Source organism: Gouania willdenowi, chromosome 14 (genome assembly GCF_900634775.1).
Source record: "Gouania willdenowi chromosome 14, fGouWil2.1, whole genome shotgun sequence".
Lineage (NCBI taxonomy): Eukaryota > Metazoa > Chordata > Actinopteri > Blenniiformes > Gobiesocidae > Gouania > Gouania willdenowi.
The window spans coordinates 32706707-32850885 of NC_041057.1; the positions used below are offsets into that span (position 1 = coordinate 32706707).

General features: G+C 39.2%; 8 protein-coding genes across 9 annotated transcripts; 5 read left to right on the forward strand and 3 right to left on the reverse strand.

Moving 5' to 3' along the window:
• Positions 1-1233: 1233 nt before the first annotated feature.
• LOC114476054 (probable basic-leucine zipper transcription factor Q) lies at positions 1234-5216 on the forward strand. 2 transcript variants are annotated; one of them, XM_028467298.1, is made up of 5 exons: positions 1234-1511; positions 2623-2781; positions 4090-4173; positions 4254-4385; positions 4459-5216. In XM_028467298.1, exons 1-5 carry the CDS (start codon positions 1256-1258, stop codon positions 4740-4742), a joined length of 915 nt encoding a protein of 304 aa, XP_028323099.1. In that variant the 5' UTR covers positions 1234-1255; the 3' UTR covers positions 4743-5216. The 2 variants fall into 2 exon arrangements, with proteins under 2 accessions (XP_028323099.1, XP_028323100.1); XM_028467299.1 differs by lacking the exon at positions 2623-2781.
• A 5979-nt stretch (positions 5217-11195) lies between these two features.
• On the forward strand, positions 11196-80909 carry LOC114475290 (arrestin red cell-like). The gene is made up of 18 exons (XM_028465980.1): positions 11196-11212; positions 12464-12548; positions 12595-12617; positions 14820-14850; positions 18547-18607; positions 18785-18829; positions 70139-70236; positions 70310-70408; positions 71417-71476; positions 74854-74921; positions 75528-75663; positions 75842-75926; positions 76039-76111; positions 76185-76322; positions 76398-76481; positions 79007-79083; positions 79170-79224; positions 79308-80909. The coding sequence occupies exons 1-18, from the start codon at positions 11196-11198 to the stop codon at positions 79396-79398; spliced, it is 1326 nt and encodes a 441-aa protein (XP_028321781.1). The 3' UTR covers positions 79399-80909.
• Positions 36236-39084, forward strand: LOC114476218 (ras guanine nucleotide exchange factor R-like). Its single transcript, XM_028467574.1, has 4 exons — positions 36236-36551; positions 37662-37829; positions 38497-38628; positions 38702-39084. The coding sequence occupies exons 1-4, from the start codon at positions 36296-36298 to the stop codon at positions 38977-38979; spliced, it is 834 nt and encodes a 277-aa protein (XP_028323375.1). The 5' UTR covers positions 36236-36295; the 3' UTR covers positions 38980-39084.
• Positions 80910-89253: 8344 nt separating the features above from the next.
• LOC114476219 (complement C1q-like protein 4) lies at positions 89254-91647 on the forward strand (the record flags this gene model as incomplete). The annotated part of the gene is made up of 4 exons (XM_028467575.1): positions 89254-89293; positions 90679-90762; positions 90843-90974; positions 91048-91647. Coding segments are annotated over 4 exons (540 nt in total), but the record flags the coding sequence as incomplete, so codon positions are not given.
• Positions 91648-96816: 5169 nt separating this feature from the next.
• taf9 (TAF9 RNA polymerase II, TATA box binding protein (TBP)-associated factor) lies at positions 96817-102193 on the reverse strand. Its single transcript, XM_028466822.1, has 7 exons — positions 102075-102193; positions 100796-100877; positions 100562-100698; positions 100224-100358; positions 100064-100145; positions 97419-97529; positions 96817-97342 (listed from the first exon to the last, which is right to left on the reverse strand). Exons 1-7 carry the CDS (start codon positions 102108-102110, stop codon positions 97194-97196), a joined length of 732 nt encoding a protein of 243 aa, XP_028322623.1. The 5' UTR covers positions 102111-102193; the 3' UTR covers positions 96817-97193.
• Positions 102194-118512: 16319 nt separating this feature from the next.
• On the forward strand, positions 118513-122711 carry LOC114475573 (putative gustatory receptor clone PTE03). The gene is made up of 3 exons (XM_028466505.1): positions 118513-118520; positions 119656-120567; positions 122690-122711. Exons 1-3 carry the CDS (start codon positions 118513-118515, stop codon positions 122709-122711), a joined length of 942 nt encoding a protein of 313 aa, XP_028322306.1.
• A 4614-nt stretch (positions 122712-127325) lies between these two features.
• Positions 127326-128285, reverse strand: LOC114475291 (olfactory receptor 52N5-like). Its single transcript, XM_028465981.1, has one exon. It carries the CDS (start codon positions 128280-128282, stop codon positions 127326-127328), a length of 957 nt encoding a protein of 318 aa, XP_028321782.1. The 5' UTR covers positions 128283-128285.
• Positions 128286-137837: 9552 nt separating this feature from the next.
• LOC114475292 (olfactory receptor-like protein COR4) lies at positions 137838-138797 on the reverse strand. Its single transcript, XM_028465982.1, has one exon. The coding sequence runs from the start codon at positions 138792-138794 to the stop codon at positions 137838-137840; it is 957 nt and encodes a 318-aa protein (XP_028321783.1). The 5' UTR covers positions 138795-138797.
• Between the last annotated feature and the right edge of the window lie 5382 nt (positions 138798-144179).

The window sequence follows — 144179 nt, forward strand, 5'->3', positions numbered from 1 at the left end:
CACTGTTTAACCAAACACTGAAAAAATTTTAAAATACTTGCATAGAACTTTAATTAGATATGATAATTTTCACTAACTTCACTGTGTTGGAGAACCAGCCTTGTTAACAATTCTTAAGTTGGAGTTATCTATAGCTGGGTTTCCATTACAGATTTTTGCAAAATAAAAGCAATATTTCTCAATGTTGACAGAATATAATTGTGCTTTGAACGTGTTTCTATTGAAGGTTGTTTTGGGCAGGAGCCTCACAACTCCCATGAAATCTCATCCCGTGACACTTTGCTGCATGACACGGACACTCCAAACCTCCTCATAACACACAGTGTTTCTTTGGTGTTTGCTGTCTAACATGGCACTAATCATTTTTAAGTATATTAAGCTTTTGCGACACATTTCAATATTGAAACGTCTGAAATACCTCCTCATTAAAGCGTAGACATTTTTTAGCAATTTTTTTCAAAATTCAGGTGTTTCCATCACCAGTTTTTTTTTTTGCGCTATTTAGATTTTGCGCATTTCCAAACGTAATAGAAACATAGTTATAATAACTTTCCATCTGTAGCAGACTGCTGAGCAGGTAAGGGTTGAATACATGTCACAGGTTCTCTGGCTCTTTATCCCAGTATTTATACTGACTTCTGTTAGATCGGCTCAGCTTAGCTCTACAGGAGTGTGCTAGCTCTCCAATTCCAGGAATACAATCAATCACACAGTCTTTCCCTGAATCACCTCCCCCCTGCTCTGATCCTCTCTACCTGCTAACACACACACAAACATCCCACCATTATACCGTTTATTACCATTTTTGGTCATTCTTTGTATGTTTTTCAGGTTCTTGTCTTTTGGTGGGGTACGTATACAATACAAACGATGGATCACATGTGGATCTCACAATACCATAATTACAGTCGTGTACGTCACATTTCTCCTGGTTCCATTTCACGTGTGAATACGTGTTGTTTAGCATTCATTAATGCCACAATGTGGGCTAAGAATGTTGATTTAAGGAGCTTTAAGGAGTGAAAAAACTTTACAATGTAAAACACATTGAGAGATTATGTTGAGTGGAGGGACTTTGGAAAATTATTGCACATGTATAGTTGAAAAGTTGGATTGTAAAATCATGACAAATAAAACAAACATTGATAGAGAGCTGGTCAACAAGACTTTGATTTGATTGATTTGACTCTTCTGGTAACTCATTAATCATTGTCCTACAGTCAGGAATATATTTAAGGCTGTTTTAACAGTTGAAATGCACAGACAGAGAAGAGAGATGGCTTTGCTTCTTCCATTAGTGCTGCTCAGTATCTGCTGCATCTCAGCAGCTGTACCCCAAGCTGAGTCTGAGAATAAAACCATTTTGACCAAATCTGGAGGAGACGAACCTCCAAGTGTCCTGAACCAACAGCAGAACTTTGTCCCTGACATCAACTCTGTGCTGAGAGACATCAGCGTCCAGCTGGCTAAACATGAGGTGGAGGTGAAGCACCTGCAAAGACAGAATGAAGGTAATGTGATGACATCACTCAGCATTAGAACATAATGGAAAATATTGTAAACTTATACCAGGGGTGGACTGGGACCAAAAATTCAGCCCTAGCATTATGTGTCCAGACCAGCCCATTACATTATCAGAGACACTATGTAGAAGCTGTTATTAAGTCAGTGATCCTCAACATGTGGCTCTTTATGTCTTCATTTTAAATATTATTACCCCAGAAAACCTTAAAAGGGGAAAACTTTAACCCCTTATTACCTTTGTAGTTCCTTTGTCCCATTTTATGCCTTTTAAAAACTTTTTTCAGATAAGCTACCATTTGACATTAAAAATCTTTTTTTCCCCCTATTTTTGCAAGTTTTTTGACACTTTTGATTTTGTTCTCTCTTTAATTTTTTTCACCACTCTTCATCACAATAAACTTTTACCCAATAAACAGAGGGTTTTCACGGCGCATCATCAACCAGGAAGTCGCCATTTTGTAGAAAAGCAGCCGGTTTACAAACAACACACAAACGAGTAAATCCTGAATTTTGAGAGGAAATGGTGAAATATTGCCGTGTTTCTGGCTTTACTAATCAGTCAGACTGTGAAAAACGTGGAGTTTTATAGATTGCCAAAAGTTATAACAGATCAGGGAAGAACAATGTCTGTATTTTATAGTCAGTAGTTCTCCATCAGGAGATCAGTGACATGAGACTAGCTCACTGTTGTTGCACCAGTTGTTATTGATGTAAATACAAACACCACCGCCATCATCTCCTGTCTTACATTTAAATCCAGCTTCAGGTCCAGTTTGTTCTCCAGGGAGCAGACATTAGAACACAGGATGGAAGGAAGCGGCGTTCCCTGAGGATTAGCTTTTAGCTTGGTTGCTAGCCCCGCTCCTGCTTCTGATCACATCGCTTACGTCTCCTTCACTGGCGGACACCGCTGATACGAGGCTCCGCTACAGTAGCACGTTGACTATTTTAAGCTGAGAATGTAATATGGTGTTACAGTTATGTTATAAACATCTTAAAGCAGACTTTGAAACAGAAACAAATACACTGTATATTCAAATAAGCTGCATCTGTCCTTCATTTATCTCACACGTTCTCAACATTGACTTTATATTTTAGAACAATCAACCAAACTGAAAGAACTGGAACTGCAAAAAAGTGAGCTGGAAAAACTGCAAGAACAGCACAAACAGCAACATCTACAACTACAACAGCTGCAACAACAACAGCAACAACAACAGCAACAACTACAGCAACAACAACAACAACAAATCAAAAGTAAAGTATAACATTTCAATGACAAAACTGTTAAAGTGTTTGTTTCCACCTGATAAATATTTGACACAAAACAATGTTTTATTCATAACTTCTCATATTTATTAGAATAAATATCTAAATATGTTTGGCTGCTAAAGAATCACTTTAAATAAGTAAATATGAAAGGTTTTAATGGATTAATTTTAAATTTCCCTAAAGTGAAAATAAGACCCCACAACACAATATGCACAACTGTAACATCACATTCCACTCTCACCTTAAAATAGTTAACTCCTCCCCTCTCCTTCTATTATACTACCCTGACTCCCTCTTCCCTGTTCCCTTCCCCCTCACTATACACCTTTAATAAAGTTTTAAAGATTGCACTACATACAGTATAATGTTGACCTTTGACAGCATGTGCAGACAAGGTTAAAATAAAATAAAATAAAAAAGTAAATTTCCCTCGAAATTGTTTTTCAAGTTTGTTGCAAATTCAAATAAACTAGAGTGCTGAAGTCATTAAAACACATAAAACACAGGTTGAGCATTTTGTATTTAACAGTTTCAAACCCTGATTCAAACCAACAGAGAGGGTTGGGATCAATTATAATTGTAATTGCATAATTATGGCATAATTATAATTGTACATGTAATTTAATTTCTGTCGTACTCGTAATTAAATTCAGATATTTTAACGTTGTAATTGTAATTGCCATGAAAATTTTATATAAAATTGTCAATCATAATTTAACGCAAAACTAGGGAACCATGTTACAGTTCTATGTACAGTTCTACACATATGTAGTTAATAATTATTACAATGTGTTTCATATCAAACATTCCCACATTTTACATTTAAAAAAAAAAAAATGATATTGAAGGTTATAGTGACACAAAAAAAGGCTCAGACTCATCCATCCATCCATTTTCTTACCCGCTTATTCCCGTTTAACAGGGTCGCGGGGGTCTGCCGGTGCCAATCTCCAGCTCTCATAGGGCGCTGGGTGGGCCAGTCCATCACAGGGCAACACAGACAGACAACCATTCACTCTCTCATTCACTCCTATGGGCAATTTAGAGACTCCAATCAACCTAACAGTCATGTTTTTGGATTGTGGGAGGAAGCCGGAGTACCCAGAGGAAACCCACGCAGCACGGGGAGAACATGCAAACTTCACACCCCAGGGCTTGAACCCAGGACCTTCTTGCTGTGAGGCGGACGTGCTAACCACTATTCCACCGTGCGCCCTGTGATGAAGAATACTTGTATGAAAAACAGTGTTGTTTTCTTTCAATAGAGAATAAGTGCAAAGGTTTTTCTTTCAGCACAGGCAGCAGAGCTGGTCACCATTAAAACCAAAGCAAACATCACTGAAAAGCAGGTGGAAGCTCTGAGGAAAGACAGAGAAGGTTTGTGATTTTATCTCAGTACCACATCAGTCCTGTTCCTGGACCATCAGCTGCTGTAAAAGGGCTTTTCTCTCTTACAGTGAGGCAGGTTGCCTTCTCCACCTCCCTGCTGGCTTCTGGATCAGGATACACAGGACCGTTTAACACAGACACAAACCTGATCTTCAGACATGTGTTTGAAAATATTGGAAACGCCTATAACCCACATACAGGTATGAACATCACTGGTTTAATGAATCACAAGATGATAAGATGAATGTATTCATTGACCAAGCTGTTCTACAGGGCTCTTTACTGCACCAGTGAGGGGGGTCTATCACTTTGAGTTCTACATTCATGGATCAGGAGGCTCTTCACAACTCTCGTCTGCTGCACTGGTGAAGAACGGACAGAAGATTTGTAGTGCATATGAGAATCAGACTTCTAGTGGACATTCTGCCTCTAATGGTGTTACGCTGCTGTTGGAGGTGGGAGATGTTGTGTTTGTGCGTCTGTTAGCGAACAGCAAGTTATATGATAATAGTAATAACCACAACACCTTCAGTGGTCACATGCTTTTCACAATGTGAGAAACAAACATTCTTTAACTGTTTGAGTTCTGTGCTCAGTGAGAACAAGTGAAGATGAACACAAATGATTTTCATCAATGAAACAGTAAATATCGTCAACAAAGATTTAATTCTTTTGTTTCATGATTTGGTTTTGATCTTAAAACGTAGAGGAATAACACTGACTAATAAAGTATTGCAACAGTTGTAATTTAGTTGTTTTTATTAGACTTTACAAATCTCACCTATTTTATTTTTTTATTAAATTGTATAAATTTCTATCAAATGTGTGACTTGTTTAAACTCTTTTGTTATTAAACTAGTAACTGGATGAAAATGAAGTAGATGTGACTCTTCACTGGTCGTGTGTTTCTATTCTACAGAGTAGCACCAGTCACATGATGAAGTATAAAGTCAATCTGTTAGAGTTATGGGTAAAAGGCTTTGCTCATGGGCCCATAGCAGTGACTCTCCACTTCCTTAACCAGGAGACCTTCACCCCCATTGCTTTACCCATTAAATAACTGACTAGATCAAATAAATCTTTGTTAAATTACTAATTAAAACAGATGAGTCTGAGTAAAGGATGTGTGAGTGAGTATCTTTCCAAATGTATTAATATTATAAACATTTGCTAATAAATTCTGATCTTTAAAAAAAAAAGATGACTTTTTTTATAAAATGTCCACAAAAAGAGTGATTCCTATTGTGGTAACTGTGATCACAGCATATGGAGAATAACCTGTAGGAAAGGTAAATCCAGGTAATGGGGGCGACTGTGTGTCTGTGGTGTTGCTTTTTTAAGAACAAAACGTGCTCGAAAAACTTAGAAATAAGAACAAATCAGGATTAATGTCATCAAACTCTACAGTAATAAACTCTCTGTGAACTGTTATAATAGTGGGTAACACTTTACTTTAATATAATAAACATAAAGGATGACATTACGCTGTCATTATTATGACATGACATTTGTCATTAAGTGTTGTTTGTTACCTTAACCCCAAACCTTAACTCTACCTAACCCCACGAGATCCCTCCACCTAACCCAAAATATACTAACATAGGTACAAATATGTCATAATTTAACTGAAGTCACATCATTTATTGAACAACACTTAATGACAACCTTCATGAAACACTTCTTAAATAGTTTCTACAAGATGTGTTTGTTCTACAAGAGCAAAACATTGTTTTAAAAGCTGTTATGTGCATTTTCTAGGAAACATCCTCTGCAAACCAAGTGATGAGTTAAATACTACAGAGATGTGCACACTGTGAGACAGACGACCTGTTAAACATGATGAATCAAAGGAAGGAAATCACACTGAAAAGAAACCAATCATCCCTGGAATCAATGTGTGGCATTTCCAAACATTAGTTTAGTTTAAAACACTGAATAACAAACATCTGGACAATAATCAGTAAACAGGCAGAACAGGCATTAGTAATATTATTGATCATTGATTAATCTGATCAATAAATCAGTCTTCTGAGGGGTTTCTATAAAGCAGGTTATGTTCAAACTCTGAGTATGTTCAGGCTCAAATGAGGGAAACTCTGAGTATCTCATTCCTAAACGTGAGGTATGTTCTTCTCTGACTATGTTACCATGGCAACATTGTCCGTGAACTAAACCTGGTCACTGACAGGTTTTATCAAAGAAACCCTGGGTTTCTACCTGGCTCCGCCCACCTGAACACTTTAATGAACTTTAACACTTTTCTCTGAAACACATTAGTAACATCACACACCACAGACGTGTTCACATCATTACTAATGTTGTTGTTTTACGTTTTTTTTTTTTTTGTTTTTTTTGTGCAAACATTAGTTTTCTTTCTAACATTGTAGATATAGATCATTAAGTGAAAGTCACTGAGAGGTTGATCTACATTAAAACATCTACTGACGTCTGTAGTAAAGTTCACTGAATACAAACCTGTGGATAATATAAAGGAGGAGATGAAAATTTAAATAAATCCACTTTTAAGGCTTGATTGTTGTTTTATATTGTTATACAGTTAAATCTGTAGATCATACATCTTTGAAGTTATGATGACACAGTGAAGTGTGACGATACATTTGTAAGTGAAGGGTCGTGGGTTTGCGTCCCTCTTCAGTGTTTTTTTATGACATTTTTTAGGACGTTGAGATGACTCTGGTGATAATATTACATTAAAAATCAATATAAATGATGTGATATCAAGCAGCATTTACTGTCTTTATATCCAGTGTAACAGGAGGACTCTCTATGCAGACATCTATTCTGCTGACACGTCTCCTCAGACACATTTTATTCATATTATTCACCACTCGTCACGTCACTGAAGTAATAAAGTGATGAAGTGACCAAAAAGTGTGACTAATGACAGAGATTTAAGCCACTATTGTCACTGAAGACTGAACACACCTTTAGAACAGGCTCATATTCATCAAACAACGGCTTATTTCACCATTACGGTGAATAAATCACTATTTTCCGTTTGGTTGCCATGGCAGCTCGATTAAATCTTCGATTCATTGATGATGGCTTTTTGTCGCGCGTGCACGTCAGTGACCCAAGGTTTACATACTCAGGGTTGATGAACCCACTTCATACCAGCTGTAATGGATCAGATACACAGAGTTTCCCATCACTGGGTTTGTTGACCCAGAGTTTATGGATAAACTCAGAGTTTGTTAATCCTCCTTTATGGAACACACCTCAGATGATTACTGTTAAGCTCTCAATCATAACATTTTCAGGCCTGACTTTTAGCACCAACCAGGTAAAGAAACATGGAGGTAAGGGACACACACACACACACACACACACACACACACACACACACACACACACACACACACACACACACACACACACACACACACACACACACACACACACACAAAATGAGAGATGAATACACAACATCACCACAAAATACACAAAAATAACAGAAACATACAAAACGACATAAGAAACAACCAAATGACACCAAAAACACACAAAAATGACAACAACAACACACAGAATAAGAGAAAAATATACTGAATAATATAAACAACAGACACACGGCAACAAAATACACAAAATTACACTAAAATACACAAAATGACAGAAAAAACACAAAATGATGATAGAAATGATCTTGATTAGAACATGAACTGAAAATACAAGGATGAGTTTTGGTCCCACATCAGCGTAAAATGAAGAAGACAATAATCTACTCAAGAAGAACTAAATACTGTTTCATTCACTTATTTACAAAATGAGATTATTTAAAATGTGTGTTATCACTCATTCATTCCATCATTATGATCGATAATGGTTTTTAACAGAATTATGAGCAAATTTAAAAAAGAAATAAACATCCCCAATTGTTGTGGTTTATTTTAAATGTTCCTCTTGAGTTGAAAAGTTCCTACCCAGAGTACGTATGCAAGTATGTCCAGGGTTAAAGTCAAATAAAACATTAATATTGTGAGGCCATGATCGTCTGTCAGGATTGTAAAAATATTGTAAATATCGCGGTAATTCGTATGTGGCACCGAATGTAAAGTTGCGCATACTAAAATAAACAGCAACAAACCACGTTTAAAAAATGTATGTGATTTTTTTTAATGTTACTTTTGACCAGATTTACAGCAATATTTTTGTAATTTGTGATTGTTTTTCTCATAAAAATATAATGTAAATGTAAATCTTGAACGTTAAATACAAATATTAAATCTAAATGTCACAGGTGAAACTAAATATTTGGCTAACATGCCAATTCACCGGAAGTACCAAAATAAAAGCTGACATTTAGATTCAACATTTAGATTGAGATTTAACAGTGACATTTTATTTTTACGAGAAAAAAAATATCACAAATATTGCTGTAAATCTGGTCAAAAGTAACACGGAAAAATTCACATAAGTTTTTTTAAAACATGGTTTGTTCCTAAATGTTGTGGAAAGTTGCCGCTTTTTTTTTAGCATGTGCAACTTTACAAATGGTGCCAAATAATTTTGGTTTTAAAATGCTTACAATTATATAGAGGTAAATTTGTGTCTTTATTATTCATGTATTTTTCAATCAAAAATATATATTTTCAATCAAAAAATATCAATTTAACAAAAAACTTTTAAATACAAAAAAAGTTTACTTTGTTCGAAAATACATATTTTCAGTCAAAGAAAAAAAAAGTTTATTTTTTTATTTTTTATGAAATTATGCTTTGATTTAATAATAAAAACACAAATCTACCTCCATACAATAACGCCATGTCATGTGACCGTATCAAACAGGAAGTCGGAGCACTCAGTGTAGTTTTTTTCAGGCTCTGTTGAGTGAGCCAGACTGAGAAGCAAACTACGTCTCCCAGAATCCTCTGCGAAGCGCAGGAAAAGGTGTTCACCAGGTTTAGTCCATGTGGTGATCTCCTGCTGCTCTAGAAGGACTTTAAATATAATATTACAAAAATAATATTACTAAACCTCTACTATTATATATGATATTTGTAACTAAAATCCACTACAGGCACGTACGGTTTAAAACGGTAGCAGTAGCCATTATCATTGGTGCTGACGCCCCCTGGTGGTTTCTCCACATGAGTAATCCTGAACTTTTTACTTTAGGACTTTCTGTTTTAAAAACTGAAACAACCACGGATTCTTTGCATTTTAAACATTTAAAATGTGACGGAAATGATCCATATCTTGTTAAATTGTTCAAATAATTTCAAGCCAAAGTTGGGTTTTTTTTGCAAATTGACAGGTTTATGACAAAAGTCACATAATAATATAATAATGGTCATGTACTGTGTATATCTCCCTGTAAATAACACGTTAAAGCAGAGTTTCTCAGCCATGATGTCGCCTGAAATGTCTCGTAATTGATTTAAAAACATTACTGAGTCTCAGTACGGGAGGCTGCAACTCTCTCCACCTTTAAGGCTAAACTCATAACCTACTGATATGCTGAAGCGTATACCGTATAATAGCATTAACTTAACGACTAAATAGGCTCGTTTGTAAACGGTCGCATTTTACAGTCCTTGGAGTCACTGTTAGATTTCATATAAACGAGAAGAGATTCAAATTCTGATGGAGCTGATTATGATTTACAGTCTGCATAAACAGGACTGAATCATAACATAACCTAAACACTAGAGCGGACATGAGCTCGTCTGTGAACGGTCACATTTACAGACCTTAGAGTCACTGTTAGCTTATCAATAAACAGGAAGAGATTCATCACCTTTATAATAAGTGCTGACTCAGCCACTGGGAGTGAGGCCCAAGGCCAAGACAGGCTGACTTGATAATAATGTATCATGTTTTTCTGCAGTCAGTGTCTTCTCCTCGTCCTTCTCTCTCTGCTCTGTTTCAGGTGTCGTGAAGCTGATGATGTCATTTCCTGATCTGTGGTTCACGACTAAACTAGTCTGAGACACTCTGATGTTCTATCTCTCTATCCTGTTCTGTTGGTCCTTCTGTCCACTAACCCCAACCAGTCCACGCAGATGGCTGCCACCTCTGAACCTGGTTCTACCTGAGATTTCTTCCTGTTAAAAGGGAGTTTTTTCTTCCCACTGTCGCTAAATGCTTGTTCATGTGGATCTTGTTGGGTTTTTTCTTTCTTATTATGAATTTTATATTTTAATAAGTGCCTTGAGATGACTTTGTTGTAAATTGCGCTATACAAATAAAGTTGAATTGAATTGAATTGAATTAAAATTATATATTTTTTTTCAAAATAAAACGCCACACATAATTTCAAACAACTGTATTCTATACTTTCACTTCCCCAAATATGAATCTAGTTTAAAAATTAAATAATAAAATTTTTGTATTGAAGAAAAATAAATATATATATATATGATCCTGTTTCAAATGAAAACACAATCCCAAATAACTGTATTCTATACTTACACTTCCTGAAATATAAATCTAAAAAAAACAGTATAATTATATCTAAGCAGGTGCATCTCGTCACTTTATCACAAACGTGATCAAAAAGCATTTTTTAATTAAAGGAAGTCTCTGGGGTCACCAGAAATTTGTGATATAAAAATGGGGTCACGACCTAAAAAAGGTTGGGAACCACTGCTTTAAGATGACTTTATGTGATGTCACACTGGATGTTTTCCATTACCAGGATTGGGGTCAATTATAATTGCAATTGCATAATTGATAAATAATCACAATTATGATGTAATCATAATTGTAATTTGAAAAAAATATGTTGTCGTTGTAATCATAAATGAATTGTAATAAGTTCAAATAATTAGCTTTGTTATTGTCATGGAAATTCTATAAAAACTGTCATTTCCAATGTAAATAAAAACAATCCTTAGGGACCATGTTGTAGTTCTACGGATTACACCTCGGCCTACATAATTAACAAATATTAAAATATGTTTTATATCAAGTATCAATATCATTTTTACCATTAATGGAAAGTAAGACTAGGGCTATACAGACAGAAAAAAGGCTCAGACGCCCACATGTTAGGGTCCAAGCAGTGAGTCAAGGAGACAAAAGCTTTACATTTCAATAAAGGTGCTTTATTGGCCACAGACAAACACAGGCCAATAAAAGAGGTCAACTTAATGTAACATTTTTAAGATAGAATGTCCAAAAAGAACTAACACAAACCAACTGACCTCCTCAAATGAGACAGGAGTCAACTTAAATACAGCTTGGACCATACCAAATATAAATAAGCAGAAACACAGGGGATAAACAACCAAAACTAAGGGACAAACACAGCCCCCTTAACCCCAGTCCCCCTCTGGTCCACTTAAGGCCGCCTCCAGCTCTCTCCAGACCCGCCCCTTGCCACCTCTCTGTTCTTCTTAAAGGGACAGAGAATAATGTCAGTGTCAATCATCAAATGATTTTGGAGCTGTTACCTCTGTGTGGCCCGGCCATCACACCACACCAAAAATATTAAAACTATTATTTTAATTGATAAGGAAGCCTAAGAAAAAAACCAAGAGACAATAAAAAATGTGATGATATTTAACATTTGTGTGTATTTACAGCTAATTTAAAACATGGGTCAATAGATCTATTGTAGATAAATAGATGCTAACGTAAGAGGAAGGTTCAGTTTTATGGGGTTATTTATTAAAGGATCAGTAAAAACAACATAGCAGTTGAACACGTAATTGTAATAGACTTTCAGAGGAAAAATATTGTAATTTTAATTTTAATTGGGAAAAATGCTGGTCAAATTCATTATAATTGAAGAATGTAATTGACCTCAACCCACGTTAAAACTAAAGACTATAACTATGGTGAACGTGTGTGTATGTGATGTCTAACTACATAAAAAAAGACCAACAAAATCTAAAATACCAATTTATTCACACTAACAAAAATAGAAAAACCTAGAACATAAAAGCAGCCAAAATGAGACGCGTTCCAATAGTTTTTTTTATGAGAATATGTTTGGATCAATGCATCAATCAGTATTTTTTATAATAGAGTTCAAACTAAGAATAAACTGGAGTTTGTAAGTAAACAATTGATGGATTTACTTTAAAAATCATTGAAGGATAAATGCAAATATATTAAGTGGGAGAAGAAAATCTAAAGATTACATGTGAAACAGGTGAAATGTGTCCATCCTTTTCTACTTCTTTTATTAATACAAGCACATGTTGAAAGGAGCCAATCACAGGAAGGCGTGCGTGCTGAGTCTGCTGTGATTGGTCCGTGGGCGTCACAGGTTATCGTAGTCATCGTCGTCCTCGTGTTTCCTCTTCAGCGAGTCGCCCTGGGACACCATGCTGGTGGTGATCAGGATGTTCTTAGAGCCAATCAGAGACGGGTTGATGAGGACGTTGGAGACGGCCGGTGTGGACGCTGTCGCTATGGAAACGGAAACAAAATGTTTAGAGTCAGTCACAGGAGGAGGAGAGGTACGTGGCCCTCTACTGGGACTCACTGGGTTTAGTGGTGGACGTCTGGGAGGCAGGAGGGATTTGAACCGTGAACCTCTGGTTGGTGAGAGACACGGGGGCCGTAACTTTAGTCACAGTCTGCACAGAGGGGGCGCCTGTAGGAGGGTAAATGTAACATCTATTATAGACAATAACTTATCAAAACAATAACACACATCTTTTAACTTTAAACACATTTAGACAAAGATTGAAATAAAAAGGATTGAATTAAACTAAATATATTTACTTTTATTCATGAACTTTAAACCAAACTTAATGAGAAAACTTTAATAACATATTAATAAAATAAATCAGACCAGAAACAAAAGTTCAAAATATAATACACAGACATGCTGTTTTATTCTCTAAGTAGTAGGGCTGGGCACTGCTATGAATCTAACGATACGATTCATGATTTGAATGTCATGGTTCGATATATCCTGATACTAAACAATACGATATACCTGTATATTGCGATATCAATTATTACAAATTTCACCTTTACATGTACAAATAGTGTGAAATACAGTGAGAACATGTAAATGGTAACTAACTGTAATTTAAGTACAAATATCAAAAACAAGTGGTATGATTATCAAACTGTCAATTTAAAAAAAGTTTAACTTTTGCTTCTTCAACACATTCTGGTTCTGATAAGTTCTTAAATTATATTTTATTTTGAAGTAATCACATCCATCTATAAAAGTGTTCAGTATGTTTTATGAAAATAAAGTGTCATCAACTTCCAGCTCAAATGCATTGAGCAGTGAGGTAGTTTAACAAGGTCTGATGGTGCGTTCACTGACACCTACTGACCAGGAGTTTACGTGCTATGCATACGTTAGCGCAATTAAATGTTTTATTATTTATAAAAACATTATTAAAAAAAATCGATTTGGACATTTTATGGATCGATACGATAATCGCAGAATCATTTTATTCTTACACTATTACTCAGTAAGGCTGAGCGATATGGACCAAAACTCAAATTTCAATATTTTTTCTGCAAATGGCGATTTACGATATACATTTCAATATTTTTAATTCAACAAAGTCTGACTAGAAACACATTTCTGGGTTAAATTTGCTGATGAAAATGCCACACAAACATATTTATTAACAAACCACTTTAGACACACGTGCTGTCTCCTCTCAGGGACAGCACGTGTGAGTGAGTTCTGTAGTGTGGCTTGTTTAGATGAAGGTCTGGGTTATAACACACTCAGAACAACATGAAAAGCTCAGTTAGATGATTAATGAGAAGTAGTAAAAGCAGCGACTCCTCAAACAAGCTATAAAAATAAAAATATATCGTTATATGTGATATTATAATTTTCTATATCACCAAAATAAAAAACTTCATATATCTTGAATATAATCGATATATTGCCCATCTCTACTACTCAGAGATTTCTACTATTTCAGTGAGAAAAGTGTGAGACTCACCAAGAGTGGGTGTGGCCGGCCTGCTTGAGACTCCGCCCACACTAAGGCGAGGGACTGATATCCTGTTTGTTGAGGGTGTGACCTGCAGGTGGATGACAGAGTTATGTTAATCAAGTCCCAGTTGATTCCATTGCCAGTTTGTATTGCACTATATATACTCCTGAATCACTCCTGCTTGGTTTCACAGTGTTCTCCTGATGATCATCTTCTCTACTGACGGTGGTCATAATGTTATGGCTGTTAGCTTCACAGTGAACATCCATAGGCTCAGAGTTTAATGTGTTTAATGTTTCCACTTCCTGTTTTTCCTTCCTCCTACTGGTCGCTGAGTAAAAGGCAGAGCCTCCGTGTCATGTGACTGACGTGTCGGAGGTCACACAGAGGTCACGGAGAAACGACCACATACCACATGCATCTAGGAAGCAGGAAGTACAGCCCGTCGTCATGGTTACTGTAGCTGCTAGCAAGGAGGACATGTCTTCAGGCTAATCAGAGGATTGTTTTATGTGTGACGTCAGCTGAAGGTCTTAAAGTGAACACACACACAGAGAACCTACACCCCGCTACTGCCACACACACCCCAAAGGGTCGTAGGCACGTTGGTGTAGTTACCACCCAAACCACTTCCTGTTGAGTCAAAGGCTGAACAGACAGGAAGCGGCAGCACTTCCTCAGATTATTGTGACACAGAACAGCTCCTCTCCATCGTCCTAATGGTTTGCTTCCCTTTTTCAGAGTGTTCAAGAAGTCCAGCCCCAACTGTAAGGTAAACACACACACACACACACACACACACACACACACACACACACACACACACACACACACACACACACACACACACACACACACACACACACACACACACACACACACAGTTCAATTATAATTAATCACAATTACTGAGCCTGAAATAAATAACTTAACCTTGTGTTAGCTTTCTGTTAGCATCTCTAACGATAACAGGTCCTAAATCAACTAAAATACACTAAAAACTAATATCTATCATCTAATTTATTTCCTATCTATTGGTTTCATTGTTAGGCTTCCTAATCAATGAAATTATAGATTTTAATATTTTTAGTGTGGGCGTCTGAGCCTTTTTTTTGTCAGTACACCCTCTAGATTTATTGTTTTTTAAAATGGTAAAATGTGGGAAAACTTGATATTAACATATTTTAATAATAATTAAGTATATATGTGTAGAACTGTACATAGAATTGTAACATGGTTCCACAGTTTTACGTAAAAATTATAATTGACAATTTTTATAGAATTTTCATGGCAATTACAAAGTCAATTCAATTATCTGAACGCAATTACAATTTAATTACGATTATGACAACAACACATTTTTTTAAATTACAATTACGCCATAATTGTAACTCATTGTTAATTAATCTTGTTTGAGATTGTGTGTGGTAAAGAATAATAATTTAATAATGACTAAATAATAATGCAAACGTATAATTTAATCAGACATTTTTTATTCATCACTAGACATTTCATTGGACCCCATTTTAATCCCTTGTGACCCCACATGGGTCACAAGCCCAAAGCTGAAAAACACTGTACCCTTTGTCTGTTAAGGTGTCACAATATAGAATCAAAATACATTTGTGTTATTATGTCCGATTTGATTTAAAATCTAAGTAAAAGTTAAGGAGTTAAAAGAAAAGTTTTTAATTGTTTATCATTTATAAGAGTTCATAAAATATTGATGAATAAGTTTGGGTGAAAAAATCTGCATTATTACAGTTTTTTACGATTGCATAAACACAATTTTGATTGTTTTGTTTTGTTTAGCAAAACCCAACACACGAACAGCCCAACCACATACACAATTAGCAAAACACCTTAACTCCTTTGCAAAATGAACCACTCTTGTAAAAACTATACACTAACTTATCAAAACCATATTTTTTTACCAAATGAAACACACATGTTGCATATGACTTAACTCTGTTTGCACCAGTTACACTCTGCTGTTGAAAACCTGAAACACTTTGGGCTAATTCTGCTTCTAAGTGCATAGAGTAGTATGGGTGAAGCACACAGTGAATTTGCAAAGAATCGCTCGGATTTGCACAACTGTCAACACAATGTCTGCTCACACTTTTTGCAAAACAATACACACAGTGAACACTTATATGCATTACTGTAGACACCACACAGGACACAAGACTAATGCTGTTGACAATGTTATTTATTTTTTTCCATATACTCAAGCCAACATGGCGAAAAAAGAAAACATTTCCCAGTTTTCATGAACATAACATTTTATCCTGTACAAAAAAAGAAAACACAGCACATAAATTGCTACTGTTGGTATCTTCTCCTAGCTGGATATGACCAGAGAATTTCATCCACATCACAGGCGATATCCTCATTTGCAAGACAACGGGGAAAGAATCGCCGTGCGTGCCGTATCCACCCCTGTATGGCTGTGGCCTCAATCTGGTCACAGGCCTCCTCCATGGCCTGAATGAGGGCTACCCGAGCCAGGGGGTGCAGATCGTAAACCTTCCACCGCCATGCCGAGAAGAATTCTTCAATTGGGTTAAGAAATGGAGAATATGGTGGCAGGAAAAGGACTGTGAAATGTGGGTGCTGCGTAAACCAGTTCTGAACCAGAGCAGAGCGGTGGAATGAAACATTGTCCCAGGTGACAATGTATTGGATCTGCATGTTATTTATGATTGTGAGGTTGTATACTCTGTCCAAAAATGTAAGGATGTGAGGTGTTTTATACGGATCCATGTTGGCATGGCGGTGGAGGACCCCATTCTGGGTGATTGCCGCGCAAAGGGTGATGTTACCCCCACGTTGCCCCGGGACACTAATAATTGCCCTCTGGCCAATTACATTTCTTCCCCTCCTTCTGACCTTTGAGAGGTTGAACCCCGCCTCGTCTCTGTAGATGAACTCATGCTGAATGGCCTCAGCATCCATTTGTAAAACTCTCTAAAATACAGTGAAAGACAAGATTGTGTAGTTCAGCATAGATTTAGTGTACAGTACATTTACATGTAAAAAAAGGTTATGTGTGCAGTATGCAACATCAGAGTGCTAAAGTGAACAATACATACCTCCACATACTCACGCCGCAGCTGTTTGACCCTCTCTGAGTTCCTCTCAAAAGGCACTCGGTACAACTGTTTCATTTGTACCTGATGTGCCTTCAGGATACGAGCTATGGTGGACAGAGACCTGATTCACATTATAAAAGATGATTTGGTCTTCAATAATATTGGCCTGGATTTCACGAAGCCTGATGGCATTATTTGCCAAAACCATATTCACAATCTCCCTCTCCTGCAGTGGTGTGAAAATGGGAGCCCTTCCTCCTCGTTGTACTCGACCCTCAATCCTATGTAGAACAAAATACATGTAACCTACTGTAAAATGTCACAGGAAGGGGTATCAAAAGTGCTGATATGGGGTGCATACAGTAAGAAGCTGTAAACAGGTCATTTTTTTACCTGTTTTCCAGTCTGAATGCCCTTATGACAGATGCCACGGTGAATCTGCTGAGATTTGGCTGGACTCTCAGTCCAGCCTCCCTCAGCGTCAATCCATGGTTCACAACATGGTCCACAAGAGTTGCGCGAATTTCATTGCTTAAAGTTGGACCTCTTCTCCTTTGAGCTTCACCTACTCCTGTTTGAGGTCTTCCTCTTCCTCTTCCTCGGCCACGGCCTCTGCCTCCTTCTTCTCCTCCTTCTCCGATTCCCCCTCTCATCCTCACTCTTCCTCTTCCTCCTCCTTCCATTTTGGTTAAGCTCGGTGAACTCACTTGCTGCATTTGTTCTAGTGCTTAAACCTGATTGGTGTGTCTACAATTAAGCAATCTTGTGTTTGCACACCTGATGGCAGTGTTCAATCAACTGGCTCATAGGTGTGGTAATTTGACAGTCAGTGCTTTGGAATTGCAAGGAAGTGACATCTTGATATACTTCTGTGTCTAATGCATAGACGTGTGTGTTAGTGTTTCAAATCACGGTGTGTATTGTTTTGCACAAAGTGTGAACGGACTCATTGTGCTTACAGTGGTGCAAATCTGGGGCCAAGTTTTGCTCCTTGAGTGTAAGGTTTTGATAATTGGGCAACACTTGAGATTTTAGTGTTTATTCAATCGTAAAAAACTGTATTATAACCAAACAAAGTTGTCAAAGCAACACCAGGAGGCAATGCTCATCAATACTACAGCATACGTCAGGGGATTTTCAGAATAAGAGCAGCCACAACAGTCTGATAAAATAAGAGAGCGGTTAGTTTCCATGGTAACAATCTGGTTGGCAGGCAAAGTCTATATCTGTAAACGTGACTCCTAGTTACCAGAGTGACGGAGTCTGTTGCCATGGAGACTGTCCTAGTGACTGTGTTTTTTTTGTTTCTTCATATTGTCGTCATCATTGATGAAGTCAGTTCACTAACCGGGGTCTGTGATTGGCTCACACAGGTGACGGTGTACCTGGGAAAGAGAGACTTTGTGGATCACCTGGACCACGTGGACCCTGTTGGTGAGTGGTGTCAGTCAGTGGAAGTGATGCAGCTGCTCTTCATCATCATCATCATCATCATCATCATCATCATCATCATCATCATCATCATCATCATCATCATCATCATCATCATCATCATCATCATCATCATCATCATCATCATCATCATCCTGTCCTGTGTGTTGATCGTTGCAGATGGAGTCATCCTGGTGGATCCAGAGTACCTGAAGGATAGGAAAGGTAAGAGATCTCTGTGAACACACACACACACACACACACACACACACACACACACACACACACACACACACACACACACACACACACACACACACACACACACACACACACCCACACACACACACACACACACACACACACACACACACACACACACACACACACACACACACACCCACACACACACACACACCCACACACCCACACACACACACACACACACACACACACACACACACACACACACACCGTTCATCCATAGGTAGAGGATCGACTTCACCTGCTCAGATCATCCAGACACTCAAAGTGCGTTTACACCAAAAGTGATTTCAACGACTCTGGCAACTAGATTTATTTGAATGTCATTATAAATGACGTTAAAGGGGACATATCATGGTTTTAAATCCTTCCTTTTTAGATATAAATCATACAGTTGTGGTCTATATAAAGCGGAACTGCTTGGGTCTGAATTCCTCATTATTATAGCTCCACCCCTTTTCTACCCCTTTTCTGATGTGCTTCTAAGAGCAACTCGTTTTGGTGCGGCCTCTTTAAATGCAAATGAGACACTTCATACCCCGCCCCCTCTCCAGGTTCAACTCCACCCTGCTCGGCCATTTTTGTAGTTTGATAGAAGAGATATGGCTATGTCGCGGCGCAGAAAAAGTTTATTCACACGTTATTTACACAATGTCAACAACGGAATACTTGTCCATCCAGCTTTACATGTTTGAGCCAGAGTCTGACCCAGTGGAGCGAGATGAAAATGAAGATGATGAACCTGCAGAACCCTAACAAGTGAGCTAACACAAGCACCGAGCTAATGCTAGCGCCAAGCTAATGTCACGAAATGCATTTTAATACAGTCTTTTCAAAGACAAAAACGGCAAAATGAAATGACTAATGAAAACTTTAGACTTAAATTAAATCACGTAGGCCATATCATCAAGGATCTAAAACGAGCACACAGCGCTAACATATAAAGACGGTGCAACTGCTAATGCTAACAAAACAATGACAAGGATGTCTTATCATCACACTTTTTAGCGTTATTTACAGTTTACCGAAGTGCTCTGTTCGTCGTCTCCAATGATAGAAGGAATTGAACCCTCAATCAGACAAAGTCTTTCTGTAAATCCTTCTTTATACTGGTGGAGGTTGATGAAGCAGTCATCCTTGAAGTGCTGCGTGCACACAAAAATGACCTTACCCACAGATGTGGGTACATTTCCATAAAAAATAAAACTCAACCAGGCACTTTGAAAAGGTTCTGATGCTGGGAGACGTTGTAATGAAGCGTGTGGGTTACTACATCCAACAAATATAAAAATAAAAATGGCGGATTGCTGGAAGTGTTGGGCCTGGAGACGATGTCCTAATTTGGCAGTTCCGCTGACGTTATTGCTCAAAAAACGTAATAGAGAATCGAAAAATTGAAACAGATTGAAAAATATGACCAAAACAGAATATAAAGATATCAACGGAGCACCTGAAGAGATTAATTTGAACTTTTCTGTGCTTCTAAACAATCTAAATATACATCAAAATGCATTTAAGGGCTAAAAAAGTGGATTTAGCATGATATGTCCCCTTTCAGTGACCTCCCTTCAAGCTACGCAATTCCAGCGACTCAATCGCACAGTCTGATCCACTGGAAGTAACTTCAAGTGCCGCTGTGTTGCGACATGCAATGGACAATGACTTTCTCCTTATGTCACTTCCTCGTTTGTCACGTCACTGAAAACTGAGCCAGAAGCAGGTTTTGACGTTGGCGGGGTAAACGAAATGAGCAAAAAGTGCGACAAGGTTCAAGCAACTCATCCCCGGCGATTTAAGCAACTATAGTGACTGAAATGACGTTGGGTGTGAACTTCACCTTCACACATCACCAGGGTTTCAGGGACAATAAATATGAAATGATTAACGATTAAAAACATAATCTAATAAAATACTTATTTAGTTTAATGTAAAGGTAGATCTGTGTATTGATATGAAGGCATATATACATACAAATCTGTACATGTAAACATACATGTACAGATTGACAACAACAGGATTCAGACTGAAACGACTCCATCTGGTTTAAACTGAGATTTATTTCTTCTATTTATTCATTTATAATGAATGAATTAATTTTTGTTTCCTTTCTTTACCCCTTCCCTCCCATTGCCCACCCACGCGCGTGCAAACACTGTGTGTGCATTTCTAAATATCCACTTCTCACCTACAGTCTTATTGTACTGTGTATTTACTGTGTTATGTTTGTGTATCACGTATTAAGATTGTTTTTGTTTTCGTCGTGTCTTGTCTTGTGTAGTATAAAATAAAATAAAAATAAGAAAAGACGTGTAAACTACGTCAGAAATGACACTTTCTTACATCATCAGTTTGACTTTAGTTACACAAACCCGTTTCCTGTAATATCTTTGAGATGAACTTTTTACACCGTCGCAGAGATTTAAACCCTAAACATCATTTACTTTATTTTAATGACTGTAAGTGTACATTTTATGATATAATATCCATAAATAAAAGATGGGTGTCATTAGGATTGTTTTTTTGACTGATTATTTGTTGAGGGCAGAAATATTCAGTGTGTTGAACTGCACAATGTGTGGTTTGAAACTTTTTTTTTTTAAAGGTGGAAATGGGAGTTAGATGTTTAAAATTATTAGATATCAGATCAAAAACCTTCTCTGCGCTGTCAGCGCCCTCTAAAGGCTGATGGCTGAACCTGCACATGCTGATAATTCCTTGTTCCATAGAGCAGGGTTTCCCAACCAGGGGTACGCATACCCCTAGGGGTACGTGAGCACATTGCAGGGGGTACGTGGAAAAATTAAGAATTTATTTTTAAGATAACAAAAAATATTCTCAGTCATTTCATAAGTTCGTCAATAAAATGATACGTGTGTGCAATGACTTGTTTTTAAAGTTTAAATGCCTGTTTAAAGAGGACATATTCAAAGAAGATCATTTTGTGGTAAATTTAGTACATTTTATTTATAACACAGGCAGGTTAATGATTTGTTTTGTATTTATATTACTTATTATTTTTATTTTTTTGTAATTTGAACTTTATTATTTGTCTTTAATAACAATATAATCATAATATATTAGTATTAATAATACAAACATTCACTGTAATATTATTTCTTATATTTATCATTTTTATTGCCTTGAAGGCAACATAATTTTATGTTTAATTTGAGTTAAATAAGAAGATAATGGCTGAATATTAATTGTTCAATTTAGGAAGATGAAATAAAATGAATTGTGTTAATAATTCAGTTGTTATGTTCTACTTTTGGAGAATCATGAACACGTATGAGTGAGGGGGTACTCATGGTATGACAAAAGGCTCAAGGGGAACACAAGACAAGAAAGGTTGGGAACCACTGCCATAGAGAGATATAATAATGATAATAATAATTTATTCATCTCATCAAAGATTTAATGGAATGTTTAACTGTTGAGATCGAAATGAATAAACAGAGGAATATTGTTGTCACATGCATATATAGAACTCCATGGTCCAGCATAACAGCATTTAATAACAAGATGGAGCAATTATTAGTTGGGATGAATGAAAATAAACTGTCTATAATTTGCGGGGACTTCAACGTAAATCTCTTGAATGTGTCTAATCATACTAGTAGTTCAGATTTCCTAGATTTAATGTATAGCATAGGCCTTTATCCAACCATTAGCAGGCCTTGCCGAATAACCTACAGTTGTGCCACATTAATTGATAACATTTTTGTTAATATTTTTGAAAAAACTGTCAAAAGTGGTCTTCTGATAAATGATATAACTGATCATTTACCTATATTTGTAACTAATTTTTGTAAAGTAAAAACAGACAAAGAAAAGTGCAGTAAAGTTCTTTGGTCAAGAACTGAAGAAAGACTAAATACATTTAGGGATGATCTTATGAAAGAACACTGGGAAAATGTTTATAGTACAAATAATGTAAATAAGGCTTATGAATCATTTTTAAAAAAGTATCTATGGTTATATAATAAAAATTGCCCAACAAAAATATTGAATGATATAGCAAAAAAAAACAACAAGCCTTGGGTAACAAAGGGTATATTGAAATCTTGCAAAAAGAAGAATAAGCTTTATTGCGACTTTGTAAAATATCGGACAGTAAATGCAGAAAAAAAATATAAAGCCTATAAAAATAAGTTGACTACCGTAATGAGACGTGCAAAGAAAGATTATTATACAAATTTGTTGATGGAAAACAAAAGTAATATCAAATGAATGTGGAAAGTTTTAAGGGAGGTTATGGGCAGTAAAATGAATTGTAGTCTGCCATTATACTTAATGAACCAACAGAATACAGAGGTAAGTGGTGTACAAATGGCTGTTGAATTTAATTCATTTTTCGTCAATGTTGGTCCAAATCTTGCTAAATCTATACCATTACATAACGAAAATAAAAGCTGGATAGGTGAAAGTAGAGTTATGCAATCCCTATTTCTTGGTGAAATTAGTGAGAGTGAAATTATTTCTACTGTCTCTAAATTGAAATGTAAATATTCATGCGATAGTGATGGCTTAGATGTGTATATTGTCAAAGAAACTATACATTGTATTATTAGACCATTAAAATATATAATCAATTTGTCTTCGAATACAGGTTTCTTTCCAGATAAAATGAAGGTGGCTAAAATTGTTCCACTTTTTAAATCGGGTGATAGGCATAGTCTCACAAATTATAGGCCTATATCTTTGCTTTCTCAATTTTCCAAAATTCTGGAGAAACTCTTTGTTGAAAAATTTTATTATTTTCTTGAAAAACATTCCTTGATACATGATAATCAGTTTGGGTTTCGAAACACCCGCTCAACAGCTATGGCTTTGATGAAAATCACAGAGGACATTACTACAGAACTGGAAAATAAAAATCACACAGTTGGAGTTTTTATTGACCTTAAAAAGGCCTTTGACACTCTCGATCATGGTATATTGATATCTAAATTACAGACATATGGCATTAGAAGTGTAGTTTTAAACTGGATTAGTAGTTACTTGGAAAATAGACAACAATATGTAGAGTATGTAGGTCATGAATCTAAGTTAGAAACAATACAGTGTGGAGTCCCTCAAGGCTCTGTGCTGGGGCCGAAACTTTTTACTATATATATTAATGACCTCTGTGAGGAATCAAAGATTTTACCATTTGTTCTTTTTGCGGACGATACTAATTTTTTTGTATCGGGGAAGAACTTAGGAACATTAATGGAAACTGTTGAACAAGAAATGGTCCAACTTCAGAAATGGTTTAATAAAATCAAATTGTCGTTAAACTTAAGCAAAACAAAATGTATGTTGTTCACAAATCAAAAATATCCTGATAGTGTTAATTTAACTTTAAATAGAATAACTATTGAGACAGTGTCAGAATTTAGGTTTTTAGGAGTTCTCATTGATGAAAAATTTAAGTGGAAGTCGCACATAGCTTACGTAAGAAATAAAATTTGTAAAAACATTGCCGTTTTGAGTAAAGTAAAGTTTATGTTGAATTACAAGGCAATGAGAATTCTATATTGCTCCTTTATTTTGCCATATTTAATGTATTGTTTGGAGATATGGGGCTAATTCTTATATGACTAATTTAATGCCCTTATTTCTTTTGCAAAAAAGGGCTATAAGAATAATTAATGGAGTTGCTCCAAGAGAGCATACCACAGGACTGTTTCTGAGGTCAGGACTACTCAAACTGATGAACACTGTCTGTTACCGCATGGACTTCAAACCCTTTTTACTGTAAACAGTGAGACAAGCAGAAGAAATAATGACTTAAAACAACCTTTTGCAGGAAATACCCTCAAAAAAACGTGTCTCTCAGTATCTGGTGTGATACAATGGAACTCTCTAGAAAATGATCTAAAATGTTGTTCAAATATTCTTCAATTCAAATATAAGTATAAACAGCACATACTTAACTTGTATAAAGATGAATGTCAAAATTGTTAAATTTACAACAACTGTTGTTTTAGCAAAATCATTTATAATAATTGAGAAATAAAATAAAAAAAATAATAAAAAAAAGTGAAAATTGTTAAAATCGAAAGTTGATTACATCTGTTCTGGGCTATTGTTATCTTTTGGCATCGGTGAGGCATCTAATTTATAACGTTTTTGTTAAGAATGGGGGAGGAGTTTATAAGATCTTCATCCTACTCCTGTTCTTCTTTTCATGGAATGTATTATTGTTGTGTTTGCTGGATTGTTGTACCAATTTATGTTGCATTACCATGAAAAAAGAATAAATAAAATGAAATGAAAAAAAAATGAAAAATCTCACTGTGGGCAAATTTACTGTCATTACAGGCAACACACAGAAAAACACAAAAGACACCTGAAGAATAGTGCAGTGTAGATAAATAGAATAAACAATAGGAGCTACTATATGTATAAATATAAATAGGAAAAATAATATATAAAGGATAAAGATATATATACATATTTACAGGTGGGGGCAAGGAGAGATGTCCTAGACTGTTTTATTATATTATATTGTTTTAGTTCTGTGCCTAATGAAGTGGCTCAGAGCTGCTGACGGAGGTGTCAAACACACATGTGCGCGTGCGTGTGTGCGCGTGCGTCACTTGACTGGGCTCCAGGCAGTGGATCTTTGATGTTGTCACATGTTCTTCCTGCTGCAGAACAAATAAAGGTGCATCGATTGTGAACTTTGTGTGTGTGTGTGTGTGTGTGTGTGTGTGTGTGTGTGTGTGTGTGTGTGTGTGTGTGTGTGTGTGTGTGTGTGTGTGTGTGTGTGTGTGTGTGTGTGTGTGTGTGTGTGTGCGTCCGTGTGCGCAGGCCTGCGGCGTGGACTTTGAGATCAGAGCGTTCTGTGCCAAGACGATAGAGGAGAAGATTCACAAGAGGTGAGTTGATCTTTTCGTATTTACTGCATCACGTGATCGCAAACGGAAACACTTCATCAAATAAACACAAGACATCACAGTGATATCTGGGCTCAGCATCTCAACATTTAATTTCTCACTATATACTTTTTTTTTTATGGGCGTTGCATTTATTTTTGTTGATTTAACGAGGGTGACCATATTTTGATTTCTGAAAAAGAGGATATTAGTTGACTTTTTTATTTTATTTATATATATATATATTTACCTTATAATGTAAAAATACAATATAGTAGATAAATAACTTGTTATTGTCCATAAGGTTTAAAAAATATTTTTCCTCTTTACAACAAGACTTAAAAACATCTAGAATTAGTGTTGACTCGTCAATCACATTTATTATGTATTATAACAATCCGTTCTTGAAAAATCTCATATATGTCTTATTAAAATCTCTATCATTGAAACTACACACTTCACTATATAACTATATAACACATCGTCCAATGCTGACTCAGCTTTATTTTGTGAGAAATGTGACCCTCGTAGTCGTCACAATAATTATTATGACACATGGTTCACCTATAAAGTATTTCTATGCAGCAGCTCCTCAGGAGTTGTGTGTGTGTGTGTGTGTGTGTCTGTGTGCGTGTGTGTGTGTGTGTGCAGAAACTCTGTGCGTCTGGTCATAAGGAAAGTGCAGTATGCTCCAGAGAAGCCGGGTCCTCAGCCCATGGTGGAGACCACTCGCAGCTTCCTGATGTCGGACAGATCGCTGCACCTGGAAGCTTCTTTGGACAAGGAGGTGGGGTCTGAGTCACCCTGTAGGGGGCGTGTCCTGTAGTCTGTGTGTCTAGTGCAAAAAGAGCGACTGATTTCTAATCTGATTAGTTGAACAGTTAAAGAAGCTCATGTTGGTTAAAGAACAGACCTCTGAGGTTCTGCAGGTACTGACCCATGTTTCCCATGATGCACTGCTGCAGCTTTACTACCACGGAGAGCCAATCAGCGTCAACGTCCACGTCACCAACAACTCCACCAAAACTGTGAAGAGAGTGAAGATCTCTGGTGTGTTCTGATTCTTGTTCTTTCTCTGTTATTGTTCTGGTTCTGTCGCCTAATGTGTGTGTGTGTGTGTGTGTGTGTGTGTGTGTGTGTGTGTGTGTGTGTGTGTGTGTGTGTGTGTGTGTGTGTCTTTGCAGTGCGTCAGTACGCAGACATCTGCCTGTTCAGCACTGCCCAGTACAAATGTCCTGTGGCTCAACTGGAAGCAGAGTAAGTCCTGGTATCTTTATCTTTCTGTAGGCTGAGAGAGGCAGGAGGTTAACGGCCATATTTGTTACCATAGCGACCCGGTGTCCTCCAGCTCCACCTTCTGTAAGGTGTACACTCTGACCCCCACGCTGGACAAGAACCGAGAGAAGAGAGGACTCGCTCTGGATGGGAAACTGAAGCATGAGGACACCAACCTGGCCTCGTCGACCATGTAACGAACAGTTGATAAATAAGGGCCATGATGTGAATGTGGAATGTGTGCGTTTGGATCCTGAGGCAAATCATGTTCCAGTTTGGTTATTGTGCTGGTCTGGATCTGGTTCTTTAGTGTAACACGTTATGTTCTGTGTCCGTTATTAACCTGTTAGCATCCTGTTGCTAACGCTGTGTTTCCTTGTAGTGATGTATCTGTGGAGCTGCCGTTCATCCTGATGCATCCCAAACCAGTGGATCTGCCCTTGTCCCGCCCACAGTCAGGTAAACCTGCAGGGGGCGCCCCCCACACCTGAGCCTGTTCCCTTTAAGACAAAGCCTCACCTGTGTTTTTTTAAATTTTTTATAGCTGTGCCAGAAATGGACCCGCCCATCGACACCAATTTAATAGAGTTCGATACAAAGTGAGTACGAGTGGGGGTGGGGCCTATTCTCCTGTTTCCTGTTTGGGGGCGTGTCCTAACCGATGACGGTTTCGCCCCTTTAGCAGCGTCTCCCAGGACGACGACTTCGTCTTCGAAGACTTTGCCCGTCTGCGACTCAAGGGCGCTGTTGACGACAAGGACGAGGACTGCTAGGAGACTCCGCCTCCTTAATACGCTTGCTTTGACGCACACACACATGCACACGCACACACACACACACACACTGAGTGTTTGATGTCACCAGCATCGCTCACCTCCTGAAGAATGAAACAAACTGAGATTGAAGGAGCATCTTACATCAGCTCTGTGAGTAACTCCGCCCCCTAATTAGGCCTTGATGGTGATTGGTCAGGTTTAAAGTTTGAATCTAGAAAGCCTGAATCTGATCCCAGCGGTCCCATTCCTCCGTGTGTCAAACGAAAGCTTAACTGTGCATCCTGGTGCTCATCGCTGGATAAATCAGTCAATCACAGTCAGAGGGGCGGGGCCACTGTAATTCACTGACCAATCAAGGCGCTCCTTCAGTCCGTTGTTTTTTTAAAGACGGGAGCACCTTTAAAGGTTCCCGTCGGTGATGTTTTCTCAGGAGTTGAACGAAGAACCTCGCGTTTGTTCCGTAGACGAATAAAGTTTCATCGTCTCGACTGTAAAACTCGACTCTTTCTCTATAAATCTGACATTTTAGTTTGGGTTCTCAGTCATGTGACGCGCCTGCAAACGTAGAACCGTAGAGGATAGAACGCTCGTTGGCCTCAGACAGTTGGAGGGAAACGTCGACACTTATTGTTTTTTCAGCTTTGTGTGTAAACAATCAAGCTGCCATTATTTCCCACGGTTTTTCTCGTGCCTTTAACGCCTCACTGCTGCCAAACGGTCGTTTAACCTCATCTCACATTTCCACTGCGACTTTAAAGACCCTCAAAGGCCAAAATGTTCCACTTTCTACAATAAAAACTCCCTCAAATATCCCATAATAACTCTTAAAAGATCTAATTTAATTCAAGAATGAAGATTTTCACTGATGGGTCGTCTGGTTTTCAACAAGATTAATGTTTAAAGGGGAAAAACAAAAAAATCTATTTTTATTAAAATTCATACAAAAAAACCAACGTAGGTTTTATTATTGGCCTTTTTTCAGTTATTGTGCATTGATTTATGACTTTAAATATTTTTGGCTTCTCATGAAAACATTTGTATTTTTTTTTTTTACTTCCATCATTCCATCCTCGTAAAACATTTGAAGTTTGGAAAACATCCAAAGTCGATGATCTGAGGCCAACATTACAAAGTGTTCCTAATGTTTTGACTGCTGTTGTAAATGTGAACACGTGCCACGCCACCAAACCCTGCCCCCTTTCTGTGTTGCCCCACCTTTTTTTGTTGGGCACAACCACTCTGCATTTTAGTTTGAAAATCTTTACGTCACATCTATGTGTGGGACTCTCCCATTGGACGAGAATCTTTGCTCAACCCCTTTTTGTCAAAATAACAAAGGTTTTTGGTGTTGAATCTGTTTTTTTCTAAATTGTTAAATTATAGATTCCAATGCAACATCATTTTTTTGGTATGTTTAACTACGTTAGATCTGCCAAACGTTTCCTCGCTCGCATGTTTGTTCTGTTTGGGTTGGATTTCCATGCAGTGCTGTGAATCGTACGAGCTGTGATTCGTCTGTTCGTCGTGCGTCTTTTGGCTAACTCCGCTACGAGTGTGAGAAACACGTGATCCCTGCAGGCGGCAGCGGCGATGGAGAGCTGATTCTCCTGCTTCAGATTATTATTATTATAATTATTATAGCGACGTTTATTCTTCTGCTGTATCATCACTGCGATAATGATTATCTCTCATAATCATCTGAAAGTCTGTTTTGTTTTTCATGTATTTTTTTATTTGGAGAGTTTTATTTTAGTTTTCTTTTTATTATTGCATGCACAAACATACAAGGGAATCGAGAAGACGTTTCTCACTTCCCACGGTGAACAGATAAAGTGCTCAGGCACAACAGAAAAGACATTCCTATACTAAAGGTAGACATACAATTTTTACAACAGATAAAACATTTACTAATACCAAATACTAAAACTAATACTAATATATAAATACTAAAACTAATACTAATATATAAATACAGTGTGTAGGTGGGAGTAGCAGCATGAGTTCCTATATAGTTTATGATAGTGCAAAGGCAAAATGGTCTTGGCAGCATAAAAAAATTCTGTATATACAGTAGTAGTGCAAGAGTGATAGTACAAAGAGCCGTCAGTAAAACAGTAATAAATAACAGCATTTTCAGTCTTTTTGCTATTTTGGTGGGGGGGGGGGGGATTCAGCTGGTGGATATGATTGAGGTGACAGAGGGGAGAGAGTTCAGCTTCCTGACAGCTTGGTGGATGAAGCTGTTGGTGAGTCTGGTGGAGCGGGCACGGAGGCTCCTATACCTTCTCCCAGAAGGCAGGACGCTGAACAGGCTGAAAGTTCAATGTGATGCAACATTTTTGTAAATCATTTTCTCTACTTTTGTTTGTTTATGGCTGCGTTCAGAGGCTTAGCTAAACTTATTTGTGTATATTAACCAGGAAAAAATACTTGAATTTTTGAGCTTTTATTTTGAAACCAAAAGGAATGGACTTTGTTTTCTAATAAGAAGTAAACTTGGACAAATTTCTTACAGCTTCGCTTCTTATTGAAAGCCAAACCTTCCTTAATCAACTTTCCAAGCACTTTTTCTTTTTTTTTTTTTATAAAACCTGAAATGTAATAACTGGTCAGTAATGTAACAAAAGTGCTGAGTCAGAAATGTAAGAACTGTTTGCCTTTTTTTTACATAATATATACACTACCGGTCAAAAGTTTTAGAACACCTTTTGTTTTCCAGTTATTTATTGCAATTCAAGTTCAATGAATAGCTTGAAATGGTACAAAGGTAAGAACTGAACAGCCAGAGGTTAAAAAAAAGGTTTTGTTTCCCAAAACTGAGAAATAATGTACATATCAGAATTATACAAATAGGCCTTTTTCAGGGAACATGAAGTGGTTAATATTTAAAGATGTTCTGCAGCAATGAAGGTTGAATCAGCCTTGAACCTTGGTTCATTCCAACTCCCTCTGTTTGCATAAAAGCAGTGTTGCTCATTTGTTCTCTGTTTGTAAACTGCAAAAGTGTAGTTTTCTAAAACTTTTGACCGGTAGTATGTATGTATGTATGTATGTGTGTATGTACATATATATATATATATATATATATATATATATACACATTTAGCACACTTTAAAAAAAAAAAACTGCCTTTAATTGTGCAAGAAGGGAATGAAGCCCAAAGGTGGTACAAGACTTTAATAAATGTAACTTAAGGTCTGTCCTTCCCAACTACTATCAACATGTGACTCAGCCAACTAGAGATGCTCATATTCTGGATCACTGTTACAGTAACTTAAAGACTGCATACAAGTCCTGTCTCAGACCTGCTTTTGGAATCTGATCACTCCTCTGTTCTCCTGCTCCCTTCTTCTACACAGAGGAGCAGACAACACATAAACCAACTTCTAGCTCGATACAGTGCTGGTCTGAAGAGGCCAATATCAAACTCCAGGGCTGCTTTGATGACACTGACTGGTCCGTTTTCCAGTCTGACAATATGGGCAAATTCTGTGATACTGTTATGGCCCATAACCAGTTGAGGAGCACTGCTCATGAATGAGCGGGACACGTGACTGACGTGCGCGCGCATACGCTGTGCAGAAACCATGTTGTTTACATATGTGAGGCTTGAAAAATGTAAAAATTGTAATAAATGAACTGCTGTTAAAGCTCGTAAATAGTTTGTAGTATGTAGAAAGTTTGTCACCTGAGGACGTGGCCGCTTATGTAAGGAAACTCACATTAAGTACAGGTGAATGATTGAGGGACCCATACAACATTGACAACTGAAAACTAGTCATCTGATGTGTGCTCCTGGTCTGATGTTCAATGGCCAGATATTTATACATATCTGATAGAAAAACCCAGTGTATAAACCAAAGAAAACCTAAAAGTATTACAGATGTTTATAACTACTTGTTATGAACAGGCAGGTAGAACGGCTGATGTACTCCTGTTAACGAGGGTTTCCGCATATTCTGATTAGTTTCAACAGACTAGTTTCCATGTCTACATTAAGTCTCCTCCTCACTGTCCCACGTCTGTATATCAGTCCATTTACAGCTTTTTATGGACACTTTTTACTGGATCCAAACTGAGATAACGCTCCATCTGCTCCCGTGTACCATCACCTCAGAAGTCCTCCGGTTGTTTTGCACCGAGCTTGTGCGCGCATGCACCTGATTTAGTATGCATACGTCACACAAAATGGGTCTATATAACCCCTGTATAAATCTGCATGATGGATGACTGCCTATACTCTGGCCGCCTCTGGGCACAAGTCATGGAGGGGCCGCCTTTTCCAGCTCCCCTGAGCCGTGGGAGGCCATGCTTCCTTAAGTCCTACATCCTATCCGGAGGCCGGGGATGTGCCGCCCTCTCAGCCCCCCCCATAGCTCCGCCCCTGCTGCTGTGTTTCACGAAAAGTAATCAAAGAACACTGCAGTCAGAATCAATGGATGAACTCTGACGTAAAATTGAAAATACACGAGCGCGCACTAGCGTTTCAATTTGATGATGCGGTTGTTTACAAGCTGTCCCGTTACGCTGTAGAACGCTCAATAAAAAATGCAAAACATTCCTATGGGGACGGGTTAGAGCACTACTTTGAAGAGGACAACCCTCGACGCATGTGGAAAGGAATAAAAACCATTACTTCCTGGAAACCAAGTACAGGAAGAACTGTTCCTGTTGAAAAAGCTCTGCCAAATGAACTCAACAACTTTTATTGTAGCTTTGAGTTTGTTGATCCCTCGCCTGTTGTCTTCCCTGAATGCATTGAGCAGGGTGCTTTTACAACGATGCAGCAGGAAGTTCAGCGTGTCTTGTCCAGTACCTTAGTCCGGAAAGCCCCAGGTCCAGACGGCATTCCTCCTCGTGTACTGAAACGGGCAACTTGCCCCTGTTTTAACGGATATCTACAACTTGTCACTGAGGAACTGTATTGTGCCAGACTGCTTTAAAAAGTCCACCATTATACTGGTTCCTAAGAAATCTCCAGTGACGTGTCTAAATGACTATCGTCCTGTGGCCCTCACGTCTGTTCTGATGAAGACTTTTGAGCGGCTTGTACTGGACTTCATTAGGAGCCAAATCCCTGCGTTTGTCATTCTGCTCCAGTTTGTGTCCAGAGAAAACAGGAGCGTTGAGGATGTAATCTCCTTTGCTTTGAACTGTGTTAACCAACATTTGGATAATGCTAAATCTCTCGCGAGAATGTTGTTCATTGATAACATTTTTGCATTTAATTCTCTTGTCCCAGATAAACTCATGAAAAACTCAGGTCTCTTGGTCTGAGTGATGCTATGTGTAAGTTGATTTTTAGTTTTCTAACTGGCAGATCACAGAGACTAAAAATCTATGACTGTCTTTCTGACGAAGTGTTTGTGAGCACTGGATCTCCTCAGGGGGACATTTTGAGTCCTTTGCTTTTTACTTGGTACACTCATGATCGTGCTGCTTCTTCTGACTCCATTTTGATCATCAAATATGCTGATGATACCATCATTATTGGTCTCATCACTGAGAATGATGATTCATCTTACAGAGCAGAAATTGAAATGTTGTTCAGTGGAATAAAGAAAACAACCTCCTGCTGAACACATCTAAAACGTGAACTTGTTAACTCTCACATGCCTGTTGTCATTGATAACTTCCAAGTTTAGCTCGTCAGCGTCTCTTCTTTCTGTGGAAACTTAGAGAATTTACAAATAACTCTTATGGCTGCACCATAGAAAGTCTGCTTGTGAGCTCTGTGACTGTGTGGTTTGGTAACATCACAGCCAACGAAAGGAGAGCTGCTTGTTCTGGAGGCTCTTTATGATTCCAGACTGAGAATTATCAATGACTGGTCTGGTACTGCCCACCCTGGTAAAGCCATGTTCCAGCTCCTTCCCTCCAGGAGAAGATATCGTTCGTTGAGATGCAGGACATCTCTCCACGTTAACAGCTTCTTCCTACAAGCTGTTATTAGACTGAACAAAGCACTTTGAAAGCTGTTCTGGCACTTTTATTGTATTATTTTAAGTAGGTTATATGTGTGTTTTTATTACCTTGCTTCATAGTGTCAAATGTTTCCCTCTGAACTTTTACTGTGTTTATTTATTTGATCTATTTTGGTGTTTGTTGTTGCTGTCTCTGGTGCACACTGGTGTATTTTTGCACAAATGTTCCAATGTGGTTTCTTTTCATCGCAAATGACAAACAATTTAAAATAAAGGTTAATAAACAAACACTTATAAAATCATGAGACAAAATCCACAATTAATCTTTGATGTGAGGAAAAATAATATAAATAAAGTACACACAGATTTATATCAAAAGACAAATGAAGATAGTGAACAAAATATTAATTGAAGATCTAAAAAAAATACAAACTTAAAACATATACATATTCATACACATGTGAATACAAACATACATATTACACGTGGATTGTAATTATGGTGGAATTGAGTAAACTGAGAGAGGATATGAAGTAATTAAAGATGTAACTAGTACAGTGTCTGTAGGAAGTATGTATTGCTATAGAAAAGTGGGAGGTTTAATATTTAGTACTGATAGGTCTGTCTGTCTGTCTGTCTGTCTGTCTGTGTGTCTGTGTGTGTGTGTGTGTGTGTCTGTGTGTGTGTGTGTGTCTGTGTGTGTGTGTGTGTGTGTGTGTGTGTGTGTGTGTGTGTGTGTGTGTGTGTGTGTGTGTGTGTGTGTCCGTGTGTAGCTTGTCGACTAAATGAACTGTGCAGAGCATAATATTTAGCACTGTAATATAGGCAACATATATAATGAAAGCTTATTTCTTTTTCTTTTTTTATTATTATTATTATTATTATTATTATTATTATTTATTATTATTATTATTATTATTATTACTAACCTTAGTTACAAATGTTGTTCACTGAGGACACCTGCTGGTCAAAATTTCCAGGGTGTTTTTAAAAAAAAATATTAGCCACATTTTAGTCGTTTTTAAAAGCAGTCACTGCTGTAGATTCTACGCAGTTTTCAACTTATCCTGAGTTACCATATACCTCCCACCATGACTACCTGTCAACATTGAGCTGTTGTGAAAATCTGCATTGAAGACAATTTTATGAAATAAATCATTAACTGTATCAATTTAATTCAACTTTATTTGTATAGCGCAATTTACAACAGTCATCTCAATGTGCTTATCAAAATATAAAAATCATAATAAGAAAGAAAAAAACCCAACAAGATCCACATGAACAAGCATTTAGTGACAGTGGGAAGAAACAACTCCCTTTTAACAGGAAGAAATCTCCGTAAGAACCAGGGTCAGAGGTGGCAGCCATCTGCGTGGACTGGTTGGGGTTAGTGGACAGAAGGACCAACAGAACAGGATAGAGAGATAGAACATCAGAGTGTCTCAGACTAGTTTAGTCGTGAACCACAGATCAGGAAATGACATCATCAGCTTCACGACACCTGAAACAGAGCAGAGAGAGAAGGACGAGGAGAAGACACTGACTGCAGAAAAACATGATACATTATTATCAAGTCAGCCTGTCTTGGCCTTGGGCCTCACTCCCAGTGGCTGAGTCAGCACTTATTATAAAGGTGATGAATATTATCTCGTTTATTCGTAAGCTAACAGTGACTCTAAGGTCTGTAAATGTGACCGTTCACAGACGAGCTCATGTCCACTCTAGTGTTTAGGTTATGTTATGTTATGTTATGATTGATCAGTTAGTGGCAAGTGAAAGTATGAACTTCTTTAAAGTCTGGGAGCAGAAGTAAACGATTGAAAATATCACCTCCTCCAAAGAAACACCACAACCTGAAACTACCTGATCAATTTAGGATCTTCTTTAGGGGTGGGTGGATAAAGTGACGGAGGCTGCTTGTGGTTCCAGTGTATGTTCATTAACACCAATGAGTATTTCACTGGAATTAAAGCACAGACACTGAAACCAAATCAAGATAAAGTTGGTTTGTTTTGAACATTTGGCTGAAATAGCTTCAATATTTTTGACCAAAGTGGTTCAAATATTTTTTGAAATTTCTTATCCCACTGTTTAACCAAACACTGAAAAATGTTTAAAATACTTGCATAGAATTTTAATTAGATATGATAATTTTCACTAACTTCACTGTGTTGGAGAACCAGCCTTGTTAACAATTCTGAAGTTGGAGTTATCTATAGCTGGGTTTCCATTACAGATTTTTGCAAAATAAAAGCAATATTTCTAAATGTTGACAAAATATAATTGTGCTTTGAACGTGTTTCTATTGAAGGTTGTTTTTGGCAAATTATTGCACATGTATAGTTGAAAAGTTGGATTGTAAAATCATGACAAATAAAACAAACATTGATAGAGAGCTGGTCAACAGGACTTTGATGCTGTTGGTTTCGTTCAGATAAGGTGAGATTAAAGTAATCATCAAGCATGACCTCAGCAATAATTCACAGAATTATTTGTGTACTGAACGTGTGTCTGATAAACTCTTCTGGTAACTCATTAATCATTGTCCTACAGTCAGGAATATATTTAAGGCTGTTTTAACAGTTGAAATGGACAGACAGAGAAGAGAGATGGCTTTGCTTCTTCCATTAGTGCTGCTCAGTATCTGCTGCATCTCAGCAGCTGTACCCCAAGCTGAGTCTGAGAATAAAACCATTTTGACCAAAACTGGAGGAGACGAACCTTCAAGTGTCCTGAACCAACAGCAGAACTTTGTCCCTGACATCAACTCTGTGCTGAGAGACATCAGTGTTCAGCTGGCTAAACATGAGGTGGAGATGAAGCACCTGCAAAGACAGAATGAAGGTAATGTGATGACATCACTCAGCATTAGAACATAATGGAAAATATTGTAAACTTATACCAGGGGTGGACTGGGACCAAAAATTCAGCCCTAGCATTATGTGTCCAGACCAGCCCATTACATTATCAGAGACACTATGTAGAAGCTGTTATTAAGTCAGTGATCCTCAACATGTGGCTCTTTATGTCTTCATTTTAATTATTGTTACCCCAGAAAACCTTAAAAGGGGAAAACTTTAACCCCATATTACCTTTGTAGTTCCTTTGTCCCATTTTATGCCTTTTAAAAACTTTTTTCAGATAAGCTACCATTTGACATTAAATATTCTTTTCACCCCCATTTTTGCAAATTTTTTGACACTTTTGATTTTGTTCTCTCTTTAATTTTTTTCACCACTCTTCATCACAATAAATTTTTACCCAATAAACAGAGGGTTTTCACGGCGCATCATCAACCGGGAAGTCGCCATTTTGTAGAAAAGCAGCCGGTTTACAAACAACACACAAACGAGCAAATCCTGAATTTTGAGAGGAAATGGTGAAATATTGCCGTGTTTCTGGCTTTACTAATCAGTCAGACCGTGAAAAACGTGGAGTTTTATAGATTGCCAAAAGTTATAACAGATCAGGGAAGAACAATGTCTGTATTTTATAGTCAGTAGTTCTCCATCAGGAGATCAGTGACATGAGACTAGCTCACTGTTGTTGCACCAGTTGTTATTGATGTAAATACAAACACCACCGCCATCATCTCCTGTCTTACATTTAAATCCAGCTTCAGGTCCAGTTTGTTCTCCAGGGAGCAGACATTAGAACACAGGATGGAAGGAAGCGGCGTTCCCTGAGGATTAGCTTTTAGCTTGGTTGCTAGCCCCGCTCCTGCTTCTGATCACATCGCTTACGTCTCCTTCACTGGCGGACACCGCTGATACGAGGCTCCGCTACAGTAGCACGTTGACTATTTTAAGCTGAGAATGTAATATGGTGTTACAGTTATGTTATAAACATCTTAAAGCAGACTTTGAAACAGAAACAAATACACTGTATATTCAAATAAGCTGCATCTGTCCTTCATTTATCTCACACGTTCTCAACATTTACTTTATATTTTAGAACAATCAACCAAACTGAAAGAACTGGAACTGCAAAAAAGTGAGCTGGAAAAACTGCAAGAACAGCACAAACAGCAACATCTACAACTACAACAGCAGCAACAACAACAGCAACAGCAACAGCAACAACTACAGCAACAACTACAACAGCAACAACAACAAATCAAAAGTAAAGTATAACATTTCAATGACAAAACTGTTAAAGTGTTTGTTTCCACCTGAATGGACCTGATAAATATTTGACACAAAACAATGTTTTATTCATAACTTCTCATATTTATTAGAATAAATATATAAATATGTTTGGCTGCTAAAGAACCACTTTAAATAAGTAAATATGAAAGGTTTTAATGGATTAATTGTAAATTTCCCTAAAGTGAAAATAAGACCCCACAACACAATATGCACAACTGTAACATCACATTCCACTCTCACCTTAAAATATTTGACTCCTCCCCTCTCCTTCTATTATACTACCCTGACTCCCTCTTCCCTGTTCCCTTCCCCCTCACTATACACCTTTAATAAAGTTTTAAAGATTGCACTAAAGATTGCATAATTATGGCATAATTATAATTGTACATGTAATTTAATTTCTGTTGTACTCGTAAATAAATTTAGATATTTTAAGTTTGTAATTGTAATTGCCATGAAAATTCTATATAAAATTGTCAATTATAATTTAACGCAATACTGGGGAACCATGTTACAATTCTATGTACTGTTCTACACATATGTAGTTAATAATTATTACAATGTGTTTCATAATCAAGCATTCCCACATTTTACAATTAAAAAAAAATCAGCTGCTGTAAAAGGGCTTTTCTCTCTTACAGTGAGCCAGGTTGCCTTCTCCGCTTCCCTGAGGACTTCTGGATCAGGATACACAGGACCGTTCAACACAAACGCAAACCTGATCTTTAAAAATGTGTTTGAAAATATTGGAAACGCCTATAACCCACAGACAGGTATGAACATCACTGGTTTAATGAATATCAAGATGATAAGATGAATGTATTCATTGACCAAGCTGTTCTACAGGGATCTTTACTGCACCAGTGAGGGGGGTCTATCACTTTGAGTTCTACATTCATGGACTATATGCATATCCCTCGGGGGCCTGGGTGATGAAGAACGAACAGCGGATTTGTGCTACATATGATAGTACGTCTTCTGGTAGAACGGCTGCCTCTAATGGTGTTACGCTGCTGCTGGAGGTGGGAGATGTTGTGTTTTTGCGTCTGTGGGTGAACACCGCGTTATATGATGATGATTTCCACTACAACACCTTCAGTGGTCACATGCTTTTCACAATGTGAGAAACAAACATTCTTTAACTGTTTGAGTTCTGTGCTCAGTGAGAATAAGTGAAGATGAACACAAATGATTTTCATCAATAAAACATTAAATATCGTCAACAAAGATTTAATTCTTTTGTTTCATGATTTGGTTTTGATCTTAAAATGTAGAGGAATAACACTGACTAATAAAGTATTGCAACAGTTGTAATTTAGTTGTTTTTATTTGGAGCTACTCCTGGTCGGCTCAAAAAAGGACTTCACGCCTCGTACTGATGTCCACAGGCATTTATTTCTTCACAGCAGTAGAAAATAGTTGTAAAACACCGTGAAAACTATAAGTGGGACAACACATAGGACATGTTGTCAACTCTCCCATTAATATATAGTATTTTGATCACAAATTACACATTTCAAATGCACAACAATACATAAACAAGGTGAAAATCATATTACCGTGTGCGCCTAGTTGACCAGTTGTAGAATAGTCTCTTTAAGGGAGAAAAATCTCATTTTCATCACCAAACCTTCCGTCCTGACTCTCCTCTGCAGGTATTTTCACACTCTTACATCTGGTTCCCTTTTGCGGGTATTTACACACTTTCATATCCGGTTCAAACGTCATGTCATGTGACCATCAACAGGTAAATTACTCTTTTTACATGTTAAATAAAATATTAAATAAACTTTTACAACTTAAAGGCTGTGTTACTTAATGCTGTGGACATTAGTTTTTCATTTTAATACTTAACAAATTAAACTTAAGTAGCATAGTCTGAGCTCTTGTGGAAACTTATAAAACAGCGCCAGCTACACTCCCACCAAATCACCTTTGACAACAATGAAGAATTTACATTTCACACATTCAACACATCAATGGTGATTTCCAAACAAACCTTTCTCAATCATTGCAATAATTGCAGGTTTTAGCCTTTAGCTACTTTCAATGAGAACAACCAACTTTTGAACAGGTCTGTCTATTATAGATTGCTTTTGCAAGCGCTCGCCTTTTTTACCCAGTTTCTTATCCCCGACTTGTAAAGTCACCTTTCTCACCAGTCCATCATCACTCTCATGTACCTTAATAACTTTACCAAGTGTCCATTCATTGCGAGGAATGTTCTCGTCCTTTATGATCACGATATCACCAACTTTCATGTTGCGTTTTGGAGCATGCCAACGCTGTCTCAGTGCTATGTTAGCGAGATACTCTTTCTTCCACCTGCTCCAAAATTGTTCTGACAGGTATTGGACTCTTTTCCAGCGTTTCTTGGCATACACATCTTCCCGAACAAAGTTGCCAGGTGGGGGAAGTGGTACAGAACATTTCATGGTAATGAGATGGTTAGGTGTTATAGGCTCTAAACTTGTGGGATCACTCATATTATCAATCGTAAGTGGGCGACTGTTTACAATGTACATTGCTTCATACAAAAAGGTTCTTAAAGATGCATCATCCAGTCTTTCGGCACTTTGGGCAAGAACTTTACTCAGCACGCTTCTCACTGTTCTGATTTGACGCTCCCATGCACCTCCCGTATGACTTGAGCTTGGTGTGTTCATAAGGAAGTCACATTGTTTCTCTACCAGGTAAGATTTTACTCTGGTTTTGTCCATTTCGTTTAGAGCTTTCATCAGTTCATTCTTAGCTCCGATGAAGTTAGATCCTTGGTCTGATCTGATCAGTCTGACGGGCCCACGGATAGCTATGAAGCATCGTAGAGCATTAAGAAATGCGTCGGTTGTCATATCCTCTAACATCTCTAGATGAATCGCTCTAGAACTCAGACATGTGAACAGAAGACCGTACCGCTTGTATACCTTTCGACATTGTTTGGTATAGAAGCGTCCAAAGCAGTCCATGCCACAATAGGTGAATGGTGGTGAGGGGTCAATGCGGTCGTTGGGTAGATCTGCCATTCTCTGTTGCTCTGGTGGGGCACAAACTCTTCTGCACCATACACACTGTCTGATGTACTGAGCTACTGCTTTGCTTCCTCCAACAATCCAGAAGCCGTGTGCTCTGATCTCATTTAAAGTTTGGCCTCTGCCTTGATGTTGGGTCTTTTCATGGTAATGTGCAATAATGAGATTGGTTATAGCACAGTCTTTAAGTAGTATTATTGGATGTTTTATTTCAAAGTGAGATGATGCCTTTGTTAGTCTTCCTTCTACTCTTATTACACCATTCCGAAGGAATGGGTCAAGTTCATAGAGTCTGTGGTTGCGGGACAGCTTTTGTGATTGATTGAGTTTGTTAAAGTCTTTCTGAAAAGCATCTTGTTGTGCAAGCTTCACAAGAGTTAGCATTGCTTGTTGTCTTTCCTCTACATTTGGAGGGTCTGCTGTTTTTATCTTTTTAGCCATTCGTTGGATGCGAGCAATAACGTTTATTGCAGTAGTCCATTTTGAGAATCTTGACAAGAACTCTTTAATATGGAACTGTTGCGTAGCAGTGGTTTGCAACACTTGTATCGTTTTGATTTCTGGATCTCCCACCATAAGCTCAGGTGTGCTTTGCTACGTGACTATCTCCTTGTTCCATAAGAACTTGGGACCCGTGAACCAATTTGAGGTGATAAGGTCTCTGACTTTCAGGCCTCTTGAGGCGTGGTCGGCTGGATTTTCGTTTGTGCCTATGTAGTATCATTGCTCTGAGTTACTGGTTTCATGAATTCTTTGGACGCGATTAGCCACAAAAACATGAAATCTTTTTGCGTCATTATTAATATAACCCAGCACTACTTTTGAATCTGCCCAAAAGTACTCTTTATCAACTTTAAGATCTAACTCTCTTTTCAACATGCACCCAACAGCAGCTGAGGTTACTGCAGCTGTCAGCTCTAGTCTTGGGATGGTGACTATTTTGGTAGGTGCCACTCTTGCTTTACCCATGATTAGTGTGCAGTGTACTTTGTGATCACCCACTAATCTGATGTAAGAGCACTGACCGTATCCTTGACTACTCGCATCAGAAAAGTGATGAAGCTCGACACTCTGCACTTCACCAAAGTTAGCAGGCTTAAAACAGCGGGGAATCTGAATTAACTTAAGATTTTCCAAATCATTCATCCAACCCTCCCACCTTAACTTTAGCTCAACAGGAAGAGGATCATCCCAACCAACACCCTTTTGACACATTTCTTGTAACACTTTCTTTCCTTCAAGAATAAAGGGAGCTAGGAACCCTAATGGGTCGTACAGGGATGCTACAACTGAAAGAATACCCCGCCTAGTCATTGGTTTCTCATCAAGTGTCACTTGGAAGAACAGGTTGTCTCTTTCAATGTCCCATTTTATGCCAAGAACTCTTTGTACTGGAAGGTCATTGCAGTTAAGGTCAATGTGTTTTATCTCCAAAGCTCTTTCTGTTGCATCGATAGAGTCCAGGACCTCTCGGTTGTTTGACAGGAACTTATGAAGATGCAGCTTTCTTTTTGCGCACAGAGCTTGGGCCTCTTTTACGAGTTTGATTGCTTCCTCAATGGTTTCTACACTTGTGAGACCGTCGTCTACGTAGAAATGCTTTTTGACAAAGTTTGCAGCTGATGGGTACTCTTCCTCATTTTCTTTAGCCAAATGCTTCAAGCCCTAATTGGCACAGCCAGGGGATGATGTCGCACCAAACAAATGAACTTTCATTCGGTATTCTTGAGGCTCTGACTCTGTGTCCCCATTTTCCCACCAAAGAAACCGCAAATAGTCTCTGTCCTCTGTGCTAACGTGGAACCTGTGAAACATCTTTTCAACATCACACATGACTGCAATGTTGTGCTTACGAAAACGGCAAAGAACTCCTGTTAGGCCATTTGTAAGATCAGGTCCAGTTAGTAGGTGATCATTTATTGCTATTCCTTTAAACTTGGCTGAGCAGTCAAACACCACCCTGATTTTATCTGGCTTACGGGGGCGATAAACACCCTGGTGTGGTATGTACCACACGTTTCCAGGTGTTGGCTGTGAGTTGGGCTTTTCAGCATCACCGTCTCTGAGAACTCCATCCATGAACTTTACATAGTCGCTTTTGAACTTTGCGTCTCTGTCCAGTTTTCTTTTGAGGTGCTTTAGACGAACCAGAGCAAGAGCTTTGTTGTTTGGGAGTTGTGGGCGTGCTTTAAAAGGATGTGGCATTTCAAGATGACCATGCTCATTTTGCCTAATTTTGTCATTCAGGGTTTGAAGAAACTGAATATCTTCTTGGGAAACGTCACTGTGACCTTGTTTGGTGTCTGCAAAGTCCAACTCAAGTACCTTAATAATAGCAGAAGGTGTTACTGTAGGAACTTCTTTAACACTCACACGGTGACATAAACCAGTTACATTACTAGCATTCACAAGTTGAGGCGCACCCCCTACAATGCTCCAACCTAAATCGGTTCTTACAGCGTAAGGCTCATTGTCACCACCAGTGATGACCTCTCTTGGAGCTAGGGCTCTGGAGCAATCGTAACCTATCAACAGTCCAACAGCACAGTCCATTAATGGAGGGATATCTTTAGCTAAGTTAGCAAGGTGTGGCCATTTTTTGGCTGTTTGACACGTGGGAATATGAGCATGTTCTAGTGGAATGAAGTCTCTTGTGTAAGCTGAAGGAAGCTCAATGTAAGTGTTTGAAAAGAATCCTCTGATCTTGAGTCCTTGTACTCTGTGGCTTTCCACAATAGAGTCTCTTTTGACCATAGTGGCAAGTTTTAGTTTGACTGGTTCTGTTGATACCTGCAAGATTTCACACACTTCCTCATCTACAAATGTGTGAGTACTTTGTGTATCTAAGAGAGCATATACCAAAGTTTCACTGTGAGACGCATTACCTGCTGAGATCCACACTGGTACTATCATTGAAGTTCTTTCATTCTCCCCTTCTCCAACCGAGCAGGACAGTGAGGACATGCTCTCATCGACTGTGCTTTGAGCAGGGGGGTTGTCTGTAAAAGAACGCTCTTCATGTAAAGGAGTTGGATGGCTTCTTTTGCAAATGCTACACATAGCTCTGTTTTTACAGTCCTTTGAGTTGTGACCCTTTCTCAAGCATGCAAAACACAATTTGTTTTCCTGCACATAGCTTTTCTTATCTTTTGCAGACATTTCTGTTAGCCTTTGGCATTTATGTATGGTGTGGTTTTCTCCGCAGAAGATACATTTGTTCACATTTAAATTTTGTGATGGGAAGTCACTTTCCTTTTGTCTGTCTGATTCATTAGACTTGGATGCAGGGCTGGAAACATTTGAGGATTTTACATCAGTGATTAAGGTGTTTGCTTTGGCGTGCTTTGTTTCTCTCGCTGGGATTTCTACCGGGGGCTTGAGAGCATGCAAAGACGACACTGGATTACAAGCTATACGTGCTTCCTTAGAAATGAAGGAAGCAAACTCTTGGAAGCTTGGATAGTCTTTGCTCTTGTCCAGTTGTTCAGTGACAAAGCGATTCCATCTGGATGTTATCCAGTCTGGGAGTTTGGTCAGCATTTTCTGATTTTCTTCACAGTCATTTAGTACTTGTAGACCTTTTATGTGAGGCATTGCATGACTGCATGTTTGGAGAAAATCACTATACTCTCACATACTCCTTTCCACCTATCTTTGGCCACTTATTGAGCTTTTCTCTAAAGGCTCGCTGTACAACAAATGAATGCCCATATCTATCATTTAACCTATCCCATGCTTGTTTATAAGCTTCCTCATCTTTGCGGTAGAAACTGCCTTCTAGAGTTGATTTAGCCTTGCCTGCTATGTACTTCTGTAAGTAAAATAGCCTGTCTGCGGGATTTCTATAAGAGCTTTAAAGCTTGTGCTCCACTCTAGAAACTGTAGAGGATCACCTGCAAACACAGTAGGCTCTGGAGCTGGTAGTCTGCTTAGAGCTACTGCCTCTTGAAATGTTTGGAAAAATGCTTCATTTAGTGTGACTGGCTGTTCACATTTAACATAAGAGGTGGACAGATGAGGACCTACTTTGCTATTTACAGAACTGCATCTCTCACTTTTCATCTCTACCTCTGTGTATGCTCTCAACTTAGCCTCCATCATCTCAATGTCTCTTTTATTTTCAAGTTTTCTCAGGTGTTGACGTTGAGCCTCAATGACATCTTCCATGTCATTTTGTGCTTTCTTTGCAGCCAACTGAGCAGCAATTTCTGCCTTTTTGATTACAATGCTTGGTGATTCTGAGGGTTGTTCAGAACGATGCCTGCATGCAGAAACTCTGGAAGATGTAGACCCATATATAGATCGAGCATAGTCATTGTCTAGGAGAGCACGTAACTTTGCTCTTTCTGCCTTAGAATCAAAGTCTTTTTCATCCTCAGTTAGTCTAACTTTCATGAAATGTAACAAATCAAATGTAATGGCAGAACATGCATCAACTTTTCTTCTGATCTCTTGGCTTGGGACTGTGAGCTCTCTAATGTTGTCATACAGTTTTTTTATGTCAGAGTCCAACATCTCAGCCTCATCCATCATGTTACACAAATCCTTTTCGGAACACTTTTCCTTTAATGTTGTACGAATGTCTCTTACTTTAATTTTCCATTTTTCATACAATGCGATGAACCTTTTCTCCTGTTGACCTGTTTCTTGGTTTTTTATTTCTTGCATTTTTGGTGTATAACGCCGCTGACGAGAGGATTTTCTTGTTTGTTTTTCAGTCAAATCAGGAATATTTTCACTTTCCACTTCCTGAACATTTGTTTCATCTTGCTTTTGAGACTTATTTCCATACTTGCACCAAACCTTTGATATGATTTGAGCCTGCTCCTGCAGATGGTAGACACTGTGTCTCAAAGCTTGCTGCAGGGTGAAGACAAATCTTGTACTCTGGCGTCATCGTCTGGATGAAGGGGGACGTACAGCCACGTATGATGAAGGGCTCTCACCGACGCGGAGTCTCGTCGGCAGGCATGACGTTTTCACTGTAGCTACTCCTGGTCGGCTCAAAAAAGGACTTCACGCCTCGTATTGATGTCCACAGGCATTTATTTCTTCACAGCAGTAGAAAATAGTTGTGAAACACCGTGAAAACTATAAGTGGGACAACACATAGGACATGTTGTCAACTCTCCCATTAATATATAGTATTTTGATCACAAATTACACATTTCAAATGCACAACAACACATAAACAAGACAAGACTGAGGTCATTGTACTGGGCCCACAACACCTTAGAGAAACCTACGCTAGCCTAACTGCCCTAGATGGCATTACTCTGGCACGAAGCACAACTGTTAGAAACCTTGGGGTTCTGTTTGATCAGGATTTATCCTTCAACTCTCACATAAAACAAACTTCAAGAACTGCCTTCTTTCATCTCCGTAACATTGCTAAAATCAGACCTATCCTGTCTCAGGGCGACGCCGAAAAACTAGTCCATGCTTTTGTTACCTCTCGACTGGATTATTGTAATTCTCTTTTAGCAGGCTGCCCGAGCAAGTCGCTTAAGACACTTCAGCTGGTTCAAAATGCTGCAGCACGTGTACTGTCTAAAACTAGGAGAAGAGATCACATTACTCCTGTATTAGCCTCTCTGCATTGGCTTCCCATAAAATATAGAATAGAATTCAAGATTCTTCTTCTCACTTATAAAGCCCTAAATGGACAGGCACCAGTCTATCTCAAGGAGCTTGTAGTGCCATACAATCCCCCCAGAACACTACGCTCTCAAAATGCTGGACTACTCGTTGTTCCATTTGTCTCTAAAAGTAGTATAGGAGGAAGAGCTTTCAGTTATCAGGCCCCACTTCTCTGGAACCATCTACCAACCACGGTTCGGGGGGCAGACACCCTCTCTACCTTTAAGGTTAGGCTCAAAACATTCCTCTTTGGTAAAGCTTTTAGTTAGGAACCAGCTCATAGCTCATAATTAAGATGCAATAGGCATAGACTGCCGGGGGGGGTCTGGCATGCTCGGTTGGAGAGAGGTTGGAGAGGGCGTTAAGAGAGAGGTCATTTAGGTTAGAGAGGGACCGGAGAGGGTCCCATTCCTCTCTCTAACACTCCCTCTATGTCTGATTCTTCCCTTGTGTGTTTGCTCCTGTTACGGCAGAATTTACGGTTGACCTCATTTAGTGACATGATTCATTGCTCTGGTTGAATGATGGAATCCAGGAGAAGCATTGATGATTTTATATAAAAAGTTTATTCTATTGCTAAGTAAAAAGGTACAAGATGGAACAAAGTGAAACAAAATTAGCGTCCGTCCAGGCGGACGTCCGAAGGAAGTGCCGCGCCCCGCTCCAACAGTTTCAAAGCTTAAGCTTTTTATACAGATAAGAAAAGGTCCCAACAGTGAGAGACAAAAGGGAGGGAGTCAGATGCCCATAGTGGAATTGTTGGAGGATGATGAAGATGTTATGAGAAGGTTCTGCTCCAGTCTTTATCTGTCTTGATAAGTGTGTACGTCAGTGTATGTCTGCATGTGAGCAGAGATTCTGGCTTGGCAGAGACTGTGCTGCACTGAGAATAATACGATCTGTACTGTTTAATCATGATTCAGCTGTTCAAAAGTGTAAAGATTAATGGAGTCGTCATGTATTAAAACATGACAAATTGTACACATGAACATACATTTGAGGATATGATGATGAATATAAAAATGACCATAACATTCCCCACTTTTGGTCGCCTCAACGATCAAATCAAGAAACAAAATTATTATATTCCACCTTTGCTGTCTGTCAGGGTTAACCATTAGCATTGTTATTGTCATACATTGGATATATTCTTCTTTTGTGAGGCACAGATATATCAAGAAAAATGTGGAAATAAACTTCTTCATCATTATTATTAATGGCATGAATCATCAAAAATCATCCTTTATTACATCTAGATAAGCAAAAATCATCATTTGCATCAAGGACATCACTCGTCTTCATCGGCTGAGTTCAGTGGTAACTGGGGTAACCAATAGCCATGGTTAGAATCACTGCACTTGATTGGCGGCATCATGAGTGAAGAACCTTGAGTATTTTCCTCAATCGTAGCAGAAGGGTTTATGACTGTATTCCTGCAGCTAGGTGTGAGGTTGTCCTCCCTCAACCTAGCTATGAGCATTTGGTGTGGCTTATAAACAAAGCTAGGCCCTTGTTCTAGAGAGTTTTCTTGTGTGTGTGTGTCTCAGTGGCCTTGTCGGTTCCCCCTTCATTGTTCGGTCAGCCTCCGTCTCAGCATCAGCTGGTCTCGGCAATCATCTTGGATCCATGTCGCCCGCTGTGCGACCTTCACTGCCGTGTGGGTCGTTCATTTCGGTCGGCGTTGTAGATGATTGGTTGTTGTCTGAGGAAGGGTAGTCTCCACACACCTGGCAACCTCTCTTGGTATCGGCTGGTATCTGAACAGAAGGGGGGAAAAAACACCAAAACAAAACTCTTGGGATTGGCTGGTACCTGAACACAGGCGCGATCCCACTACTGAGGCTTTAGCTTGTACCTGGTACCTGGTAGGCTGGTACCTGGACAGAAAAAAGGGGGGGGGGGGGGGAAAACAAAACAGAACAAAACAAAACAAAACAAAATAAAATAAAACGAAATGAAATAAAATAAAATAAAATAAAATAAAATAAAATAGAATAAAATAGAATAGAATAGAATAGAATAGAATAGAATAGAATAGAAGTTTAGGGGTGTTAGGTTTAGTTAACTAACTAAATGAATAGTTAGTATGGCCAGGAAGGCAGAGACAGGTCAGAGGTCAGGATCTGAGAGCTTTTCAGATCCTAAAAGGTGCTGCTGCACAATCACACAATGGTTAGGTGTGGGTTAGTGAGCTTTTAGCTCAATGTTATCTGTAGCATTCGCACGCGAGTGGGAAAATATGAGGCTGAAAGAAAAGCAGGAAGTATTAATTCGATTTTCTTTTCCTGGAGTAAGGAGAAGCATAGCTGGAGTTGCAGTGATTATCTGTGGTACATCTACTTACCTGGTGAGAAGCAACAATTTGAGAACCACTGTTTACAAGGACATGCAAGTCGGACGGAGAAGGACATGCAAGTCAGACGGAGAAGTGTGGAGTGTGATTACATGTCTTCTCAAGATGAATACATACAATTGGGAGACATGGAGATGTGAGAAAGCCAAATAAATAAATAATGTTATTTATTTATTTAAATTGTTTGTTTCATTTTTCGTTGCTATCTCTTATTTGTGAAGGAGAAATCTTATTCTATCCTTTATTTATTCTGAATAATGTTAACACTCCACACCTATTCACATAGCCTAATTCTTTTATAGAGCTGAATTTGTCAGTTCATTTATTTCATTCATTTCCCTCATAATTACTATTTGAGATGTAATTTACTTAATTTTGAAGGTCAATTGGTGGCAAAAGTGTCTCCTATTCTGTGTCTGAACCAGAGTTTAGCAAGATTATTGGCCCTTTAAGGTTAGACAGAATTAAAGTTAAGTTGAGTCGAACAATCATATTGTCTTTTGCTCTCTGTATTTATCCCATTCGTAGGGGTGACGAGCCCCAGCACGGTTTGGAGAGCTTCCTTAAATGCTTGGAAGTTACTTAACTTTAAACTATCTCTTATTTCAATCAATTATCAAGAATTTCAGGAGGACCCTTTTTAAATCTCAGGCGACCCAGATTGGGCCACCAACCCAATGTTGAGAACACTTAATTTTTCCCTTAAAAGTGTCTAAACCCAGTGAAGGTGTTTTATGGTCTTGCACGCTAAGTGCTGGTGGAACAAGAAGAAAATAGTTGGAGGGTTTGAGGTATATTTTCCTATGATAAAATATAAATAAAAAACCAGAGGGACGTTGGCCCGCTCCCTTCCCTTTTTTACATAAGAATACATTTGGATTCTTAAAACCATATGATAAATATCATTGGAAAATCACTTATCTGATCATTTTGGATGTGTCTCCGTTTTCCTCTCTCTTGTGTCCGCCTGCCTTTGTGCCCTCCAACCTCCTCGACCTCCTTCTCCTCAGCCATAAAGGTCAAAGCCAGGGTCAACTGTACGCTCCTTTTGGAAATTTGAAGATCTGTCCCCACTTTTGCAGTTGGATTGGAAGTCGCTGTAGTCTCTGGAATAGATATTATGTTAGAACATCCACAATATGTCATATTGTCACGTGTCTATTTCAATCTATTTCCCCTTTGTTTCCCAGTTACAGTTATGGACAATACTTCCCTTTAATTCTCATCCTTCATCATAAGAAGCAGTGACCAGGCATGGCGGCGAAGAGGAAGGATCGGAGTCGAGAAGGCGGTGGCATTCTGTTAGGAAACACTCAGAAACAGAAAGAGAGGAAACCATTAAGACTTAACTGGATAATTTAAAATATCTCTTTTCTTTAGTTGGATCTGATTCGTCTCCTTACAGCGACCCGTATTTTGGAAAAAGCTACATAATAACAACAACTAAGACGAAGACGTAGACAAGTGCACACCACAACGAGTATACACATATAACAACAAAAAACATGGACACTGAACATAAACAGTAAGGTCAGTCAAGGTCAAAGCCAGTCATTCCACTGAAAGTGGTATCATATATAAAAACGTCGTTTGGTGTTTTTAAACACCCAGAAAAAAACCTTTAAAACCTGGTAACTTTTTAGAGGGCCCAAGGCCTAAAACCTTAATTTTTAACAAGCAGCAGTGTTTTCTGAACACCCCACTACATAATTGGCAAAAACAGGGAGAAGATCAAGTGCATCAGAACCCAGGAGGAAAAGAAGGTGAAACAGAGGAACATGTGTAGTCAAACAGCCATTCATCGGTCAATCACTCAATGACACGTCCACGGCACATTCGCACTCGGTTCTCTCAGGCATACGTAACGTGTCATCATTCAGTCATTCATGCACCGCACACGTTCATGCCTCAATTTTCACGTCCATGCATTCACAAGGTTTTGTTGCATAGTGTCTAAGTAGAATATAGGTCTCATCTAACCCACCAATGGCGATAGCCAGTCCACCTCGTCTCTCGGGGTCAATGAGCTCTTATTGCCCCCTCATGCTTGGCAACCTTTTAGTGTTAATTGATTGCTTTTTACTGGTATCGTCTGATTACTAAGAGGTACGCTCCTTTTTACTTCCGCCTTGGCGGAGTCTTAGATTATCGCCCGTGGTACTGACAGTCTGCTCATCTGCTGATCAGGCAGGAATAGCACAGCCGTGTCTAACTCAACAAACTCAACCGCGGTACCAAACCGCGGGAAATTCACCCGCCGTCCGTCTCCAGAAATGTAAAAAAGAATCTCTGAATCAGCAGGGCTCAACCACCGCTCTCGAAAATAAGAGTTTGGGAGAATAATTCACAACAGTACCAAACTGAAGGAAAACACAACCTCCGGTACCAAACCTGAAGGAAAACTCACCCGCCGTCCGTCTCCAAAGATTATAAAAAAGAATCTCTGAATCAGCAGGGCTCAACCACCGCTCTTGAAAATAAGAGTTTGGGAGAATAATTCACAACAGTACCAAACTGAAGGAAAACACATAAACTCAACCTCGGTACCAAACCGAGGGAAGATTTCGCACAACTGTCAGGACTTTTATTGGGCACCTCTAAGATAGAACGGAGCACGCAACCTCTAATAACCCTCACTCTAAGGGAACGTAGAAATTTGTTCAGAACGGTATTCGGTTACCAAGCATGTATCAAATCAGGTGGACCGCTATCCCCCAAAGAGCGCTTTCCCTAGCAAGGTTTATCCTTTTTCTGCACATTAAACCAGGACTTCTTCAAACAGGTTCTCCCCCCTCTGTGAGGACAACACACTCACCGGGGAACAAACTCTGATAATTGGCGACTCCATAGTGAGAAACGTGAAGCTAGCGAAGTCAGCGGGCATCGTGAGGTGCATCCCAGGGGCCAGAGCGGGCGACATAGAATCAAATCTAAAGTTGCTGGCAAAGAGTAATCGTAAGTTTGATAGGATAGTCCTCCATGTCGGCACTAATGACTCCCGACGTCGTCAGTCGGAAGCAACCAAAGTGAACATTGAATCAGTTTGTGCTTATGCTAAAACAATGTCGGACTCCGTAATTTTCTCTGGTCCCTTACCAAATCTGACCAGTGATGACATGTATAGCCGCATGTCATCATTTAACCGCTGGCTATCGAGGTGGTGTCCAGAAAACGAGGTGGGCTTCATTGATAATTGGAGATCCTTCTGGGGAAAACCGAACCTGATAGGAAGAGATGGAATCCATCCTACTTTGGAGGGAGCATCTCTACTATCAGAAAACATGGCACATTTATGACATCTCATGAATGAGACCATGTTACAGAGGGGGAGTCCTCCACGCCCCTCTGCGCTTGCCTTAGGACAGTTTCCCTCCCATTGCTATCAGGATAGCTGTGTTCATCGCCATGACAACTGTTGTGATGGTGATGAATATTATTTTATGGAGACGGTGTCAGTCCCCCGACCCATATTTCACAATGATTTTAACATAAAATCAAATAAAAGAGCTATCAATTATAAAAATCTGAAAAAAATTAAAATCTCAAATCTAGAAACACCAAAACATAAAACCATTAGATGTGCTCTATTAAATATTAGATCACTGAGATCCAAATCTCTACTAGTAAATGACCTTATCTCAGAAAATAACCTTGATTTATTCTGTTTAACTGAAACATGGCTGTATCAAGATGAATATGTTAGTTTAAATGAAGCCACTCCTCCCAGTCATTTAAATACTCATATGCCACGAGACATAGGCCGTGGAGGTGGTGTAGCAGCTATTTATCATTCCTCTCTCCTAATCTATCCTAAACCAAAGGCCAGTTACACTTCCTTTGAAAGCCTGGTTCTAAATTTATCTCATATCGAATCAAAAACCTGCCAGCCAGTCTTATTTGCGATAATTTACCGTCCTCCAGGCCCTTATTCTGAATTTCTATCAGAATTCTCTGAGTTTATATCAAACTTAGTCCTCAGTTCTGATAAAATACTGATAGTAGGAGATTTTAATATCCATGTGGACAAAGATAGTGATAGCCTGAGCTCAGCCTTTATGTCCCTAATAGACTCAGTTGGCTTTTTTCAAACTATTAATGAAGCTACTCATCGTTTAAATCATACTTTTGATCTTGTTCTAACATATGGCCTTGATATTAATGAACTAAAAGTCTACCCTGAAAATCCTCTGCTATCAGATCACTTTTTAATATCTTTTAACATTATCCTAGAGGATCTCGCACTGTGCAATAAAATAGTTACAAGTAGAAATCTATCCAACAGTGCTGTGGCTAAATTTAAAGAGGCCATTCCTGCTGCCTTAAACTCAGTGCACCATCCAATAAATAACTATGATATTAATTATAACCCCTCTCAACTGGATCTGCTTGTCGATAGCTCTGCTAGTCTACTAAAATCCACCTTGGACTCAATTGCCCCATTGAGGGAAAAAACTATTAAACGTCAGAGGAAAGCTCCGTGGTTTAGCTCTGAAACTCACACACTCAAACAAACAACCCGTAAATTAGAGAGAATGTGGCGCTCCAATAAAACAGAGGAGTCACGAATACTTTGGCAAGAAAGCCATAGTAAATACATGACAGCCTTACGACATAGTCGATCTACATACTATTCCTCACTAATTGAAGAAAATAAAAATAATCCGAGGTACCTTTTCAGCACTGTAGCCAGGCTAACACAAAGTCAGAGCTCTATTGAGCCCATGATTCCTCTAGCCCTCAGCTGTGAGGACTTTATGACATTTTTTAACGATAAAATTCACAAGATTAGAGATAAAATTAGCCACTCCCTGCCTTCACCTGGGCCTGCTGTACCATTAAATGTAAATAGGCCTAACCTAAACTGTTTCACACATATAGGACTTCAGGAACTTAACTCTATTATTTCATCCTCCAAACCATCGACCTGCCTTTCAGATCCGATCCCAACTAAGCTGTTTAAAGAAGTTATTCCCCTAGTCTGCCCATCTTTGTTGGAGACAATAAATATATCCCTATCAATAGGCTACGTGCCACAGTCCTTTAAAGTAGCTGTAATCAAACCCCTTCTCAAAAAACCTACTCTTGATTCCAGCACTTTAGCAAACTACAGGCCTATATCTAATCTTCCTTTTATTTCAAAGATTCTTGAGAAAGTTGTGGCAGCTCAGCTCTGTGAATTTCTTCAAAACAACAGCCTGTTCGAGGACTTCCAGTCAGGCTTTAGAGCTCAACACAGCACAGAGACTGCTTTAGTTAAAGTAACTAATGATCTACTCTGGGCTTCAGATGAAGGACGACTCTCAGTGCTGGTTTTATTAGATCTTAGTGCAGCTTTTGACACTATAGATCACTATATTCTACTAGAGAGATTAGAGAAATTACTTGGAATCACAGGGACTGCCCTAAACTGGTTTAAGTCCTACCTATCTGATAGGTACCAGTTTGTACACGTGAATAATAAGTCTTCTGTGTACACTAAAGTAAGCTACGGGGTTCCTCAGGGCTCTGTGCTAGGTCCAATCCTCTTCTGTATCTATATGATCCCCCTTGGTAATGTTATGAGAAAATACTCTGTTAACTTCCACTGCTATGCTGATGATACCCAACTGTATGTATCAATGAAGTCAGGTGAGACAAATCAGCTATCTAAACTTGAGGCCTGTCTAAAGGACATTAGGGCCTGGATGGACCAAAATTTTCTTCTTCTCAACTCAGACAAGACTGAGGTCATTGTACTGGGCCCGCGACACCTTAGAGAAACCTATGCTAGCCTAACTGCCCTAGATGGCATTACTCTGGCACAAAGCACAACTGTTAGAAACCTTGGGGTTCTATTTGATCAGGACTTATCCTTCAACTCTCACATAAAACAAACTTCAAGAACTGCCTTCTTTCATCTCCGTAACATTGCTAAAATCAGATCTATCCTGTCTCAGGGCGACGCCGAAAAACTAGTCCATGCTTTTGTTACCTCTAGACTGGATTATTGTAATTCTCTTTTAGCAGGCTGCCCGAGCAAGTCGCTTAAGACACTTCAGCTGGTTCAAAATGCTGCAGCACGTGTACTGACTAAAACTAGGAGAAGAGATCACATTACTCCTGTATTAGCCTCTCTGCATTGGCTTCCCATAAAATATAGAATAGAATTCAAGATTCTTCTTCTCACTTATAAAGCCCTAAATGGACAGGCACCAGTCTATCTCAAGGAGCTTGTAGTGCCATACAATCCCCCCAGAACACTACGCTCTCAAAATGCTGGACTACTCGTTGTTCCATTCATCTCTAAAAGTAGTATAGGAGGAAGAGCTTTCAGTTATCAGGCCCCACTTCTCTGGAACCATCTACCAACCACGGTTCGGGGGGCAGACACCCTCTCTACCTTTAAGGTTAGGCTCAAAACATTCCTCTTTGATAAAGCTTTTAGTTAGGAACCAGCTCATAGCTCATAATTAAGATGCAATAGGCATAGACTGCCGGGGGGGGGGGTCTGGCATGCTCGGTTGGAGAGAGGTTGGAGAGGGCGTTAAGAGAGAGGTCATTTAGGTTAGAGAGGGACCGGAGAGGGTCCCATTCCTCTTTCAAACACTCCCTCTATGTCTGCTTACTCCCTTGTGTGTTTGCTCCTGTACTCCTTCTGGCTTTTGTCTTGCAGGTCCGTGGGATCCTCAGTGTGGAGTTACAGAGACTCAGCGGCTCTGTCTCCACCCTTTCCTCTGCACACACCCAACACAGCATAACGTGGATGGCTGTTCATCATAGGAATGGGATCCACACAAGGTTCCTGCTGCTTAACAGAAGGTTTTCCTTGCCGCCATGATGAATTCATGTTGGGTGTGGGATACATATGTATGTGTATATACGTATATATGCATATGTGTGTATCCATAAAATGAAGAGTCCGTCCTTAAGACTGCTCTACTGTAAAGTGCCTTGAGATACCATTGGTTATGATTTGGCGCTATACAAATAAAGATTGATTGATTGATTGACTTCTTGTTTGAAAAGTAATTGCCTATGTACTCATAGCAACTATTGGGACATTTTTTTTTTTTTTTTTTTTTTTTCTCAGGAAAAATTTGGTACCCCCCCCTGCTGTCGAGTGGCTTTGGGCCGGCCAGACAGTCCGACGCGGTTAAGGGGGAGGCGCGCAAAATGAAAACAATGAATGTTGAACTAGGCTGTCTGTCGCAAGCAGCTTCAAAAAGGGTAAGGTACAGATTGTTTACGAGGGTATCGGTCAAAAAAATGTCAAAATTTAAACTTGTTGAGGCTGCAGTCCTCAATCTCTGTCTCAATTTTCCTGAAATTGAGTAAAAACAAAAGAGAAAAAGAAGAATCGTTCAGAAATAACAAAGGAGAAAAACGTGTGAGCTCAAAAAAATCATGGCCAATAAAAATTAAAACTTCAGCTCCAAAAGCTGAGGCAACAGAGGGCTCTTTCTTCAGCGGATGTAACCATATCTTGCATTGTGGGGGGCCTCCCCTCAATCAAGAGAATAAATGAAAGAAAAGCAAACAAAAACAACCTTATCAGTAACACTATTTTCTTCCCCTTTGTTTGTTGTTTTCTCATAAAGGCCAAAGCAGTGTAAATAAATGAGCAACATAATGAATAAAAGCAAAGATAAATGATGGGCACACTTGATCTCATGTGGCAAACAGAAGGGTTCTGTGTGAAGTTCTGTGTTTCTCATAGTTATGAATGTGGGTGTGTGACTGTATGCCTGGTCTGTCTGCGTGTGAGAGAATAAATGAAAACAAAATAATCTAGTGCACAGTCAGAAGATAGAGGGGTTAGTATTGTGCGAAGGAGAAGCTTGTTGGCTATTTGCTAGTTGTCCCCCTCCATGCCAAAGTTCAAGGCTAAAGTGATTTAGCACTACCACCAAAGGCTGTGGTGGACTTCTTGTTGCTTGGTATCCTTGTGGCTTTTGAAACAGTGTCTTTTTGGTGAAGATTTCCAGCAGACGTGTGACCAGTCTGCAGTTGCTGCCCATCATTCAGGCAGTAGTCGTGGCGTTTAACTCGCAACTCATTGGTGGGGGAGTGTCCACTCCGACGCCCACAGGTTCTCAGTCTTTGATGATGGGGCATGCGGCCCATTCATAGACGATGAAGAGTTGACTTGGGACTGAGCGAGTTATTTCAGCATTGCTTTGCTGAATGGGAGTTGAGTCCTTGAGTCCTGAAAGGTCACCGACCTTTGATTGTCCATTTCCTTCTGATGCTTGGTCCTTTGAATGATGTTGACATTTCATTAGCATAAGAGTTGAAGGTGATTTCATTCTTTCATTGAAGATGTCGTTTCTTCAGGGGGCAACCACAAAGCCAACAGAAACTAACAATTTAAATAATAAAAAATGATAATGATGGTAACAGTAATATTAAAATAAAATAAAATGAAATACTGTATTCATCTGTGTGTGTGTTTGAGTGTGTGTTGCCCATCAAACATGAAATCAAAATAAAATTTAAAATAAAAATAAAAATAGTGTCTGTGTGTAATGGCACTATTCTATCGGCAGGGGAGAAGTGAGAAATCACAATGTTGTGTCACAAGTGTGTAGTGCACTAAACTGGCCAGTGAGGGGCGCCACCTCTCTCTCTCTGTTGGGTGTGGCTCTCTGTGCGTGCGCGTGCCTGTGCGTGTGCGTGCGCCCGTGCGCGTGCCTGTGTGTGTGCTCTCTCTCTCTCCCTTTCTCTCTCTCTGTACGTGTGTGTGTGTGTGTGTGTGTGTGTGTGTGTGTGGTCACACGTCCAAAAAAAAGAAAAAAACACAGCTCCAAATGAAAGCATTAAAGCCAAGCCAAAGGGAGAAATCTGATTCCACGTTTAAACAAAATAAAAACAAAGATAAAAAAAAAGTAAAACTCGCCTGAAAGCATGATCTGAGTTCACATCATACCAAGATTGTATATGCGTATGCATATATTATTTGTTTATTGGGTTGTTCATCTGTTTGATTCACAGAAACACAATTTAGGTTAGGTTCGGGGTTTTAATCTTTCGGTACAGAGGTGAACTCAGATCATGGCACCGCTGGGATGTTTTGGAAACCTTGTTGCCCGTCTATCTATGGTCAGGACCTCACAGGCTGTGGGTGTCCGAACAAAACCAAAGTAAATAATGACCAGCCGTATTTTATGCCTAAACAAAATATCCGAGCCCGAAGAAAACCAGAGAGAACCTACAGCATTAAAAAGCAACCATTTGAGCCCTTCTCATGGCTATTCACTGCGTCAAAACACAGAACAGCTGAGGATCAAAATCAAAGCTCAAAGCTGAAAATCAATACAATGCTTGACTGGTTCCAAAAAAAAAAATCAACACAGAGCAAATATATATGTAAATGAAAATTTATACATATATGTTTATAAAGGCAGCTTTACCTTAGTCCGAATTGGTGTTTGAGGTTCAACCGATGGTTCGTGCTCCAGTCTCTGTCCGAGGGCGGACCACCGCGGGCCAGCCCCAGGGCTTCAAATGTGTCGACCCAGTGCTGGTCCACGATCGACGCCCCACAGAGCAGAAGATGGATTCAGTTCGTCGACGCCAATTGTTACGGCAGAATTTACGGTTGACCTCATTTGGAGACATGATTCATTGCTCTGGTTGAATGATGGAATCCAGGAGAAGCATTGATGATTTTATATAAAAAGTTTATTCTATTGCTAAGTAAAAAGGTACAAGATGGAACAAAGTGAAACAAAATTAGCGTCCGTCCAGGCGGACGTCCGAAGGAAGTGCCGCGCCCCCGCTCCAACAGTTTCAAAGCTTAAGCTTTTTATACAGATAAGAAAAGGTCCCAACAGTGAGAGACAAAAGGGAGGGAGTCAGATGCCCATAGTGGAATTGTTGGAGGATGATGAAGATGTTATGAGAAGGTTCTGCTCCAGTCTTTATCTGTCTTGATAAGTGTGTGCGTCAGTGTATGTCTGCATGTGAGCAGAGATTCTGGCTTGGCAGAGACTGTGCTGCACTGAGAATAATACGATCTGTACTGTTTAATCATGATTCAGCTGTTCAAAAGTGTAAAGATTAATGGAGTCGTCATGTATTAAAACATGACAAATTGTACACATGAACATACATTTGAGGATATGATGATGAATATAAAAATGACCATAACACTCCTGTACTCCTTCTGGCTTTTGTCTTGCAGGTCTGTGGGATCCTTAGTGTGGAGTTACAGAGTCTCAACAACTCTGTCTCCACCCTTTCCTCTGCACACACCCAACACAGCATAACATGGATGGCTGTTCATCATAGGAATGGGATCCACACAAGGTTCCTGCTGCTTAACAGAAGGTTTTCCTTGCCGCCATGATGAATTCATGTTGGGTGTGGGATACATATGTATGTGCATATACGTATATATGCATATGTGTGTATCCATAAAATGAAGAGTCCGTCCCTAAGACTGCTCTACTGTAAAGTGCCTTGAGATACCATTGGTTATGATTTGGCGCTATACAAATAAAAGATTGATTGATTGATTGATAAACAAGGTGAAAATCATATTACCGTGTGCGCCTAGTTGACCAGTTGTAGAATAGTCTCTTTAAGGGAGAAAAATCTCATTTTCATCACCAAACCTTCCGTCCTGACTCTCCTCTGCAGGTATTTTCACACTCTTACATCTGGTTCCCTTTCGCGGGTATTTACACACTTTCATATCCGGTTCAAACGTCATGTCATGTGACCATCAACAGGTAAATTACTCCTTTTACATGTTAAATAAAATATTAAATAAACTTTTACAACTTAAAGGCTGTGTTACTTAATGCTGTGGACATTAGTTTTTCATTTTAATACTTAACAAATTAAACTTAAGTAGCATAGTCTGAGCTCTTGTGGAAACTTATAAAACAGCGCCAGCTACATTATTAGACTTTACAAATCTCACCTATTTTATTTTTTTTATTAAATTGTATACATTTCTATCAAATGTGTGACTTGTTTAAACTCTTTTGTTATTAAACTAGTAACTGGATGAAAATGAAGTAGATGTGACTCTTCACTGGTCGTGTGTTTCTATTCTACAGAGTAGCACCAGTCACATGATGAAGTATAAAGTCAATCTGTTAGAGTTATGGGTAAAAGGCTTTGCTCATGGGCCCATAGCAGTGACTCTCCACTTCCTTAACCAGGAGACCTTCACCCCCATTGCTTTACCCATTAAATAACTGACTAGATCAAATAAATCTTTGTTAAATTACTAATTAAAACAGATGAGTCTGAGTAAAGGATGTGTGAGTGAGTATCTTTCCAAATGTATTAATATTATAAACATTTGCTAATAAATTCTGATCTTTAAAAAAAAAGATGACTTTTTTTATAAAATGTACACAAAAAGAGTGATTCCTATTGTGGTAACTGTGATCACAGCATATGGAGAATAACCTGTAGGAAAGGTAAATCCAGGTAATGGGGGCGACTGTGTGTCTGTGGTGTTGCTTTTTTAAGAACAAAACGTGCTCGAAAAACTTAGAAATAAGAACAAATCAGGATTAATGTCATCAAACTCTACAGTAATAAACTCTCTGTGAACTGTTATAATAGTGGGTAACACTTTACTTTAATATAATAAACATAAAGGATGACATTACGCTGTCATTATTATGACATGACATTTGTCATTAAGTGTTGTTTGTTACCTTAACCCCAAACCTTAACTCTACCTAACCCCACGAGATCCCTCCACCTAACCCAAAATATACTAACATAGGTACAAATATGTCATAATTTAACTTAAGTCACATCATTTATTGAACAACACTTAATGACAACCTTCATGAAACACTTCTTAAATAGTTTCTACAAGATGTGTTTGTTCTACAAGAGCAAAACATTGTTTTAAAAGCTGTTATGTGCATTTTATAGGAAACATCCTCTGCAAACCAAGTGATGAGTTAAATACTACAGAGATGTGCACACTGTGAGACAGACGACCTGTTAAACATGATGAATCAAAGGAAGGAAATCACACTGAAAAGAAACCAATCATCCCTGGAATCAATGTGTGGCATTTCCAAACATTAGTTTAGTTTAAAACACTGAATAACAAACATCTGGACAATAATCAGTAAACAGGCAGAACAGGCATTAGTAATATTATTGATCATTGATTAATCTGATCAATAAATCAGTCTTCTGAGGGGTGTTCCATAAAGCAGGTTATGTTCAAACTCTGAGTATGTTCAGGCTCAAATGAGGGAAACTCTGAGTATCTCATTCCTAAACGTGAGGTATGTTCTTCTCTGAGTATGTTACCATGGCAACATTGTCCGTGAACTAAACCTGGTCACTGACAGGTTTTATCAAAGAAACCCTGGGTTTCTACCTGGCTCCGCCCACCTGAACACTGTAATAAACTTTAACACTTTTCTCTGAAACACATTAGTAACATCACACACCACAGACGTGTTCACATCATTACTAATGTTGTGTTGCTTTATGTGTTTTTTTTTTTTTGTGCAAACATTAGTTTTCTTTCTAACATTGTAGATATAGATCATTAAGTGAAAGTCACTGAGAGGTTGATCTACATTAAAACATCTACTGACGTCTGTAGTAAAGTTCACTGAATACAAACCTGTGGATAATATAAAGGAGGAGATGAAAATTTAAATAAATCCACTTTTAAGGCTTGATTTTTGTTTTATATTGTTATACAGTTAAATCTGTAGATCATTTGTCTTTGAAGTTATGATGTCACAGTGAAGTGTGACACTGTGTTTAGAAGTGAAGGGTCGTGGGTTCGCGTCCCGCTTCAGTGTTTTTTTTTATGACATTTTTTAGGACGTTGAGATGACTCTGGTGATAATATTACATTAAAAATCAATATAAATGATGTGATATCAAGCAGCATTTACTGTCTTTATATCCAGTGTAACAGGAGGGCTCTCTATGCAGACATCTATTCTGCTGACACGTCTCCTCAGACACATTTTATTCATATTATTCACCACTCGTCACGTCACTGAAGTAATAAAGTGATGAAGTGACCAAAAAGTGTGACTAATTACAGAGATTTAAGCCACTATTGTCACTGAAGACTGAACACACCTTTAGAACAGGCTCATATTCATCAAACAACAGCTTATTTCACCCATTACGGTGAATAAATCACTATTTTCCGTTTGGTTGCCATGGCAGCTCGATTAAATCTTCGATCCATTGATGATGGCTTTTTGTCGCGCGTGCACGTCAGTGACCCAAGGTTTACATACTCAGGGTTGATGAACCCACTTCATACCAGCTGTAATGAATCAGATACACAGAGTTTCCCATCACTGGGTTTGTTGACCCAGAGTTTATGGATAAACTCAGAGTTTGTTAATCCTCCTTTATGGAACACACCTCAGATGATTACTGTTAAGCTCTCAATCATAACATTTTCAGGCCTGACTTTTAGCACCAACCAGGTAAAGAAACATGGAGGTAAGGGACACACACACACACACACACACACACACACACACACACACACACACACACACACACACACACACACACACACACACACACACACACACACACACACACACACACACTAAATGAGAGATAAATACACAACATCACCACAAAATACACAAAAATAACAGAAACATACAAAACGACATAAGAAACAACCAAATGACACCAAAAACACACAAAAATGACAACAACAACACACAGAATAAGAGAAAAATATACTGAATAATATAAACAACAGACATACGGCAACAAAATACACAAAATTACACTAAAATACACAAAATGACAGAAAAAACACAAAATGATAGAAATGATCTTGATTAGAACATGAACTGAAAATACAAGGATGAGTTTTGGTCCCACATCAGCGTAAAATGAAGAAGACAATAATCTACTCAAGAAGAACTAAATACTGTTTCATTCACTTATTTACAAAATGAGATTATTTAAAATGTGTGTTATCACTCATTCATTCCATCATTATGATCGATAATGGTTTTTAACAGAATTATGAGCAAATTTAAAAAAGAAATAAACATCCCCAATTGTTGTGGTTTATTTTAAATGTTCCTCTTGAGTTGAAAAGTTCCTACCCAGAGTACGTATGCAAGTATGTCCAGGGTTAAAGTCAAATAAAACATTAATATTGCGAGGCCATGATTGTCTGTCAGGATTGTAAAAATATTGTAAATATCGCGGTAATTCGTATGTGGCACCGAATGTAAAGTTGCGCATACTAAAATAAACAGCAACAAACCACGTTTAAAAAATGTAGGTGATTTTTTTAATGTTACTTTTGACCAGATTTACAGCAATATTTTTGTAATTTGTGATTGTTTTTCTCGTAAAAATATAATGTAAATGTAAATCTTGAACGTTAAATACAAATATTAAATCTAAATGTCACAGGTGAAACTAAATATTTGGCTAACATGCCAATTCACCGGAAGTACCAAAATAAAAGCTGACATTTAGATTCAACATTTAGATTGAGATTTAACATTGACATTTTATTTTTACGAGAAAAAAAAAAATCACAAATATTGCTGTAAATCTGGTCAAAAGTAACACGGAAAAATTCACATAAGTTTTTTAAAACATGGTTTGTTCCTAAATGTTGTGGAAAGTTGCCTCTTTTTTTAGCATGTGCAACTTTACAAATGGTGCCAAATAATTTTGGTTTTAAAATGCTTACAATTATATAGAGGTAAATTTGTGTCTTTATTATTCATGTATATTTTCAATCAAAAATATATATTTTCAATCAAAAAATGTCAATTTAACAAAACACTTTTAAATACAAAAAAAGATTACTTTAATCGAAAATACATATTTTCAGTCAAAGAAAAAAAAAGTTTTTTTTATTTTTTTTTAATGAAATTATGCTTTGATTTAATAATAAAAACACAAATCTACCTCCATACAATAACGCCATGTCATGTGACCGTATCAAACAGAAACTCGGAGCACTCAGTGTAGTTTTTTTCAGGCTCTGTTGAGTGAGCCAGACTGAGAAGCAAACTCCGTCTCCCAGAATCCTCTGCGAAGCGCAGGAAAAGGTGTTCACCAGGTTTAGTCCATGTGGTGATCTCCTGCTGCTCTAGAAGGACTTTAAATATAATATTACAAAAATAATATTACTAAACCTCTACTATTATATATGATATTTGTAACTAAAATCCACTACAGGCACGTACGGTTTAAAACGGTAGCAGTAGCCATTATCATTGGTGCTGACGCCCCCTGGTGGTTTCTCCACATGAGTAATCCTGAACTTTTTACTTTAGGACTTTCTGTTTTAAAAACTGAAACAACCACGGATTCTTTGCTTTTTAAACATTTAAAATGTGACGGAAATGATCCATATCTTGTTAAATTGTTCAAATAATTTCAAGCCAAAGTTGGGTTTTTTTGCAAATTGACCGGTTTATGACAAAAGTCACATAATAATATAATAATGGTCATGTACTGTGTATATCTCCCTGTAAATAACACGTTAAAGCAGAGTTTCTCAGCCATGATGTCGCCTGAAATGTCTCGTAATTGATTTAAAAACATTACTGAGTCTCAGTACGGGAGGCTGCAACTCTCTCCACCTTTAAGGCTAAACTCATAACCTACTGATATGCTGAAGCGTATACCGTATAATAGCATTAACTTAACAACTAAATAGGCTCGTTTGTAAACGGTCGCATTTTACAGTCCTTGGAGTCACTGTTAGATTTCATATAAACGAGAAGAGATTCAAATTCTGATGGAGCTGATTATGATTTACAGTCTGCATAAACAGGACTGAATCATAACATAAACTAAACACTAGAGCGGACATGAGCTCGTCTGTGAACGGTCACATTTACAGACCTTAGAGTCACTGTTAGCTTATCAATAAACAGGAAGAGATTCATCACCTTTATAATAAGTGCTGACTCAGCCACTGGGAGTGAGGCCCAAGGCCAAGACAGGCTGACTTGATAATAATGTATCATGTTTTTCTGCAGTCAGTGTCTTCTCCTCGTCCTTCTCTCTCTGCTCTGTTTCAGGTGTCGTGAAGCTGATGATGTCATTTCCTGATCTGTGGTTCACGACTAAACTAGTCTGAGACACTCTGATGTTCTATCTCTCTATCCTGTTCTGTTGGTCCTTCTGTCCACTAACCCCAACCAGTCCACGCAGATGGCTGCCACCTCTGAACCTGGTTCTACCTGAGATTTCTTCCTGTTTAAAGGGAGTTTTTTCTTCCCACTGTCACTAAATGCTTGTTCATGTGGATCTTGTTGGGTTTTTTTCTTTCTTATTATGATTTTTATATTTTGATAAGCACATTGAGATGACTGTTGTAAATTGCGCTATACAAATAAAGTTGAATTGAATTGATACAGTTAATGATTTATTTCATAAAATTGTCTTCAATGCAGATTTTCACAACAGCTCAATGTTGACAGGTAGTCATGGTGGGAGGTATATGGTAACTCAGGATAAGTTGAAAACTGCGTAGAATCTACAGCAGTGACTGCTTTTAAAAACGACTAAAGTGTGGCTAATATTTTTTTTAAAAACACCCTGGAAATTTTGACCAGCAGGTGTCCTCAGTGAACAACATTTGTAACTAAGGTTAGTAATAATAATAATAATAATAATAATAAATAATAACAATAATAATAATAATAATAATAATAATAATAATAATAATAATAATAATAATAATAATAAATAATAATAAAAAAAGAAAAAGAAATAAGCTTTCATTATATATGTTGCCTATATTACAGTGCTAAATATTATGCTCTGCACAGTTCATTTAGTCGACAAGCTACACACGGACACACACACACACACACACACAGACACACACACACACACACACACACACACACACACACAGACACACACACACACACACACACACACACACACACACACACACACACACACACACACACACACACACACACACACACACACACAGACACAGACAGACAGACCTGTTCTGTTGGTCCTTCTGTCCACTAACCCCAACCAGTCCACGCAGATGGCTGCCACCTCTGAACCTGGTTCTACCTGAGATTTCTTCCTGTTAAAAGGGAGTTTTTTCTTCCCACTGTCACTAAATGCTTGTTCATGTGGATCTTGTTGGGTTTTTTTCTTTCTTATTATGAATTTTATATTTTAATAAGCGCCTTGAGATGACTTTGTTGTAAATTGCGCTATACAAATAAAGTTGAATTGAATTGAATTAAAAAAAAATTTTTTTTCAAAATAAAACGCCACACATAAATAAATAAATGAATAAATAAATAAATAAAAAAAAAATATATATATATATGTATATATACATATATATATATATATATATATGTATATATATATATATGTATATATATATACATGATCCTGTTTCAAATGAAAACACAATCCCAAATAACTGTATTCTATACTTACACTTCCTGAAATATAAATCTAAAAAAAACAGTATAATTATATCTAAGCAGGTGCATCTCGTCACTTTATCACAAACATGATCAAAAAGCATTTTTTAATTAAAGGAAGTCTCTGGGGTCACCAGAAATTTGTGATATAAAAATGGGGTCACGACCTAAAAAAGGTTGGGAACCACTGCTTTAAGATGACTTTATATGATGTCACACTGGATGTTTTCCATTAATAAAAATCCATGCAGCATTTTTTATTTATTTTTTCACAATTTAGCTTCAGTAATGGAAAAAAGTGACAAATATTTTGTTTTAATAACGACCAATATTACATTTTATGGATAAAATCAGTCGATATCCAACTATTACATAAGTTTAACCCCTGTTATGTAATACTTAGTATTGGTTGTGTAATTACCAGGATTGGGGTCAATTATAATTGCAATTGCATAATTGATAAATAATCACAATTATGCTGTAATCATAATTGTAATTTGAAAAAAATATGTTGCCGTTGTAATCATAAATGAATTGTAATAAGTTCAAATAATTAGCTTTGTTATTGTCATGGAAATTCTATAAAAACTGTCATTTCCAATGTAAATAAAAACAATCCTTAGGGACCATGTTGTAGTTCTACAGATTACACCTCGGCCTACTTAATTAACAAATATTAAAATATGTTTTATATCAAGTATCAATATCATTTTTACCATTAATGGAAAGTAAGACTAGGGCTATACAGACAGAAAAAAGGCTCAGACGCCCACATGTTAGGGTCCAAGCAGTGAGTCAAGGAGACAAAAGCTTTACATTTCAATAAAGGTGCTTTATTGGCCACAGACAAACACAGGCCAATAAAAGAGGTCAACTTAATGTAACATTTTTAAGATAGAATGTCCAAAAAGAACTAACACAAACCAACTGACCTCCTCAAATGAGACAGGAGTCAACTTAAATACAGCTTGGACCATACCAAATATAAATAAGCAGAAACACAGGGGATAAACAACCAAAACTAAGGGACAAACACAGCCCCCTTAACCCCAGTCCCCCTCTGGTCCACTTAAGGCCGCCTCCAGCTCTCTCCAGACCCGCCCCTTGCCACCTCTCTGTTCTTCTTAAAGGGACAGAGAATAATGTCAGTGTCAATCATCAAATGATTTTGGAGCTGTTACCTCTGTGTGGCCCGGCCATCACACCACACCAAAAATATTAAAACTATTATTTTAATTGATAAGGAAGCCTAAGAAAAAAACCAAGAGACAATAAAAAATGTGATGATATTTAACATTTGTGTATAGTTACAGCTAATTTAAAACATGGGTCAATAGATCTATTGTAGATAAATAGATGCTAACGTAAGAGGAAGGTTCAGTTTTATGGGGTTATTTATTAAAGGATCAGTAAAAACAACATAGCAGTTGAACACGTAATTGTAATAGACTTTCAGAGGAAAAATATTGTAATTTTAATTTTAATTGGGAAAAATGCTGGTCAAATTCATTATAATTGAAGAATGTAATTGACCTCAACCCACGTTAAAACTAAAGACTATAACTATGGTGAACGTGTGTGTATGTGATGTCTAACTACATAAAAAAAGACCAACAAAATCTAAAATACCAATTTATTCACACTAACAAAAATAGAAAAACCTAGAACATAAAAGCAGCCAAAATGAGACGCGTTCCAATAGTTTTTTTTATGAGAATATGTTTGGATCAATGCATCAATCAGTATTTTTTATAATAGAGTTCAAACTAAGAATAAACTGGAGTTTGTAAGTAAACAATTCATGGATTTACTTTAAAAATCATTGAAGGATAAATGCAAATATATTAAGTGGGAGAAGAAAATCTAAAGATTACATGTGAAACAGGTGAAATGTGTCCATCCTTTTCTACTTCTTTTATTAATACAAGCACATGTTGAAAGGAGCCAATCACAGGAAGGCGTGCGTGCTGAGTCTGCTGTGATTGGTCCGTGGGCGTCACAGGTTATCGTAGTCATCGTCGTCCTCGTGTTTCCTCTTTAGCGAGTCGCCCTGGGACACCATGCTGGTGGTGATCAGGATGTTCTTAGAGCCAATCAGAGACGGGTTGATGAGGACGTTGGAGACGGCCGGTGTGGACGCTGTCGCTATGGAAACGGAAACAAAATGTTTAGAGTCAGTCACAGGAGGAGGAGAGGTACGTGGCCCTCTACTGGGACTCACTGGGTTTAGTGGTGGACGTCTGGGAGGCAGGAGGGATTTGAACCGTGAACCTCTGGTTGGTGAGAGACACGGGGGCCGTAACTTTAGTCACAGTCTGCACAGAGGGGGCGCCTGTAGGAGGGTAAATGTAACATCTATTATAGACAATAACTTATCAAAACAATAACACACATCTTTTAACTTTAAACACATTTAGACAAAGATTGAAATAAAAAGGATTGAATTAAACTAAATATATTTACTTTTATTCATGAACTTTAAACCAAACTTAATGAGAAAACTTTAATAACATATTAATAAAATAAATCAGACCAGAAACAAAAGTTCAAAATATAATACACAGACATGCTGTTTTATTCTCTAAGTAGTAGGGCTGGGCACTGCTATGAATCTAACGATACGATTCATGATTTGAATGTCATGGTTCGATATATCCTGATACTAAACAATACGATATACCTGTATATTGCGATATCAATTATTACAAATTTCACCTTTACATGTACAAATAGTGTGAAATACAGTGAGAACATGTAAATGGTAACTAACTGTAATTTAAGTACAAATATCAAAAACAAGTGGTATGATTATCAAACTGTCAAATTAAAAAAAGTTTAACTTTTGCTTCTTCAACAAATTCTGGTTCTGATAAGTTCTTAAATTATTTTTTATTTTGAAGTAATCACATCCATCTATAAAAGTGTTCAGTATGTTTTATGAAAATAAAGTGTCATCAACTTCCAGCTCAAATGCATTGAGCAGTGAGGTAGTTTAACAAGGTCTGATGGTGCGTTCACTGACACCTACTGACCAGGAGTTTACGTGCTATGCATACGTTAGCGCAATTAAATGTTTTATTATTTATAAAAACATTATTAAAAAAAATCGATTTGGACATTTTATGGATCGATACCACGAATATTGTTGGTTACCGAACATTCGGTGCATCCCTACCCAAAATTGTTTTATGTGACCCACATTGTTCCTGCTTGTATGTGCTCACTTCATAAGTTTGACTTTAGGTTGCTTTACCTTCACATTTTTTTAGTAGGTAAACATGCCTTCACCTGTGCTAACGTAAACGCTTGTTTTATTTGCTCATTTAAATGTTTTCCACTAGCATGTATTATCTTAATGTGCTCATTTTACAAGGTAGTGGAGAAAATATACAAAGATAATATAGTCGGAAAAAATGCAGGCACTGCATTTTGGGAGAAAAAGTTGGTGCATTGCATTGTGGGGATTTGTGGTCCTCTAGAGCAGACATAGGCAACTGGCGGCCCGGGGGATACATGCGGCCCTCGGTCTAATTTTGTGCGGCCCCCAAATGCACAAAATGACAGAAAACAATGATAAAATATACAACATTGCAGAAAAACACTAAATTACAAGAGAAAAACAACTACAAACTACAATAAAAATGATCAAAACGACAACAGTAATACACAAAATGACTGCAAATACTTGTCTGCACACAAACACTCGTTGTGCACGTGCACAGAAACACATGTGGTGCACACGCACACTCAAACTCTTGTGCGCGCACACACAATCACATGTTGCGCACACATAGCTCATAACTTGGTTTCATTCCCACCTCATGGACATGTTAAATATCCACCTTTTCTTCCACAGTCTTCGTCACGCTGACCTGCGCCTTTCGTTACGGCCGTGAGGACCTAGATGTGCTGGGTCTGTCTTTCCGGAAGGATCTGTACATCTCCACCTTCCAGGTCAGCAGTGCTTCCTCCTTGTGTGGAGGTTCTGTGAGTCCTGGTCGTAGCTGATGTTCCTCTGTGTCCTCAGGCCTTCCCTCCAGTCCCAGAGGAGAAGAAACCCAACAGCCGACTGCAGGAGAGACTGCTAAAGAAGCTGGGACAGCATGCACACCCCTTCTACTTCACTGTGAGTCAAACACAGACACGTGCACCCTCTCATCTGTGTTTGCTTTGATTCATCAGGTGAAAAGCTTTGCTCGAAACGGCAGCATTTAAAAGGAATATTAAATATTACTGTCAGCTGGAGACCAGAGGTTCTTAAACTTTTTTGTCTCAAGGACCAAGTTCCCTTTTTTTTATTTCTCAATCCTCGTCCCTCCTTTGTCCGACTTTAAAATTTTTCTTAGTAAACTATTTAAAAACAACTAAACATCATAATGATGGAATGAATGAGTGATAACACATTTTAAAGATTCTCATTTTGTAAATTACAGGAAATAAACAGTATTTAGTGCAGTGGTTCATGATCCTATTTTGATATAAGAATATCTGTCGACCCCAAAGACATTTTTTTCTAGAATTATTTTTAATGAGATGTGAAAGTACAGAAATACAGTTGTTTTTATTTTTTTGTAAAGAATAATAATTAAAGGGGACATATTATTCTCCTCATTTTTCACCTTTTAAAACACTTCCCTTTGGTCTAAATGACATATCTGTGCTGGGGTCAAAACATAACATGAATCAAGCAACAGAGGAGGTTTCCCTCCCCCCCTCCCCCTCCCTTCCGCGGGAGACAACACAGCCTAATCAACCAGTGACATCACAAACTGAGAACATTTGAAACAGAGCTCTTTTCTCTGCGTTATAAGACTTATACAGACCACAAACAAACGACTGGAGGGGTCCCGACCCCAAGGTTGTAAAACACCAATTTAGTGGCTCCTGAATACATTTATTTCTATAGTTTTTATCATTTCTGTTCATCTCACACCTTGGGTGGGACCAAGACTGGCAAAGTATTTGTTAATTCTCCACTTTCTCTCCAGTTCCCCCTGTGGTGCCATCGCGTACCCCTAGGGGTACACGTACCCCCATTTGAGAAACACAGCTGTAGAGGAAGTGGAGACGTTTTTACACCCATCCTCAGTGACGCTTTAATGCTGTTTGTCTTTGCTGTACTGTTTCATTTCAGATCCCCCAAAACCTCCCCTGTTCAGTTACTCTACAGCCAGGCCCTGAGGACACTGGCAAGGTAACACACACACACACACACACACACACACACACACACACACACACACACACGTAGAGGATCGACTTCACCTGCTCAGATCATCCAGACACTCAAAGTGCGTTTACACCAAAAGTGATTTCAACGACTCTGGCAACTAGATTTATTTGAAAGTCATTATAAATGACGTTAAAGGGGACATATCATGGTTTTAAATCCTTCCTTTTTAGATATAAATCGTACAGTTGTGGTCTATATAAAGCGGAACGGCTTGGGTCTGAATTCCTCATTATTATAGCTCCACCCCTTTTCTACCCTTTTTCTGATGTGCTTCTAAGAGCAACTCGTTTTGGTGCGGTCTCTTTAAATGCAAATGAGACACTTCATACCCCGCCCCCTCTCCAGGTTCAACTCCACCCTGCTCGGCCATTTTTGTAGTTTGATAGAAGAGATATGGCTATGTAGCGGCGCAGAAAAAGTTTATTCACACGTTATTTACACAATGTCAACAACGGAATACTTGTCCATCCAGCTTTACATGTTTGAGCCAGAGTCTGACCCAGCGGAGCGAGATGAAAATGAAGATGATGAACCTGCAGAACCCTAACAAGTGAGCTAACACAAGCACCGAGCTAACGCTAGCGCCAAGCTAACGCCTTGAAGTGCTGCGTGCACACAAAAATGACCTTACCTACAGATGTGGGTACATTTTCATGAAAAAATAAAACTCAACCAGGCACTTTGAAAAGGTTCTGATGCTGGGAGACGTTGTAATGAAGCGTGTGGGTTACTACATCCAACAAATATAAAAATAAAAATGGCGGATTGCTGGAAGTGTTGGGCCTGGAGACGATGTCCTAATTTGGCAGTTCCGCTGACGTTATTGTTCAAAAAACGTAATAGAGAATCGAGAAATCGAAACAGATTGAAAAATATGACCAAAACAGAATATAAAGATATCAACGGAGCACCTGAAGAGATTAATTTGAACTTTTCTGTGCTTCTAAACAATCTAAATATACATCAAAATGCATTTAAGGGCTAAAAAAGTGGATTTAGCATGATATGTCCCCTTTCAGTGACCTCTCTTCAAGCGACGCAATTCCAGCGACTCAATCGCACAGTCTGATCCACTGGAAGTAACTTCAAGTGCCGCTGTGTTGCGACATGCAATGGACAATGACTTTCTCCTTATGTCACTTCCTCGTTTGTCACGTCACTGAAAACTGAGCCAGAAGCAGGTTTTGACGTTGGCGGGGTAAACGAAATGAGCAAAAAGTGCGACAAGGTTCAAGCAACTCATCCCCGGCGATTTAAGCAACTATAGTGACTGAAATGACGTTGGGTGTGAACTTCACCTTCACACATCACCAGGGTTTCAGGGACAATAAATATGAAATGATTAACGATTAAAAACATAATCTAATAAAATACTTATTTAGTTTAATGTAAAGGTAGATCTGTGTATTGATATGAAGGCATATATACATACAAATCTGTACATGTAAACATACATGTACAGATTGACAACAACAGGATTCAGACTGAAACGACTCCATCTGGTTTAAACTGAGATTTATTTCTCCTATTTATTCCTTTATAATGAATGAATTAATTTTTGTTTCCTTTCTTTACCCCTTCCCTCCCATTGCCCACCCACGCACATGCAAACACTGTGTGCATTTCTAAATATCCACTTCTCACCTACAGTCTTATTGTACTGTGTATTTACTGTGTTATGTTTGTGTATCACGTATTAAGATTGTTTTTGTTTTCGTCGTGTCTTGTCTTGTGTATTATAAAATAAAATAAAAATAAGAAAAGACGTGTAAACTACGTCAGAAATGACACTTTCTTACATCATCAGTTTGACTTTAGTTACACAAACCCGTTTCCTGTAATATCTTTGAGATGAACTTTTTACACCGTCGCAGAGATTTAAACCCTAAACATCATTTACTTTATTTTAATGACTGTAAGTGTACATTTTATGATATAATATCCATAAATAAAAGATGGGTGTCATTAGGATTGTTTTTTTGACTGATTATTTGTTGAGGGCAGAAATATTCAGTGTGTTGAACTGCACAATGTGTGGTTTGAAACTTTTTTTTTTTAAAGGTGGAAATGTGAGTTAGATGTTTAAAATGATTAGATATCAGATCAAAAACCTTCTCTGTGCTGTCAGCGCCCTCTAAAGGCTGATGGCTGAACCTGCACATGCTGATAATTCCTTGTTCCATAGAGCAGTGTTTCCCAACCAGGGGTACGCATACCCCTAGGGGTACGTGAGCACATTGCAGGGGGTACGTGGAAAAATTAAGAATTTATTTGTAAGATAAAAAATATTCTCAGTCATTTCATAAGTTTGTCAATAAAATGATACGTGTGTGCAATGACTTGTTTTTAAAGTTTAAATGCCTGTTTAAAGAGGACATATTCAAAGAAGCTCATTTTGTGGTAAATTTAGTACATTTTATATATAACACAGGCAGGTTAATGATTTGTTTTGTATTTATATTACTTATTATTTTTATTTTTTTCTAATTTGAACTTTATTATTTGTCTTTAATAACAATATAATCATAATATATTAGTATTAATAATACAAACGTTCACTGTAATATTATTTCTTATATTTATCATTTTTATTGCCTTGAAGGCAACATAATTTTATGTTTAATTTGAGTTAAATAAGAAGATAATGGCTGAATATTAATTGTTCAATTTAAGAAGATGAAATAAAATGAATTGTGTTAATTATTCAGTTGTTATGTTCTACTTTTGGAGAATCATGAACACGTATGAGTGAGGGGGTACTCATGGTATGACAAAAGGCTCAAGGGGAACACAAGACAAGAAAGGTTGGGAATCACTGCCATAGAGAGATATAATAATGATAATAATTTATTCATCTCACTGTGGGGAAATTTACTGTCATTACAGGCAACACACAGAAAAACACAAAAGACACCTGAAGAATAGTGCAGTGTAGATAAATAGAATAAACAATAGGAGCTACTATATGTATAAATATAAATAGGAAAAATAATATATAAAGGATAAAGATATATATACATATTTACAGGTGGGGGCAAGGAGAGATGTCCTAGACTGTTTTATTATATTATATTGTTTTAGTTCTGTGCCTAATGAAGTGGCTCAGAGCTGCTGACGGAGGTGTCAAACACACGTGTGTGCGCGTGCGTCACTTGACTGGGCTCCAGGCGGTGGATCTTTGATGTTGTCACATGTTCTTCCTGCTGCAGAACAAATAAAGGTGCATCGATTGTGAACTTTGTGTGTGTGTGTGTGTGTGTGTGTGTGTGTGTGTGTGTGTGTGTGTGTGTGTGTGTGTGTGTGTGTGTGTGTGTGTGTGTGTGCGTCCGTGTGCGCAGGCCTGCGGCGTGGACTTTGAGATCAGAGCGTTCTGTGCCAAGACGATAGAGGAGAAGATTCACAAGAGGTGAGTTGATCTTTTCGTATTTCCTGCATCACGTGATCGCAAACGGAAACACTTCATCAAATAAACACAAGACATCACAGTGATATCTGGGCTCAGCATCTCAACATTTCATTTCTCACTATATACTTTTTTTTTTATGGGCGTTGCATTTATTTTTGTTGATTTAACGAGGGTGACCATATTTTGATTTCTGAAAAAGAGGATATTAGTTGACTTTTTTTTTTTAATATATTTACCTTATAATGTAAAAATACAATATAGTAGATAAATAACTTGTTATTGTCCATAAGGTTTAAAAAATATTTTTCCTCTTTACAACAAGACTTAAAAACATCTAGAATTAGTGGTGACTCGTCAATCACATTTATTATGTATTATAACAATCCGTTCTTGAAAAATCTCATATATGTCTTATTAAAATCTCTATCATTGAAACTACACACTTCACTATATAACTATATAACACATCGTCCAATGCTGACTCAGCTTTATTTTATCGTAGTCATCACAATAATTATTATTACACATGGTTCACCTATAAAGTATTTCTATGCAGCAGCTCCTCAGGAGTTGTGTGTGTGTGTGCGTGTGCGTGTGCGTGTGCAGAAACTCTGTGCGTCTGGTCATAAGGAAAGTGCAGTATGCTCCAGAGAAGCCGGGCCCTCAGCCCATGGTGGAGACCACTCGCAGCTTCCTGATGTCGGACAGATCGCTGCACCTGGAAGCTTCTTTGGACAAGGAGGTGGGGTCTGAGTCACCCTGTAGGGGGCGTGTCCTGTAGTCTGTGTGTCTAGTGCAAAAAGAGCGACTGATTTCTAATCTGATTAGTTGAACAGTTAAAGAAGCTCATGTTGGTTAAAGAACAGTCCTCTGAGGTTCTGCAGGTACTGACCCATGTTTCCCATGATGCACTGCTGCAGCTTTACTACCACGGAGAGCCAATCAGCGTCAACGTCCACGTCACCAACAACTCCACCAAAACTGTGAAGAGAGTGAAGATCTCTGGTGTGTTCTGATTCTTGTTCTTTCTCTGTTATTGTTCTGGTTCTGTCTCCTAATGTGTGTGTGTGTGTGTGTGTGTGTGTGTGTGTGCGTGTGCGCGTGCGTGTCTTTGCAGTGCGTCAGTACGCAGACATCTGCCTGTTCAGCACTGCCCAGTACAAATGTCCTGTGGCTCAACTGGAAGCAGAGTAAGTCCTGGTATCTTTATCTTTCTGTAGGCTGAGAGAGGCAGGAGGTTAACGGCCATATTTGTTACCATAGCGACCAGGTGTCCTCCAGCTCCACCTTCTGTAAGGTGTACACTCTGACCCCCACGCTGGACAAGAACCGAGAGAAGAGAGGACTCGCTCTGGATGGGAAACTGAAGCATGAGGACACCAACCTGGCCTCGTCCACCATGTAACACACACACACACACACACACACACACACACACACACACACATCTCTGACCTCATCCTCTGTGTGTTTCAGTGTGAAGGACGTCACCAACAAGGAGGTTTTGGGAATTTTGGTTTCCTACAGAGTCAAAGTAAAGCTTGTGGTGTCTAGAGGAGGGTACGTAACACACACACACACACACAAATATACATTGTGCGTATGGAATGTGTGTGTTTGGATCCTGAGGCAGATTGTGTTCCACTTTGGTTACTGTGTTGGTCTGAATCTGGTTCCTCAGTGAAACACACTGGCCCTCATTTATGAACCTTGGGTGAAAATGGGTGTAAATCTGAGTTCACATTGTATCATACGACAGCACCAACTCAGGGGCGGGGCTTCCAGTAAAAAGTGACCATAAAAAGCTGTAAATGGACTGATATGCAGACGTGGGACAGTGAGGAGGAGACTTAATGTAGACATGGAAACTAGTCCATTGAAACTGATCAGAATATGCGGAAATATACAAAAACCCTCATTAACAGGAGTACATCAGCCGTCCTACCTGCCTGTTCATAACAAGTAGTTATAAACATCTAGAGACTTAATGATTTTAGGTTTTCTTTTGTTTATACACTGGGTTTTTCTATCAGATATGTATAAATATCTGGCCATTGAACATCTGACCAGGAGCACACATCAGATGACTAGTTTTCAGTAATGTCACATGGGTCCCTCAATCATTCACCTGTACTTAATGTGAGTTTCCTTAAATAAGCGGCCACGTCCTCAGGTGACAAACTTTCTACATACTACAAACTATTTACGAGCTTTAACAGCAGTTCATTCATTACCATTTTTTAAGCCTCACATATGTAAACAACATGGTCAGTCATGTGTTCCGCTCATTCTCCAAGTTAAAACGTATTAAAAACCAGTTGAGGAGCACAGTGGGACAGGAGAGACTGAGTCTACTTAACTTATGTTGTCTATAGAGAATGAGAGAGCAAAGAAAATGGACATACAGAGCATCGTGGACGAGTTCACGGAGCGCAAGGCTCGTCGTATGTCCTTCAAATAGTGCTGAGTAGGTCTATAGTACTTCATTTTAAATAGTGTTAGTGAACATGTGGGCCACTGTGTTAGTTTTACTAAACTTTATATCTACTGATACAGGCTCTGAGTTGAAATGGTTAAAGTGGGTGTCAAAATGATGTGGTCGCTATCCGTGGTGCTGAACTGCTTTGAATTTGTTAGTGACCATCCTAATGTTTTTGTTGTTCTCTTGTTTTGTTATATTTCATGTCCGTTTGATGGACTTTATAATGACATAGTCGCTCTACGTGGTGTTGAAGCGTGTAAGCCCCGCTATTGTGGGCATGTGTATGTTGGAAAATGATGTTATCATGAGCTTTATTATTTGGGTTTAAAGGGCCCTGTCATTTGCCCCGCCCCCAGCCCGGCTCTGATTTGTTCTGCTACTGCACCAATGTGTGGTTTATGAAACATTCTTATCTGACCAATCCCAGCGTACCAATAATCAGGTGTTGATAAATTTGGTGGCTGAATTCCATCATCATTAACATGTTCCGTCCTCTTTTTACGAGGCCCCGCCCACTTACAAGATGAAAATCAGCATCCCCACATCTGAATTGGAGTAAAACAAAAATATGCTTTTTGAATGTGTGAAAACTGGACTTAAAGGAGCTCATTTAAACACTCTGTGGAATCAGCTACTGAGCAGGTGACGTCTGCCCCCCTGTGTGCGCTGAGAACAACTTCAACACAGAGATCATGGAGAGACACACGGATATGAAGTTTATATCGACATCAATAACATGAAAAAAATGAACGATCGAAACCTTTAAAAAAGCCTTAAGAATGACTAAATGTTGTTTGTCTCTGTTTATTATGCCTTCAGCTAATTTCACTCATAATTAATCACATTACTGATTAAATACTGCAGCACTTTTATTAAGGTTTATGGTACACTTGACATTTTAAAAGCATGAATAAGGTCATATTTCCTCTGTGCACATCAAAAGGCTTCATGTACCAATGCAATGTAGTGGAAAAAGTGATCAGGCTTAAAATAATGTCATCCATTTTCTCTGGTGTTCAGCAGCGTTCCCCCAGTCCAAGACGGAGCACAGCAGCGCTGCGTCCCCTGTGGGCTTGTTCACTGTGTGAACCCATACACTCCTGTTCAGACATTTATCAGCGGTATTATATGGTTTCTGTTATTACGTGAGCTTTTTTGAAATAATTTTTATTTTCTTTTAATACTGCATTTTGATCTGTTCTGGATGTGTCTGATTATTCTTAAAAGAAGCTGAGGCTTGTTTAATATTTTATTCTCAGTCTCACACACATATTGCTGCTGCACCACTAATCTACACTTTCAGATTTGTTTACACGAGGTCAGACCTGACGTGAGATCTGATCGTAGCGTACCCTCACGTCAAAATTGATAAATACCAAAGCTTGCGTGAATTTAGTCGAACGCACGTTGTACGCCCAGATCTGAACTTACAAACAGTTGATAAATAAGGGCCATGATGTGAATGTGGAATGTGTGCGTTTGGATCCTGAGGCAAATCATGTTCCAGTTTGGTTATTGTGCTGGTCTAGATCTGGTTCTTTAGTGTAACACGTTATGTTCTGTGTCCGTTATTAACCTGTTAGCATCCTGTGTTTCCTTGTAGTGATGTATCTGTGGAGCTGCCGTTCATCCTGATGCATCCCAAACCAGTGGATCTGCCCTTGTCCCGCCCACAGTCAGGTAAACCTGCAGGGGGCGCCCCCCACACCTGAGCCTGTTCCCTTTAAGACAAAGCCTCACCTGTGTTTTTTTTTAATTTTTTATAGCTGTGCCAGAAATGGACCCGCCCATCGACACCAATTTAATAGAGTTCGATACAAAGTGAGTACGAGTGGGGGTGGGGCCTATTCTCCTGTTTCCTGTTTGGGGGCGTGTCCTAACCGATGACGGTTTCGCCCCTTTAGCAGCGTCTCCCAGGACGACGACTTCGTCTTCGAAGACTTTGCCCGTCTGCGACTCAAGGGCGCTGTTGACGACAAGGACGAGGACTGCTAGGAGACTCCGCCTCCTTAATACGCTTGCTTCGACGCACACACACACACACACATTTACACACACGCGTCACATTCCTGGAGGAGGCGGGCTCAGAGGACGTACGTCTTGTTCCACCTGTTTTCTTTTCTTCCATCTGTCGTCAGTCTGTGCAGCGTTAGTCTTTACCGTCTGAGAGCCGAGCAGCACACACACACACATGCACACGCACACACACACACACACTATGAGTGTGTGATGTCACCAGCATCGCTCACCTCCTGAAGAATGAAACAAACTGGGATTGAAGGAGCATCTTACATCAGCTCTGTGAGTAACTCCGCCCCCTAATTAGGCCTTGATGGTGATTGGTCAGGTTTAAAGTTTGAATCTAGAAAGCCTGAATCTGATCCCAGCGGTCCCATTCCTCCGTGTGTCAAACTAAAGCTTAACTGTGCATCCTGGTGCTCATCGCTGGATAAATCAGTCAATCACAGTCAGAGGGGCGGGGCCACTGTAATTCACTGACCAATCAAGGCGCTCCTTCAGTCCGTTGTTTTTCTAAAGACGGGAGCACCTTTAAAGGTTCCCGTCGGTGATGTTTTCTCAGGAGTTGAACGAAGAACCTCGCGTTTGTTCCGTAGACGAATAAAGTTTCATCGTCTCGACTGTAAAACTCGACTCTTTCTCTATAAATCTGACATTTTAGTTTGGGTTCTCAGTCATGTGACGCGCCTGCAAACGTAGAACCGTAGAGGATAGAACGCTCGTTGGCCTCAGACAGTTGGAGGGAAACGTCGACACTTATTGTTTTTTCAGCTTTGTGTGTAAACAATCAAGCTGCCATTATTTCCCACGGTTTTTCTCGTGCCTTTAACGCCTCACTGCTGCCAAACGGTCGTTTAACCTCATCTCACATTTCCACTGCGACTTTAAAGACCCTCAAAGGCCAAAATGTTCCACTTTCTACAATAAAAACTCCCTCAAATATCCCATAATAACTCTTAAAAGATCTAATTTAATTCAAGAATGAAGATTTTCACTGATGGGTCGTCTGGTTTTCAACAAGATTAATGTTTAAAGGGGAAAAACAAAAAAATCTATTTTTATTAAAATTCATACAAAAAAACCAACGTAGGTTTTATTATTGGCCTTTTTTCAGTTATTGTGCATTGATTTATGACTTTAAATATTTTTGGCTTCTCATGAAAACATTTGTATTTTTTTTTTTTTTACTTCCATCATTCCATCCTCGTAAAACATTTGAAGTTTGGAAAACATCCAAAGTCGATGATCTGAGGCCAACATTACAAAGTGTTCCTAATGTTTTGACTGCTGTTGTAAATGTGAACACGTGCCACGCCACCAAACCCTGCCCCCTTTCTGTGTTGCCCCACCTTTTTTTGTTGGGCACAACCACTCTGCATTTTAGTTTGAAAATCTTTACGTCACATCTGTGTGTGGGACTCTCCCATTGGACGAGAATCTTTGCTCAACCCCTTTTTGTCAAAATAACAAAGGTTTTTGGTGTTGAATCTGTTTTTTTCTAAATTGTTAAATTATAGATTCCAATGCAACATAATTTTTTTGGTATGTTTAACTACGTTAGATCTGCCAAACGTTTCCTCGCTCGCATGTTTGTTCTGTTTGGGTTGGATTTCCATGCAGTGCTGTGAATCGTACGAGCTGTGATTCGTCTGTTCGTCGTGCGTCTTTTGGCTAACTCCGCTACGAGTGTGAGAAACACGTGATCCCTGCAGGCGGCAGCGGCGATGGAGAGCTGATTCTCCTGCTTCAGATTATTATTATTATAATTATTATAGCGACGTTTATTCTTCTGCTGTATCATCACTGCGATAATGATTATCTCTCATAATCATCTGAAAGTCTGTTTTGTTTTTCATGTATTTTTTTATTTGGAGAGTTTTATTTTAGTTTTCTTTTTATTATTGCATGCACAAACATACAAGGGAATCGAGAAGACGTTTCTCACTTCCCACGGTGAACAGATAAAGTGCTCAGGCACAACAGAAAAGACATTCCTATACTAAAGGTAGACATACCATTTTTACAACAGATAAAACATTTACTAATACCAAATACTAAAACTAATACTAATATATAAATACAGTGTGTAGGTGGGAGTAGCAGCATGAGTTCCTATATAGTTTATGATCGTGCAAAGGCAAAACGGTCTTGGCGGCATAAAAAAATTCTGTATATACAGTAGTAGTGCAAGAGTGATAGTACAAAGAGCCGTCAGTAAAACAGTAATAAATAACAGCATTTTCAGTCTTTTTGCTATTTTGGTGGGGGGGGGGGGGGATTCAGCTGGTGGATATGATTGAGGTGACAGAGGGGAGAGAGTTCAGCTTCCTGACAGCTTGGTGGATGAAGCTGTTGGTGAGTCTGGTGGAGCGGGCACAGAGGCTCCTATACCTTCTCCCAGAAGGCAGGACGCTGAACAGGCTGAAAGTTCAATGTGATGCAACATTTTTGTAAATCATTTTCTCTACTTTTGTTTGTTTATGGCTGCGTTCAGAGGCTTAGCTAAACTTATTTGTGTATATTAACCAGGAAAAAATACTTGAATTTTTGAGCTTTTATTTTGAAACCAAAAGGAATGGAGTTTGTTTTCTAATAAGAAGTAAACTTGGACAAATTTCTTCCAGCTTCGCTTCTTATTTAAAGCCAAACCTTCCTTAATCAACTTTCCAAGCACTTATCTTTTTTTTTTTTTATAAAACCTGAAATGTAATAACTGGTCAGTAATGTAACAAAAGTGCTGAGTCAGAAATGTAAGAACTGTTTGCCTTTTTTTTACATAATATATACACTACCGGTCAAAAGTTTTAGAACACCTTTTGTTTTCCAGTTATTTATTGCAATTCAAGTTCAATGAATAGCTTGAAATGGTACAAAGGTAAGAACTGAACAGCCAGAGGTTAAAAAAAAGGTTTTGTTTCCCAAAACTGAGAAATAATGTACATATCAGAATTATACAAAGAGGCCTTTTTCAGGGAACATGAAGTGGTTAATATTTAAAGCTGTTCTGCAGCAATGAAGGTTGAATCAGCCTTGAACCTTGGTTCATTCCAACTCCCTCTGTTTGCATAAAAGCAGTGTTGCTCATTTGTAAGAAGGGAATGAAGCCCAAAGGTGGTACAAGACTTTAATAAATGTAACTTAAGGTCTGTCCTTCCCAACTACTATCAACATGTGACTCAGCCAACTAGAGATGCTCATATTCTGGATCACTGTTACAGTAACTTAAAGACTGCATACAAGTCCTGTCTCAGACCTGCTTTTGGAATCTGATCACTCCTCTGTTCTCCTGCTCCCTTCTTCTACACAGAGGAGCAGACAACACATAAACCAACTTCTAGCTCGATACAGTGCTGGTCTGAAGAGGCCAATATCAAACTCCAGAGCTGCTTTGATGACACTGACTGGTCCGTTTTCCAGTCTGACAATATGGGCAAATTCTGTGATACTGTTATGGCCCAAAACCAGTTGAGGAGCACTGCTCATGAATGAGCGGGACACGTGACTGACGTGCGTGCGCATACGCTGTGCAGAAACCATGTTGTTTACATATGTGAGGCTTGAAAAATTTAAAAATTGTAATAAATGAACTGCTGTTAAAGCTCGTATAGAGTTTGTAGTATGTAGAAAGTTTGTCACCTGAGGACGTGGCCGCTTATTTAAGGAAACTCACATTAAGTACAGGTGAATGATTGAGGGACCCATACAACATTGACAACTGAAAACTAGTCATCTGATGTGTGCTCCTGGTCTGATGTTCAATGGCCAGATATTTATACATATCTGATAGAAAAACCCAGTGTATAAACCAAAGAAAACCTAAAAGTATTACAGATGTTTATAACTACTTGTTATGAACAGGCAGGTAGAACAGCTGATGTACTCCTGTTAACGAGGGTTTCCGCATATTCTGATTAGTTTGAACAGACTAGTTTCCATGTCTACATTAAGTCTCCTCCTCACTGTCCCACGTCTGTATATCAGTCCATTTACAGCTTTTTATGGACACTTTTTACTGGATCCAAACTGAGATAACGCTCCATCTGCTCCCGTGTACCATCACCTCAGAAGTCCTCCGGTTGTTTTGCACCGAGCTTGTGCGCGCATGCACCTGATTTAGTATGCATACGTCACACAAAATGGGTCTATATAACCCCTGTATAAATCTGCATGATGGATGACTGCCTATACTCTGGCCGCCTCTGGGCACAAGTCATGGAGGGGCCGCCTTTTCCAGCTCCCCTGAGCCGTGGGAGGCCGGGCTTCCTTAAGTCCTACATCCTATCCGGAGGCCGGGGATGTGCCGCCCTCCCAGCCCCCCCAAAGCTCCGCCCCTGCTGCTGTGTTTCACGAAAAGTAATCAAAGAACACTGCAGTCAGAATCAATGGATTAACTCTGACGTAAAATTGAAAATACACGAGCGCGCACTAGCGTTTCAATTTGATGATGCGGTTGTTTACAAGCTGTCCCGTTACGCTGTAGAACGCTCAATAAAAAATGCAAAACATTCCTATGGGGACCGGTTAGAGCACTACTTTGAAGAGGACGACCCTCGACGCATGTGGAAAGGAATAAAAATCATTACTTCCTGGAAACCAAGTACAGGAAGAACTGTTCCTGTTGAAAAAGCTCTGCCAAATGAACTCAACAACTTTTATTGTCGCTTTGAGTTTGTTGATCCCTCGCCTGTTGTCTTCCCTGAATGCATTGAGCAGGGTGCTTTTACAACGATGCAGCAGGAAGTTCAGCGTGTCTTGTCCAGTACCTTTGTCCGGAAAGCCCCAGGTCCAGACGGCATTCCTCCTCGTGTACTGAAACGGGCAACTTGCCCCTGTTTTAACGGATATCTACAACTTGTCACTGAGGAACTGTATTGTGCCAGACTGCTTTAAAAAGTCCACCATTATACTGGTTCCTAAGAAATCTCCAGTGACGTGTCTAAATGACTATCGTCCTGTGGCCCTCACGTCTGTTCTGATGAAGACTTTTGAGCGGCTTGTACTGGACTTCATTAAGAGCCAAATCCCTGCGTTTGTCATTCTGCTCCAGTTTGTGTCCAGAGAAAACAGGAGCGTTGAGGATGTAATCTCCTTTGCTTTGAACTGTGTTAACCAACATTTGGATAATGCTAAATCTCTCGCGAGAATGTTGTTCATTGATTACATTTTTGCATTTAATTCTCTTGTCCCAGATAAACTCATGAAAAACTCAGGTCTCTTGGTCTGAGTGATGCTATGTGTAAGTTGATTTTTAGTTTTCTAACTGGCAGATCACAGAGACTAAAAATCTATGACTGTCTTTCTGACGAAGTGTTTGTGAGCACTGGATCTCCTCAGGGGGACATTTTGAGTCCTTTGCTTTTTACTTGGTACACTCATGATCGTGCTGCTTCTTCTGACTCCATTTTGATCATCAAATATGCTGATGATACCATCATTATTGGTCTCATCACTGAGAATGATGATTCATCTTACAGAGCAGAAATTGAAATGTTGTTCAGTGGAATAAAGAAAACAACCTCCTGCTGAACACATCTAAAACGTGAACTTGTTAACTCTCACATGCCTGTTGTCATTGATAACTTCCAAGTTTAGCTCGTCAGCGTCTCTTCTTTCTGTGGAAACTTAGAGAATTTACAAATAACTCTTATGGCTGCACCATAGAAAGTCTGCTTGTGAGCTCTGTGACTGTGTGGTTTGGTAACATCACAGCCAAAGAAAGGAGAGCTGCTTGTTCTGGAGGCTCTTTATGATTCCAGACTGAGAATTATCAATGACTGGTCTGGTACTGCCCACCCTGGTAAAGCCATGTTCCAGCTCCTTCCCTCCAGGAGAAGATATCGTTCGTTGAGATGCAGGACATCTCTCCACGTTAACAGCTTCTTCCTACAAGCTGTTATTAGACTGAACAAAGCACTTTGAAAGCTGTTCTGGCACTTTTATTGTATTATTTTAAGTAGGTTATATGTGTGTTTTTATTACCTTGCTTCATAGTGTCAAATGTTTCCCTCTGAACTTTTACTGTGTTTATTTATTTGATCTATTTTGGTGTTTGTTGTTGCTGTCTCTGGTGCACACTGGTGTATTTTTGCACAAATGTTCCAATGTGGTTTCTTTTCATCGCAAATGACAAACAATTTAAAATAAAGGTTAATAAACAAACACTTATAAAATCATGAGACAAAATCCACAATTAATATTTGATGTGAGGAAAAATAATATAAATAAAGTACACACAGATTTATATCAAAAGACAAATGAAGATAGTGAACAAAATATTAATTGAAGATCTAAAAAAAATACAAACTTAAAACATATACATATTCATACACATGTGAATACAAACATACATATTACACGTGGATTGTAATTATGGTGGAATTGAGTAAACTGAGAGAGGATATGAAGTAATTAAAGATGTAACTAGTACAGTGTCTGTAGGAAGTATGTATTGCTATAGAAATGTGGGAGGTTTAATATTTAGCACTGATAGGTCTGTCTGTCTGTCTGTCTGTCAGTGTCTGTGTGTGTGTGTGTGTGTGTGTGTGTGTGTGTGTAGCTTGTCGACTAAATGAACTGTGCAGAGCATAATATTTAGCACTGTAATATAGGCAACATATATAATGAAAGCTTATGTCTTTTTTTTTTATTATTTATTTATTATTATTATTATTATTATTATTACTAACCTTAGTTACAAATGTTGTTCACTGAGGACACCTGCTGGTCAAAATTTCCAGGGTGTTTTTAAAAAAAATATTAGCCACACTTTAGTCGTTTTTAAAAGCAGTCACTGCTGTAGATTCTACGCAGTTTTCAACTTATCCTGAGTTACCATATACCTCCCACCATGACTACCTGTCAACATTGAGCTGTTGTGCAAATCTGCATTGAAGACAATTTTATGAAATAAATCATTAACTGTATCAATTCAATTCAACTTTATTTGTATAGCGCAATTTACAACAGTCATCTCAATGTGCTTATCAAAATATAAAAATCATAATAAGAAAGAAAAAAACCCAACAAGATCCACATGAACAAGCATTTAGCGACAGTGGGAAGAAACAACTCCCTTTTAACAGGAAGAAATCTCTGTAAGAACCAGGTTCAGAGGTGGCAGCCATCTGCGTGGACTGGTTGGGGTTAGTGGACAGAAGGACCAACAGAACAGGATAGAGAGATAGAACATCAGAGTGTCTCAGACTAGTTTAGTCGTGAACCACTGATCAGGAAATGACATCATCAGCTTCACGACACCTGAAACAGAGCAGAGAGAGAAGGACGAGGAGAAGACACTGACTGCAGAAAAACATGATACATTATTATCAAGTCAGCTTGTCTTGGCCTTGGGCCTCACTCCCAGTGGCTGAGTCAGCACTTATTATAAAGGTGATGAATCTCTTCCTGTTTATTGATAAGCTAACAGTGACTCTAAGGTCTGTAAATGTGACTGTTCACAGACGAGCTCATGTCCACTCTAGTGTTTAGGTTATGATATGTTATGTTATGATTGATCAGTTAGTGGCAAGTGAAAGTATGAACTTCTTTAAAGTCTGGGAGCAGAAGTAAACGATTGAAAATATCACCTCCTCCAAAGAAACACCACAACCTGAAACTACCTGATCAATTTAGGATCTTCTTTAGGGGTGGGTGGATAAAGTGACGGAGGCTGCTTGTGGTTCCAGTGTATGTTCATTAACACCAATGAGTATTTCACTGGAATTAAAGCACAGACACTGAAACCAAATCAAGATAAAGTTGGTTTGTTTTGAACATTTGGCTGAAATAGCTTCAATATTTTTGACCAAAGTGGTTCAAATATTTTTTGAAATTTCTTATCCCACTGTTTAACCAAACACTGAAAAATGTTTAAAATACTTGCATAGAACTTTAATTAGATATGATAATTTTCACTAACTTCACTGTGTTGGAGAACCAGCCTTGTTAACAATTCTTAAGTTGGAGTTATCTATAGCTGGGTTTCATTACAGATTTTTGCAAAATAAAAGCAATATTTCTAAATGTTGACAAAATATAATTGTGCTTTGAACGTGTTTCTATTGAAGGTTGTTTTTGGCAAATTATTGCACATGTATAGTTGAAAAGTTGGATTGTAAAATCATGACAAATAAAACAAACATTGATAGAGAGCTGGTCAACAGGACTTTGATTTGATTGATTTGACTCTTCTGGTAACTCATTAATCATTGTCCTACAGTCAGGAATATATTTAAGGCTGTTTTAACAGTTGAAATGCACAGACAGAGAAGAGAGATGGCTTTGCTTCTTCCATTAGTGCTGCTCAGTATCTGCTGCATCTCAGCAGCTGTACCCCAAGCTGAGTCTGAGAATAAAACCATTTTGACCAAATCTGGAGGAGACGAACCTTCAAGTGTCCTGAACCAACAGCAGAACTTTGTCCCTGACATCAACTCTGTGCTGAGAGACATCAGTGTTCAGCTGGCTAAACATGAGGTGGAGGTGAAGCACCTGCAAAGACAGAATGAAGGTAATGTGATGACATCACTCAGCATTAGAACATAATGGAAAATATTGTAAACTTATACCAGGGGTGGACTGGGACCAAAAATTCAGCCCTAGCATTATGTGTCCAGACCAGCCCATTACATTATCAGAGACTCTATGTAGAAGCTGTTATTAAGTCAGTGATCCTCAACATGTGGCTCTTTATGTCTTCATTTTAATTATTGTTACCCCAGAAAACCTTAAAAGGGGAAAACTTTAACCCCATATTACCTTTGTAGTTCCTTTGTCCCATTTTATGCCTTTTAAAAACTTTTTTCAGATAAGCTACCATTTGACATTAAATATCATTTTTCCCCCTATTTTTGCAAGTTTTTTGACACTTTTGATTTTGTTCTCTCTTTAATTTTTTTCACCACTCTTCATCACAATAAACTTTTACCCAATAAACAGAGGGTTTTCACGGCGCATCATCAACCGGGAAGTCGCCATTTTGTAGAAAAGCAGCCGGTTTACAAACAACACACAAACGAGCAAATCCTGAATTTTGAGAGGAAATGGTGAAATATTGCCGTGTTTCTGGCTTTACTAATCAGTCAGACCGTGAAAAACGTGGAGTTTTATAGATTGCCAAAAGTTATAACAGATCAGGGAAGAACAATGTCTGTATTTTATAGTCAGTAGTTCTCCATCAGGAGATCAGTGACATGAGACTAGCTCACTGTTGTTGCACCAGTTGTTATTGATGTAAATACAAACACCACCGCCATCATCTCCTGTCTTACATTTAAATCCAGCTTCAGGTCCAGTTTGTTCTCCAGGGAGCAGACATTAGAACACAGGATGGAAGGAAGCGGCGTTCCCTGAGGATTAGCTTTTAGCTTGGTTGCTAGCCCCGCTCCTGCTTCTGATCACATCGCTTACGTCTCCTTCACTGGCGGACACCGCTGATACGAGGCTCCGCTACAGTAGCACGTTGACTATTTTAAGCTGAGAATGTAATATGGTGTTACAGTTATGTTATAAACATCTTAAAGCAGACTTTGAAACAGAAACAAATACACTGTATATTCAAATAAGCTGCATCTGTCCTTCATTTATCTCACACGTTCTCAACATTTACTTTATATTTTAGAACAATCAACCAAACTGAAAGAACTGGAACTGCAAAAATGTGAGCTGGAAAAACTGCAAGAACAGCACAAACAGCAACATCTACAACTACAACAACAGCAACAACAACAGCAACAACTACAACAGCAGCAACATCTACAACTACAACAACAGCAACAACAACAACAGCAGCAACAACAACAGCAGCAACAACTACAACAGCAGCAACAACAACATCTACAACAACAACAGCAGCAACAACAACAAATCAAAAGTAAAGTATAACATTTCAATGACAAAACTGTTAAAGTGTTTGTTTCCACCTGAATGGACCTGATAAATAATTGACACAAAACAATGTTTTATTCATAACTTCTCATATTTATTAGAATAAATATCTAAATATGTTTGGCTCCTAAAGAATCACTTTAAATAAGTAAATATGAAAGGTTTTAATGGATTAATTGTAAATTTACCTAAAGTGAAAATAAGACCCCACAACTCAATATGCACAACTGTAACATCACATTCCACTCTCACCTTAAAATAGTTGACTCCTCCCCTCTCCTTCTATTATACTACCCTGACTCCCTCTTCCCTGTTCCCTTCCCCCTCACTATACACCTTTAATAAAGTTTTAAAGATTGCACTACATACAGTATAATGTTGACCTTTGACAGCATGTGCAGACAAGGTTACAATAAAAAAAAATAAAAAATTAAATTTCCCTAGAAATTGCTTTTCAAGTTTGTTGCAAATTCAAATAAACTAAAGTGCTGAAGTCATTAAAACACATAAAACACAGGTTGAACATTTTGTATTTAACAGTTTCAAACCCTGATTCAAACCAACAGAGAGGGTTGGGATCAATTATAATTGTAATTGCATAATTATGGCATAATTATAATTGTACATGTAATTTAATTTCTGTCGTACTCGTAATTAAATTCAGATATTTTAACGTTGTAGTTGTAATTGCCATGAAAATTCTATATAAAATTGTCAATCATAATTTAACGCAAAACTAGGGAACCATGTTACAGTTCTATGTACAGTTCTACACATATGTAGTTAATAATTATTACAATGTGTTTCATATCAAGCATTTCCACATTTTACATTTTTAAAAAAATGATATTGAAGGTTATAGTGACACAAAAAAAGGCTCAGACTCCCACACCAATAATATTAAAGCCTATATTTTCATTGATTATGAATCCTAACAATAAAACCAAGTGATGAAGAATACCATCCATCCATCTTCATACCCGCTTATTCCCGTTTAACAGGGTCGCGGGGGTCTGCCGGTGCATATCTCCGGCTCTCATAGGGCGCTGGGTGGGTCAGTCATCACAGGGCAACACAGATAGACAACCATTCACTCTCTCATTCACTCCTATGGGCAATTTAGAGACTCCAATCAACCTAACAGTCATGTTTTTGGATTGTGGGAGGAAGCTGGAGAACCCGGAGGAAACCCACGCAGCACGGGGAGAACATGCAAACTTCACACCCCAGGGCCTGAACCCAGGACCTTCTTGCTGTGAGGCGGACGTGCTAACCACTATTCCACCGTGCGCCCTGTGATGAAGAATACTTGTATGAAAAACAGTGTTGTTTTCTTTCAATAGAGAATAAGTGCAAAGGTTTTTCTTTCAGCACAGGCAGCAGAGCTGGTCACCATTAAAACCAAAGCAAACATCACTGAAAAGCAGGTGGAAGCTCTGAGGAAAGACAGAGAAGGTTTGTGATTTTATCTCAGTACCACATCAGTCCTGTTCTTGGACCATCAGCTGCTGTAAAAGGGCTTTTCTCTCTTACAGTGAGGAAGGTTGCCTTCTCCACCTCCCTGAGGACTTTTGGAAATGGACACACAGGAGCGTTTAACACAGAAACAAACCTGATCTTCAAACATGTGTTTGAAAATATTGGAAACGCCTATAACCCACATACAGGTATGAACATCACTGGTTTAATGAATATCAAGATGAAAAGATTAATGTATTCATTGACCAAGCTGTTCTACAGGGCTCTTTACTGCACCAGTGAGGGGGGTCTATCACTTTGAGTTCTACATTCATGGACATGGAGACTCTTTACACGTCATGTCTGCAGCACTGGTGAAGAACGAACAGCAGATTTGTACTGCACATGTGAGTCAGTCTTCTGGTGGATTATCTGCCTCTAATGGTGTTACGCTGCTGCTGAAGGTGGGAGATGTTGTGTTTGTGCGTCTGTTAGATAACAGCAAGTTATATGATAATGCTAATCGCCACAACACCTTCAGTGGTCACATGCTTTTCACAATGTGAGAAACAAACATTCTTTAACTGTTTGAGTTCTGTGCTCAGTGAGAACAAGTAAAGATAAACACAAATGATTTTCATCAATGAAACAGTAAATATCATCAACAAAGATTTAATTCTTTTGTTTCATGATTTGGTTTTGATCTTAAAATGTAGAGGAATAACACTGACTAATAAAGTATTGCAACAGTTGTAATTTAGTTGTTTTTATTAGATTTTACAAATCTCACCTATTTTATTTTTTTATTAAATTGTATAAATTTCTATCAAATGTGTGACTTGTTTAAACTCTTTTGTTATTAAACTAGTAACTGGATGAAAATGAAGTAGATGTGACTCTTCACTGGTCGTGTGTTTCTATTCTACAGAGTAGCACCAGTCACATGATGAAGTATAAAGTCAATCTGTTAGAGTTATGGGTAAAAGGCTTTGCTCATGGGCCCATAGCAGTGACTCTCCACTTCCTTAACCAGGAGACCTTCACCCCCATTGCTTTACCCATTAAATAACTGACTAGATCAAATAAATCTTTGTTAAATTACTAATTAAAACAGATGAGTCTGAGTAAAGGATGTGTGAGTGAGTATCTTTCCAAATGTATTCATATTATAAACATTTGCTAATAAATTCTGATCTTTAAAAAAAAGATGACTTTTTTTATAAAATGTACACAAAAAGAGTGATTCCTATTGTGGTAACTGTGATCACAGCATATGGAGAATAACCTGTAGGAAAGGTAAATCCAGGTAATGGGGGCGACTGTGTGTCTGTGGTGTTGCTTTTTTAAGAACAAAACGTGCTCGAAAAACTTAGAAATAAGAACAAATCAGGATTAATGTCATCAAACTCTACAGTAATAAACTCTCTGTGAACTGTTATAATAGTGGGTAACACTTTACTTTAATATAATAAACATAAAGGATGACATTACGCTGTCATTATTATGACATGACATTTGTCATTAAGTGTTGTTTGTTACCTTAACCCCAAACCTTAACTCTACCTAACCCCACGAGATCCCTCCACCTAACCCAAAATATACTAACATAGGTACAAATATGTCATAATTTAACTTAAGTCACATCATTTATTGAACAACACTTAATGACAACCTTCATGAAACACTTCTTAAATAGTTTCTACAAGATGTGTTTGTTCTACAAGAGCAAAACATTGTTTTAAAAGCTGTTATGTGCATTTTATAGGAAACATCCTCTGCAAACCAAGTGCTGAGTTAAATACTACAGAGATGTGCACACTGTGAGACAGACGACCTGTTAAACATGATGAATCAAAGGAAGGAAATCACACTGAAAAGAAACCAATCATCCCTGGAATCAATGTGTGGCATTTCCAAACATTAGTTTAGTTTAAAACACTGAATAACAAACATCTGGACAATAATCAGTAAACAGGCAGAACAGGCATTAGTAATATTATTGATCATTGATTAATCTGATCAATAAATCAGTCTTCTGAGGGGTGTTCCATAAAGCGGGTTATGTTCAAACTCTGAGTATGTTCAGGCTCAAATGAGGGAAACTCTGAGTATCTCATTCCTAAACGTGAGGTATGTTCTTCTCTGAGTATGTTACCATGGCAACATTGTCCGTGAACTAAACCTGGTCACTGACAGGTTTTATCAAAGAAACCCTGGGTTTCTACCTGGCTCCGCCCACCTGAACACTGTAATAAACTTTAACACTTTTCTCTGAAACACATTAGTAACATCACACACCACAGACGTGTTCACATCATTACTAATGTTGTGTTGCTTTATGTGTTTTTTTTTTTTTGTGCAAACATTAGTTTTCTTTTTAACATTGTAGATATAGATCATTAAGTGAAAGTCACTGAGAGGTTGATCTACATTAAAACATCTACTGACGTCTGTAGTAAAGTTCACTGAATACAAACCTGTAGATAATATAAAGGAGGAGATGAAAATTTAAATAAATCCACTTTTAAGGCTTGATTATTGTTTTATATTGTTATACAGTTAAATCTGTAGATCATTTGTCTTTGAAGTTATGATGTCACAGTGAAGTGTGACACTGTGTTTAGAAGTGAAGGGTCGTGGGTTCTCGTCCCGCTTCAGTTTTTTTTTATGACATTTTTTAGGACGTTGAGATGACTCTGGTGATAATATTACATTAAAAATCAATATAAATGATGTGATATCAAGCAGCATTTACTGTCTTTATATCCAGTGTAACAGGAGGACTCTCTATGCAGACATCTATTCTGCTGACACGTCTCCTCAGACACATTTTATTCATATTATTCACCACTCGTCACGTCACTGAAGTAATAAAGTGATGAAGTGACCAAAAAGTGTGACTAATTACAGAGATTTAAGCCACTATTGTCACTGAAGACTGAACACACCTTTAGAACAGGCTCATATTCATCAAACAACGGCTTATTTCACCATTACGGTGAATAAATCACTATTTTCCGTTTGGTTGCCATGGTAGCTCGATTAAATCTTCGATCCATTGATGATGGCTTTTTGTCGCGCGTGCACGTCAGTGACCCAAGGTTTACATACTCAGGGTTGATGAACCCACTTCATACCAGCTGTAATGAATCAGATACACAGAGTTTCCCATCACTGGGTTTGTTGACCCAGAGTTTATGGATAAACTCAGAGTTTGTTAATCCTCCTTTATGGAACACACCTCAGATGATTACTGTTAAGCTCTCAATCATAACATTTTCAGGCCTGACTTTTAGCACCAACCAGGTAAAGAAACATGGAGGTAAGGGACACACACACACACACACACACACACACACACACACACACACACACACACACACACACACACACACACACACTAAATGAGAGATAAATACACAACATCACCACAAAATACACAAAAATAACAGAAACATACAAAACGACATAAGAAACAACCAAATGACACCAAAAACACACAAAAATGACAACAACAACACACAGAATAAGATAAAAATATACTGAATAATATAAACAACAGACATACGGCAACAAAATACACAAAATGACAGAAAAAACACAAAATGATGATAGAAATGATCTTGATTAGAACATGAACTGAAAATACAAGGATGAGTTTTGGTCCCACATCAGCGTAAAATGAAGAAGACAATAATCTACTCAAGAAGAACTAAATACTGTTTCATTCACTTATTTACAAAATGAGATTATTTAAAATGTGTGTTATCACTCATTCATTCCATCATTATGATCGATAATGGTTTTTAACAGAATTATGAGCAAATTTAAAAAAGAAATAAACATCCCCAATTGTTGTGGTTTATTTTAAATGTTCCTCTTGAGTTGAAAAGTTCCTACCCAGAGTACGTATGCAAGTATGTCCAGGGTTAAAGTCAAATAAAACATTTATATTGCGAGGCCATGATCGTCTGTCAGGATTGTAAAAATATTGTAAATATCGCGGTAATTCGTATGTGGCACCGAATGTAAAGTTGCGCATACTAAAATAAACAGCAACAAACCACGTTTAAAAAATGTATGTGATTTTTTTTTTAATGTTAATTTTGACCAGATTTACAGCAATATTTTTGTAATTTGTGATTGTTTTTCTTGTAAAAATATAATGTAAATGTAAATCTTGAACGTTAAATACAAATATTAAATCTAAATGTCACAGGTGAAACATTTAGATTTAACATTGACATATTGTATATTTTCAATCAAAAATATATATTTTCAATCAAAAAATATCAATTTAACAAAAAACTTTTAAATACAAAAAAAGATTACTTTAATCGAAAATACATATTTTCAGTCAAAGAAAAAAAAAGTTTTTTTTTATGAAATTATGCTTTGATTTAATAATAAAAACACAAATCTACCTCCATACAATAACACCATGTCATGTGACCGTATCAAACAGAAACTCGGAGCACTCAGTGTAGTTTTTTTCAGGCTCTGTTGACTGAGCCAGACAGAGAAGCAAACTCCGTCTCCCAGAATCCTTTGCGAAGCGCAGGAAAAGGTGTTCACCAGGTTTAGTCCATGTGGTGATCTCCTGCTGCTCTAGAAGGACTTTAAATATAATATTACAAAAATAATATTACTAAACCTCTACTATTATATATGATATTTGTAACTAAAATCCACTACAGGCACGTACGGTTTAAAACGGTAGCAGTAGCCATTATCATTGGTGCTGACGCCCCCTGGTGGTGACAAATATTTTGTTTTAATACCGACCGATATTACATTTTATGGCTAAAATCAGTCGATATCCAACTATTACATAAGTTTAACCCCTGTTATGTAATACTTAGTATTGCTTGCGTAATTACCAGGATTGGGGTCAATTATAATTGCAATTGCATAATTGATAAATAATCACAACTATGATGTAATTATAATTGTAATTTGAAAAAAAAATATGTTGCCGTTGTAATCATAAATGAATTGTAATAAGTTCAAATAATTAGCTTTGTTATTTCCAATGTAAATAAAAACAATCCTTAGGGACCATGTTGTAGTTCTACGGATTACACCTCGGCCTACATAATTAACAAATATTAAAATATGTTTTATATCAAGTATCAATATCATTTTTACCATTAATGGAAAGTAAGACTAGGGCTATACAGACAGAAAAAAGGCTCAGACGCCCACATGTTAGGGTCCAAGCAGTGAGTCAAGGAGACAAAAGCTTTACATTTCAATAAAGGTGCTTTATTGGCCACAGACAAACACAGGCCAATAAAAGAGGTCAACTTAATGTAACATTTTTAAGATAGAATGTCCAAAAAGAACTAACACAAACCAACTGACCTCCTCAAATGAGACAGGAGTCAACTTAAATACAGCTTGGACCATACCAAATATAAATAAGCAGAAACACAGGGGATAAACAACCAAAACTAAGGGACAAACACAGCCCCCTTAACCCCAGTCCCCCTCTGGTCCACTTAAGGCCGCCTCCAGCTCTCTCCAGACCCGCCCCTTGCCACCTCTCTGTTCTTCTTAAAGGGACAGAGAATAATGTCAGTGTCAATCATCAAATGATTTTGGAGCTGTTACCTCTGTGTGGCCCGGCCATCACACCACACCAAAAATATTAAAACTATTATTTTAATTGATAAGGAAGCCTAAGAAAAAAACCAAGAGACAATAAAAAATGTGATGATATTTAACATTTGTGTATATTTACAGCTAATTTAAAACATGGGTCAATAGATCTATTGTAGATAAATAGATGCTAACGTAAGAGGAAGGTTCAGTTTTATGGGGTTATTTATTAAAGGATCAGTAAAAACAACATAGCAGTTGAACACGTAATTGTAATAGACTTTCAGAGGAAAAATATTGTAATTTTAATTTTAATTGGGAAAAATGCTGGTCAAATTCATTATAATTGAAGAATGTAATTGACCTCAACCCACGTTAAAACTAAAGACTATAACTATGGTGAACGTGTGTGTATGTGATGTCTAACTACATAAAAAAAGACCAACAAAATCTAAAATACCAATTTATTCACACTAACAAAAATAGAAAAACCTAGAACATAAAAGCAGCCAAAATGAGACGCGTTCCAATAGTTTTTTTTATGAGAATATGTTTGGATCAATGCATCAATCAGTATTTTTTATAATAGAGTTCAAACTAAGAATAAACTGGAGTTTGTAAGTAAACAATTGATGGATTTACTTTAAAAATCATTGAAGGATAAATGCAAATATATTAAGTGGGAGAAGAAAATCTAAAGATTACATGTGAAACAGGTGAAATGTGTCCATCCTTTTCTACTGCTTTTATTAATACAAGCACATGTTGAAAGGAGCCAATCACAGGAAGGCGTGCGTGCTGAGTCTGCTGTGATTGGTCCGTGGGCGTCACAGGTTATCGTAGTCATCGTCGTCCTCGTGTTTCCTCTTCAGCGAGTCGCCCTGGGACACCATGCTGGTGGTGATCAGGATGTTCTTAGAGCCAATCAGAGACGGGTTGATGAGGACGTTGGAGACGGCCGGTGTGGACGCTGTCGCTATGGAAACGGAAACAAAATGTTTAGAGTCAGTCACAGGAGGAGGAGAGGTACGTGGCCCTCTACTGGGACTCACTGGGTTTAGTGGTGGACGTCTGGGAGGCAGGAGGGATTTGAACCGTGAACCTCTGGTTGGTGAGAGACACGGGGGCCGTAACTTTAGTCACAGTCTGCACAGAGGGGGCGCCTGTAGGAGGGTAAATGTAACATCTATTATAGACAATAACTTATCAAAACAATAACACACATCTTTTAACTTTAAACACATTTAGACAAAGATTGAAATAAAAAGGATTGAATTAAACTAAATATATTTACTTTTATTCATGAACTTTAAACCAAACTTAATGAGAAAACTTTAATAACATATTAATAAAATAAATCAGACCAGAAACAAAAGTTCAAAATACAATACACAGACATGCTGTTTTATTCTCTAAGTCAGTGTTTTTCAACCTTTTTTGAGCCAAGGCACATTTTTTTCATTGAAAAAATCACGAGGCACACCACCAGCCAAACATGTTAAAAAATGATACTCTGTAGCCTATATTAACAATATAGCCATTCTCATCAAAGTGTCTTGAATAGGAATCAAATAAACACAAAGAATAAAGGACTTTATCATCATTTGTATTTCTTCTTTCAAATAAAAAGTGCACTTAACATGTCCACTTCAAAAATACAGCTTGAACATAACAAATGAAACAACAATGTGGTCTTAAAGGTAGTAGAAAACGTCAAAGTGTTTTGCAAACTCTAATTCTGTCCAAAATTATTAATTACCAGGAATACAGAAATATCGTGCTTATTATGACAGAAGCAATAATATTTGGGAAAGATTTCACTGTTCTACATTAAAAATCAATGTAAATGACGCAACGTCAATTTATCCCCCCCTCAGCGACGCGACTTGCATGATCAAAGTTGAAAAATTTTAACTTTTTAAGCGACGTGAAGCGATATCTCCCGTCCTCCACTGTCTGTAGAGCGGAGGCAGCAGCCCCTCCCTCCCGCTCCCGCTTCCGCTTCAGTGCTGACGGCTGCAGCGGAGGCTGTTCTACTTCCTCAAAGTATCAGGTTCAAAATTAAAGCGGCAAATTTCTTTAAAACCACAGTAACTACTGATCAAACACATTCTGAGTGAAGTCATCCTTTAATATCTCCGTTAAGTTGATCATTTAACCGTAGAAGCGGAGCAAGAAGGAAAAAAAAAAGACGTCATCAACACTCTCTCTCTCTCTGTCTCTACCCTGTTACCGGGGCCACACACACACACACGCACGCACGCACACACACACGCACACACACACACACACACACACACATAGCTCCCTAGTGATCGCGTCGCTGGAGCGATGAAATGATGGACTGACAAAAAAGCACCACTATGTGCAAACTACCGATCAGGGACGATTTAAGGCAACGGCATCGCTTCCGTCGCGTTCGGTGTGCACGCACCTTTAGTCACTACTGCAGCACGGACACTCGACAATGGTATATTATTTGCAGATAATAATTAATATGTTTTCAAAATTTTTTTTTAGACCAATTAGGTGAAATTGGATAATTTCCCACGGCACACCTGACGATCTCTCGCGGCACACTAGTGTGCCGCGGCACAGTGGTTGAAAAACACTGCTCTAAGTAGTAGGGCTGGGCACTGCTATGAATCTAACGATACGATTCATGATTTGAATGTCATGGTTCGATATATCCTGATACTAAACAATACGATATACCTGTATATTGCGATATCAATTATTACAAATTTCACCTTTACATGTACAAATAGTGTGAAATACAGTGAGAACATGTAAATGGTAACTAACTGTAATTTAAGTACAAATATCAAAAACAAGTGGTATGATTATCAAACTGTCAAATTAAAAAAAGTTTAACTTTTGCTTCTTCAACAAATTCTGGTTCTGATAAGTTCTTAAATTATTTTTTATTTTGAAGTAATCACATCCATCTATAAAAGTGTTCAGTATGTTTTATGAAAATAAAGTGTCATCAACTTCCAGCTCAAATGCATTGAGCAGTGAGGTAGTTTAACAAGGTCTGATGGTGCGTTCACTGACACCTACTGACCAGGAGTTTACGTGCTATGCATACGTTAGCGCAATTAAATGTTTTATTATTTATAAAAACATTATTAAAAAAAATCGATTTGGACATTTTATGGATCGATACGATAATCGCAGAATCATTTTATTCTTACACTATTACTCAGTAAGGCTGAGCGATATGGACCAAAACTCAAATTTCAATATTTTTTCTGCAAATGGCGATTTACGATATACATTTCAATATTTTTAATTCAACAAAGTCTGACTAGAAACACATTTCTGGGTTAAATTTGCTGATGAAAATGCCACACAAACATATTTATTAACAAACCACTTTAGACACACGTGCTGTCTCCTCTCAGGGACAGCACGTGTGAGTGAGTTCTGTAGTGTGGCTTGTTTAGATGAAGGTCTGGGTTATAACACACTCAGAACAACATGAAAAGCTCAGTTAGATGATTAATGAGAAGTAGTAAAAGCAGCGACTCCTCAAACAAGCTATAAAAATAAAAATATATCATTATATGTGATATTATAATTTTCTATATCACCAAAATAAAAAACTTCATATATCTTGAATATAATCGATATATTGCCCATCTCTACTTCTCAGAGATTTCTACTATTTCAGTGAGAAAAGTGTGAGACTCACCAAGAGTGGGTGTGGCCGGCCTGCTTGAGACTCCGCCCACACTAAGGCGAGGGACTGATATCCTGTTTGTTGAGGGTGTGACCTGCAGGTGGATGACAGAGTTATGTTCCTGCTCTTTGACCCCACTCCCCCCCACCCCCCTCCGACTGAGACCACTGACCTTCTTCTGGACTGACTTCAGTCTGTAGTTTGGTGCTGTCAGACAGTAGCGGTCTGGAGGGAGGCGTGGCCCACTGTACGGTTTGATGAGGGGCAGCGGCATCTGATTCTTCTGTCGAGCCACGTCCAACAGGAACTGAAGAGAGGCGGGTCAGAACTCAGCAGGAAGTACGACTGCAACTAAACAGGAAGTATCACTGCTCCTAAACAGGAAGCACCACCGCTACTAAACAGGAAGTACCACTGCTACTAAACAGGAAGCACCACTGCTACTAAACAGGAAGTACAACCACTACTAAACGCGAAGTACGACCGCGACTAAACAGGAAGTGGACTCACGTCTCGTGGTGGTGGGGAAGTGAAAGACTGGTCCATGCGACACTGGATCGCCAGTTTCACGTCGTCTGCATCAACGTTGGACTTTTTGGCGTGAGAGGCGTAGATTTTAGCGTCCTCAATGATGGTGGTGACATATCCTGGGGGAGAGGTGATGATGAAGAGGGTGAGGATGAAGAAGACAGATGATGAATGAGAAAGAGCGAGAGGATAATGATGATGATGATGATGACTCACTGTAGGTGAACTCCAACATCTGGTTCACAACCCGTGGCTCATACTCAGTGATTCCCATGTCCTTCAGTATCTGGATCATCACCTGCAAACGGACAAACATCTGCGTAGTTACTGACAACATCTACTCAGTGACTGACAAACATCTGCATAGTGACTGACAAACATCTGCATAGTGACTGAGAAACATCTGCATAGTGACTGACAAACATCTGCATAGTGACTGACAAACATCTGCATAGTGACTGACAAACATCTGCATAGTGACTGACAAACATCTGCATAGTGACTGACAAACATCTGCATAGTGACTGACAAACATCTACTCAGTGACTGTTAAACATCTGCATAGTGACTGACAAACATCTGCATAGTGACTGACAAACATCTACTCAGTGACTGACAAACATCTACTCAGTGACTGACAAACATCTGCATACTGACTGACAAACATCTGCATAGTGACTGACAAACATCTGCATAGTGACTGACAAACATCTACTCAGTGACTGACAAACATCTACTCAGTGACTGACAAACATCTACTCAGTGACTGACAAACATCTGCATACTGACTGACAAACATCTGCCTCGTGGTCTTTTGGAAATTTCACTTTTCTTCTTTTTCATGTCAGCATTTAGAATAATGACCAATCATTAATACAGAACAAAGGTTATTTTCTTCTTCATATTTTTATGTCACACAGTTCATTTTTGGAGTCTTTTTGAAAACATTTCACGTGGGATTTTAATTCGTTTTGTGTGTTTTTGTCGATATTCACTGGATTTTTGTAGTATACGTTAGTGGTTTTAATTTAGTTTTTGTTGATGTGCTGGATTTTTGGGGCAAATCATGGTGATTTAAAAGCTATTTCTAAAATGTAGGAATGCAACACATCTATTATACATACTGGAGGTACAGTATGTGTTTAGCAGTCTTTGTGACTGTGACACACACGAATAATACAAGCAGCGCCTGAATAAAGTGGAATAAACAGATGTAACTAGAATAGGGGCCGCAGTAAAGCTTCTGATTTGTTCAGAAATAATTTAATGTAGCTGTAACATGATATGTTGGCAACAATAATAATAATAATAATAATAATAATAACAGAAGGCTTTCCAACCAATCACAGCACAGTCGCGCTCAGTTAGCTCAGGCTAACATGCTAAAGGACTCACTGCGGTGTGAACGTCGTAAATATACAACTGATAGAAAGACAGAAAGAGTCCAAACTGAAGATGAAAATGTTTACTGGCTACGAACTGTGGTTTAGTTCACCTGTGCGTCTTTAGGGATGGTTTTAGGAGCAGACATCTTCGTCCCAGCAGAGATGATCCAACAGGAGCGGAGGATGTTTTTCTTCTTCTACGATTTCCTCTTCTTCATTTTCTTCTTCGTTTCGTTTAATGACGGATGGCTCCGAGCGTTACAGGCGCATTACCGCCACCTAACGTACTGGAGTTTTTTCTTTTGTCTTTCTTTATCTGACAAATATTCATTGGACAACAACAATCGCCAAATCATGTATTAAAAATACTAATTCAAAATTCAAAATGACATTTATCCATCAAATATTTTTAAAAGCTTTAAACTGGATGTGGACAATTGTTACATATGCAAAACACATTTAGAAACAACAAACCATTTATTTTGAGTGTGAAATAGTCATATCTATATGGAAATGTCTATATTATTTGCTGTTTTCTAATCATATAAAAAATAATTTCTGGTCATTTAAAAATATTCAATTTGGCATCTTCCTAAAGAATAAAAAAAAAACTCATTTTTTGATAAATAATTTAATTATAATAACATTTTATATACACAAATGCAGAAATGCTCAATGCCTCCCCATCATGGTCTGCTTTAAAATAGGAGATTTTATTGTTTTAAAGATTCCTAGATAAAAATAAAAATGGTAATGCAAGAAAATTATATAATTTAACACTTAGGTTAAATGTATTATTTTATTTCTTATATTTTCCTTTTTTGTGTTTTTGTCCTGTCGTTTTGGTTGTATTTAGTTAATTTTTGTAAATGCTGTGCATTGATGTATAATTGTATGAGGAAGTTCATTGTTGCATGTTGTGTTGTTTAATGTCTTTACTGGAGAAGTTCTGGAGATCTGGAATCCTGGGGATAAGACACTAATTGACATCGTTCCACAAAGCTTTAGAAAAATCCCAATCAAAGAATAAATGTTCTGTAGTTTCAATACTTATGCGACAAAAAGAAACGATGAAGTGTAAATGATACCAGTGAAGGTTTTAAAGTGAACTTTCTTTCTTCTTCTTCTTCTTCTTCTTCTTCTTCTTCTTCTTCTTCTTCTTCTTCTTCTTCTTCTTCTTCTTCTTCTTCGTTGCCAACTCCTCATTTAGGAAAGTAGCAATTGGCTCTCCTAAAAATCAGTAAAAGTTGTAGGAGAGAGGAATAACATCATGAGAAAAATAAAAAGTGAGTTAGAATGGGATCTGCTGGAGCCACTCCTCCAGTTTGGGGGTCACTGCCCCGACTGCCCCAATGACCACAGGCACCACTGATGCCTTCACCCTCCAGGTTTTCTCCAACTCTTCTCTGAGCCCCTGATATTTCTCTAGTTTTTCGTGTTCCTTTTTCCTGATGTTGAAGTCGCTTGGTATTGCTATGTCGACCACAACGGCTTTCCTCTGCTCTTTGTCCACCACCACAATGTCTGGTTGGTTCGCCATTACCATTCTGTCCGTCTGTATCTGGAAGTCCCACAGGATCTTATCTCGGTCATTCTCTACCACCTTTGGAGGTGTTTCCCACTTTGACCTTGGGGTTTCCAGCCCATACTCTGCACAGATGTTCCTGTACACTATACCAGCCACTTGGTTATGGCGCTCCATGTAAGCTTTCCCTGCCAGCATCTTACACCCTGCAGTTATGTGCTGGATTGTCTCATTGGCCTCTTTGCACAGTCTACATCTGGGGTCTTGTCTGGTGTGGTAGATCTGGGCCTCTATTGCTCTGGTGCTCAAGGCCTGCTCCTGTGCAGCCATGATGAGTGCCTCTGTGCTGTCCTTTAGTCCGGCTCTGTCTAGCCATTGGTAGGATTTCTTGATATCCGCCACTTCAGTTATGTTTTGGTGGTACATCCCGTGTAGGGGCTTGTCCTCCCATGACGGAACCTCCAGCACCTCATCTTCTGTTCCCCATTGTCTGTTGGAGCCTTGTCCTTGATGTACTTATGGATCTTGGATGTTTCATCCTGGATAGTGGCTCTCACACTCACTAGTCCTCGGCCTCCTTCCTTCCGGCTAGCGTACAGTCTCAGAGTGCTGGATTTGGGGTGGAACCCTCCGTGCATGGTTAGGAGCTTTCGCGTCTTAACATCTGTGGTCTGTATCTCATTCTTTGGCCAGCTTATTATTCCTGCAGGGTATCTGATTACTGGCAGGGCCTTATATTGTATGAAAAATAAAGTTACTGTATGTTGTATGAACACGCTTTGTTTGATAAGCAGCTTGTTCGTGTTCTGTTGACTTGTTTGAGGATTGTAGAGGTGAGTCACGATGCTGTCAAAACTCATTTTCTGTAAAAACAGAAGCACAGAGAGAAAGGTGTGATAATACAGTAATAGTAAGGCATAAAAGTTCAAAATGTTGGATTTCTTTTTTCTGAGATAAGGCCCTCATCAGACCCTAATAACTAGTACAAAATTAGCACAACTGTGTCAAGTTCTGTTATGTGTTGTTAAAAGTATTTGTTTATTTTGTTTTTAAGTCTAGCCTCTTGTGTTAACTCTTGTCTTTGTGTTTCCAGGTATTCCTGCTCGTGTCTCCTCCTCCCAGTGGAGGTGTCCATACTTTGTGTTTTACTGTTTGTTATTAATGAGGATAAAATATTTATTACAAGGCCTTAACGTGTGAATGATAATGGTGCCCTGATCAGGATCATTGATCCAGATAACTGACAATATCTGGCATTAAGGAGATTTGCTGTCAGTTCCTGATTGTCAGGTTCTCTTTAGTTTAATTGTCTGTAGCTCTGGTGGTCCTCCTGTGTCTCCTCCTCCCAGTGATGTCAGTGTGTTTGGGTTGTGAGTGACTAGCTGCCTCATGTTTATATATATATATATAAAAAAAAAAAAAAACTGCCTCAAGTTTCCACCCAGGTGTGGCCCATTACCAACATTTTTTGATCCATCTGACAAGTTTTCACTTGCATTTCAGGATGTAATGTCAGATTTATAATAAAGCCTCACTCAGTGAGTTTAGGTTGCCTGATAGAAGATTATGCAAATACTATGTAATAGCAAGCCCAGTACCATCAAATCAACCCAAACTGAGCTCAGCAATGACGTCTGTAACCCATTGCTGGTAATGGGTGCAATCTGCAGTAAAATTGGATACAATCATTACAAGAGGCCTGACCCAATACAGCCAGCAGGTTATTTAAGTGAATACCCAACATTGAGGAACACGTGATGGAATCAAAATGTCTGAAGAAAAAACATGGATCACTATAAGAGATAATAAAGGTTCTCTCAAAATCTGCATGGATGAGGCCACAGAACAAAGACTCCGTACAGGTAAAAGTCTTCTTCCTAACAGTCACTGGGCCGGTGTCCTTTTACATGTAATCAGGGGCGGATCTAGAAAAAAATCAATGTTGTGGCAAGAGGGGGGCAGGACATTTTTAGAGCTGGCATCATATAGCAGACGTACATAAAGTATAATGAACTATAGAGTATCGTCAGGTACCTCGCAATGCGATCATGATATTTTTTACCTGTGATAACGATATTATCTCGATAATCAATATATTGCAGGAGAATTAATCCACAATCCATCAAGATAACTGTGACTGAAGAAATTCAGAATTTATCTACAGCACTGAATCCATTTCACAGGAATTATTAAACATTGTCAATCAATTCCACTTGAATGACAGCCACGTGTATAGAGCACAGTAGAAGAAGTCTGAATGCAGTTTTATGGCATGGTTAAAATGAGCCTGTGTAACTTCACAGTGACTCTTCTTAACACACACTGACCACTACTAGTCACATAACCTTGTGTTGTGTTTAAGTATTTAAGGAAAGCCTGATACAAAATATTGCTTCACCAAAATATTGTTTATGTTTGTGCAAATTAACTTGAAATCATTAAAAACAAAATGAATGCAGAAAATAGTCATTTCAGTGCTAATATTATCAACTTCTCTGTAAACATGGACACATATCAGTGCTGCTTAACAAACACAATGATTATATCCTCTTTATTTCTGTAAGATTCACAAAATAGCTTATAGACATTGATTTATAGACGCACAGAAGTGAATAGACACGAACCTCCTATAGACCAGGGGTCTGTAACCTTTACTCTTAAACAAGCCATTTTGTCTAATCTCACCTGGAATAAAGTCCTTCTGGAGCCAAAAAAATACCTTCTTAATTAATCGAAAACAATAGTGTGTGTAAAATTCTCTACAGATACGATTATAATGAATAATGTTACATGAGCAACACTTTTTTGAGTTCATGTATTTGAAGGGCTCCAAAAAACAACTTTAATTAGATAATACATGATCATGTGATCAACACATGCTAGTTGCTAATTTATTGCAACATATCAAGCATGCATATAAAGCCGACATGTTGGCAGTTACTGTAAATAAAACTTTTCACACACACATAAAAATCTCTATTATCTTCCAGAATAGTCTTTTTGTTAGTTTAGTTTTATTACAACAGATTTAAAACTTAAGGTTAGCCACAGATGGAAGGAAAGTTGATGGTCTGTTGATGTTGTAGGAGGTGAAGTAGGAATGTGCTGAGTCATTGCACAATATGATTTATTTTTAGGTTAACAAATGGTTTTTATCATAATTATATTTGAAGTTAATGTCATTAATCATCAATACCCACTGTAAGAAATAACAATTCCTTATTTTAATATATTTTTGAAAACTAAAGGGAGCCATCACAAAAAGAGTCAAAGAGCCACATGAGGCTCCAGAGCCGCAGGTTGCTGACCTCTGGACTAGCCAATAGCTGGACACTGTAAATATTTACTGTAGTGGAGACTAACATCCACACAGAAAAACAGGACAATTATCACATCCATCACATTGAAGAACCATTCTGTAACATTTAACAAAGTGTAAGACTTGGAATTGTGTGAGTGATAAAAAGTGTCTCGTAGTTTTATTTAAATTACGACGGTGCAATATGTTTTAAAATTGACAAAAATATGGCTTTAAATCAGTTGTTTTTACTGTAACAAACTGTAAGCAGATGGGGAAAAAGTGTCACTGGCATGTTGTTAATATTATTATTATTATTTTAACATTGACATGTTAATGATGCCATACTGTTTTATAACTAAGTATAAAAACATATTTTAAGGGGCATATGATGAATTTGTGTAAAACAAAAATAACCACATCGTTTCTTTGTTATTTTGATTTGGTTTGAAAACAGAATAACCAAAGAATGAAGGGTACACAGATTATGATTCTACATATACATATGCTCCCCAAACGTGTGCACATTCAGCACACACTGGACACACTCACGTCAGTGCACATTGCCTCACACACACTCAAACCTACACAATCTGTGAACACACAAGCTGCAGCGCACTAAACACACTCAAACAGCCAAACCTGCATGTGCACAAACTCTCACCGATGTCTGAAGGCAGTGGAACGTCAGTCACGGAGGGAGGGAGGGAGGGGAGAGAGAGTCCGGGGCCGTTACTCCATTTTGGAACGACTTTTTTTCTGATACAAATGTGTGCTCACTGCTCACGGCAAATGTATAAGTGTTGGTAGCTATGTTTTTACCTCTTTCCTCTCGTGTGCCAATGTAAACAACGCATTTCCGTCCCGCTCTTGCGATACTTCCGCGTCTCTTTCGTTGGTGTTTTAGAACGTTGGCTCCGCAGTCAGGAAGCGGCAGTGGGACAATATCGGTCAGTATAGTTCCGTGTCCGTGTGTGCAAATTAGGGTGGCAGCAGGGGGGCAAGGTTTTGTTTTGGGGTGGCATTTGCCACCCTATGCCACCCCGGAAGATCCGCCCCTGCATGTAATTCATAATAGTAACTGAATAGACAACAATTTGAGCTGCTATCTCTGTGCTGATTCACTTTTGGTAATGCTCTTACAAATGTTTGGATCCAGAACACAAGTTGACCCATTTTGGATATGTGTATGTGTCTTTATTGTAGATCAAACAAAATACATTATACACACCAAAAGAAGGACAAGCCAGGATCATGGCATGGGAACTTTATTTAAACAAATGTGAGCCAGGCCAGCTTCCTGGATGGTCCACACTGATGTAGCAGAACCTTCTGTCATGAGTGCAAAATCCAGTTGGATTAATTAAGTAAAATTCTTTTCTGTTGTAGTATATAACAAAGTTACTTTTTGGTTTTAAAACTGGCATATGACATCCGTCAACATTTGGTGTTGGGGAAACCTGCTTTTTTTTAATCCAGCTACTGTACGCTGAATGGCCTCTCCCACCGGCCACACAATGTGGTGTTTAGATGAATGTTTAACAGTTTGCAGAAATTGTTTAGGTGTGTTGAGAGTGTTGATTTAGAAATACCAGATATTCCTCGGTAGGATTCTTGGTTTGACAATGTCCAGAGACACTTTTTGTTATAGGTATTTTTGTTTGTGTGGTGTTATTGTAACGGGGCAAAAGGGAGAGAGATGAATAGAACGTTACATATATTTTTTACACATGCCTTGTCATAAAATTATGTTACTTGACCCACAATGTATTGCAGTGGTAATACGGTAGCTATGGAATGACACCTTCTGAAAGTGATCACCACACATTGGACAGAGAAAGGAGGCTCAACAGAGAAGCAAGGTGATAAAGCCACTCTTTATATATATATATATATATATATATATATATATATATATATATATATATATATAACCCCAGTTCATTCCCTCCTTTGTGTTGACATATTACACCATACCTCCACTTGATCATGTGACAGTCTGAAGTGACCCTTGCATTCTATTGCACTGTAGAAAGGAACACTGTCCTCCACATAGTTCTGTATATTTGGGAGAACCCTGTGAAAAGAATAATGACTGCAAGTCAAAGCATTTTAGAGACAAAATAAATGAAATTACTGCTATACCTCAGGTGCGTCATTCATGTTGCATGATTGTGCATCACTGAAATATACCAGACTTTTTAATACTTTTTAGTTCCTCGCTTTTTAGAGTAGATGAGCCTATCTGAAGGCTTTCTAATCTGCTGCATCAATAATTTCTCATTGTACTGGGAACAGAATGTCTTTTAGAGCAGCAGATACTGATGTTTATAACTCTTCATCAGGGCAACATGGAGTACACTTATGAACAAAATGTATGAAATGTGTTTTTATTTTTACAGTTAAGTGTATTTTTCTGCATAGCGCGCAGAAAGCTCTGATTTGTCATTTGTCATAATTAATGGGTTCAGGCAAGTTGCATGAATTGGACTCAGCACGGTATCTTTGCTCTTTCTTTGCATGGCCAGTTGTTAAATCCATACCTTTGCTGATGATGATGAACTCCTGCGTAGAGATGGTAGTCTAATACAGGGGTTCTCATCTCGTCTCACCCTGGGACCCATATTTTGCCACGGTCATCAAATCGCGACCCACTTTTTTTTTTTATAATTCCACTAACCAAATTTAGTTTTCTTTCAAAGATAGCTGTCGAAAACGTGCATATCTAATCTTTTTTTAAAACATAAATCTATATATTTTGCTGTGCAACATGCTTTTCACAGCATACCTGTCAAAAGCAAAGTTCCTTTCAAAATAAAAGACAAGTCCAACATGACAGTCATTAAGTTCTTCTTTTTTTTGGCCAGCTTTCCGCGACCCACCCAGTACAGGCCTGCGACCCACTTTTGGGTCCCGACCCACCAGTTGAGAAGCGGACCGTGGCTAACACCAGTCAAACATGGAACTGAGAGACCCTGCTGGTTGTGAATGTGATGCCCATTCAGTACACTTTGTGTTCAATTTGAACTTTCCTGGGGCTGCAGGTAAATGGACTTGTAAATGGTAAATGGACATGATTTTATATAGCGCTTTATCACCACACTGAAACAGTCTCAAAGCGCTTTACATATCAGCTCATTCACCCAATCACTCTCACATTCACACACCAGTGGGACAGGACTGACATGCAAGGCACTAGTCGACCACTGGGAGCAACTTAGGGTTCAGTGTCTTGCCCAAGGACACTTTGACACATAGTCAGGTACTGGGATCGAACCCCCAACCTCTCGATCAGAAGACGACCCACTACCACCTGAGCCACGGTCGCCCAGGTGTATTTTTAACAGATTTCTTATTCCCTCCAAGGTCAAGAGCCAAAGTAAATCAAACACTAGTCAAATCCAAACGTGTAGAAGTCAGAACTTTGAACAATGTGAGAAATCACAGCAAAAGAGAGATGATGTTGCTCCAAACTTACAATCAAGCTCAACCCCACCCACCCCTGACTGTTTCTTCAACCCCTTCATTACAAACCTTCCTCCTCTTCCTCAACTCACCTCAGCAAATTTTGGAGACACAAATAAGCAACAAAATAAACTCTAAACTGTGCTTTGAGCCCCGGGGAAGCCCTGTTTCATCATGGTTACCACAGCAACCATTAATGAAACAAAGTGCCTCGTTAAACTGATGATGATTAAACCTCATTAACAGTTTCTGATTCTAATGAGTCCAGAGGGAGCTGAGGACGCACAACACACACACACACACACACACACACACACACACACACACACACACACACACGCACACACACACACACACACACACACACACACACACACACACACACGCACACACACACACACACACACACACACACACAGGCTGTAACGTGGTTGTAAGAATGAAAAGTTTTGGTGGTTCATGCTCAGCTCTCAAACACTCTTTGCCGGCGTGTTCAAGGTGAAATAAAGGTCATCTTGTGCTTCTCCCAGGGTCTTTATGGGGGAAGCCTGCAGAAGAATCTGGCGTTCATGGACCCAGGTTTATCACCTCCCTATCAAGGCTGCTGAAGAAGGAAGAGCCACTTCAGCCCCAGAACAGGAGAGAAAACCAAACCTTCACTTCAGGTTGAACAGTTCTGAGAAACTCAACATTGGAGAGTTTTCCTCAGGTCTTTGGTTTAAACACTCACTATGCCCTATAAGCACGCTGCACAAAGAGCGGATTCTGTCGGAGAGGACCGTAGTTCTGATTTCATTAGCAAGCCTGTTATCACATTATTGTATTTCAACTTTAATCTCAAAATTTCAACTTTATTCTTGACATTTTAACTTTATTCTTGATTTCCTAAAATTATTTTCACCATCAAAATTGGCCCTAATCCACTTCGGTACTCTTGGAAACAACATTTACAATTAGAGATATTTACAAAAATAGTCGCACAGCTTTTGTGAGGGCAGTAAAAAAAGGATTTTCCATGTTTTAATACCTAGCGCTACCAACAGCAACTGTTGATCACATAAAGAGAGCGGAACCAGTATACACAACACTAGCTCTGATTCCTATACCAAATATGTTCAATTGTTTGTCATAGTCTAAACATTTTATGTGTGTTTGTAAGTATCAACAAAGTATAGTTGCACTTTGAACGTGTTTTTAGTGAAAGCATCAAAATTTCATCTTGCGAGACTTTGCTGCAGAAAGACAGAAGCTCCAAACCTGCTTATAACACTCTGCGTTCCTTTGTTGTTTCACGTCTAATGCGGCACTAATCATTAAAGTATAACGCTAAGAAATGTCCCGGTCTTTTCTTCTGTCTACACATACCGCGTCATGTTTTTACTTAGAGAGAAGTGGTCATGTGACCAGGTACATCATGTCCTGTGACGTGTATTTGCAGAAAAAGTGTTTCCATAGCGTTTTTGCAACACATTTCATCATTGTGTTATTGCGTTTTTTTCCCCCGAAATTCAGTTTTTAATGCACTATTTAGATTTTGCGCATTTCCAAGGGTAATGGAAATGCAGCTATAGACATTAATAGTGATCCCGCAATCAGGGGCGGATCTACCGGGTGGCATAGGGTGGCAAATGCCACCCGACAACAAAGCCTTGCCACCACTGCTGCCACCCTAATTTGTACGCACGGAACTTTGCGGCTGCAGTCCGCCGACCGGTAATGCCCCACTGCCGCTTCCTGATTGTGGAGCCAATGTTCTAAAACACCAACGAAGAAGACACGGAAGTATCATGATAGCGGCACGGAAGTGCTTTGTTTACATTGGCGCACAAGAGGAAAGAGGTAAAAACATAGCTGCCAACCTTACGCATTTGCCGTGAGCACACACGCCAAAAAGAAAAAAAAGTTGTTCGGACATCGGTGAGTGTTTGTGCTCAGGTTTTGCTCGTTTGAGTGTGTTTTGTGCGCTGCAGCTTGTGTGTTCACTTGTGGGACTTTTTTGTGAGTTAGTTGAGTTCAGGATTGTGTAGGATTGAGTGTGTGTGAGGCAATGTGCACTGACGTGGTTGTGTCCGGTGTGTGCTGAATTAAAGTGTGCATTAATAATGTAAATTAGTGAATTTATTTATTTACATATTTGGTGAGCACTGTCTGGGATTCATAAATATTTTCAAGGTCCTCCTGCAGGTGTTTAAGTACCACTAGGGGTACAGGTAGGACTACACTGTTCTAGATTGGACCAAATAGCTTTTAAAATATCAGAATTTCCTAATTGAGACGTTATTCTGCGCGTCTATAAATCAGTGTTTATCAAAGAAAACATGGTGAAGTGAATCTTACATAAATAAAGAGGATATAATCATTGTGCTTGTTAAGCAGCACTGATGTGTGTCCATGTTTACAGAGAAGTTGATAATATTAGCACTGAAATGACTATTTTCTGCATTCATTTTGTTTTTAATGACTTAAAGTTAATTTGCGCAAACATTAACAATATTTTGGTGAAGCACTATTTAGTATCAGGCTTTCCTTAAAAACATAACACAAGGACATGTGACTAGTTGTGGTCAGTGTGTGTTCAGAAGAGTCACTGTTGTGTAAACACGTGGCTGTCGTTCATGTGACAATGTTTTGGAATTCCTGTGAAATGAATTCAGTGCAGTATATAAATTCTGAATTTCTTCAGTGACAGTTATCGTGACGTATCATGGATTAATTTTCCCGCAATATATTGATTATAACAAAACATATCGCGATATCGCATTGCGAGGTACCTGGCGATACCCAGCCTTATAATTCAGTATACTTTATGTACGTCTGCTATATGTTGCCACCTCTAAAAAATTTCTGCCCCCCTCTTGCCACCCCATTGATTTTTTCCCAGATCTGCCCCTGCCAGCAATCACCCAAACACTCAGCTCAATAGTGAGGAAGGGTTGATTGGGAACGAGCCACACCTGGGTGGAAACATGAGGGTGCTAATCACTCACAACCCAAACACACTGACATCACTGGGAGGAGGAGACACAGGAGGACCAAAACAATGAACAACAGCAATCAGAGAGGGCAAACATCCAACAAGCTCCAAATCTCCTCTTTGTCAGATATTGTCAGTTATCTGGATCAATCATCCTGATCAGGGCACCATTATCATTCACACGTTAAGGCCTTGTAAGAAATATTTATCTTAATTTATAACATATAGTAGAACACAAAGTATGGACACCTCCATTTTCCTCAAAAAATTATGATTAAATGCTTGATCCAGATCCCAAACTCAGTATAGAGTAACTGATGAGGAACCAACCCGACATAATTGAGTCAAATGTCATGAAGATTGATCATTACTAACAGAGATATTCATTTTTGAAATTTTTTGAAATTTTTCTTACTGAGCCAGAATCAGTATATTGATCCAGATCCCATCCAAAAGTGTATGTAATGTTCCATGGTGTAAGGTCTGTCTTTGGTTAAAATGTTGTCAAAATATGATTAGTACATTTAACATAATCTTGCTCATACAAATGAAATTTTAAGTTTAACAATCGTGACCAGGTGCAAGGTTCAACACTGTTCTTAATGGCTCTATCCAATTCTTTAATAACAACATCATCATCACACAAGTCTCTGATTTCATCCTCAATTTGAAGAATAGATTTATTAATATCCAGAAGAGAAAAACATGATAATCTTCAACTGACATATTTACGTTTCTGATCCCATGTTTTATATGTTATGTTGGGGTTGGGGGTTGGGGTCGGTGGCTGGATGCATTGGGTGCTCGGCTGCTTGGGGCTTCCTCGGATGTGTGTGTGGGGGGCGGTGGCTGCCTCTCAGCCTGGGATCTTGGGGGCGTCTGGGGGGTTGCTCGGCCGTAGGGGGGTGGCCTGGGGCTCCCTGGCCCCCACTCTTTCTGCTGGCCTGGCTGCATCTGCGGGCCCGGGGCAGTTCTTGGGTTTGCTGTCCCGGTTTATTTGCACATATACTGGTATACGATGCACTGGCACGCCTTGGGATGTGGGATAAAACTCATACTGGGCTTAACTTTAGACACGTTAATCCCAAATACCTGCTTTAGGTACTACCACTCACTCATTCCCCCTGTCCACAGCCACCACCATTATAGCTAAGCTTCACACTTGTCACCAGACTGGCTTGATTACACAACATAATAAGCACAATTTATTCTACAACTTCACATCTCACCCTCACTGTAAAACAATCTATTCTCCCCACCCTTTTTATTTCCTATCTTGAGTCTCTCCTCCGTGCTCCCTTTCCCCACCCCCTCCCCCTCCCTCTCCACTTAGGTGTAACACTGCTCTCCCTTTTTATATCCTCCCTCTAATAAAATATTTCTTATCCTTCCTTAGGGAGGGCTGGTGATGGTCACAATTAAGCAATAAAATAAATCAATGTATTTTATTGCAATAACAAAACATGCATTGCTGTCTCATAATGATTGCACTTCTTGTAGTGTTGACCTTTGACAGCATGTGCAGACAAGAAAAAAAAAAAACAACTATTCCATTTATACAGTATGAAAATATCTGATTTGGAGCATCTTATCACTTTGTGCATTAATCTTATACTCTGTATTTATAACACACTATAACGAACATGATCAAAAAGCTAATGTCTTTGGGGTCACCAGAAATTTTTGATATCAAAATGAAGTCACGATCCAAAAAAGGTTGTGAATCAGTGCTGTTCATAATACTTTACTGTATAAAAAAATACCATACAAAATAAATACAAAATCTGATTAAAAAATAAAAATGTCAAAGGGAAAGGAAACGTGTTTCATTCATTTAATAACAAACACTTTGAGTAAAGAGCTGCTGATACTACTGTCTCACACACACACACACACACACACACACACACACACACACACACACACACACACACACACACACTGAAGCTTTTGGTCATCAATATAAAACCCATGTGAGCCAACCTCCAGCAGTGAGAACCTCACCTTCACAGGTGACCACACACACACACACACACACACACACACACACACACACACACACACACACACACACACACACACACACACACACACACACACGCACACACACACACACACTATTACACATTTCTATCATTGTTACTGGTGAGCTGTGTCTCCTCATCAGGACCAGTGATGATGGTGATGATGGTGGTGATGATGGTGGTGATGATGGTGATGATGATGGTGGTGGTGATGGTTGTGATAGTGGTGATGTCAGGGTCTCGAGAACTACAGCTTTTGTACGGAAGCAGAGGCAGTGAACCAGTGACAGGCTCAAAGGCACGTGGGCAGAGATGGTTGTCCTGTGTCCTTTATCTAACGGAGAATCTGCTTGAGAAGTTCATGCTGGTTCTGATCTTTGTGAACACACAGACGCTCATTGTGTTGTGTAAGGAGGAAACAGGTTAGAACAATGTCATGAAATTCTATTCTTGTGTGTTTGACTGGTTGAATACTTAAAGATGAGATTAAAAAACAGGAATCTGTGCTGAAAAGAGGATAAAGAGGCTGTGGAGAAGCTCCTTGTTACTTGTAACACATCAGTTTGTTAAACTTTTATTTTGAAAGCCTCTCATGGTGAAAACTGAAAACATAAAGGGTAAACATGATTACTATGTCAGCACTTTTTCTTTATCAGGCTTCTAGAAGTTCCTTTTTAAAGCGAAGTGCTGAAGTTTGGAAAGATAATGTTTCTGAAAGTGAAGCATCACTATACTCTCCCAGATATTTAAGGAGCTCCAGATAAATCCGTTTATAGAACAGATGTCTTTTCTTCTCACAGTCTATGCTGTGGTGATGGGATGTGTTTCAAAGTTTTAACATGAACTCCTTCCGTTTTTCATGTTATTGCTGCTTAAAGCCGTGTATAACTTGCCTTTATAAGTGACTTTTTCTCTCCTCAACAAACTTGACAAGTTCAAAAACATCATTAAACATGAGTTTGGTTAATTAATCACACATTAATTTACAGTTAGTAATCTAGACACAGGTGTAGTAAAATCTAAACTGCTTGTCTTTCATTTCTCATCTTAATTATACATTTCCTCAGTTGAAAATTGTTTATGTTGATAATGAACATTTTGGATTTAAAAAAAACAAAACAAAACAATGTATTACTTAGTTTTCAAAATTAATCTTGACATTAAGGATGTCAAAAAAAAAATCTGATTCCATGATTGGTCAGTGTCTCAGACTCAGTGATTGGTCCGTGTCTTGGTTTTCCTAAATGTGTCATCCAAGATCATATTTACATGTGTTTATTCAGCTCTGAGATTATTGTTGGTTTGTTTGTTAATTTAATTCATTTAAGATATTTCAAAATACATTTCTTTCTCCTCCACATTAAATAACACACACACATATACCCATTGTATCCTCAGACGGGTGGTGAGGGCAGCATTCTCAGCAGAGATGCCCAGATATTAATTCATTCACTCCTCACTTCCACTTTACTCTGAGCGACGTGCACTTCCCTTGTTTTTTAAACTATATTTAAACTATATTTAAGAATTTAACGTATTCAAACAACATGAGAGCACATAAACCTCCACCAGGTAACAAATCTCCTCTTTTCCAGATATGAACAGTTATCTAGATCAGTTTTGTTAAAGTAAGTAAGTTAGTGTGAATGCAAAAGGTTTATTCTCAAAAAAAGACAGCATTCTTCTCCAATCTGGCTCAAGCATAGCCTCCAAAACTGTCTGGTCACCAATGCCACTGCATCCTAATCCTAATTCTAACTCAATCTCTGTGTGTTTTCTGCATATATCCTTGGTGTTACGTGATCTTTACACATTTGTAAACTATCTATGCTAGAGGCCCTGTTCTCTGCATATATAATCTAAGTTATACCAGGGGCTCTATCTCTTTTTTCATAAACTAGTATTGGTCATTATTGATATAGTCCCTTACACAACCTAAGAAATTCTTAAAGCACAGAGAATTTACAAAGATCTGATGAAACTGGATGGGGTGATTGAGGATCTAACCCAACGTAACTTTACAAAGATTGTCATGACAAAGTGAGATATGAGTTTCTGAAATTTTGCCAATGATGAGAGATAGAGATTTTTCACTTTTTGAAACTGATCCAGAATCAGTAAATTGATCCTGATTCCCCTGCATCGTAATCCTCCATGGTCTAAGGCAAAACACAAAAATGTGTTTGTTTGATTGAAGGGTCACATGAAGAACAAAGAGTTTTTATAGTAATTTTGTGTGTTTTTCTGTCCTTCTGTGTATGTTTGTTGTTGTCTTTGCATTACTGTTGTCTGTTTGTGTATTTTTTCCTGTAAAATGTAAGTGTGTAAGTACTGTGGGTTTGCGGAGTAATTTTTTGTGTTTTCCTCCTCTTTGTGTAATTTTCTTTAATTTTGTACGTTTTTTGAGTCATGTTGTGTATTTTTGTTGTTGTTTTGTGTTATTAGGAGTATTTTCTGTGTTTTTCTTGCCTTTTGCAGTATTTTCCTGCAATGTTGTAATTCTTTGTACTTTTTAATGGATTGTGTATGTATCGTTAACAATGTTTTTCAAATGGTGGTACATGTACCCCTAGGGGTACGGGGTGGCACTACAGTGGGTACTTGAGAGGGAAAAAATAACATATGATAACATACATACAAATATATATATATTTTTATAATATCTATTCTTTTTTTAAAAAACGCAATACTTTACCATTACCAGCAACTCACAAAATGACAACAAGAACACAAATATACTGTATAATAAAAAAAAAAAAAAAACAAACAGTAAAATTCACAAAATTACAACAAAAAACACATGCACTAAGAGAATATGCTATGAATCTAGATTACATCTTATTGCGCTAACTTCTGGGATTCAATCACTGTGTGCTGAACTACAAAGCTCGCTGGAGCTTAATCACTATGGCAATAAATGCTGAACCGCTAACCTGGTTGCAAACAGGTTTTTCTCTGGCTTGGATGTTAGCGAGTGCTAAAGCCCCGCCTCCTGACCAATCAGATCTCTTAGAAAACAACCTGCCCATTTACAGATGATGCTGGTGGGTGCACATCTCACAGCTGAGTTTTAGTAAAGAAGATTATTCATTATAAATGCAATCCTTTCATTTACCATTGACATCCTTTAGGAAAGATATACATTTATATCTCATAGACTGATTTACAGTCAGCTGATTACATCTGTGTCTCGATTGTATGCGCGGATTCGTGAAATCATAAATTAATTCATTCATTCACACGTTGACCGCCTCAGCAGGACATGCTACAGTTAAACAATGTGCTCTCATCTCTCATCCGAGTGTGTGTGATAAATAGGTGTACTTAAAAGAAAAATGTGTGTGTGTTGTAATAAAGTTTAACTGCAGAGCGCTGTCCGTTTATCATCCAATGGATTATTATCATAAATAATCACAGGCTTTTACGCATTAACAGTGTCAGCAGCTTACTCTCATTCCTGCCTTTTCTGTAACAACGGTGTTGTTTTGGTCTGAATTATGAATTCTAATTAATAATCATTTTAAACTTAAGCAACACCTAACCTGGTTGGGACCAAGTTATGAAGTGGATCAGATCTGAGCGAGTATAAAAGCTCCGCCTCCCGGTGCACTGCACTAACACTGTTGCTGCAATCTCCACCCCTTTCTTGTGCACACGCACGTACTTAAGTTAATTGGCTTGTTTTGATCGCCGGTCATAAGACAGCTCCTGTCTGAAAGGGAATGTTTGGTTAGTTGAAGCCCGCTAACAGAGATTATTCCAATCTAGATTTGTAACATAAGTGAGAAAAATACATACTATTACCAGAAACACACAAAACAGCAACAAAGACACAATGAATGAGAAAAACTCAAAATGCACAAAAATAACAGACGACACCAAAAACACACACACTGAGGAATAATAATTTCTAATAATAATTTAAATAATACCAACAACACACAAAAACAACAAAAATACACCAAATAAGAGAAAAATACACTGAACAAAAAAAACAACAGACGAACAACAACAAAATACCCAAAATTACATCAAAGACACAAAACAATGATAGAAATGATCTTGATTAGAACATGAACTGAAAATACAAGGTTCAGTCTTGGTCCCACATCAGGAGGGCAATGACCATAGATTATAAAAACTATATATATAAATCTATTCAGGAGCCACCAAATAGTGTTTCATTCCACTTATTTATAAAATGAGATTCTTGTTATCGCTCATTTATTCCATCATTATGATCTATAATTATTATTTCATAGAATTCTAAGCAAAATGTTGTAGTTGGACAAAGAGGTTACGTGGATTCGAAAGTAAGTGAAAGAGGTCCTTGACCCTAAAAAGTTTGAGAACCTCTGGTCTAAAACTCTGTGTCCAGGATTTCTTGGGAGAGTTATTGCTGAAGGATGGAGAACCAAACCTTCAACCCAGACCTGCTGCAGGTGGAGGGGTTAAAGGTCACCCCAGAGACCGCCATCCCTGCCTTCATCATCCTCCTACTATTCTACATCTTCATCATGGTGTCCAACGTGGGCCTGGTGGTTCTTATCTCCACAGACCCCAGTCTCCATCAGCCCATGTACCTGCTGCTCTGCAACATGAGTGTCAACGACGCCTTCGGAGCGTCCATCATCATCCCCCGCCTCCTTAGTGACATCTTCCTGCCCATTTCTGCACGGTTCATCCGCTACAGCGAGTGCGTGGTCCAGGCCTTCTCCGCTCACCTTCACGCTAGCTGCGTTCACACCGTGATGATGATCATGGCCTTCGACCGCTACGTGGCCATCTGCAACCCTCTGCGGTACGCCGTCATCATGACTGGCAGGATGGTGTTGAAGCTGTCTCTGAGTGCGTGGACCGTGTCCCTGGTTCTGGTGCTGATCCTCATCGGCCTCAGTGTGCGTCTGTCCCGCTGCCGCTTTGTGGTGTCTCACCCGTTCTGCGACAATGCCTCGCTCTTCAAGCTGTCCTGCGAGAGCGTCGTCATCAACAACTTCTATGGCCTGACGTTCACCGTGGTTCTGCTGAGCTCGTCCCTCGGCAGCATCACGCTCACGTACCTGAAGATCGCCGTGGTTTGCCTTCGTAGCCGGAGCGAGGTGCTGAACAGGCGCGCCCTGCAGACCTGCGCTACGCACTTGGCCGTGTACACCCTCATGTTCGTGTCTGGCTTCAGCATCGTCATCCTTCATCGCTTCCCACAGCTGTCAGACCACAGGAAGCTGGCGTCCATTCTGTTTCACGTGGTTCCACCAGCCATGAACTCCATCATCTACGGACTGCAGATCAAAGTTGTACGACAGAAGATTTTAATCATGTTTGGCAAAAGTACAGGAAGAGACGAGAGATGACTCTGAACATGCCGTTCATACACAACTTCTGTTTGTTGGACTTTATGCTTGTGGCGATTTAGCTTCTTTAGCAGCGGTTTTTCCTTTACCTTCTTCCCACATCTTTTAATTGAACAGCTCTGAGGACAGATGACCAGAGTAGTATAATTTCAATATGGTAAATTGTTACGGTCATAGGTACAATACACCAATAGGTTGCTAACAGAATAAGGCTTTCTTGCTTTCCTTCGGTTCTCGCACATGAGTTCAAAGGTCAAGAGGGATGAAGTCATCTTGACTGATGGTGCAGGCAGCGAGTTTACAGAGATTTAGATTATTTTTCCTGTTTGAGCGTTGATTCCTTGAAAGATTTTTTATGGAAACGTGGTATCGGTCTCCAAGACAGAAATGCTGAGTTTTTGCTGCTTTTGAAACAGTGACCAATCAGCTGATCAGTGGTGTTTCACTTATCGGCCTGTTTAGTGTCCATCTTGTGCACTTCCTACTAAATTTGTAATTTGATTTAAAATAATAGCTTAATAAAAATAACCATGGACCTGGTTAGTGAATGGTGGACTTTGTAAATGTACCTTTTCAAAGTGAGAACTCATACTGTCCTTTTCACACTCAGAAATCTCACTTGCCCCATCAACAATAATAATACATTTTATTTATGAGCGCTTTTCAAAAACTCAAAAACACTTTACAGTTATTAAAGCTATTACACACAAGTCCAAGAAAGAAACTAACAACAATGAAAGTAATGGAGCTCAGCGTAAGTTCAAACAGGAAGACTGGTGTTCTTTCTTTCATTCATTCTCAATCCACACCCCCACTACCTCTATTAGCATTATGGTGTTCAGCTGGTCAAGCCTCCACCACTACTTTTCTCACCCAATTCGCTGCCCAACAAGAGAGAACAGCGGGTGTTGCCACCGTGCTGCTCATGGTGACATATTCTGCTTTTATGCTGCTCAGGCTATATCAGCAGAGCTGTAGCCGAGGCCGAAGGCTTCCTGGACCAGCTGAAAGCCCGTGCTGAGACGGTGGGGCGGGACAGGTAGAGCTGGAAAGCGCGGAGCACCCAGCCGCTACACAGGGGGAGAGAGGAGGTGCTCCACAGCCGTGAGGTGGCGTCGAGTGGTAGTTTTTGGTGAGATGAGCCAAAGACAGGGGTGTCAGCGGTCGGCTTTTGACGGCCGTGGAGGGTGTCGAAGAAGTGTAGTCCCGAGCGTAGGGGCAGGGAAAAACACTCGTTTATTTGGGGTGGTCGACACAAAAAGGATACCAACAGACGAGAGAACCCAGGAAGGGTCCACCTGTGGACTGTTCAGCTGCTGCAGCGAGAAGCTTTTTGAGAGAGAAGAGGTTTTTGAATGCCAACGTATTCTTCGCTCACTCCTTATAGTCTACTTATCGTAGATGGGACCATAGACACACCCATCCTAGATTGACGCTGCCTATTGGAGCTGACGTTTCAGCACAGCCACCATCTTGGAGAGGTCTCAAATGCGCCCGGTCTGCATTTATTTCTACTGAGGAAGGTGTATCCCAAATTACAATAATCATCAAAACGCTCCAAATTTTTATTCGATTTTCACACGGTTTAGTTTGTTACAAATGACAGAGATTTAGTTATGATACAGGACGCTGTAGACATTGAAAAAAATGTGCTTTCATGCTAAAATACTTTGTATTATGCTCTAACAAAGAGGTGGTAGGCTATGGCATATTGGTAAATGTATAAATGAATTAATTTGATATTTTAACGTTTTTGTTTGTCAATTTTCCACTTTCTCTCTCTCAGCTACCCCCTGATTTTTGAATTTAAATGACTGGGTGACAGTCTAGTGTTGTGTTCAAGACCACACTATCCGAGACCAAGACTTGCCCGAGACCAGAATGCACCGAGACCAAGACAAGACCAAGACTTTCGGGAGCCGAGACCGAGTCAAGACCAAGGCCGAGACCAAGACCAAGACCATAAACATTATTTTTTTCAATTTAAAAAAATATATAAATAAATAAAATTATGACAAGGTTCGACAGTTAAAAAACATTCTCTTTTTAATTTTAGTTTATTTTAAATACATTTGATGGACAAAAAAGGTGCCTGCAAAAAATTAACTAAAATATTAAAACTACTACTGCTACTGATAAATTCACAATTATTCTACATATTTGAAAACAATATTTTTATGTCAGCTGAATGTACAGCAAGTGTTTAAAAGTATTTCTGCCAAGAAATAATGATTCTTGATTCTGATTCTTTCAGTTGTGCTGGTCAACAAGTCACAGATTTCACAAGATAATTTTTTAGTTTGAAAAAAGCCTTTACACAGGTTATTTTTATTAATTCACTTAGTTGATATAGTTTAATTTGGTTGCTGTAATGTAACTAGGATATTCAATTAACAAAGGTTTCCAACTGTAACTGTAAAAGTGAAACTTTCTGAAATAAAACTACAAACAAGTTGTCATCAGTGTAAAAAACATAGAGCTACAGGTAGATGTGAAACTAAATAAAACAAACTCAAACCCTGGAACAGTCATGTGACAAATCAATCAATAGTTCTTGTTGAGAATTATTATTATTATTCTGGATACAGTGGAAACAGAAACTATAAAAAATAATTATATTGTGAACCTGTTTATATTGTGGGGAACATATTATATACATAAATGTAATTGGAGTCTAAAGACACAAAAAAAACACCACTTTATAAAGAAAATAGACTAATATAAGACCTCTTTACAGTTATTTGGCTCATTCTGTGATAGTGCAACTCTGCGGCGATGACGCGCTGGTGACGACATAAACCAAGATGGCGGCGGCCCGGACTACAGCCGACATTATGTAATAAAGCCTTAAAAGACATGGATATAATGAAAAGAGTGGATGGACAGAGGCATAAACATGCAAACTTTCACACTGACACACACAGACTTATTAAACACACACGGACCTCAGTAAACACGGTAAACTGAACAGGCTTTACCGCTCGGCTGGCACTAGGACCCAGAAGCAGAGTAAGTGCATCCCCTATCCAGCCTTCACAGGCTGTAATATCATCAGTTTATCATTTTACCAGTTATTAGAGCTACTGTCTTTACCAGGGAGATAATATTTATTACTGGTGATTGTTTTCTGGAGTTTTACTGGGATTTTTTACCGGTGATTAGTTCATATCTCCCTTGCGCTCCGCGGTCCAAACTGACACCGTAGCCATACACGTATGAGTGTGTCACACACGTATGAGTGTGTCACACACGTCACTCAGTCACATTAAGGAAGGTTGTGGTCATTATACGGGGTGGATTAAATAATGAATAAAGGATTGTTTTATCCCGTTCTTCTCCGTGTTATTATCACATTATAAACAGATTTAAAATGATCAGGAATTAGTGCTGGTCTTGAACGGTCTTGACGGAAAATCCCGAGTCCGAGACAAGACCGAGTCAAAATGCTTCAGAGTCCGAGACAAGACCAAGACCTTTAAAATTTGGTCTCGAGACCAAGACCGGTCTTGACCACCACAACACTATGACAGTCCAATACAAACATTTAACATTTGATAAGGTTAACTATCTTTTACAACAGCTATGCATGCTTTGTTCTTGCAAGAAATAAAATAAAGATATTGCTATTATTATATTGCTTTTTATCTAAAAATAAACATTACAAAACCACATATTTTTAAAGTTTTCATTTGTTGATTTTCCACTTTCTCTCAAATACCCCCTGTAGTGCCATCGCGCCCAGTACAGTATGGACAGTCAGAACCGTCAGTAAAAACAAGTATATAAGCATCTGAGTTATTCTATATCATGTCAAATTTTCAGGACATCCCAAACACTTCGGTCTGAAAATGCTTCTAAAATTTTTACCAATTTTTCCATAATTATTCAATAGTTATACTGTACATCTTTAGTTAAATCAGAGGAATAATTTTTTAGATATAGACATTTTAGTGAGAGGGGTACAGTATGTGACGATTTTTACATGTCCTTATTGTTCTTCCATTTTCAGCTTACAATATCTCAGCAACTACACCACATATGAAACTTAAATTTGGTATTGTAATACAGCTCCACCTACTCTCTTTTTCCTTCTTATGCTTTGGCCTTTTATATTTTTGACTTTCACCCTTTGATTTATTTTTAAAGAGTAGTTCCACAGTTTGTTATCCATGAATGAGGGAAATGTCTGTTTGCAGTAAAGATTTGTCCTATAATGTTAGATATAAAATTAACAAATGTTTTCGTGTGTTCAAGTGGGAACAACAAGGTCCGAGTTTTCTACGGTACTTTCTGTGGAAGTAATTTAAGTCTAACTGTCATGCTTGTGTCTTCATAAAATAAGAGCTTCTTAAACATTGCATTTGAATACTTTTATTTTGTGAACTTCGAATAAATAACCTTAATTATTTGCTCTGTGATGTTGAAACATGTAAATAAAACCTGTGCGTTTTGTGAGTGCCGCTGACACTGGGCTGCACTGTAAAGAGAAAGGTGATACACCATGGCGTTCTATTCCAGAGGGCCGCCCACAGACTCTTTGCGTTGGTAATAAATCCTATATTTAAAGAAGAATAAAAAGCCATGATGAGCCCTGGATGGAGTCCTAACTCAGAATTCTGTTGCCTGATGGAAATCAGTCGAAATCGTTTTGTGCTGATGTTGTTTGTGAAGGAAGTAAGAATTAAAAGAGATGGAAAACACCATAGAGCTAGTTATGGAAAAGGGAATGTGAATCTTCATCTGTCTGTGTCATTTGTTATGGCAATTATTATATTCATCATCATATCATCAAATGTGTGTTCATGTGTACAATTTGTCATGTTTTAATACATGATGACTGCATTACTCTTTGCACTTTTTAACAGCTGAGCCATGTTAGATTAAACAGTACAGATCGTATTGTATCCACAGTGCAACTCACTGTGTCTGCTGAAGGCCAAACTCAAACTCACATGCGGATATACACGCACACACACTATCAAGGACAGATTACATTGGCGCCCAACCTTCCTCATAATATACACGTCTTCATCATCCTAAAACGTTTCCACTGTTGTGCATCTGATGCCCTCCTTCTCCTCACCGCAGGCTAGAACTTTTTCTGTTATCTGTATGAAAAGACTAAGCTGTGAAACTGTTAGTTAGTGGGTCTTGCTTTTTGCTCTGCCAGGAGCCTTTTGACCATCAATGTTGGGGGCTGCTTTTCATTCTTACAGGATGGAAGCTTCTTTTGTATTCCTTTTTTATTTAGTGATATAATAAAACTTGATTTTATAAAATCATCAATGCTTCGACTGGACTCCATCATTCAACCAGAGCATAAATCATGTCTCCAAATGAGGTCAACCGCAAATTTGCCGTGACACATTGTTACTTGACTTTCACCATCAAACCCCAAATATGAGCAGACTGATGACAATTACTCTTCATGTGTTTTAAACATACATATCAATGTTTGTTCTGGTACTTTTTTCTTTCTTTTCATATTTATTAAATACTTCTTATTTTGTCACAAATCAATAAAGCACTTTAATATACAATATGTGTGAGTGTTTTTGTACAGCACTTTGAGCCAACAGTTGTTCTAATAGCGCTTCATAAATGTATGGATTTATATCAGGCGTGTCAATGTAAGGCTTATCTTCAACTGTTTGATGCTATAATCTGCTTCTGGAAGATAAACAACCATTCCTATCCTGACAAACGTCTTAAAGATCATAAACACAAACTGTGAAGAGTAATGTATGTTTTAATAAAAAAAAGAAAAAAAGTCCAACAATCGGATTCATTGAGTATAGTAATGTATAGTAAAGTATAATTCTGTATGTGCTGTCCAAACAAACTGAAAGGAGTTTTTACACACATTTCTCCATCTCTACACAGAAGCATCTGATGCCTTATTTAAAATGTGCTGTGCACAGAAACATGAGAAGTAAAAATGAACAAGGATGTGTTTGATGAAACTCCATTAAAAGCTTAAACCATCATCAAAGATGTTTGTGTGTTTTCTCAGACATGGACAACTATTTTGAGTGGCGTCATCAGTAAACACACAAAATGTACTCAAAAAACACAAAAGACGTCAAAAATACACATAATTACAATAAGATAAACAATAATGACTCTTAAATAACACAGAATCACAAAAACACAACACCAATTGACAAATAAAATGAAAGAGAAATATACAAAACCACAACAAAAGTACACAGAATGACAGAAAAAATACATAAAGTGACATCAAAAATACATAAAGCGACATCAAAAATACAGAAAAATGACTCAAAAACCTATGGCTTGAATCTTCATCTGTTGGTATCACTGTTATTTTATCGTCACCATCCAACCCCAAGTTTGTTGGAGTAATTTTTTTTTCTTTCTTTACATATTTAATAAATATTTCTGATTTGTTGTGACTCAATGAAATTCTTTTATATACAGTATGTGTGAGTGTTTTTGTACAGCACTGAGGCTAAACTTCACTTAGTTGATGCTCTATTTGGTTTCAGGAAGGAAAAAAAGTCTTTACTAGCTTTAAAAACAATAAATGGCTCCAAAGTATACACAAAAATAATGGAGAAATATCCAAAACTAACCACAAAAACACTCCAAGCCCTCAATCTTTCCTGTGTTATTGCTCAGATTGTTGATAATATCAAACACTCTCATATTTGTGGGCCTGTCTCTGCTCTAACTGACCCACAGGTAAAGAAGCAGAGGAAACCTAACTGCTGTTCACCACCTTTCTCTGCTCAGAGCGGCGACAGAACACCTTTAACAGAGACCTGCTGATCTCTGCCGACTGTACGCCATAAATGATGGGGTTCAGGCCCCCGGGGACCACGTTGAACAGGATGCCTGACAGTTTTCTATAGTCTGAGTATTGTGGGAAGCGATGCATTATGATGACAATGAAACCACAGGATATCATGATCAGATACACAACCAGGTGGGTGCTGCAGGTCTTCAGGGCTTTGCTGTTCAGAGACTTGCTGTTGCTGGTCAGACAGACAATGGTGATCTTAGAGTAGGTGAGCACCATGGAACCAATGGAGGAGCTGAACAGGAGCACGGTGAAGGTGAGGCCATAGATGTTGTTGATTAACACGCTCTCACAGGAGAGCTTGAAGAGAGAGGCGTTGTCACAGTACGAGTTCATGATCATAACCCTGCATCTGTTGAGCCGGATGGTGAGGCCCAGTAAGATCGCTACCAGAAAGAAAGCCACACCCCAGGCCGACGCCGTCAGCTTCACCACCATCCTGTTGGTCATGATGGTGGAATATCGCAGAGGGTTACAGATGGCCACATAACGGTCAAAGGCCATGATGATGAGCACTGTGTGTGTGGTGGTACCGATAACGTGTGCGGAAAAAGCCTGAACCACACACGCATAGTAAGTGATGTGGCGCTCAGAGGGCGGCAGAAGAAGGTCCATTAATAGACGTGGAAGCAAAACAGTGTTCCCTAAAACATCATTAAATGGCAGGTTACAGAAAAGCAGATACATGGGCTGATGGAGGTTGGTGTCAAATACAATCAGAGCAACAATGCCCACATTTAAAATTATAATGAAGATATACGCAAGCAAAAAGGAGATAAAAGCGAGGTACACATAGTCTTTGTGGACTTTAAAGCCCTCCAACTGAAGAGTGAAGCTGTTGTAGGTGTAGTTCTCCATCAACCTGTAAATACAACACAAACACAAACACACAAGACAAAGAGAAGGCCTTCACAATGAGGACAGAGGAAACCTGCCTTTATAGAAAACCTTCCTCTTTAAGCTCACACGGTCGCTCATTGTTGGACGTGTCCAACACGTCTGACTCTGGACTTCCGTCTTCTCTGCAGCTTTATACTGATGCTCCTTCATCCTGAGGGAATCACTGCATCCACTACACAACACACACACACACACACACACACACACACACACACACACACACACACACACACACACACACACACACACACACACACACACACACACACACACACACACATCCTCAACTCCATGCAAACACTGTCCAGAGCTAAAATCTCAACGTTAGAAGCTGTGGTTACTTTAAGGCTTTTTTAGTACTTCTCTGGTTCAAGGCCAACATCTCAATTTTACACCAAAGCTACTAAAGTTCATCAGCTTGTTGGAATAAATTCCCTCATATAAATCTCAAGCATAAAGTTTATTTTTTTATATTTTTTTTTTAAATTTTATTTCAAATACACATGATTAAAAAATGGTTAAAATGAAAAAAATAAAATAAAATAAATACAACACAGGCAAGGAATACGTGTAGACTTTGTTCTTTGCTTAGTTTCAAAATTAAAAAAGAAAAATAGAAAAACTGATTTTTTTTTTTGTGTTTTATTAATTTAAAACCAGAAACAGAAAAATGAAAAAAAACTAAACAAACATCGTTTTTTTGTTTTAAAATTAAATCTGGTTTTGTTTGTATTATATTTGGATATTTACGGGGAAACTAGGATGACAGCTTCATGTTTTATTTGTTTTATTTTATTTCTTCAGTTTATTTCCGACAGGGTTACATTCCCTTTTTTTACATTTTTTTTTTTTTTTTTTTGTACATGCCGAAAAAGGAGAGACATCAAAGCTTGTCTCTCTGGTCAAACATTCTTAGGTTGTTCTGAACAGTCCTTTTTTGTGTAGGATTTATTCTCATCCGTAGTCAGTGTTGTCTTTTTTTTTATTCCTCCTCCTCTCTATCGTTGTTCATGTCGGCCTTGTTCCCTGCCAGACGTTGTTTGCGTTCCTCCAGTTCAAGAAAAGTTCATCTTCTTTCGAAGTTGTTCGAAAGGTTTTTCCCTTTCCATCCATGACGTCACCACTCAGGAATGTCTCTTTTGGACACACAAGTTTGCAGCTTGTTTTGTCTCTACATCAAGGTTATTCCAGCTGTAGTTAGTTCAATTGGCAGTGTTGTATTTTCCACTGTTAGATTTAACCCTTTCTTGTATAAACACATTATTATGTCTTAGTTCGCAATTGAAATGAATTGGTGACAGACCTTTTTTACTCTTGGTTTCCACATTGAATTCAGTGCCTGTGAAATAAACACAGTCTGAGTCTTGTTTCCAGTGTGTGTATTGATCTGGGTACATATCCATGATTACCATCAGTAATGTTGTTGTTTAGGTGGATCCTTCGTATTTTCCCAAGTCTTCCATCGTTTTGATGAAGATTGGTTTTCCGTTCTCTTCTCCCAGTGGTGTGATGTAAATCCTGCAGTTTCTTGTCCACGTCTTTAGAATTTTTCCTCCTTTTTTTATTTGGCGTGCCTTCCATGCGATGCTTGCGGTTTTTTTGTCAGGTTTTCATTTATGAACACCTTTGTTTCCTGCAATTTCTTGCCTTGCTTCAGTAGTTCTCCTTTAAATTTCACATTCGTGAAGGTGATTTTTACAGCTTTGGTATCATTATGCTTCGGCTGGAGTTGGCAGGAGTTGATTGTTGTTAGGGTTTACGACAATGTCCTTCATTTCCAAGTAATCAATGACCTGTTGTTCAATCAATTTTGTCTTCATCACTCTGTTCCGTTGTCCGTCTCAACGTACTCGTGTAACTCCTGGGTTTTATCTTTATGACTGTAATGATGACATCTTTCTCTCTTTCCTTTTGTTCCAGCTTTTCAACCCTTGCGTTCAGCACTTTTATCTCTTCAGCATTCACTACATTCTTTTCTTCCAGTACCTTTACTTCACTTTGAAGGCTTTCCAGTGCTTTTTCCTTCAGAGATAGATCGTCTTTGAGATTTCGTATCATCTCCTTGACCTCTTCCAAACCCGGAATAGGTTCTGTAGTGCCTTTTTTAACCATTTTTCTTTTCGTCTTGGGCTTTTCTCAGGCTGTTAATCTCCCATGGTCGTGTTGTCGGAGCAAGTAAAAACACGTCTGCTCTCTTCAAAGACCAGAGACAATCTCACCACACAGAGAGGACACGCAGACTGACGCTTATTCTGCTACGTTTGAAAAAAATTATCTTGTATCATGTTGTCCACCTCACACTGATGGCAGAGGTGTAATTTGTGTGTTGATGACGTTTCGTTAAAAAGTTATTAATACTCTATGTCTGAATTTGTGAATATATGCCAACTATACCGAATAGTGTTACGATCCAAATAGTATCCAGATAAACTGGTGACTGGGCGGACTTTTGCTCCCGGTCCGCAAATAAAAAGAAGCAATGCATAAGTCACATTACTATACACATTATACATAAATAAATCAAAACCAAAAATGGTCAGTCAGTCTTGGTCCCACATCAGGAGGGCAATGACCATAGATTATAAAAACTATATATATATAAATATATTCAGGATTTTAATCATGTTTGGCAAAAGTACAGGAAGAGACGAGAGATGACTCTGAACATGCCGTTCATACACAACTTCTGTTTGTTGGACTTTATGTTTGTGGAGATTTAGCTTCTTTAGCAGCGTCAGGTTTTTCCTTTACCTTCTTCCCACATCTTTTAATTGAACAGCTCTGAGGACAGATGACCAGAGTAGTATAATTTCAATATGGTATATTGTTACGGTCATAGGTCCAATACACCAATAGGTTGCTAACAGAATAAGCCTTTCTTGCTTTCCTTCGGTTCTCGCACATGAGTTCAAAGGTCAAGAGGGATGAAGTCATCTTGACTGATGGTTCAGGTAGTGAGTTTACAGAGATTTAGATTATTTTTCCTGGTTGAGCGTTGATTCCTTGAAAGATTTTTTATGGAAACGTGGTATCGGTCTCAAGACAGAAATGCTGAGTTTTTCCTGCTTTTTAAACAGTGACCAATCAGCTGATCAGTGGTGTTTCACTTATCGGCCTGTTTAGTGTCCATCTTGTGCACTTCCTACTAAATTTGTAATTTGATTTAAAATAATAGCTTAATAAAAATAACCATGGACCTGGTTAGTGAATGGTGGACTTTGTAAATGTACCTTTTCAAAGTGAGAACTCATACTGTCCTTTTCACACTCAGAAATCTCACTTGCCCCATCAATAATAATAATACATTTTATTTATGAGCGCTTTTCAAAAACTCAAAAACACTTTACAGTTATTAAAGCTATTACACACAAGTCCAAGAAAGAAACTAACAACAATGAAAATAAATGGAGCTCAGCGTAAGTTCAAACAGGAAGACTGGTGTTCTTTCTTTCATTCATTCTCAATCCACACCCCCACTACCTCTATTAGCATTATGGTGTTCAGCTGGTCAAGCCTCCACCACTACTTTTCTCACCCAATTCGCTGCCCAACAAGAGAGAACAGCGGGTGTTGCCACCGTGCTGCTCATGGTGACATATTCTGCTTTTATGCTGCTCAGGCTATATCAGCAGAGCTGTAGCCGAGGCCGAAGGCTTCCTGGACCAGCTGAAAGCCCGTGCTGAGACGGTGGGGCGGGACAGGTAGAGCTGGAGAGCGTGGAGCACCCAGCCGCTACACAGGGGGAGAGAGGAGGTGCTCCACAGCCGTGGGGTGGCGTCGAGTGGTAGTTTTTGGTGAGATGAGCCAAAGACAGGGGTGTCAGCGGTCGGCTTTTGGCCGTGGAGGGAGTCGAAGAAGTGTAGTCCCGAGCGTAGGGGCAGGGAAAAACACTCGTTTATTTGGGGTGGTCGACACAAAAAGGATACCAACAGACGAGAGAACCCAGGAAGGGTCCACCTGTGGACTGTTCAGCTGCTGCAGCGAGAAGCTTTTTGAGAGAGAAGAGGTTTTTGAATGCCAACGTATTCTTCGCTCACTCCTTATAGTCTACTTATCGTAGATGGGACCATAGACACACCCATCCTAGATTGACGCTGCCTATTGGAGCTGACGTTTCAGCACAGCCACCATCTTGGAGAGGTCTCAAATGCGCCCGGTCTGCATTTATTTCTACTGAGGAAGGTGTATCCCAAATTACAATAATCATCAAAACGCTCCAAATTTTTATTCGATTTTCACATGGTTTAGTTTGTTACAAATGACAGAGATTTAGTTATGATACAGGACGCTGTAGACATTGAAAAAAATGTGCTCTCATGCAAAAATACTTTGTATTATGCTCTAACAAAGAGGTGGTAGGCTATGGCATATTGGTAAATGTATAAATGAATTAATTTGATATTTTAACGTTTTTGTTTGTCAATTTTTCACTTTCTCTCTCTCAGCTACCCCCTGATTTTTGGATTTAAATGACTGGTGCCGCGCCGCCTTGGGCGGAATGGGGCTGTTGGCTGGGGCTTGCTGTCCTCCGGGCTGTGCTGGCGTCGGGGGTGTCTCATGTCGGCGCGGGGGTGATTGGGGGTGGTCTCCGTGGGTGGGGGGGGCTCTGCTGGCGGCATTGATGTGGGGTTGCGGTGCCTGGCTGGGGGGGCATGGGTTCGCCTACCTATCGGTCCGTGGCTGGCGGGGTGGCCCTGCTTAGGTGGTTGGTGGCGTCCTCTCTCGTTGGGGGGGCCGGGGCCGCCCACCTGTGGAGGGTGCTATGTCGTGGTGTCGTGCGGGCCTGTGCTGGCCCTGGTGTGGGAGCTGGCCTCTCTCTTGCGCGGTCGCCGCTTGCTTTGGCGGGGCGGGCCGCTCTGGGTCGGCTGGCGGCGTGGGTCGCCTCCTGGACTGCTAGGGGATGTGGCTGGTGCCTGGCTCCGCCAGGGGGGGGAGTCCCGCCGTGCTCCGTATGGCCGCCGCGGTTCGGGGGGGTGCCGCGGGGGGTCTCCGGTTGTGCTGCTCGGCGCGTCTCTGGGGCCCGCGGTGCCGTGTGCCCGTCTGCGCCGTCTGCCCTCTCCGGTGGCCCGCCGTGCGGACGGGCCGGGCTCCTACCAGACAGGCCTCCTACATGGACACTTCACATCACTCACTCCCAGCTGGTCTGGCTCACCCACTTGTTGCACCACACTCACATACCCAACCCTTGGGGGGCTGGATGGTGGGGCTGGGGGTGGAGGGGGCCGCCGCCTGCACTACTAAGTAGTGGCGCGGGGGCGGCACTCCCACCTCTGGCTGCCCTACTAATCCCTCCAATTTTAATTACACCTCAACACACCACCCCCCGGAGGGTGGGACCACCACTTCCACCCTCCGGAGCTATTGCACCACATACACATATTTACAAATAGGCTGGATGGGGAGCACCGCTCCCCTCCATCCACCCTTTTTTTAATAGCACTTCATACATTCACTAAACACATACATTCACTCAGGGGATAGGGAAGTGCCACCACCCAGTTATGGTGCCTCTCCATTCCCCAATGGAGAGGCACCATAACAGGGTGTGCTTCTCCATTCCCCAATGGAGAGGCACCATAACAGGGTGGTGGGTAAATTCACACATCTGAGCCTGTCGGGTGGGGGCCCGGCCCGTCCGTTGATGGCTGGACTACCGTGTGGGGATTGGGGGGTGCGGTCGGGAGTGGCGGGGCGGTGGGTCTCTGGGGGGTGTGGAGGGGTGTTGCTGGGGGCTCCCTTTGCGGGGTCTCTCCGGGCGATGCCGGCCTGGTGGGGCGTGGGGGTGCCCCTTCCCTGCGGGTGGGGCTTGGCGCTTGTCTCGTTTCCTGGTTGCCTTGGGGGCGTGCCTCGCGGCGTGTGGGTCTGGGGCGGCTTGCCGCGCTGATGTGGGGGGTGGGCGCGCTGGGGGGTGCCGGCATCTGCGCCGGGGTTGGGGCGGGGTTGCTTGGCGCTCCGGGGTGGTGCTCTTTGCTGGGGGGCGGCTCTAGCTGTTCCGGGGGTTGAGGACGGTATCGGCCACTTGGTAGGTCTGTCCTGCTATTTGCGGGCTGGCAGGTGTGTGGGTTCTGCGCCTTTGGCTGGGGGCTGCTGCTCTGCATTGGTTGTGTGCCATTGGGGTCCCTCTCTCCTGTGGTGGCGGCCGCCGGTCGCTCTTGCACCGGGGGGGGGGCATTGCCCCGTGGCCTGCGCTGTCCGGTGGGGGGCGGGACCTGGGCAGCTGTCTTTGTGCCGTCTGGGGCTGCGCGGTCTTGCTGGGTTGTGGCCTGTTCCTGGGCTGGGGGGTGGGGGGGTGCTCCCCGCGGAGGTCTGGCCGGGGGCTCGTCCTTGGGGGGTTCCCTGTCCCGCGGTGGTGCCCTTTGGGTCCGGCGGGTCTGGCCAGCTGGCTGGGAGGGTCCTGGCGGGGGTCTGCCAGGGCGGGTGGTGCGGGCCGCGCCCTGCCATACCTGCGGGTGCGGCCCCGGCTTGGGCGGCGCCCTGTGAGCCGGGCTCTGCGGTGTGGCTGGGCCCTTGGGGGGGGCAAAAGGCGATCTGGCGCGCTCTGGGGTGCCTGGTCGGTGCACCTGGGGGCCGGCGGGGCGGCTTGCAGCATCCACTTGGTGCCCTCGGCGGCTATGGGCGTGGTTGTCGTCCCTGGGGGCGCTGCTCTCGGCGCTGCTTCCGTTCCGGGTCCTTCTGGCCTGGGGTCCGGACCCTGCTGGCTCTGGGCCCACCGGCGGGCGCCCGCCGGCTGCCCGTTCCGCGCGGCTCTGGCAGTCTGCTGGGCGGGGGCCTTGGCTCCTCTGCTGGGGTCTCGGGCGGGGGGCTCTCTGGGCCCTTCCCTCGGGGGGTTGGGTGCTTGGGTGTGGGTGGGTGGGGGGGGCTGGATGCTGGCGGGGGGCCTTGGGGTTGGGGGTTGGGGTCGGTGGGGGGATGCGCTGGGTGCTCAGCTGCTTGGGGTTTCCTCGGATGTGTGTATGGGGGGCGGTGGCTGCCTCTCGGCCTGGGATCTTGGGGGCATCTGGGGGGTTGCCTGGGGCTCCCTGGCCTCCGCTCTTTCTGCTGGCCTGGCTGCATCTGCAGGCCCAGGGCAGTTCCTGGGCTTGCAGTAGCGGTTTTTCTTTTTTTTTTTTTTTTTTGCACATACACTGGTCTACAATGCACTGGCACGCCTTGGGATGTGGGATAAAACTCATACTGGGCTTAACCTTAGACACGTTAATTCCAAATACCTGCTTTAGGTACTACCATTCACTCATTCCCCCTGTTCACAGCCACCACCATTATAGCTAAGCTTCACACTTGTCACCATACTGGCTGGATTACTCTTACCCTTCCTTAGGGAGGGCTGGTGATGGTCACAATGAAGCAATAAAATAAATCAATGTATTTTATTGCAATAACAAAATATGCATTGCTGTCTCATAATGATTGCACTTCCTGTGGTGTTGACCTTTGACAGCATGTGCAGACAAGTTAAAAAAAAAAAAAAAAAAAAATGACTGGGTGACAGTCCAAAACAAACATTTAACATTTGATAAGGTTAACTATCTTTTACAACAGCTATGCATGCTTTGTTCTTGCAAGAAATAAAATAAAGATATTGCTATTATTATATTGCTTTTTATCTAAAAATAAACATTACAAAATAATACATATTTTTAAAGTTTTCATTTGTTGATTTTCCACTTTCTCTCAAATACTCCCTGTAGTGCCATCGCGCCCAGTACAGTATGTACAGTCAGAACCGTCAGTAAAAACAAGTATATAAGCATCTGAGTTATTCTATATCATGTCAAACTTTCAGGACATCCCAAACACTTCGGTCTGAAAATGCTTCTAAAATTTTTACCAATTTTTCCATAATTATTCAACAGTTATACTGTACATCTTTAGTTAAATCAGAGGAATAATTTTTTAGATATGGACAATTTAGTGAGAGGGGTACAGTATGTGACGATTTTTACATGTCCTTATTGTTCTTCCATTTTCAGCTTACAATATCTCAGCAACTACACCACATATGAAACTTAAATTTGGTATTGTAATACAGCTCCACCTACTCTCTTTTTCCTTCTTATGCTTTGGCCTTTTATATTTTTGACTTTCACCCTTTGATTTATTTTTAAAGAGTAGTTTCACAGTTTGTTATCCATGAATGAGGGAAATGTCTGTTTGCAGTAAAGATTTGTCCTATAATGTTAGATATAAAATTAACAAATGTTTTCGTGTGTTCAAGTGGGAACAACAAGGTCCGAGTTTTCTACGGTACTTTCTGTGGAAGTAATTTAAGTCTAACTGTCATGCTTGTGTCTTCATAAAATAAGAGCTCCTTAAACATCACATTTGAATACTTTTATTTTGTGAACTTAGAATAAATAACCTTAATTATTTTCTCTGTGATGTTGAAACATGTAAATAAAACCTTTGCGTTTTGTGAGTGCCGCTGACACTGGGCTGCACTGTAAAGAGAAAGGTGATACACCATGGCGTTCTATTCCAGAGGGCCGCCCACAGACTCTTTGCGTTGGTCATAAATCCTATCTTAAAAGAAGAATAAAAAGCCATGATGAGCCCTGGATGGAGTCCTAACTCAGAATTCTGTTGCCTGATGGAAATCAGTCGAAATCGTTTTGTGCTGATGTTGTTTGTGAAGGAAGTAAGAATTAAAAGAGATGGAAAACACCATAGAGCTAGTTATAGAAGTAAAAATGAACAAGGATGTGTTTGATGACACTCCATTAAAAGCTTAAACCATCATCAAAGATGTTTGTGTGTTTTCTCAAATCTAGTTATCTGTTGTTACATTGTAATCATAATTTTATTTTATTTTTCTACAAAACAAGTTTTGTAGAAAACTATTTTGAGTGGCGTCATCAGTAAACACACAAAATTTACTCCAAAAACACAAAAGACGTCAAAAATACACATAATGACAATAAGATAAACAATAATGACCCTTAAATAACACAGAATCACAAAAACACAACACCAATTGACAAATAAAATGAGAGAGAAATATACAAAACCACAACAAAAGTACACAGAATGACAGAAAAAACACATAAAGCGACATCAAAAATACAGAAAAATGACTCAAAAACTTATGGCTTGAATCTTCATCTGTTGGTATCACTGTTATTTTATCGTCACCATCCAAACCCAAGTTTGTTGTAGTACTTTTTTTTCTTTTTTTACATATTCATTAAATATTTCTGATTTGTTGTGACTCAATGAAATTCTTTTATATACAGTATGTGTGAGTGTTTTTGTACAGCACTGAGGCTAAACTTCACTTAGTTGATGCTCTATTTGGTTTCAGGAAGGAAAAAAAGTCTTTACTAGCTTTAAAAACAATAAATGGCTCCAAAGTATACACAAAAATAATGGAGAAATATCCAAAACTAACCACAAAAACACTCCAAGCCCTCAATCTTTCCTGTGTTATTGCTCAGATTGTTGATAAAATCAAACAATCTCATATTTGTGGGCCTGTCTCTGCTCTAACTGACCCACAGGTAAAGAAGCAGAGGAAACCTAACTGCTGTTCACCACCTTTCTCTGCTCAGAGCGGCGACAGAACACCTTTGACAGAGACCTGCTGATCTCTGCCGACTGTACGCCATAAATGATGGGGTTCAGGCCCCCGGGGACCACGTGGAACAGGATGGCCGACAGTTTTCTATAGTCTGAGTATTGTGGGAAGCGATGCATTAGGATGACGGTGAAACCACAGAATATCATGATCAGAAACACAACCAGGTGGGTGCTGCAGGTCTTCAGGGCTTTGCTGTTCAGAGACTTGCTGTTGCTGGTCAGACAGACAATGGTGATCTTAGAGTAGGTGAGCACCATGGAGCCAATGGAGGAGCTGAATAGGAGCACGGTGAAGGTGAGGCCATAGATGTTGTTGATTAACACGCTCTCACAGGAGAGCTTGAAGAGAGAGGCGTTGTCACAGTACGGGTTCATGATCATAGCTCTGCATCTGTTGAGCCGGATGGTGAGGCCCAGTAAGATCGCTACCAGAAAGAAAGCCACACCCCAGGCCGACGCCGTCAGCTTCACCACCATCCTGTTGGTCATGATGGTGGAATATCGCAGAGGGTTACAGATGGCCACATAACGGTCAAAGGCCATGATGATGAGCACTGTGTGTGTGGTGGTACCGATAACGTGTGCGGAAAAAGCCTGAACCACACACGCATAGTAAGTGATGTGGCGCTCAGAGGGCGGCAGGAGAAGGTCCATTAGTATACGTGGAAGCAAAACAGTGTTCCCTAAAACATCATTAAATGGCAGGTTACAGAAAAGCAGATACATGGGCTGATGGAGGTTGGTGTCAAATACAATCAGAGCAACAATGCCCACATTTAAAACTATAATGAAGATATACGCAAGCAAAAAGGAGATAAAAGCGAGGTACACATAGTCTTTGTGGACTTTAAAGCCCTCCAACTGAAGAGTGAAGCTGTTGTAGGTGTAGTTCTCCATCAACCTGTAAATACAACACAAACACAAACACACAAGACAAAGAGAAGGCCTTCACAATGAGGACAGAGGAAACCTGCCTTTATAGAAAACCTTCCTCTTTAAGCTCACACGGTCGCTCATTGTTGGACGTGTCCAACACGTCTGACTCTGGACTTCCGTCTTCTCTGCAGCTTTATACTGATGCTCCTTCATCCTGAGGGAATCACTGCATCCACTACACAACACACACACACACACACACACACACACACACACGCACACACACACGCACGCACGCACGCACACACACACACACACACACACGCACACACACACACACACACACACACACACACACACACACACACACACACACACACACACACACACACACACACACACACACACACACACACACACACAGACACACACACACACATGGTTATTTTAAGGCTTTTTTAGTACTTCTCTGGTTTTAGGAACAAAATCTCAATTTTACACCAAAGTTACTAAAGTTCATATTCCCTCATATAAATCTCAAGTATTAAGTTTCTTTTTTTAAATATTTTTTTTAGTTTTATTTCAAATACACATGATTAAAAAAAATGGTTAAAATGAAAAACAATACAACACAGACAAGGAATACGTGTACCCTTTGTTCTTTGCTTATTTAGTTTCAAAATCAAATTGAAAAGTAGAAAAACTGATTTTTGTTTTGTTTTATTAATTTAAAACCAGAAACAGAAAAATGAAAAAACCAAACAAACAGCGTTTTTCTGTTTTAAAATTAAATCGGGTTTTGTTTGTATTATATTTGGATATTTACAGGGAAACTAGGATGACAGCTTCATGTTTTAATCTCACCACACAGAGAGGACACACAGACTGACGTTTATTCTGCTGCGTTTGATAAAAATAATTTTGTATCATGTTGTCCAACTCACACTGATGGCAGAAGTGTAATTTGTGTGTTGATGACGTTTTGTTAAAAAGTTATTGATGCTCTATGTCTGAATTTGTGAATATTTGCCAACTATACCGAATAGTGTTACAATCCAAATAGTATCCAGATAAACTGGTGACTGGGCGGACTTTTGCTCCCGGTCCGGAAATAAAAATAAGCAATGCATAAGTCACATCACTGGTGAATTGAAACTTTATTATTATAAAAATAAATCAAAACTGAAAAATGAATGTTATGTAAAACATGCACATATGTGGAACCAGAGGTGGTGTAATGAATCTACTGGTGCTCCTTGTTTCTTGTGATCAACTTCAAAAAAATTGTTTTTGCAAAAGTGTCAAATGGTAGAAGTTCTAACATCTATTGTTCCTCACACCAGCCTCACAGTCAATAGTCATGTTATGGAATTCTTTGAGCGTACACTATATGTCTGATGAAATAAATTCAAAATAGGCCAAACTAATTTTTGTGGCTTTTATTCCAGAGCATGGAAAATTGGTACAGACGAAAAGGTCTTGTGGAAGGAAAATGAAAAAGTGGCCACATAGTAACAGAAAATATTTCTTATAGGCTCGAAAAGACAAAATGATCAGAAAGGCTGCTATTGGCTAATCACACTGAAGAAGGGAAGGGGATACGTTTTTCCCAGCTCAGGACACACTTTGTTATGAGATTATCTGTGTGCTGACACTAAGAGGAAACCTCTGTGGGAACAAGACATGTTTTGTGAACTTGTCTGAGAGAAAGACATAACACTGGAGAAACAGAGCTCTGACATTAGGGGGGGAGAAATATACATATGTAAGTGTCTATATTGACATCTAATAAGCTCAGAATTATAATGTGCATATAATTCTACCATTACACTCCCAACTTCTGATCATTAATTGATCATCACAAGTTACTAAATACACACCACCATGTTTAAGTACATCATTACATACCATAGAAACAGCCATTTTTATCATGTTATAGCTAAAAACCTGAGGAATATAAGCAGGCTATATCCAGTTGTCAGTCATCATTTACACCATGGAGTCATGGGGGCATCAGAGTCATAACCGTCAGATTTAGTGACTGGAAAAGGAGAAGAGAACTGATTGGAAAAGGAAAAAAGGGATCAAAAGTTCAAAAGTCTTTTATCTGGATGGAAAACATTATGATCTAAGATGCTGACTAAAGCGCACCATAGTTTTGAGGAAGAAACACGATTACTGCACAATGAATGGTTTTGAGAGTAGCATTACACGCACAATTATCTTTGAAATTGAAAACCTTCATTGTCATCTTTGTTCGGTCAAAAAATGTAAGTGAAGTTACTTTGAAGTGGACTAAAAATCCCAACAATTGTGTGCTTGTGCCGCACATTCACATAGCAACATGATGACAATATTTGAGAATAGAAGTGGTGAAAACCAAAGGCCCCTTTGGCTGGGCCAACAGATCTATAGTAGCACAGGTGTGGGACTACCAGATACAGCATCATACAGGGTCAGGTCTCTCCTGGTGTGCACTGTTAGCTCTGGGACTTTTGTGTCCCAGAACAAATTCATAGAGAAGGTGGGATGAGTGGAACAGGAGGTAAGGATGGGAAAGAATGTGGTCTGAACTGATCTGTATGATGAGCCCAGTGATGAGGACATGTTGTTTCCCTTAGGCCGCAGGAGATCATGTTTTCTGCTTCCTCTCATCCTTGTTTAAATTGTTTGGTGGAGGCTTGGCATGCCCCATTGTTCTTTGTTAGTAACTAGGCACAATACTCAACTTCTTCTCGTCCTGCTCTGTCGTCCGTGGTGGCTAACAAGGGCCCCTTCCTGCAGTGGCGTGGACCCAGGTAGCTCTCTCAGCAGACACGTTGTGTGTGTGACGAGGAGCACCTGGAACAGACCTGGCAACCGTTTAGATTTCCCGGTCTTCCTGCGGAAATCTTTCTGCATGACGTAGTCTCCAGGAATAATGATGTGAAGTGGACCAGGGGCCAGAACGGGTAGCTCTGCTGCCACCTGGTTTACTGCAGTAATTCATCTTACTATTCTCACACAATACTCTGGAAAGAAAAGGGTTAGTTTGTGAACTTATTATTTTATTGGAGTATCAATTAGCCTTTGCGACTAATTTCCAGCTGTAGCTCCCCGCAAGTCAACCTGGAATGCATAGTTAGGAATTGAAAAAGAAAAAATTACATTGCATTTGTGGTCACAGATGGCCAAAGCGATGATGCTTCCACTCTGATGTGGGGTGGAGCTGTAAACAAAATTCCAAAAGAGCTCATGTTTGTTCTGCTTCTTCAACACATCCATGTACATTTAAACTACAGGTGAAGCTTTTGTTCACGGTAATGCACAGTGTGTTCTGAGAGCAATGCCCAGGTCAGCACAAACCTGTTTAATGGCTTCATTTACAAAATGATTACCGTTATCACTGGAAATCCTGGACGGGATTCCCTACCGTGGGATAATCTCTTAGGAGGGATTTTGCCCTTGTTTCTGCTGTCTGAGAGAAGGAAGCACACACCTGAACCCACTTTGATGCACAGTATTGTCGTGCTGCTACTCAAAAACCTTTTATAAATCAGAGTCAGTTTCACCATATCTCATTTTGACACATGGTCTAACTCGTGTGTCAGTTCAGTTTGGATGGACTATCCTTCTCTCCTATTCTGTTTGTCCTTCTGTTCACTAACCTCAACCAGTCGAAGCAGATGGCTGCCACCTCTGAACCTGGTTCCGCTGGAGATTTCTTCCTATAAAAAAGAGGGAGTTTTTTCTTCCCACTGTCGCTAAATGCTTGTTCATGTGGATCTTGTTGGGTGCTTTCTTTCTTTATACTATGGACTTTATATTTTGTTCAGCGCTTTGAGATGACTTTGTTGTATTTTGCGCTATATGAATAAAGTTGAATTGAATTGAATTTAGCAAAATGAGTTAAAAATGTTTAGGAGGGCAGGGATACCGAAAGAGAAGGAGGAGGAGGAGAACCAATGGGAGTCAGTGTGGGTGGTGACTGACCTACAGAAGCTATTTTACTGGCTTCTGTGAGAGTGTTAAGGTAGAGTGCCTTGGGCAGAGAGATGACATGGGAGAGTGTCAGAGAGTAGAACCTCAGAGCGAAACACAACAGCAAAACCAGTATTGAGGAAGCTGGTCCCACATAGTCATGCAGGTCACCGTCTTCTGGAAGAGATAGCAAAGAAACAGGGCGAAGGGTGTACCACACGTTTCACCCCAACATGCTTGAGGCATGTTGAGAAGACATGTGCGGTAGAGTTTAGATCGGGCCCAAAAAAATCCAGCCCGACCCGGGCCCGCGGGCATAAAGCCCGACCCGTTAACTTAAATTGTAGGCCCGAGCCTGAACCAAACCTGACGTAAATTATTATTTTATTGAACGTGTTGCAGCCTGTAGATTAGCAGTGCATCGCACAGCGAGGGGGAGAGGGGGGGCGCGCACACACTCACCGCACCGAAAAAAAAAACTCATGAAAAAATTCACATTTAAAAAAGAAGAGGTTGTAGCAGGGGTCAACGACATCACTCGTGTTTGAAAGTTTATTAAAAAAAACCTCAATAAATAAATTATCCGATTACGATTTTAAATCTATTAAAATCTTGCTTCACTTTGGCTGTGTTTTGGCTGTTTTATCTCAAGCAGCAGAAGTCTGTATTTTCAAATGATATGAAATGTCAGGAAAAGAGTAAGAATGAAAGTGGGTTAGTAAGGAAGCAAGTCTTCTTTGCATGAGCTTGTGCGTGTTGTACTGTACAACCTGATGCTAATGACATATGAATGGTAACTCTTCACAAAGGACCACCTCCCCCTCCTCCTGCCCTGGTTGTAGTCTCCATGCTCTGTTGGGTGGAGCTGTAACCACCTGCTGTTGTTGTGCTATGATCACGATTTCCTTGAAAGACTTTCTGCCCATTTCCTTCTCCCTTCTTCCCCATGCTGAGTGTTTCAGGTGATAGTCCACAAGCACTTGAGATTGTACCGTTGTTTTTGTCCTCATCAGAGTCTACTGTCAGTCTTGTTGTTGTTGAGCGAATTTGGCCAGCAGATTATTCTATCTGGCTTCTTCACCAGCACATTGTCTCTCACAACATTGACGTGAGAGACAATTCCTCCTGGAGTAAAGCCAGTGCAGAGTGAATGTTGTTGTTGACGGAATCCCTCGAAGTTAAAACAGTAGATAGTGTTGTCATAGTCAGAAATTGGGATTTACCGCTGTCAGTCAACTCACAGAGAAGGTGGCACCGCCCATCAGAGAGGGGTTGCACCGCTGTGAAGTTGTAGACTGAAAGTTTTCAGATGGTGTTCAGCCTGCTGCAGGCACAGGTGGTTGGATGGGTAAGGGCAGGAGACTGGGTCAGTGTCCAAACAGAGGGTCCACCAATCTGTAAATAGAACAGAGACAGGCTGCCAGTATGGAATGTAGGGTATTCATG

Bases quoted from the DNA above. Each gene is read 5' to 3' on its own strand.
- LOC114476054 (XM_028467298.1), top strand. From the start codon at position 1,256: ATGCACAGACAGAGAAGAGAGATGGCTTTGCTTCTTCCATTAGTGCTG. The intron at 1,512-2,622 runs GTAATGTGATGA...TTTATATTTTAG, and splicing joins CCTGCAAAGACAGAATGAAG to AACAATCAACCAAACTGAAA. The intron at 4,174-4,253 runs GTTTGTGATTTT...TCTCTCTTACAG, and splicing joins TCTGAGGAAAGACAGAGAAG to TGAGGCAGGTTGCCTTCTCC.
- LOC114475290 (XM_028465980.1), top strand. The intron at 12,549-12,594 runs GCCGGTGTGGAC...CAAAATGTTTAG, and splicing joins TGATGAGGACGTTGGAGACG to AGTCAGTCACAGGAGGAGGA. The intron at 12,618-14,819 runs GTACGTGGCCCT...TCCCTTTTTCAG, and splicing joins CAGTCACAGGAGGAGGAGAG to AGTGTTCAAGAAGTCCAGCC.
- LOC114476218 (XM_028467574.1), top strand. From the start codon at position 36,296: ATGGACAGACAGAGAAGAGAGATGGCTTTGCTTCTTCCATTAGTGCTG. The intron at 37,830-38,496 runs GTAAAGTATAAC...TCTCTCTTACAG, and splicing joins GCAACAACAACAAATCAAAA to TGAGCCAGGTTGCCTTCTCC. The intron at 38,629-38,701 runs GTATGAACATCA...GCTGTTCTACAG, and splicing joins CGCCTATAACCCACAGACAG to GGATCTTTACTGCACCAGTG.
- taf9 (XM_028466822.1), bottom strand. From the start codon at position 102,110: ATGTCTGCTCCTAAAACCATCCCTAAAGACGCACAG. The intron at 100,878-102,074 runs GTGAACTAAACC...GTCCGTTTGCAG, and splicing joins CCATCCCTAAAGACGCACAG to GTGATGATCCAGATACTGAA. The intron at 97,530-100,063 runs GTGAGTCTCACA...ACCCTCCTACAG, and splicing joins GCCGGCCACACCCACTCTTG to GCGCCCCCTCTGTGCAGACT.
- LOC114475573 (XM_028466505.1), top strand. The intron at 120,568-122,689 runs GTTTGGCAAAAG...TGGACAAAAAAG, and splicing joins CGACAGAAGATTTTAATCAT to GTGCCTGCAAAAAATTAACT.
- LOC114475291 (XM_028465981.1), bottom strand. From the start codon at position 128,282: ATGGAGAACTACACCTACAACAGCTTCACTCTTCAGTTGGAGGGCTTT.
- LOC114475292 (XM_028465982.1), bottom strand. From the start codon at position 138,794: ATGGAGAACTACACCTACAACAGCTTCACTCTTCAGTTGGAGGGCTTT.